General features: G+C 28.9%; 5 protein-coding genes across 8 annotated transcripts; all 5 read right to left on the bottom strand.

Moving 5' to 3' along the window:
* Positions 1-26545: 26545 nt before the first annotated feature.
* Positions 26546-106288, bottom strand: LOC122498949. Of its 4 annotated transcripts, none has more exons than XM_043606958.1 (7): positions 49064-49420; positions 46702-46918; positions 45609-45786; positions 44041-44227; positions 43551-43739; positions 43304-43477; positions 26546-26869 (listed from the first exon to the last, which is right to left on the bottom strand). In XM_043606958.1, exons 1-6 carry the CDS (start codon positions 49074-49076, stop codon positions 43317-43319), a joined length of 945 nt encoding a protein of 314 aa, XP_043462893.1. In that variant the 5' UTR covers positions 49077-49420; the 3' UTR covers positions 26546-26869; positions 43304-43316. The 4 variants fall into 4 exon arrangements, with proteins under 4 accessions (XP_043462893.1, XP_043462895.1, XP_043462892.1 ...); XM_043606960.1 differs by lacking the exon at positions 26546-26869 and adding an exon at positions 105883-106288 and having other exon boundaries at positions 42694-43477; positions 49064-49123; XM_043606957.1 differs by lacking the exon at positions 26546-26869 and having other exon boundaries at positions 42694-43477.
* LOC122498975 (DNA polymerase III PolC-type-like) lies at positions 37264-38583 on the bottom strand. Its single transcript, XM_043606991.1, has one exon. It carries the CDS (start codon positions 38581-38583, stop codon positions 37264-37266), a length of 1320 nt encoding a protein of 439 aa, XP_043462926.1.
* Positions 41407-42690, bottom strand: LOC122498950. The gene is made up of 2 exons (XM_043606962.1): positions 41978-42690; positions 41407-41765 (listed from the first exon to the last, which is right to left on the bottom strand). Exons 1-2 carry the CDS (start codon positions 42366-42368, stop codon positions 41554-41556), a joined length of 603 nt encoding a protein of 200 aa, XP_043462897.1. The 5' UTR covers positions 42369-42690; the 3' UTR covers positions 41407-41553.
* On the bottom strand, positions 52739-54352 carry LOC122498973 (ATP-dependent DNA helicase pif1-like). The gene has a single exon (XM_043606990.1). The coding sequence runs from the start codon at positions 54350-54352 to the stop codon at positions 52739-52741; it is 1614 nt and encodes a 537-aa protein (XP_043462925.1).
* On the bottom strand, positions 57873-60170 carry LOC122498972. Its single transcript, XM_043606989.1, has one exon. It carries the CDS (start codon positions 60168-60170, stop codon positions 57873-57875), a length of 2298 nt encoding a protein of 765 aa, XP_043462924.1.
* Positions 106289-109831: the final 3543 nt, after the last annotated feature.

Below are 109831 nucleotides of genomic sequence, written 5' to 3'. Positions count from 1 at the left end.
TTTTTCCCATGGGCAAGAAAAATGCACGTGAACAGCTAATTTTCTTGCCCTTGGGAGAACACGGCCGTCATTTTCATACGGTCGAAGAAATAAATGACTTTCCTCCCTGTCGTACCTGCTATCAGAAAGCGCCATTTTTGTGCATGTGGGATAAAAAATCTTTATAAATAAGATCAGACTTTTGTCTGTACATTGCATAGAATTTGAAAATTCATGTTTAGTTTTTCTATTCGAGTAGTAAGAATTCCAAAAATGACAATAAAAAAAATTATGTATGTATGTATGTGTGTATGTATGTATGTATGTCTGTCCGAAATATTTTGTCCGGGATAAACACAAAGACTACTTGACCGATTAAAACAAACCTTGCAGTAGGGTGTCCCAAAAAAATAAAAAGTTTTTTTTTATTGGGTCTCATCCCCTAAAATTCTTTCAAATTGTGTAAAAATAAGAACACAATATTTGGAAATAAAAAATTTTAATATTAACCCGTGGTTCAGAGCCTTTGAACCATAAAAACGCTAAAAATGTAGTGTTCTTTCATTTTTAACATAAATATAAATGTCAAAATATAATAAATAGGGTGTCATTGTAAAGATAATTAAATTATCTTTCGATCCATATGTCATAGTTTAAGATTCAATGAAAATTAAGAGTGTTACAGTCGATTAAAGATCAAATTTTATGAAAATTTTGATGATTTTTATTTTTTAGACACTTAAGTAACTTGTACTTTTTTTCACATTAAACAGTAATAAATATTTAGGTTTTAATTTTTTTATTGAGAGTCTAACATTACGAAAATTTTTAGCCCTTGTGGACCTCGATTTGATTGAATAGGACAATTATACACTAGATTTAGTGAACGAAACTATTTTTTTATTTTTTATCATTTCTTCAACATTTGCAGCAAAAATTGAAACAATAAATTTAGATATAACCACTAAAGTTACTAAAATCAGTAATCAAGAAATACTGAAGTCGCTGATTTAGAGTCCAATGTCAGTTTTTCAAATTTCAAAATGACGGAGAACTTCTTAAAAGTCGATCGAATTCGTCTCAAAATCGGGTAACGGATTTTGAGACGAATTTAATCGACTATTAAATTACGGATTTTTGTAATGTTAGACTCTCAATAAAAAAATTAAAATCTAAATATTTTTTACTGTTCAATGTGAAAAAAGTACTAGTTACTTAAGTGTCTAAAAATCATCAAAATTTCCATAAAATTTGATCTTTAATCGACTGTAACACTCTTAATTTTCATTGAATCTTATACTGTGACATATGGATCGAAAGGTAATTTAATTATCTTTACAATGACACCCTAATCATTATATTTTGACATTTATATTTATGTTAAAAATGAAGAAACACTAAATTTTTAGCGTTTTTATGGCTCAAAGGCTCTGAACTACGGGTTAATATTAAAAATTTTTATTTCCAAATATTGTGTTCTTATTTTTACACAAATTAAAAGACTTTTAGGGGATGAGACCCAATAAAAAATTTTTTTTATTTTTTTTGAACACCCTACTTTACAGTCTCTTAGGTATTAGTCTAACTTAAGGGGGGGGGGGGGTATAGTTAATTCGGTGAAAAAAACGCATGTTTTTAAGAATTTTTTTTGGCGATACGCAGAAAGTTAATTTATTTTATCGCTTTGCATATAATACTGCAACATTTGAACAATATTTTTCTAAATTTTAATTTAAAAATATTAAGAACTGAGCAAGATTCTAACATTTTCCTCAGGCGCCTCCAAAAATTTGCGGTGTTCACTTTAACTCGCAACAGAATCATCCAAAACAAAAAAATCAAAGTGCATTTGTTAAAGGAGATGTTTTTTGAGGTAACATCGGAAGCCATTATTTTTTTATTAAAAAATTACCAATTTTACAATAACAAATTAATCGATTTTTTACAGTGAAAATCGACTTTTTGGCTTTCAAGTGCTACGGAAAATCGAAAAGTAAAAAAACAAAAAAATCCCTTCCGATAATACCTCAAAAAACATCTCCTTTAACAAATGCATTTTGATTTTTTTGTTTTGGATGATTCTGTTGCGAGTTAGAGTGTACACCGCAAATCATTTTTTTTTTGACGCGGCTGAGAAAAATCTCATTATCTCGCTCAATTTTTAATATTTTTAAATCAAAATTTAAAAAAATATTGTTCAAATGTTGCAATGTTATATGCAAAGTGATAAAAAAAAATAAACTTTTTGCGTATCGCTAAAAAAAATTCTAAAAAACATGCGTTTTTTTCACCGAATTAACTATACCCCCCCCTTAAATTTATAGTTATATCCGATTGCAAAATATTAAGCTAAACGAAAGTTATAGCCTTTTTCATAAAATTCAAAAAATCAAAAAAATGCAAATTTTTAAATTTTTTGTTAAATTGATGTGACATTTTCTGTAGCTACTTTTTAATATAAATACAACTAATTTTCACTATAAAAATGAAATATAAATAATATATCCGAATTTTTAAGCTAAAATCCAATTTTTAATTTTCGACAAAAATTTTAATTAATTTTTTTTGTTGAATATTGTTTAATTTTTTATGAAATTGGTATTGATATCAGTTACTGTTTCTAAATTTTAAATTACATTCACTATATATTTATTTTATAAACAAGTTTAGAGTCTTGAATTTGATGTCTATTACAAATTTTCTAAAATCAATGAACGTGAGTTTGAAAACAATTTCTATATTAATATTTTCAGGTTTTAAGTTTGAAAATCTCATAGTATGTATTGTCATATTTAACGTAGAAAATAAAATATATATATGCTCAATATAAAGGGTGCAGTAAAAGTAACAATAAAACTGAAATTTAACTTCAGCGGGCACTGGGACATAGAAAGTTCTTAAGGCTATGTCCAAGTTGTGAAATGTAAACAAACCATAAGGTTACTAAACCAGCACTAAAATCGACATTTTGCGACAGCCAATTCTCCCACAAAAAATAACATTTTTACACTTTCTTTACGAAAATGGGAAATTAGATTATCAAAGTTTCCAATAAAATCGTTTTTGACTATGAGCAATAAAAAGCAATTAGTAAAATAACTAATTAAAATGACCTGTAAAAGAGCATTTTTGACGAGTCGCGAAAAATAAACTGTTTGAGTATATCAACCGCACGGATGATGAAGAAGTTCCATGTCAGCGATTGGACCTTCAACATGTGGAAGGGTAAATTTTTCCCTTTCCTCCTTGAAATTACAAGAGAAAGGGTAAAAACTTCTTCATCGTCCGTGCAGTTGATATAACAGTTTAATTTTTCGCGACGTGAACTCTACTGCTCTCTGCGCAAGCGCAGACCGTACCAAGGTCGCAATGACATCACCATGCAAAAAGGCACATTTTGTTTTTTACTGAAACTCAGTGGTTTTCTCATTTTTTTAGTTATTCAAAGTTTAGTAACCAAATTCGATACTTTAGTTCACCATTTCCATAAAGAAAATGTGAATTTATATTCATTTACGCAAATGGGAACGGCGAAAAAATGCTTCACTATTCGGTCTATAATGAAGCATTTTTTCGCTGTTCCTATTTGCGTAAATCAATATAAATTCACATTTTCTTTATGGAAATGGCGAACTAAAGTATCGAATTTGGTTACTACACCTTGCATAGCTGAAAAAAATTAGAAAATAACTAAGTTTCAGTCGAAAACAAAATGTGCATTTTTGCATGGTGCTGTCAATGCATTCTTAGTTTTGGTTTTGAATGATACTCAGTGCTTTTCTCAGCAGCAGCAGAGTTCACGTCGCGAAAAATTGAACTGTTTGACTATATCAACCGCACGGACGATGAAGAAGTTTTTACACTTTCTCTTGTAATTTCAAGAAGGAAAGGGAAAAATTTACCCTTCCACATGTTGAAGGTCCAATCGCTGACATGGAACATCTTCATCATCCGTGCGGTTGATATACTCAAACAGTTTATTTTTCGCGACGCGTCAAAAATGCTCTTTTACAGGACATTTTAATTACACAGGACAAAAAAGTCTGACTCCGTTTACACCTTAAATTCAGCCCATGTATTTCACATAAGACTGTCCTTGTTTAACGGGGCTGACTCCGTTTACACCTTAAATTCAGCCTCAAAAAGAGGTTGAAAGTAAAACTTTTTTTTTAGTGTGTAGTTATTTTACTAATTGCTTTTTATTGCTTATAGTCAAAAACAATTTTATTGGAAACTTTGATACTCTAATTTCCCATTTTCGTACAGAAAGTGTAAAAATATTATTTTTTGTGGGAGAATTGGCTGTCGCAAAATGTCGATTTTAGTGCTGGTTTAGTAACCTTATGGTTTGTTTACATTTCACAACTTGGACATAGCCTTAAGACGCCATTAGAGAAAATTGGGATTTATAAATCAAAATTTTCTTATTTTTAAATTCTAGAAATGTTTTAGAAATTACTTCGAAAATAAATAACAAATTCCTATTTATGAATTAAAATTTTTCTTTTTGAATTTTAGAAATGTTTGGGGTATGATGTTGCTTTCCAAAATTCTATCCGGGCATTACGCAACAACGGGTAAAATGTAAAATTCCATGTGGAAATTTTCAATAGAGATATGGAAAAATTATACCATACGGTTTACATGGGAATCCATATAGTTTCTTTTATGAAAGTGGATCCCATGTAGATTTCCATGTGAGAATTGAAAACGTGTTGTAGTTTCTACTAATACATTTAACAGAGTGTCTATTAGCCGCGAAGGAAACTCGAGAAATAGCCGGGAATTTAATTCGACTAGGAAAATTCGGAAATTTTCTTATCTAATTAAAAAAGTTTTATTATATTAATTCGTTTGTAAAAAATTGCTTTTTGTTTTAATTTCTATTGATGTAATATTTTTATTTGTCAAAATTTAAGACCTACTTTGAGCCTACAATCACAGAAAAAAACTATACTCAAAATGAGTATCATATGATACTCATTTTGAAGTACAACAAAAATGATACCCCTTCGACTTATTCTGAGTTTCTGGGGAAAAGACTCAAAATGAGTAAAAAGCGGTATCATTTTGGATTTATGATAAAATTACAATAACATTAGAATAGCTGGGAATAATTCATAAAAATATGAATTAAAATAATTGTTTATAATGAATAAACACTTTGTACTTGTCAAAACATTAATACTTGAAGTCGATTTATCGCATTTATGAGAAATGAAAAACGAATTTTTAGGTTAGACATTTGTGAATTGACTGACAGGGATGGGCAACCATATGTCATTTTACTCATTGTGAGTCACTTGAAGTTGCCGATTACTCATTTCGAGTCACTTGAAGTTGTCGATTACTCATTTCGAGTCACTTGAAGTTGTCGATTACTCATTTTGAAACCGACTTTCAAATGTGTTGCAACAAAAGTGAGTCGAGTTTTTTTCTGTGATATAGGTCTTATTTTACTAAAATTTTTCGTCTGCTACTGTATATGAACATAACCTACAAATTAGTGAAATACGACGAAGTGTTATGGCGGCCATGGTTTACATTTCAGCCGTAATGGCGCAACCTCTGCTAGTGGTGCAAATACTCATAACTCTAACCCCCCCAAAATGTGTTGATTTTTGCCGCTGCTAAGCATTGGCGTGAGGTCTCCTTATACTACTTCGTGTATTAATTAATTGAAATACTACAAACACATAAAGTACTACAAATTGACAAATACAATCCTTTCTCTATGAGGAAGTAATACTGTTCTATAATCTGAATTAGTTAAAAATAGTATTTGATAGAAAAAGTCATTTACTGATTCAAATAGTAATATTTTCCGGATTAATGAAATAGTTAATGGTAACTAATTATTAGTTTTTCCCAGTCAAATTAAATTCCCGATTGGTAGACACCTGTTCAAATATATTAGTAGAAACTAAAACCCGTCGAAGACGGGTACGACAGCTAGTCTATTATATGAATAATAAATATGTGTTGAATATATTTAAATATAATAATTTTAGTAAGATTCATATTAATTTACAATAATTTTATAAAAATACCAAGAAATCTTGAAATTTTCACACTTGCAATTTATGTAGACATATCAAATATAATTTTCCAAATCGATTCGGTTGTAGATGTCGTTAAGGCTCTGCGGTTATAGGTCTTAGGTTAGTTAGGTGCACTGTAAAAAATGTTGTGGTGAAAATTCCCCAAAATTCTGTTGACGCAACTTTGAAGGCATTTTGTGGAATATGTCCCAAAATTTTCTGGGGAAAATTTTCCCCAAAATTTTGTGAAATATTCACCAAGATTTTGGTGAAAAGTTTACCCAGGAAATTTTGTGGAAATTTCACAAATTTTTATGAATATTCTGTAATTTTGTTGGTGAATTTTCAACAACAGTTTTGAAAAAATCCACAAATATTGGTAACGTTTTCCTAAAATTTTGTGGTGAATTTTCAATCAAATTTAATGAAATTTCCTTAAATATTTGTGAATGTTCCCTACAATATTTTGATGGATTTTTACTAGAGTTTTAGAGAAATTTCACAAATGTTTGTAATTGTTATACTATATTTTTGGTATATTTTCTTCAGGATTATGTGGATTAAATTAAATTTTATTATATATTTACTTAAAAATGAAACCATGTGTTTAAATGAAAACTAATATATATTTTTTATTAGTTGCAATACTTAAGGTAATCTTAAGTTATAATACATTATTATATACAATAATAATAATAATAATAATAATAATAATAACCCAGTAAAAAAAAACTAATTCAAATGAATTGAAACGAATTAACATTTTTGGTAGGCTCCAATTCGTATTTGTCACAAAGCGGGATTCACTCAAGCTCTTTGTATATTCAATTGAATTTAATTCAATATGTACCAATCTGTCCAAACGAATTCGCATTCGAAAGAAATGGCCAAGGAATGCATTGAATTCGTGCTAACGAATTGAAAAAAAATTAAAGGCTCAAAACTTGTCCAGTGAATTGGTACGGACCCAACGGGAAGTTGCCAATGGTAACGATTGGTTAAATAATGGGCCATGCTTGGTGCCCAATGGTTATTTCTTGGCAAAACAATTGGCAACCATCATTGGACCACCATTGGTTTAAACTTGGGATGATCACGCTACTGCCAATAATCGGTAGCAAAGCATCGGGCCAATATTAGTTGCCAAGGAATTGCCAAGAAAAAAAAATCGATTTTCAAAAGCTTGATTTTTTATTGGCAGCCAACAAAAAATCATGGGTTTGAAAATTGATTTTTTTAATTATTAAATAAAATTTATTTTTAAAAAAATATTTTTCAAAAATATGCATATTTTTTAAAAATATTTTTTTTTAATTAATAGAACATATTAATTTAATTTGTCACCTCTGGTAAAACAAAGGTGAAAGACTGATAAATTCCCTCACTTTATATCTCACAGTGGAGGGATGACTGAATGTTTTTGCGAGAGAGGAGCAGGTACTTATATAGAGCCAGTGAAACAGGTCACAAGCGAGAAGAAATCACTAGCATGCACTCTGGCGGCGCTTGTCGGAAGTGGCGCAACGTTGGTTGCCAAGCGCTGTGTCGATAATGTCAGGATATGCATGCGCGCCAGAAAACAGTTCCGACAAGCGCCGCCAGAGTGCATGCTAGTGATTTCTTCTCGCTTGTGACCTGTTTCACTGGCTCTATATAAGTACCTGCTCCTCTCTCGCAAAGACATTCACAGTCATCCCTCCACTGTGAGATATAAAGTGAGGGAATTTATCAGTCTTTCACCTTTGTTTTACAAGAGGTGACAAATTAAATTAATATGTTCTATTAATTAAAAAAAAATATTTTTATAAAATATACATATTTTTGAAAAATATTTTTTTAAAAATAAATTTTAATTAATAATTAAAAAAATCAATTTTCAAACCCTTGGTTTTTTGTTGGCTGCCAATAAAAAATCAAGCTTTTGAAAATCGATTTTGATTCCTTGGCAATTCCTTGACAACTAATATTGGCCCGATGCTTGGCTACCGATTATTGGCAGTAGCGTGATCATCCCAAGCTAAAACCAATTGTGGTCCAATGATGGTTGCCATTAATGTTCCATTAATGGAACGGAGTTCGCCAAGCATGGCCCATTAATGAACCAATCGTTTACTTCCCATTGGGGATAGAAGGTTCGGAAGTTCAATACAGTTTCACGAATTCAGGAAAATTGCATCATGGCTCCAATTCGTATTTGTCACAAAGCGGGATTCACGAAAGCTCTTTGTGAATTCTTTTTAATTCATTTCAATTAGTTTTCGTTTACTGGGAATAATATACAAATAATATAATACAATATTATTTTATTTTCTTATAATATATATGATAAAATATTTTTTAAAGTACAAAAATTTCCATTAAAATCTATTATGTTATTTATCAATCAGTCAGACTTTGCATCGCTGACAATTTTTCTTGTATTTTTCATCCACTTTCTTGTCCTTTCATGAGATTAATATCCAATAACATTCTGAAAAGTTGTTAAAAGATTTATTAAATCAATAATTAGTCTTATTCCATTTCGCTCATTACGATCAAGGGAGCGCAGTTACTATTAACTTATTGTTATTAAATATTATTTACCTAGGCCTAATACGTATTCTTTAAAGATAATCCATAAATTTTTCACAATTTTAAAACTTCACTTACACAAAAAAAATTTTTAGCACGAAAGATGTAGATTTGACTCTAGCAAATGCTTAAGAGCAACTGACGCGGCGAATGCTGACATTCGGAAATTTTGTGGAAAATATTTGAGATCTCTAAATTTTTCTTCTGCACTTTTCAATCCCCCATCTTTCTATCTCAATAAAACTATACGAAAAAAACAGGCACCGAAAAACTCATACAATAGATCCTTTTGTAACAAGAAACCAGTATAGTTGGTCATCCTAAGAAACCACATGTTAAACATATTTTCTAAAAAGCGAATATTCTTCCCTAAAGCATCTTTTATTTTTTCTTCAAAACGAAAATATTTACAAAATATAGTATACATAACTAATTTTTGAAACTCATTCAAATTTACAATGAAATAAGTAAATATTCTTTGTTAATAAAAATGCACAAAAAGTATTTTTTTCCTAACTTTCATATTTTATTAATCCACAAATTTTATTTTTAAAAAACTATTGGATATATTATGTAATTTAATTAAATAATGTTAACATAATTATAAGTTTAAAGGCAATAAATATTCCGTAATAATTTATTTCTCTAAAAACTTAACTCGAGAAGCATGGCTGACTTTTTTAGGATTCGGTGGAAAATATGTAAATAAAATTAAACCAAATAAAAGTAATTTTAATTAAATAAAAAGTTGTTGAAAATTAATTAATATTTTGTTGAATATGTTTTTCCCTAAAAAGTTAGTGAATATTCACCAATTTATAAAAAGTATTCCTTAAAATCTGGGGAATATTCATCAACTTTTTGGGGAAAATTATATTCATTAGAATTTTGTAAAATTTTCACCAAATTTTAAGAGATATTCACCAATTTTTTGGGGAAAAGTACTTTTCCCAAAAAATGTGTAATATTCATCATAAAAAGTTAGTGAATATTCCCCAAATTTTTTACAGTGTGGGGCTGTGTCTCGATTTCTGTAGGTTTAAAATTTTAATTTAATTGGAAAAATTTAGTGCCTAATACTTTCAAGCTTAAGCCTCTAAAAAAGTAGAATCGATAATACAAAATTTGAATTTTTATTATTGTTATAATTATAAAAATTTTAAAAAGTTTTATTTGTTTAATAAAACTTGAGATTTATTTGAATCTAAAACTGATGTGCTTTGATGCAAATAAGTTTTATATTTAGACTAAATAACTAATTACTTGACGCAATTAAAGGGATATTAGTCTCAATTAAAATAATTAATTGAGAAGCCGGGAAGAAAAAATTTTTAAGTAAAATTGAAATAATATTAATTATCTCTCCCTATTATATAAAAACATTTCGCCGCCGCCGCAGAGTCAGGATTTCTAAGGACCCCTTAGAAAGGGGAACATAGTCAAGGATGACCCACTGTTAAGGTAGGACTATCGTCAGAAACAAGGTACATTTGACCTAAATTCAGGCAGATTTAACCTACAGGTCAAAAATTGACAAACTAATCCCTCTGTCCTCAAAATTTAATTCAGTTTTAAGGGCAAATTTAAGGTAAAAAAATGACAAACTAACCACTATGCCCTCAAAATTTAAGTCAACTTTAAGGGTAGTTTTGACTTAAAAGTCAAAAATTGACACACTTAGGGGAGAGTGGGGCAAGACGGGGTACTTAAGGTTTAAAGCGCAAAAAAACGAAAATTATCGAATATATACTTTATTATTATTTTTAATTATCATTTTTGGGAATCAGTCTTTCGTAAAAAAGGCATACAAAGGCCATCTGTTTCTTAACCCCTTGACTGTGGATGACGTGTATACACGTCATGAAAAAAACTGGCCTAAACAGTGGATGACGTGCATACACGTCATGGCACAAACAAGAAAACATCTTAACATATATTCGCAAAAACTTTTACTCGGGGGTTTTTGGGGTCGCTGATCACATTTCTGAAGTCAGATTTTCAAAATAAATAATTTTTCATCCAAAATGGCCGCCAAAAATTTTCAAAAATTTTAAAAGTCGATAAATTCTTTTAAAAATTCTAACTCGGGGGTTTTTGGGATTGCTGATCACATTTCTAAAGTCAGATTTTCAAAATAAATAATTTTTCATCCAAAATGGCCGCCAAAAATTTTGAAAAATTTTAAAAGTCGACAAATTCTTTTGAAAATTCTTACTCGGGGGTTTTTGGGGTCGCTGATAACGATTCTAAAGTCATATTTTTAGAATACATAATTTTAGAATACCTAATCAGATTTTCAAAATAAATAATTTTTTATTTAAAATGGCTGCCAAAAATTTTGAAAATTTTCAAAAGTGGATAAATTCTATTAAAAATTCTTACTCGGAGGTTTTTGGGGTCGCTGATAACGATTCTGAAGTCATATTTTTAGAATACATAATTTCTCATCCAGAATGGCCGCCAAAAATTTTGAAAAATTTTAAAAGTCGATAAATTCTTTTAAAAATTCTTACTCGTGGGTTTTTGGGATTGCTGATCACATTCATGAAGTCAGATTTTCAAAATAAATAATTTTTCATCCAAAATGGCCGCCAACAATTTTGAAAAATTTTAAAAGTCGACAAATTCTTTTGAAAACTCTTACTCGGGGGTTTTTGGGGTCGCTGATCACGATTCTGAAGTCAGATTTTCAAAATAAATAATTTTTCATCCAAAATGGCCGCCAAAAATTTTGAAAAATTTTAAAAGTGGATAAATTCTTTTTATAATTTTTACCATTTAAACTTTGAAAAACTATTAACATATTCGTAATCAGCGACCCCAAAAACCCCCGAGTTACGAATTTTAAGCGAATCAAATGAATTTTTCAAAATCGTGTCCGCCATATTGGATCCGCCATTTTGAATTTTTTAAAACTAACACCGCTATCGTAATCAGCGACCCCAAAAACCCCTTAGTACCTAGTGTCATGAAAATTTATTCACAAGAAGGTCTTACACATTTTGGGACCATTTTGTTATATTTTAGCTACACACTGAAGGGGTTAAAAAAGCTTATAATTAATAATATTGAAAAAATTGCAAATCTCCCCATCTTGCCCCACTGGCGGGTAAGATAGGGGTACCCGTAGGGGTAAGATGGGGTACTCAAGGAAGCAACCTATTTCTGTCGACAAATTTTACAATTAAAGGTTGCATCTTCATCTTCGTCATCGACACCAGCACAACTGCAGTGAACCCATTGGCCGCAGACAGAACAACCCAGTAAAAAAAATTCGATACACGGACCGAGGAGTTCGTATACGAGCTCGGTAGCTCGTATGAGAAATATGAGAAATCTCTCATACGAGCCTTTTCCGTAATGAGAAGTGTATAGATGCTTGTATACGAGGTGACTTTTGAAGCATTTTTATTAATGTAACACTATTTTAAAGTAAATGTAGATAATAGAAATGAATTATCTGATTTAAAACAAAGCTAAATTCATAAGGGAAATGAAGTTTTAAGAAAAAAAGAATAATTTTGTTCAAAAAATTTATTTACACTGAAAAAAGGTTAGAATTTGATAATTCCTTGTTACTCTTACTTACCGACATTAGATATTTCTCGGATGCGGTAAGCACGATTTTGTATTAAATTTAATTATTTTATATAAGAACATTTATATTTTTTTTTATTTATTTATTTGGTTTATACACCCGTCTTAAGCTTATCTAGCTATACAAGTGTGTTTACATTTTCTCTTACATAATATTTCTTATATACATTTTCCTAATACTAAGTTTTGCGCCTACAGAGCGACTTGAAAATTAGGAGTACTCGCATTTGCCTGGACCACCCGTCTAATGGGTTTTCTCGCCAGTGGAGAGGGAAACTGTAGAAAACCTCTCCTGAGTACAACCGGTTTATCGACAGTCGAGTTCTAATATATTATTAATTAGTAATGAAGAAAAACTTATTTATTCTACCGCTAATACAAAATCGTGCTTACTGCATCCGAGAAATATCTAATGTCGGTAAGTAAGAGTAACAAGGAATTATCAAATTCTAACCTTTTTTCAGTGTGAATAAATTTTTTGAACAAAATTATCCTTTTTTTCTTAAAACTTCATTTCCCTTATGAATTTAGCTTTGTTTTAGATGAGAAAATTCATTTCTATTATCTACATTTACTTTAAAATAGTGTTACATTAATAAAAATGCTTTAAAAGTCACCTCGTATACAAGCATCTATACACTTCTCATTACGGAAAAGGCTCGTATGAGAGATTTCTCATATTTCTCATACGAGCTACCGAGCTCGTATACGAACTCCGCGGTCCGTGTATTGAATTTTTTTTACTGGGAAGCAGCCCAGCCTTCATTTGAGTCTAAATAATAACCATTACAATAGAGACAAGATGTATTTTCCACTTTACCATCCCCAATTGATGATTTAACCTGACAAGCTTTTTTCTTTTTGGTCACTCTTTTATTCACTACTTAAATCAAAACTGAATAAAATATTCAGTTTTGATTTAAGTAGTTTTCTTATCTTCTCTTATTTCTCTTTTCTTTTGCTTAATTTGTGTACCCCATCTTGCCCCACTCTCCCCTACCCCATCTTGCCCGCACCTACGAAATTAAATAAAACGATTAATTACTACAATTTACGATTCAACAAAGAAAAAAAACATATGCTTCCCTTCTTCTGTAACCCTTGCCAGTTAGAAAAAAATTTATACAGTTCATTAACTGCTATTATTAAATAATAAACACCTCCTAAAAAAAGTGAAAAAATGACAAGAAAATCGTCGAAAACAGTTTTTTTTAGTAAAACAGATAAAAGATTTGTTCTCATGGCTTTTAGATTTTGTAAACAAGAAACTATCGTCTCGGTGCAGTATTATGTAAAATATAATCGCGATTGGTTACTTCGTTTGTTAAATAGGGCCGGTACCCCGTCTTGCCCCACTCTCCCCTATCGCTCTGCCCTCAAAATGTAGGTCAATTTTAAGGGTAGTTAACTTAAAAGTCAAAAATTGACACACTTATCGCTCTGTCCTCAAAATGTAGGTCAATTTTGAGGGCAGTTTTAATCTACAGGTCAAAAATTGACAAACAATTCCTCTGCTCTCAAAATTTAGGTCAATTTTAAGAGCAGATTTAACCTACAGGTCAAAAATTGACAAACAATTCCCTCTGCTCTCAAAATTTAGGTAAATTTTAAGGGCAGTTTTTATCTACACCGCAAAAATTATCGAGAAAACTCCCTCTGACCTGACCTTCCCTTAAAATTTAGATCAAATTTGACAAATTTTTTAACTTACACCTCAAAAAAGACAATGAATTAGGATCCTTCAAGAGGTCGTTCCCTTATATTAAAATTTGACTAAATACCTATACGTTAAAAGAAGTTTGACCTAAATTTTAATATTAATATTATTATTTATGAATTTTTTGTTCAATAAAAGATGTTATAAACTGACATGTATTTTTAAAAATTCTATTAAAATTAATTTTCTTTCAGAGGGTAAACATCACCTCAAAATTATAGTTCATGTCAAACAGTAAACATAACCACAAACTTAGTTCAAATGTTATAGGTGAGAGAATGAAAATAAAACGTCAAAATTAGGTCAAAATTAGGTGGGAAAGCAAACATAATTTTAAAATTAAAAGGAATCAAAATATAAGTCAAAATTTAATCTAATTTTTGACATATAGGTTAACCCTTAAACCGCACCCTGGGTGTGCGACACCCATATTCCTGCTTTTTACACCAATATATCGTTTATATTTGCAGAGCTGGGTAAAATGGTTCTTTATTTCTATTTAAAATACAAAATGCCAAATAGATTCATAAAACCTATTTAAAATGTAAAATGGAAAATAGTTGTCTGTTTCTTATTTAAAATGCAAAATGCAAAATATGTATTTGAAATAGGTTAATATAAAATGCAAAATGGTTTTTAAAAAATTTTTATTATAAGATCTAGAGTATCCTGACAGTTCGAAAATTTTTTTATTTTAATATGCTTGTTTGCTTTTAAAAGCAATTCCCACATAGCACAACATTTTTCAGTAAGTTTGCAGCAAGTTCGCGGTGCAAAGTTCGGAGGTTTGCATGGAAAGTTTGCAGCAAAGTTTATGGACGTATAAAAATGTCTGCCCGATTTAAAGTTTGCAATGCAAACTTGCTACAAGTTTTCACGGAAAACTTACAAATAATTTTATAGCAAACTTGAGAATAATTTGCCGCAAACTTTCTAAAAAATCTCAACGTTAACGTATCTCAACTGTCATAGAAAACTAATGCGCAGACATTTAAGTTTAACTTTGCCATGCAAATTTTCAGCAAGTTTGCATTGCAAACTTTAAATCGGGCAGACATTTTTATACATCCATAAACTTTGCTGCAAACTTGACATGCAAACTTCCGAACTTTGCACCGCAAACTTGCTGCAAACTTTCTGAAAAATGTTGTGCTATATGGGTTGCTTTTCAAAAATGTCGTCTCCCATGGACCTTTTTTTGAACGTAAAATCATTCCAGCGTGGCTGAAAAGTCGTTTGACAGGAGCCGATGATGGAAGGATTGTATTGTACTTACAAAAAAGATCTTTGATTTTTGATAACGCATTAAGGGTCTGTCCAGTCCCACGGCGGCGTGAAAAAGGAAAATGAAAAGCGTTTAGCCAATAAAAACATTCGATTCAAAGGAAATAAGAAGATTTCCATTGTAGCATAAGTTCCTATTATCTAACGCTTTCCGCTTTCACGCTGCCATGGGGGTGGACCTTTAATTGAAAGGTTTTAATTCAGCAGTGAAAATTTGCATTACTATTGAATAGTACTGAAAATGGAATTTTAAATGGAAAATAGGTTGTAAATCTATTTAAAATAGAAAATGCAAAATGGTTGTTTCATTTCTATTTGAAATATAAAATAGAAAATGCCATTTTTCATTTCAAATAGGTATTTCAAATAGATTCATTTCAAATATTTACCCAGCTCTGTATATTTGCAAAAGTTAAACATGTGTCGCTATTGGACGGTACATTTTGTACTTAAGTTTATGTTCCGTGAGTAATATTTGTCTCCCATGTATCTTTGCGTATTTGAAAACTTTATGAAGTTGAAAGCGAAAAATTTATGAGTGGCTGACACCTAATTTTCGGTTTGAGGTAATTTCAGTAGTTAAAAAAAATTTTTTTTTAATTATTAAAATTAAATAAATTATTATGAAACCTATTTTCCTTCAAAATAGATGTACTGAGCTATATAAGATAATTTTTCCAAAAGAAAATATCCTATTCCAGCTTGGAAAACACACTTAAAAGTCCCTGGGTGTCGCACACCCAGTGTGCGGTTTAAGGATGGATTCGGCAGTGTGCGGTTTAAGGGTTAAAAAAAGGTCCATAACGATTGTTACATAATGTGTATCTATGAGTATTTTGTCAAATTTTAATATAAGGGAACGCGACCTTTTGAAGGATCCTAATTATTGGCTTTTTTGAGGTATTTAACATATATTTATTGTAATTTATTATGATGCATTCATATTAAGAAAACATTAACAGAAAACAGAAAATACAGATAGGGGGTTGTCGCACAAAGCGCGCAGGGAGGCGAAGCCCCCCCAGTATATGTATATATAAATTTTTGTCTTAAATTGAAGCAGTTAAGTAATAAAACAGCCCTCAATGTTCCACGTTCATTCAAGCTGCTTCGTATCATTCTCCACGTGTAGAGGCGGTAGCGCGTCACTCGGTTTTTCGAAAAACACTTATATTTTTTAAACTTGTGAATGAATCAGTTTGCAAATTTCCAGAAAACTTCCTTATATTATGATAAACAAATGTCTTACTGGAAGTTTTTTCAACTTTAAAGTTCCCCACAGATTTTTTTATGTCAAAGGTAAGAAAATCCTATTACCGACCGTTTACTATTAACAATTAATTTTTAATAACAAATTAATGGTTTTTCAAAATTTTTTTATTTTGTAGTCTTCTATATACCCTAATAAGTGTGCATACCAAATATTAAGTAATTTCATTAATATTTGTCAAAGATACGACGATTTATGTTTCAAAATTTAATTAAATTGGAAAACAAAATTTTTACATTCTCATCAAATGAGAAGGTATTAGTTTTGTGCAAATTTTGACTTTTGCTAATTTTATGAAATCTTCACGTTTTGGGGTCCCCTGAACCCAAAAAACATGATTTGATATGGTGTCTGTATGTCTGTCTTTTTGTAGACACAAAATGTTGTTCCCATGATAACTTTTGAAAAACTTATCGGATCGTTTTTAAATTTAACTCTCTTAAAGTTAGTGTAAAAATGAAGGCTAAGTTCGTTAACTAGCCATTTTTGTTGAAAAATACAAAAACTACAGTAGTTTCAAAATTTTGAAAACACAATTTTTTCAAAATTTTAGAATTTTTAACTTTATATTATATTAGATTAGGAAAATACAAACAACTTTTCTCTATAACATTTTTTCATAGAAACTTAATTTTTTTTAAGTTTTTGGGTCAGGCCAGCTGAACTGGGTTAAAAAAATTTTATTGATTTTCTAAAATGTTATATCTAAAATACCCAAGTGCGAAATTCCAAGACTGCAAAAACGGCCCATTATTAATCCAGTAATGTCTGCCGAGAATTGGCAGTAGTTACTGGGCCATTACTAGTGTTCAAAACGTCCCATTGATGGGCCAATGATGGCGCCGATGTTCAGATTTTCAAACTTTTTAAGACTGGGCCAGCTCTTGGCCCAATAATGGCACATTCACGGCAAAGTTGATCAATCCTTAATAGCAAAATTTAATTGCCAGTGATGTGACGAAGATCGGCCCATTAATGGCACTTTAATGGCAAAAATTTTGTGTCTTTGATGGCAAATTATAATTGCCAGAATTGGGGCGTAGCTTGGCCCAATAACGGCACATTATTGGCAAAGTTTATAAATCTTTAATGGAAAAATTCAATTGCCAGTGATGTGACGAAGATCGGCCCATTAATGACACATTAGTGGCACTTTAATGGCAAACATTTTGTATCTTGGATGACAAATTATAATTGCCAGTATTGGGGCGTAGCTTGGCCCAATAACGGCACATTCACGGCAAAGTTGATCAATCTTTAATGGCAATATTCAATTGCCAGTGATGTAACGAAGATCGGTCCATTAATGCCACTTTAATGGCAAAAATTTTGTGTCTTTGATGGCAAATTATAATTGCCAGAATTGGGGCGTAGCTTGGCTCAGGAATGGCACTTTAATGTATATCATTTTGTATCTATGATGGCAAATTATAATTGCCAATATTGGGACGTAGCTCGGCCCAATAATGGCACAGTATCGGCCAGTGTAGTGTAGCTTATAAGAACCCTTTTGCTTCCTCAACTTCACGTCAGAGTAGCAGAGTGGTCAGAGTGTTAGGCTGTGGTGCATCAGGTTCAGGTATCGATCCCCGCGAGCGGTAAGAATTTTTCAAATATTTGTAAGTTTGCGTTTAATTTATGGAAGTAAGCTGTATAAATATTATAAATTAATTAGTTAATTAAATAAAAAATATATTTTTTTTAATTTTGTCAACACTGGGAAGTAATGGCAGCCATTATTGGTCCATTAATGTTTATCGAGAATCGGCCGATAATTGGCTGCTGACGGCCTACCGCGGTTAACCTCCCGACAGTCGGGCCACTATTGTCTGCCAAGAGTAGGCACTGACTATGCCGTCACTGGGCCAGTGTTTGAGCTGTTTTTAATTTCGCACTTGGGTATATTCATAAAAGTTTTAACATTTTAGAAAATCAATGAAATTTTTTTAACACAGTTGGTCTGGTCTGACACTTTTTTACATTTTAATTTTTGGTCCTATCTTGTTGGAAATAGTTTTTTACATTCTCATCACATGAGAAGGTATTAGTTTTGTGCAAATTTTGACTTTTGCTAATTTTATGAAATCTTCACGTTTTGGGGTCCCCTGAACCCAAAAAACATGGTCCGGCGATTACGTCTGTCTGTTGGTCTGTCTGTCCATAGACAAAAACTTTGTTCCCACGATAACTTTTGAAAAACTTAGTTTTTTTTCAAGTTTTTTTGAATTTTTGACTTTTTGTCTCATCTTAGTGGAGGCGATTTATTTTTGCTTCTTAAAACGACGAGTAAATTTTGGAGGATTGATTTTATTTTCTTAGTTCAAAATTTTTTTTGAAATGCTGTGCTATTTTTTATTATTTTTTTCTAATTTAGGTATATTACCTTTGCTTTGCTTACAATTTCTAAGCAAAGAATACACGTTAATAACTAAAGTAATTCTCATACTGTTGAAAATGACCTTTAAAATAAGAAGAGAAGCATTAGAAAACGTTTATTATTTTATAAGTTATTCAAATATTTGTAAAGCATTAAAAATCGCGATTTTTTCAAAATCTTTAATTGAATTTTTTGTTTAAGCTCAAAATAACATATAATAACAATATTTGTTAATATATTTAATAAATTATGTATAAAATAATATATTATAATATTCTATAAAATTTAAATATTTTTTTACAAAAATAAATTTCGTCCTTTCTAAAGGACGGTTGCCGTACTGCTGACAAGACGCCGTGATGTGCCGGAAGGCCCTTCCGAAAGTTTTGGCGCTTGGACGTTCTTTTAAAAAAATCATGCAGAAAATTTATCTAATTGAGGAGCCGGGAAGAAGAACTCGCCGAGCGCTCCACTGCACACGCTATTGCTAGTGAAGCGACCCAAAATGTTCAAAAAATTGAAATTCGAAATTTTGATTTTTAAATTATACTTGCTTGTAGAAAACAGAAATGCGCATATTTTTCATTTGACTTTTCTTATAGGATAAAAACTGTAGATAATAAATGGAAGAAACTAAAATCGTCGTATCTTTGACAAATATTAATGAAATCACTTTATATTTGGTATGCACACTTATTAGGGTATATAGAAGACTACGAATTAAAAAAAATTGAAAAATCATTAATTTGTTAATAACAATTAATTGTAAATAGTGAAAGGTCGGTAATTGGGTTTTCTTACCTTTGACGAAAAAAAGTCTGTGGGGAACTTTGAAGTTGAAAAAACTTTCAGTAAGACATTTGTTTATTATAATATAAGGAAGTTTTCTGCAAATTTGCAAACTAATTCATTCACAAGTTTCGAAAATATAAGCGTTTTTCTAAAAAGCGGGTGACGCCATACCGCGTCTACACGTGGAGAATGATTCAAAGCATCTTGAATGAACGTGAAACGATCAAGGCTGTTTTATTACTTACTGCTTCAATTTAAAACAAAATTTTAAATATACATATACAATTAATATTATTTTTATTTTACTTTAAAATTCAAAATTTTAGAAGTACAATAATTTTTAAAAAAGTGAAATATTTGTTCTACAGTTTCATTGTTGTCTTGTCCTTGAGCCGTGCTTCAAATGTAAACAGACGATTTTAATCGTTTATTTTTTATTTTTCGGGTTCTAGTAAAACAATAATATAATAAATAAAATATATATATATATATATATATATATATATATATATATATATATATATAAAACTATTATAGTTTTTTAAATAAAATGTGTGACGGGGTGGGTGTAATTTTCATAAAATATTAAATAATAAAGTAAATTACAAGTTTTAAAACATTAATTTGACTAATTAAGGTAAACAATTAAATATAATATTCTAACAGTTTTTTTGTCTAAGTATTTTCAAATTATGAAAAAAATATTTTCACATTAGAAATTTTTTAAAACTTTATTTTTCTTAAGTACAACAATTTTATGAATTATAAAAGATTAATGTAAAAAAATATTTGTTTCCTTTTATCTGTTACAGTTTAAATACATACCGTATTTCTTTTTAATTTATTGACAGTTTTTAACCAACAATCTTCATTCCGAGTCCGTTTTCTTTGAATCATTCTCCACGTGTAGACGCGGTATGTCGTCACCCGCTTTTTCGAAAAACGCTTATATTTTCGAAACTTGTGAATGAATTAGTTTGTAAATTTCCAGAAAACTTCCTTATATTATGATAAACAAATGTCTTACTGAAAGTTTTTTCAACTTTGAAGTTCCCCACAGACTTTTTTCGTCAAAGGTAAGAAAACCCAATTACCGACCGTTCACTATTTACAATTAATTGTTATTTAAAAATTAATGATTTTTCAATTTTTTTTAATTCGTAGTCTTCTATATACCCTAATAAGTGTGCATACCAAATATAAAGTGATTTCATTAATATTTGTCAAAGATACGACGATTTTAGTTTCTTCCATTTATTATCTACAGTTTTTATCCTATAAAAAAAGTCAAAGGAAAAAAAGATGCGCATTTCTGTTTTCTACAAGGAAGTATAATTTAAAAATCAAAATTTCGAATTTCAATTTTTTGAACATTTTGGGTCGCTTGACTAGCAATAGCGTGTGCAGTGGAGCGCTCGGCAAGTTCTTCTTCCCGCTCCCGGCTCCTCAATTGTTAATTTTTAAATCTTCAGTAAATTTAAAGTTGTTCTTATACATAAGAATTAAACTATCACATCCACTGTATCCGGATTTACATGTTTTTAATCATACATTTGATATCATATCTACAAATTACGTATATAGGGGGAACGAACATAATGGCTAAGGGGCGTAATAAATAATTGTAATTTATTTAAAAATCGTAAATCGAAATGATTTCGCTCCAAAAACAACTTGATGTACTGCAAGTTTCTACAAAGTTTGATTATTTATTATTCAATCACTATTGTAAGAAATATAGTAGAAAAACTGTATTTCACATATGACAGTTAATTTTCAAAATTTTCATTTGTTCGTTCTAATTTTTTTAAAATATCTTTAACCCTAGAAGGAGTACGTTAATTTACTCACCCTCTAAGGAGTAACTGGGGTGTCCCGACACCTCACGCTTTAAACTTGTTTTATAAGGTTTCTATTTGACGTAAAAAAATTTTTTTATAATGAATTGATTGGTTTTTTAGTAAGGAATACAATAATATTGTTTATACTTTGATAAATTAAAAAAAATTTGAAAAAAAACCGTAAAAACCCAAAACAAACACCAAAAAATTGCAAAATTGACTTTTTTTTTACAAAAAACGTTGTAGTTTCTTAAGAATTTGACTAATTTAAAAACTATTTTAGGTTTTTAAAGTTAAATAGATACACTTTTAGGGGAAAAAATTAGTTTTTGTATTAGTTCCAAAAAACATAATTATTTGAACATCTGAAGTGAAAGAAATTAAAGACAATTGACGAATAGTGAAAATCATAAAAATGGACTTAAACAATTAATATTTACTAAAAATGGTGTTATAAATTTAAAATTTTACAAACTTAATATATCTGAATACATTAACATTAAAATTAATAACTTATGAAATGATTCTGTAAATTAATATTTAATCAAAGTTTTAATTATCAATTCTTAATACCTCTAATATATGTTAAAATATTATTAACAATATAGAATTTATAATTTAAATTTGACTGTCATATACTACATTTTTCTGTATTAGAATTTAATTTCTGACTGTAGAGAGAGCACAGAAATTTTTAATAAATCTTAACTCAAATTTCATAAGTTGTTACAAATACAGAATGTCTATTTTTCATAAAAATAGAATTTTTGTATAAAAATGTTTCTTTTTTATAAAATACAACTTTTTCATGCATAACCTATCAATTTATACTTTATTAGATGTTTTTAACTGATTAAAAACGATTTTTTAAAAAAATTTTAATTTACTTATCTTGACAATTTTTCTAACGTTAGGGAGTAACTGGGGTGTCCAGACACCCCAGACGTATTTTAGCAGGAGAAAGAGCTCTTCCTAGAGCAAAACTTTTGGCGGCACATACAGGTGTCAAAAGATAGAGGTTTAAACTAAATTATCAACGGGTTTTGAGCGTAAAAAAATTATTGGTTAAGCCATGGGAATACTTTGAATTTTGCTTGGGGTGTCCAGACACCCCAGTTACTCCTTCTAGGGTTAAAAAAGAAACTAAAATCGCGTTTTAAGCTTGAAACATTTTTTGAGGGTTAATTTGAGATTTTTGATTCACACTTACTGCGTATTGATAAAAATTACAAAATATTTCCCAAGTGCCCCTAGGGCGTTTTGGCTAATGCAACACGTTATGCATAAAGAGCATCCTACGATACCGACAAAGTGTACGTTCATTGTAGAAAAAAAGTAAGAGTAATATAGGAACGTTCGTTTTTTTAAAAGAAAGCTGAGATACCAGAGTAACTTTTCTAGGAGATAAACACTTAATTAAAACAAAAATGTCCGAGTAAATCAACAAAGAGTGAAAAGTTACAGATTTTTTTCAGTTTTTTTCATTTATTATCTACAGTTTTTATCCTATAAAAAAGTCAAAGGAAAAAAACTTGCGCATTTCTGATTTCTATAAGGAAGTAGATTTTAAAAATAAAAATTTCGAATTTCAATTTTTTGAACATTTTGGGTCGCTTGACTAGCAATAGCGCGTGCAGTCGAGGGCTCGGCGAGTTTTTCTTCCCGGATCCTCATATAGTCATACTAGATTGAATATAATAAGACAATTTTAATTAATTAAATTTATAAAAATCACGAATATTATCATTTGTTAATTAAGGTTGTTTAAAGTAATAAATTATTTAGTTGTTATATTTTTTGCTTCCTCAAGGAAGCTTTATAGATTTTCGAATTTCTTAGAATCAACTATTAGGTATTATAAATTTTCAAGTGTAGTATATGGGTGATTTTCCACAAACTGTGATATTTCAAGTGCTAAATTTCTTCATTTTAAATTTTTGAATAATAAATTGGTAATAACTGTATTACACTTGTATTTCTTAGTAGAATAAGTAGTAAAAGTGATTCTACGTCGTGTAAAATTTTGCACTTATGTAGTAGGAAATGTTTCTTACTGTGGGGATTGGACAATAGAACTCGCATCTACGTCAATTCCCATATAGATCTCTCACAAGGGATCATTCATATATTACGTCACAGGCTACACGGAGAAAAATTTGCTACGATTAACGCACAAGACATGTTGGTTCGTTTTTTGCATACTTCTGTACCTAATTTTGCAAAGGCCGGTGCTAACTTTGCACAGCTTGTGCCACAGTTGCTCAAAATCCATGAAAAATCCGCATGGATTTCTTGCAACTGGCATATTTTTTATTATTAATTAATTTTATTAATTAATATTATTAATTTATAATAATAAATTAATTACATTTTTAATTAATAACAAATTAAAATGAAAAGTTTTAAAATATTGGAAAGAAGAAGAACAAATTTATCTCTAGCAAATAATCAGTCGAGCTGTCTAGTTATTAGACATTATTGCAGTGTCATCGACACGACAAACTTAGAACTATAATTTCTAGGAGTACTTTAAAGTAACATTAAAAAAACTAGACAGAAGTTATGTCTAGCCAATATCAAATTCAACTTGAATCTTTGACGAAGAGCGTTGGTCAGTAACTTTACAGTTATTTACCAGTCCGCCTAGAATCAGCGTCCGTGGCAAAAACTGTCCAGTAACTTGAACAATCGAGTGGCTCCATGACAAATTTCTACTAGGGATATACATATAATATTATCATATTTATAAAGAATAATAACATATTTATTATTAATAACAAATTTAAAATATAAAACATATTTACAATATAAAACATATTTTACAAACAATAGGATCTCTATTTTTTTTGACATCATTTGTCAAAATGCAGACATAATCCAAAACCCTCAAACATTTACTTTCAATAATGTCAATAGGAATAAGTATTAATTTCTTAAGTAATAGGTTTTATGTTTTTATTAAAGTTTACCGTAGTTTCTGTTTGAATGATTTAATTTCTTTTATCTTGGGATATTGTTAATTGCGATACAAGAGCAAATAAACGATTTCTTATTGATATAAAACATCTTATCATGCCAAACGACGAATAATGATCCCAGTAAACATAAAATAGCTGCTTTTTCATCGTTATTTAACGTGTAATCTGCCGGATGACCTATTAGTTCTATTCCATATTTATTAGGTTTCTCAATATGCAAAAGGAATTTAATATCTTTGTAAGCGTAGATTATTTTAATTGTGTTCAGAATTTCAATGACCATATTTTTTGAACCGTGTGCTATTTTAAGCAACTCTCCGTTTACATCTTCCAAAATTGGACCCCACATTCTTACGTAACTAACAGTATGCAACAAATGATGAAGATTAAATGAACATTTATTCCTACCATAAAGCTTTTCCACATATGTTACAAAAATTGGTAATAAAGTTTCTGATAAGTCAAGTTCTGCAATGGAAATTTCTTTTTGTAATAGAATATGGATTGCTCTTACCAGCAGTAAAAAAGTTGATAATATTTGTCGTCCTTGAATTTATTTCTCAAAGTATAGGTCCATAAAATAACAAAAATGCTCGAAGCCTTCCAAAAATGTATATAAATAAGTTTTCTAGGAGTCCTAGATACACTATCTGGCGGTAGAATCATTTCTAGCAATTGATCAATGTCTTCTCGATTACATTTGTCTAAATAATAATCTTCAGCATGATTATTTGAGTTGCACCAACTAGAAATAAGCATAGAAACAGCGCCAAGAAGAACGTTATGCATGTTATCAGGAGGACAACCTTTTGTTCTATCAAAATGAGGAATACATACTCTTAAATTGAGGGGCCTTTAATACCTACAAACCGTTTTAATTCAGGATAATTTCGAAGAATCTCTAATTGTCTTTCTATGCGTTCTTTAGTTCTGATTGGAGGATTTTTACCTACACTGAAAGAATTTTGGGGAGGCTGCTGACTTTTCATGTCCGAAATTAGTACCCCTTGCTCAGGGCTCGCAGCTCACCTCAAAAAAGCGAGCATCTACTCCCGAAAGGTGAGCTGCTGCCCCTGAGGAGTTGCTGCTTACCTTTCGGGAGTAAGTTCTCGCCTTTTTGAGGTTAACTGCTAGCTTGAGGCAGCGAGCTTTAGCGGCACTCATGTAAAGCCTGCAGCCTCCCCAAAATTCTTTCAGTGTAATACAGGAAATGTCCAATTGGTTCTAGATCCTGTTTTAGAACTATCACCTGATTGTTCACATGCAAAACATCCGTTCTCACCATTGTACCGTATTTGGTTCATTAAGTCTGCTTTAGCTGGAGAATCTGTCATTGCAACAGGAGCAATCACTTTTCTGATAATTATCTGATTTAAAATAGGATGAAACCATTTGATTCCCTCTATGGAAGCATTTTGAAGTGCGTTTGCGAATGGATTTAAAAATGAGATCATATGAGGTTTTTTGATTACATCAGTGCAATAATATAATCCATCAACAAACTGAAAATTTCTACGATGACGCGGAGATATGTTCATGATTTGAATGTGTATTGGCCATAACTGACTAGCTCCACCTTCTGCTGTTGGAATACCATCCACACACCACAAAAGAATTAAATCATATTTTCCTGGAATAGCAGAATTTTTGAAATGCTTATATTCTGATCCTAACACTAAATCAAATATATTTTTGGGATTTTTTTCAGAACATTCTGCATTAAAATCATCAATCAATTTATAAAGCTTTCGAAAATTAAAAGCATCCTGTAGAATGGATTCAATAGAATATTCTAAAAATATTCCATTAACTTTTTCACTAGTACAAGAAGGACAGTATTTATAATATAAGCAGTATCAATCCATTTCCCTAAATATGTGAAACAATTATTGCAAATTTGGTGTTTTGTGATAACTTCTGCTTTTGATTCAGGTAAAACTTGATCAATTAAATTTAATAACATGTACTTAGAATTTGGAACAGTATTTGGATTTGGCAAAAGAAAATTTAAAGTATCTAAAAAGTCAGATAAAGCTTTTTTTGACAACTTATTTTCCACATACAATTTCAGTATGCAGTACAAAGCGTCACCTCCAGTCACACTGAAATTTTCATAAATTGGGTGATTTAACCAGGAATTAAAATCATCTTCAGAGTGAGCGATATTATGTTCATCAACGTTCAATGAAATTGACGACAGCATTGATAAGTCTTCGGGCAAAGAATTCGATGTTGATGCAATTGAGAATAACTCTGAATATATTTCAGCCAATTGAGGTGGAGTCGCTTCAAATGTAGAATTGGGTGAAGTCATTGTTACGTCATTCAAACAAATACTGCTGTCCACATAAATCCTTTCTTCACTTACATTAATCAGAAATGATGAATTCTGACTGGTATTTTCATTTTCGAAATCAGCGTTCTAAAAATATTTATATCAAAACTATATTCATTTATATAAAGCCTTTCTTATTTGAATAAAAACATCAGTAGAATTGGAAAATCTAGGCTTTTAAGTAGTTTAATATATTTATTAAAAAAAATATTTTTAAGAAAATTATTCTGTTAAAATAGCTTGTTACTATATATATAAAACAGGGACCGTTACGAAAGGTTAGTTTCGTTTTAGTTTGAGTTGACACAAAACAAAATTAACAAACTGAGTTTAGTTTTGTGTCAACTCAAAACTAAATTTAGTTTTGTTTCGACTCGAAACTGAACTAAAAAAACTAAATTTTAAAGTAAAAAAATTGAATTTATTTCATTGCAGTTCGAAAATAAGCGGAAGCCATCCATGGCCCATCTGAGTTTTCAAACCTTGCGCCGCACTTTTTCCTGACGATTACAAATTTAATAATTCTTTATCCAAACATTACTCGACGTCATTATTCACCGCCCTGGTTGTCTGGTTGTTATAGGAAACATAACCGAGAGCGTAAATAATACTATTATTAATATTTAAGAGGTAAAATAATAATTATTTTTATTAATTTAATTATTGTAATGAAAAAATTTTTATAATTTCTAACCTCTGTTAAAAATATTATCCCATTCTTACGATAATTTGTTCACTTAAAAGGTATTATCTCCGAAAGGGTTTTAATAATAAGAATAATTTTTACCGTTTGCAAATATAAAATGAGGATGCCACATTCTAACCATTTCGTATTGTGCTCTAGGTATAAAAACAACGTCATCTACAAGGAAATTTTGTCAAATTAAGAGCATTATACCCTTTTAAGGTCATGTTATTCAGTGTGAAGTTTTTCCATAGTAAAGTATATGGGGCACGTGACCACTGAATAACATGACCTTAAGAGTAAGTAGATAATTGTCGTCATCCTGACCGCTTTTTATTGTGCTCTACACGGAAAAACCTTTGAGAAGTCTGCCTTTCCACTGTCACAAAATTTCGCTTCTCATTGCATGGAAAGTCTGATCGCCCGCCACTGGGTGCGTAGCATTACCGTTTTCGATAGACAAACTTCCCAAAAAGTTTAGAAAATTACAACTGGGTACGTTGGTCACCCAGTTTGGGAGTACAGATGAACAAGTTTAGTGGTGGCGCTGACGCATAAGTTTCGGGTGAGCAGACTGCTTAAAGGTTTTTCCGTGTAGGTTAGAAAACAACGTCATCTTTGAGGAACTTTGTATAAAATAACAGAATCTTATAACTCCAAATAAAAGTAAAAGGTGGTCATCCTGACCACTTACTATGGTGATTTTGGTTAGAAAACGTCATCTTTGGGGAAGCTTAGAGAATATTGGAAATTTACATCCGTTTCACCGCAAAATTTTGGTTATCGTTATATAAACCACAAATCATATTAATACCAGAAAACTAATTAAAGAAACATCAAGCATTTTAAAATATCTGAATGAAAATGAATTTCTCGACAAATCTACCATCCCAATCAATTGACCCTGACTGACACTGTATTAGCGAAAGCATATGGACTTCCAAAAATACACAAAGAAAATGTTCCACTTCGTCCAATTATATCTCTAATAAACAGTCCAACACATTTTCTTGCAAAAATATTGTATAATTCATTAAAAAATTGTATTACTCTACCTCGTTCACATATTAATAATAGTTTAGAACTTAAAAATAAACTGAGCAATCTTGTTATGGACGATAACTATACTTTTATTTCTCTCGACGTAAGTTCTATGTTTACAAACGTTTCTTATGAACTGGTCATTCAGAGTTTAGATCGACGTATTCATTCTATAAGACAGAAATGTAAGATTCCTTTCTCAGATATTATCGACTGTACTAAATTTGTATTTAACACCTATTTTTCTCTTAGTGAAAAATTTTATCGACAAATTTATGGTACACCGATGGGTTCACCAATTTCAGCCTTCGTCTCAGACATTGTCATGGATGATCTGGAAACTGAATGTTTAACAAAATTAAAGGAGGAGCACAATTGTGTTCCCCTTTTTTATTTTAGATATGTTGATGACACAATATTAGCTGTAAAAAAAGAACATGTCAACTTAGTCATCAATACTTTTAATGCCTACAATCAAATATTACAATTTACAATTGAGAAAGAAAAGGATAACTCAATTAATTTTCTTGACTTAAAACTTACTAGAAAAAACAACAAAATTGTCACAAATTGGTATCAAAAGCCGACTTCATCGGATAGACTCATTAATTATTTTTCAGATCATCCAATGCAACAAAAACAGAATATTGTATACAATCTGGTTGATAGAGCGATTTCATTGTCCAACAAAGAGTTTTATTTTGATAACTTAAAGAAGATAAGATCCATCTTAAAAAACAATAACTATCCTTTGGATTTTATTGATAAACATATAAAAATTCGTACAAATTATATAAAATTTTCTCATGTTAATAATAATAATAACAATAATCCAAATAAAATTAGAATTTACAGTCAAATCCCAAAGGTTTGTTTGCTGTTCAATGAAAAATGTTTCTTTAAGTTGCCAAATATTCTCAAAGAGTTTCATTATACTGCGATTCCACTTATTAATAAAAACTCCAATTCTATAATTAGACTTGGTAAAGATGCATCTAAAAAATGGGACAGAACAAATGTTGTATACAAGTTTGACTGTAAAGATTGTCCTGCAACATATATACACGGAAAAGTTTTGGGGCGAGCAACTCTATTTGCTCTAGTAACGCTGCGCAACTTCACTTTGGTGCAGCAATAGTCGCAAAAAGATAGCGTAGCAGGCCAGCATTGGACGAGCTGCTCTACCAGTCGTGTATCTACCACTGACTTTCAGCGCAGCTCGTCCAACACTGGGTGAGCAGCGTTCCCAGTAGAGAGAGAAGCTCACCCATTTACAAGGCGATATGCCTTCTCTCTTTTAGGAAACCTTCTCTACGCGCGGAGAACGCAGCTCGCCCGAAAACTTTTCCGTGTAGGTGAAACAAAACGGTTATTTATAACTCGCATAAATGAACATAAAAAAGTAAATGATAACTCTGTAGTTTACCGCCACTATTAATAGAAAGGAAGATATTTTCACTCTAAACAGAACTTTTTTTCCTCTTCTCAGACGTTTAGACTCTTGTCTATAATGACACAACAATAACATAACTTGTCCCCTCTATGATAAAACTGTGTTTACATTCAGTTCATTGACTTTTTCTTTATCTTGATTCTTTTGACTTTCTTGAAATAGCAAATTTTAATTTATTTCAGTTGACACTGAACTAGTGTGCTGAAATGTCTTCCTTTCATATAAAGAAATTTTTCATTTATAATTTTGATATATATATGGAAATTGTTATAAAAAAATTTTTTTCTCAATGAAATCTTTTTTATATTGACGAGTTAGAACGCGATTTTTATGTTTTAACGAATCTGGTAGGATATTCTTAAACATATTTTCAGCATAGTGTATAATATTGTTTTTAGACCTTTATAAATATTGAAGTGTTTTTCTGTTTAAATAAATTTAGCCTGATGAGGTTGGCAAACCTTAGCCACCGAAACGTCGCAATTTTGACAATACATTGAATTTTTCAATTCTTCACCTTCCCATGATCATTTATTTTACTACTAACAATTAAACTATGGAAGGATTTAACGCTTATCACTCATATTAATACCTATTTAAAAATGAAAAATAACCTTATCTTTTTTCATTCCATCGAATAAGTATGACAATTCAGTTTTTCCGTGTATATGTACAAAAAATTAAACAAAGTAAAATTTCAAATAAATAAAAAATCCTTTTATCAAGTAAGTTAGATTTATTCAACGTTTTGTAATTGTCAAACAAAAACTTTTAAATATTTAAAATGTTGTGTAGTTAACTACACAACATTTGCAAAAATTAATAATCATCATTTTCTATTTATAAAAATTTTTTGTATTATCTGCAGTTGAAGCGGTAAAATTTTCTTATTTTACAAAAATTTTCTCGAAGATGACGTTGTTTTCTAACCTAGAACACCATAGAAAGTGGTCAGAATGACGGTGATAATTAATCCTTAATATGAAACGAGTAGATATGCAAATTAGGTAAAGAGAGACAGTCTCATGTTACTTATCCTCGAAAGAGAAAGAAAGCAATAGCGTTAGATTTTCTGTGTTATAAACAGAGACCGATTTATGTTATTTCTATTTAGAAAGTGGAAGAAAGAAATAGCGTTAGATTTTCTGCGTTATAAACAGGGACCGATTTATGTTATTTATTTAGAAAAAAGAAGACAGAAAGATATTTAAAAGATATATATATATATATATATATATATATATATATATATATATATATAAAATTTAAAGAGAAACGAAAGGCCTGCTCGAGTACCTGGCCTATTATTGTAGGGTTTCTTTCAACCAGTAGGCAGTCTATTGAGTGACCAGTGAGCAGAGAGAGAGAGAGAGAGTGTTGCATTGGTAGTCTATTTTATACTTGAGTATACATATATACACTGTAAAAAATTTAGGGAGTTAACGGACTCGGGAGTTTAGAGTGAAATTTTTCGAGTTAAAAATCAACTCCAAAAGAAAGTTAATTTCTAACTCCCTTCATTCAACACCCGCGCGAGTTATTTTTTCATTGGGGAGTTAGCATTTGGATGTGAAGTTTTAACTCTCTTTATTTAACTCTCCTGGCATTAACTCCCCAATGGGTGCGACTTTTATAGAATCCCCTGGGAAGTTAAAATTTAACTCTCTTTTTTTACAGTGTAGTTACAGTTTATTAACAGATTTTTGCAGTATATAATACAGAAAAATAAAAGTGCAATGTGAAGAACACTTTTTCTCTCTTTTCAAAATTAAATAAAATAAGACAAAAAAAATTTTTGTGATTAAAAATAAGGATAAGGAGGTAAGTTTTTAAAAATTGTGTAAAATACTACTTTTTAATAATGATATAAAATGATTTTTCTTTTTTGTAATTAAGAAATGCAAGTAATAAATTAACAACTTTCCCGTCTAAGTCACTAACATTATCTATTTTTTCAACAATTAAACTTGTAAAGAAATTTAAATAACTTTCTAGAATCATTTTAAAAATGCTTGATCTCGTCCTTGAGTTTGCCTTGGTTTATTTAAAAATTAATATAATTTCAGAAATACTTTACATGGTTTAATATTTTTTTAATAAATTTTAAACAAGTACCCAGTTTTTTATTATAAAAAAGTTTATGTTGTTTTAAACAAAAAAAGAATATTTTTTATTTCAGTTCAAAATTAGAGTCTTGAAGGTAATAAACAGGTGCCATAATAATAAGGTGCCAGTTTCAGAATCATGTTTTTGACTTATTTTGAAAGTAATTTTGATTAGTGATTTTTAACTTTAAATTCTTAAAAATTGGTAAAAATTTAAAGCTTAGAGTGACCATCTGTACTGTTAATTTCAAAGTATTTTTATAATAGTATTTAATGTTAAAATACTTAAATAAAACTAAAAATTACTTAAGGGGGGAAACCACATTAGACGTCTGAAAAAATCGTTTTTTTCTTTTTTGCATAAATTGTTCGTTAATGTATCCAAAAATAGGCTGACAAAGTTTTTAAAGCAAAATTCGAAGTCCTCGCTGTACTAGCGATGAACGGAGCGCGCTCTATGTTCTTGTAGATTAGTAGAATAAGCGTAGCACTTTTGAGACTAAGGAGAGCAGAAAGTCACGAAAAGAGGAATTATTAGACTTAGATGCTACTTATGAAGCACATGAAAGGATATATGAGGCATTTTACGTGAAATGTCCTAAGTTAAAATTTCAACTTCTTGAAAAAAATTGAAACTCAAAGAATTTGTTGTTCTATCAAGTAGAAATGTGGCCCAAAAAATATTTTTGATTTTTTCGAAAAATTGGAGGGGGTAGAGGGGGGTCAATTTGACCAATTTTGCCAACACCGGCTACTTTGTGAATTTTTTCTGAACATACTTGTAATGGGAAAAATTTTTTAGAATATGTTTCTGACAGGTTTTTTCGTCCTCTTTCCAATGGTGTATTTTATTTTTTAATATTTTAGAAATTTACCCTAATTTTTGATAATTAATAATTAATTTTCAATTTCCCAAAAATCAGTCCGTTTTTTTGAAAATAAATTATTGCAAACGAAAGCTGAGGTTTTTTCCTATCGGCATGTAAATTTTCAGAATGCCCTTTTTTTGTTTTTAAGTTATTAAATTTCAAAGAATAAATTGCGGCGCGCTGCGTCGCGGTCACCATTGGAAAGAGGACGAAAAAACCTTTCAGAAACATATTCTAAAAAATTTTTCCCATTACAAGTATGTTCAAAAAAAATTCACAAAGTAGCCGGTGTTGGCAAAATTGGTCAAATGGACCCCCTCTCTACCCCCTCCAATTTTTCGAAAAAATCAAAAATATTTTTTGGGTCACATATAAACGTTTATAAAAAATATGAGTTACAGTTAAATATAAATGAACAACATAGTGGAAATGTTTTATTTCATTCAAAAAAATTCTTACTTTAAAAAAAATTCGCAAAAAACGGCAAAAAAACAGCGTTCTAATGTGGTTTCCCCCCTTAACTGACTAATATTCAATTTTTTTTATTTTATAAAAATTTTGTATTTTCTTATAAATTTAAATTTAAAAATAAATTAATATAAATAATACAATTTTTTAATTTTGAAACTTTATTATAAAAATGTTTTTTGTGTAAAAAAATTAGGTAGAATAGTGTTGTATTATTATGATTACTATGAGTAAAAATGAAAAATTAAAAAAAAATTTTATATTGTAAATGTTTTGAAAAAGACAATTTTTGTTTTAGCTTGATACTTTTTAACCAGAAATGGCCAAGCATTTATGTTAGGATAATACATAAAATTCTGTCATGTTTGGCTTTTTTATTTACATATTTACTTGTAGATTTTAATGTTAAATACTATTAGCATTAATTAATACAATTAACATTAATTGTATTAAAATAAACTGGATGCTTATTTCAGCTTTATCCAAAGAACATTAAAACATGTAAAGTATTTCCAAAATTATATTTATTTTATTAAACAAGACAAAGTCAAGAAATTTTTTAATGATTTTGGAAAGTTAATTAAATTTTACTTTTAAGTTTAATTTTTGAATACTTATATTGAGTTTTAGTGTCTTAGACGGGAAAAATGTTAATTAATACATTTTGCAAAATAAAAAAATTATTTATAGCACTAAAATGTAGCATTTACATAATTTTTGCAGATAGTGTACAATTAATTAAAATTGATTTAATAAATGGTAATATATCATTAATTAGAGAATAATTTAATCCCAACAAAAACATCTTTGATGTTTTAATAATGGGTTTTGACCCAATAAGGAAAAAAACATTTTTTCCCAATAAGGGAAACTTTTTCAAAAAAAAATTTTATTAATAACTAGCAGAGCTACGCGCGCTAAAGCGCGCGCGATATTTCTGCTTTTATTTTATGATACTCAAGACCTTATTTCATTGTGTGTATAATATGTTATAGTTAAAGTCCGAAATTCAGGTAATGTGCACATTAACTTTCAGAAAATAAAAAGAAAAAAAAATTTTAGTGTCCATGCATTTTATGTTTTAAAATGATTTTTAAGCACCTGAAAATGGGTGGTCTCTGAATTTAGACCAGTAGTGTAATAATTTATATGAACATATCATCGGAAAGAGGACCTGAAAAGCTTCAAATTTGATCCATAGATAGTTTAAATTGTCAAAAAGTAAAATTTTTAAAAATGATGTAAAATCAACGTTTTGAAATTTAGGCTTACAGGTTGACCCACCTTGAAAAATTGATAATAATATGGAACAACTCCAATAAATTTATTAAATTTCACTTACATTTAATTTTCTGAATATAATAATTTAAATTTAAATTTTTTAAACAATTTATTAATAAATAAAATATTTTTTAAATAAAAAATATTTTTTAAAAATAATTTTTTTTTCAATTGGAAGTCAAATTAATAGCAAGATATGTGAAAAAAATGAAATTTTAAAAATCGTGTAAATTATACTCCAAATTATCATTGCGGATTTGCATTTCGGACCTGCAAACCGTAAAGTGAGTCAACCTGCAATTTTGAACTTTATTTTTAAATGGATGAAAAAAATATTAATTAATGATATTTCAACAATTCCTTTTGGAATATCAAAATTTATTAAAAAAGATTCTCAGAAAAAAATTGTAACTTAAATTATCTATAAAAATATTTCATTTGTAAGCCATGAAAAATCACATTTTTAATTTTTCCACAAGTCAATTTTAGAATTTGTTTAACAATAATATTTTTATACCTTCTATATACGATAAATAAAATATTCCTTTAAGATATAAAAAAAGGAATAAAAATTTGAAATGTGTATAAAGTAAAAAAATTAATTTATTTGAAACAAAATTATATTTCGATAAATTTAAATATATATTTTAACGAAGTACAATTAATGAAGATAATTGAACTAACATAATTTTAATGAAATATAATTTGTGAATACAAAACAGAACTAACGAAGAATTTAATTTGAATAAACGTAACGAAAATGAATAATTTTCATTCGAACCAGTCTTATTAACATAAATCAAATATTATTTAGAATTTAAGGTGGTTAGTTCAAAATCAATGATAATAGAAAATTACTTGAAAACTTCAGCAAAATTAATTAACATATTAATGGACATTATTTTTGAATCTGAGATTTTTTTATCGTACGGTTCTCGAAATATTGTCGTCCAAAGTTGAGTATTTTTCTCAATGTTTGCATTGAGCTAATGGACGCCGCGAACGAAAAACTGACTATTTGATATATATATAACTTTATAACTTTTGATGCACAATAAGGATTCATCTCAAAATTAAAACAAAACTAATTTAATATTCAAAGATCAGAATATTTAAAACACTGTACAATTTATCGTTTAGTTACAGAGTATTTTTATTCCAAAAATTATAGTTAAATAAAATTTTTTTGTCATTTCGTTTGACATAGAGAATGTGGCAACGTCGCAACTGCCGCGGAGGAAATAGAGTAGCCCGAAAATTCAAACCAGTTCAAGTATTTAGAAAATTTGCTTTATTCATCTTTGTCCAAAAAAATTAATGAATAAATTTTCGTAATATTTATTTACTTATTTACTTTTTTGAAACAATTCATCAACTTTTCTTTTAATTGGAAGTAAACTACGTATAAATTAAATACTAAATTGATATTACCCAGAAAAATTAAATTTTAATTTCAAATTAAATTATTATTATTATTATTACTGTTATTATTAAATAAATATTATTTTTAATTATTTAAGGGCATCCGGGAAAAATCGCCCTCCAAAAGTGTTTTCCCGCGTGTCGTCTCACTCCTAAATATAATTAGAGATATTTAGTTCCGATTTATCATGATAATTAGGGGAATTCGTGATGAAAAAGAATATTTTCGAAAATTGCAAGTAATTTTTGAAATAAATATTGAAAACGAAATTACAAAAGTTGTATTTTTGGTAATTTTGGCGAAAGTGAGAAACAATATGACGGCGAGCACACAGACAAGTGGATCTATGTGTCAGTGGTCAAGGAGGTGGCGCCAATTCTCGGAAGTGGTCGCGAGTTGAACTAAGGAAATGTATTAATCTCAAATTACTCCACTTTCAATCGTTAATAAAATAATTTCCTCGCAAAATTATTACAAAAACGGAGATGGCCGCTTCTCGGAGAGTCTTCCTCTATATTTACCAAAAAATCCCGACTCAAAATATTATTTTCTTTTTAAATGAGACGTCTATCACGAAACCATTATTTTTTCCCAGATGCCCTTATAACTAATTTTGAAATTTTGTATTTAAATATGAAATAAGTATTAATAATATATATAAATGCAGAAAGAAATATTTATTTAAACAGTATAAATTTTAAAAACTGAGTGCACTATAGTTTACAATAAAAAATATATTATTTTTGGGATAGTCACTTTTTTATTTAACGTTTCGATAAAAAAGTACAAAACTTTATATTACAACATAAATTTTAAAAATTGTTTTTAACATATTGTTAACATATAATTTTAAATGTAAATTAATGTTTATTATTTTATACTTTATTTTAAAGTTCTACATAAAACTATTGATAAGAGATATTAATAATACTTTTTGACTTTTTGTTTGTAAAGTATAAACACTGCACAGCAAGTTTTTAAACATAAAATATCTCTTAATAATAATATTTAATTGCTTTGGTACTATGCCTCTTAAGATAGTAAATTAACTCTCGAAATAACAAAATAGAAGAAACTTTAATTTTGAAACAGATATTTTCATTTCAATCAAATAAAATTTTTTAAATATAAAACATCGCTTAAAAATATCTTTTTTTTAATCTTTTTGGCTATATGCACTCTTGATACAATCTATTAACTTTATCAATGTAGTTTTCTTGTTCCCTACAAGTGGTTTCTTATTATTCTGTCGATCAGTAAGTAACAAAGTAATTCCTTCTTCTCCGCTGTCTTTGTATTTTTTTAATAAATTTTCGAATGTTAGTCCTGAGGAAGCGAGTTTTTTTATAAGATAATCTGTAACTTTTCCTTTTAGTGGATGGAATGATTTCGTTCTCAAGGCTACTTGCTTATCTAAAATCGACTTATTTATTGAAGAAACATAATCTGTCGAATGTAGGAATAAGTCGTTTTCCTTTGCAAGAGACACGACTAATTGTTCTAAGACAATTACATCATACAATGCCTCATGAAAATTCTCAGGCGAAACTTCACTCGTCAAAAAATCTTGCGCTAATTTGGACAAGGTAAACATTCCTTTCCCTTTGCGATCAGGAATTTTTTTCCGAAATAAACTTAAGGTATCACAAAAACCATAAATAATTTTTTGAAATTCCTGAGCCAATGAATATTTATGGATTTCTCGAATTAAAAAGGAAACATCAAAACAAGCATTGTGAGCTGCCAGTACACACCCTTTTGAATTTCTTGACAGAAATTCGTAAAAAGAAAGCAGCGCATCGATCATAGTAATTGTAACGCATTTGTTTCCTTTTAAATATAAAACATTATCAATATTTTGAAACCCATTAATCTTTGATGCCTCTTCATCAACTGGTTGAGTAGGTTGAATAAATATAGAGAATGTTTTTTCACCTACTTTTGCAGCAATTTGTAGAATATCGGACGTCTTCTTCCGTCCAGATGTTTCCAAATCGAAGAATATAATTGAACAATTTTCAATTGCTAAAGCAGAATTTTCGCTAAGCGGACTGAGACAAATGAGTTGAGAATTATTTTCGAATGCAATGTTTCCCTCATAAGTAATGCCTTCTTGACTTTCCAATTTTTTTCTTAGATTTTCTCTATTTTCAGTGAGTTGCAATCTTCGTTTTTTAAATTCGTAAGTTTTAGATTTCAGACATTTTTTTGCTCTAGTAACATCTACTTCTTTGCAGTATTTCTCGAGGTGTTCGGCTTCAGGAAGTCCAAGTCTGGTTCTAACATCAGTTAAATAAGAGTTCCCTTCATTCTTCACTGCAATAGCTGATGCAACGCGAAAATCGGCGGAATTTGTCGTACTGTAACTTTTATTCTTTGGAAGCTGATGGGATATAATGCTATTCAAAGATTCGTTTGCTTGACTAGATGCAGGAACACTAGAGTGGTCGTTAATTTGCGAAATTTTGAATTTCATTCATTCCACCCCCTAATTCGCTTCCAAATGTGATAAAAATGAGCTACGCGAAAGAAGAGCTCATTTAATTATTATTAACCCGTGCCTGTAGAGGGTTAAAGTTTAAATGGGGTTTAACATAGGTTTAGTGCATTTATTCAGACTTTATATTCTAACTTTTGTTTTTATTGATTTTTTTGTTTACAACTCTGCATATTTACAGTTTAGGATGTGCTAAAACCGAATATGTAGCCAAAAATAAGTTTTGACAGGTGACAGCTGTCAAAAATGCTGTCAAACTTTTGACAAGGAGTATTTAAGTATTTTATTTAATTATTTTACATTCATTTAAATAAGTTTAAGTATTTTCTAGACAATTGAGATCAAACTAAGTGGCAACATGTCTTTTTGACAGTTGACAGCTGTCAAAAAATGTCAAACTTACAAAATTTTAGTTTTTTTTAGAAATTTTACCTTTCTTTTTTCAAATAAAATTATTCTTTAGACTACTGAGATCAAACCGAATAACGGAATATCATTTCAACAGATGACAGCTGTCAAATATGCTGCCAAACTTTTGAAAATGAGATTTTTTGAAGTATTATGCAATATTTTACTCAATTTTAATTTTTTTTAAACACTAAGATTTATTTAAATGGCAACATGTTATTTTGACAGATGACAGCTGTCAAAAATGCTAACAAAGTTTTAAAAACGAGATTTTTAAAAGATCCTTAGGTCAAATAGACAGTAATTATATTTTGCTATTTATTTACTTGGGAATATGTTGACAGTGGAAAATAAATGAAACGTAAGTTTAATATGATTTATAGTTTATTAGAAAACTTTACTAAAATAATAGAATTACATGGTATTGGGCTGCGCTATTTATGGTTAGTATTAATAGACCTAGCTATCAACAGTTGAGCCTTTTTTTTCTTTTAAAAATCTCGTTTTTAAAACTTTGTTAGCATTTTTGACAGCTGTCATCTGTCAAAATAACATGTTGCCATTTAAATAAATCTTAGTGTTTAAAAAAAATTAAAATTGAGTAAAATATTGCATAATACTTAAAAAAAATCTCATTTTCAAAAGTTTGGCAGCATATTTGACAGCTGTCATCTGTTGAAATAATATTCCGCTATTCGGTTTGATCTCAGTAGTCTAAAGAATAATTTTATTTGAAAAAAGAAAGGTAAAATTTCTAAAAAAAACTAAAATTTTGTAAGTTTGACATTTTTTGACAGCTGTCAACTGTCAAAAAGACATGTTGCCACTTAGTTTGATCTCAATTGTCTAGAAAATACTTAAACTTATTTAAATGAATGTAAAATAATTAAATAAAATACTCAAATACTCCTTGTCAAAAGTTTGACAGCATTTTTGACAGCTGTCACCTGTCAAAACTTATTTTTGACTACATATTCGGTTTTAGCACATCCTAAACTGTAAGTATGCAGAGTTGTAAACAAAAAAATCAATAAAAACAAAAGTTAGAATATAAAGTCTGAATAAATGCACTAAACCTATGTTAAACCCCATTTAAACTTTAACCCTCTACAGGCACGGGTTAATAATAATTAAATGAGCTCTTCTTTCGCGTAGCTCATTTTTATCACATTTGGAAGCGAATTAGGGGGTGGAATGAAAGAAATTCAAAATTTCGCAAATTAACGACCAGTCTAAGGAACACAGTATTTTGAAGCATTATCAGCATAAACATTAAATATGGTTTGCAGTTCAGCATGTAAACTTTCGTCTGTGATAATGAATTTTTGTGTCGTCAGTCCGGGATTTGTTTTATTTTTACTTCTGCACCATGTGTCGCAGTTTCCATGAAGATTGAACAAATGATTCGGTATACATCGAACAGCAGATGCCAATTTTACTGCATTTTGCTTACACTGAGATAAAGCGTAAGCAAAGCATTTTTTGATGTGAGAAATTAATCCTTTCTTATTCAATTGTTTAAATTTCTGTTTGATTTTATAAATTTTCTTCGATAAGTTTTTCTTCACATCATTCATGTCAGCCAGTTTATAAATATTTTTAGTCACATTGTTTTTTAAATTTGCATTCCTTACAGCTGCCATCGTTGTACTGTCTTCATCTCCGATTACAACCTTGACATTTAAATTTTGTTGTTTTAGAATATTGCTTCGATTTATTAGTTCTTCTCCAACGTCCGCTTCCATGGCTTTCGCACTGCCATGGTAATTTTTTCTGCAGTCGTGATCGTTTACGGAATGGCCCAGATCACACATACGACATTTTCTATTTCGAGTTCGATAATCCAAGATTTTGCCCGTAAAAATCCAATAATCGCACCATATCCGTTCAGACTGTCGTAGCTTCTTCCATTTCCTCTCTTGCTCCAACCCATGTCGAAAGAGACAATAATATTAATTATATTTCCCAAACACTTGTTAAATCTTCTTGTATCGTTATTATTGTTATAGACATTTTCTACAACCTCTTGAAGGACAAACATTTCATCGACAAATTCGTTTCGGATATCTTCTGGCCTATAATTATTTAAAAATAAATTGAAATATTACTATCGAATATTAATTGTCAGGGAAATAAAATTAAGATATTTAATATTGAAATATTTCTTTATTTCTTAATAAAAATTTTATAGATCATACAATACATAGACCAATGAATCATAATGTATGTACAACTGTAGAATGGTTGTGCAGAATGTGTATAACATATTTGTCGAGCAGAATTTTAAATTATAAAATGATTATAAAATTAATTTAAAAAATTTTTAAATACAAAATAAAATTATAAAACCTTTCACTCTAAAATAGAAATAAAAAATATAATTTTTTCAAAAAGAAAATTGTCAGAAAACTTTACGAATTATTATAAATAAATCATTTTTTAAATTAATTAAGTAAATACTGAAATTTATCGAGTCGTACTGCAATTACTTTTTTAAAATGAGCCTTTAGAAAACCTTTAAAATAAACCAAAAGTGAAATCTTACAATGCGTCACGTAGTTCTTCCATTTTTTCTACAACTAATTTTCTTTCTTCGCTGGCAGATTTCTTATAAGAATCTCGCGCTACTCCCTCGATTGCTGGACCGACTTCTTGCTCGTATTGCTTATACATTTTTGTTGATATTCTCGGAACATTCAAACAAGCCAAAATTTTGTTCAATTGCGTGTGTCCTATACCAGCATGAAAAGCACCTGAAATGATTTGTATTTTTATATATTTAAATATGTATGGCATGTATAGAAAATAATCAGTCAAACTATTCCATTTATTGAAGCATAAATTAGATATTTACATTTTAAATTAGTTAAATTACATGAATGGTAGATATTATATTATTTATCATTTGTGTATTTTTAATATTAATAAATTGTTATTTATTATTAATTTTAATAATTGTACTTACCTAATACAGCATTCGTATTTACATCATTATGAATTTTAGCTTTCACAAAGCATTTTGATTGATCCGTAACATTGTGTTGATCGCCAGTTGCAACTTCTGATAGTACGGAACAAAAGTCACACATAACGCGTAAAGTAGAGTGCAATCCAGATCTCTTTTCTTCTACAACATTTTCTAATAACAAAATTTTTTCGCAACTACGACATTTCAAATTTTTTCCCAGTAATTTCAAATCAACCAGACGAGTTCCTTCGCAAGGGTGTTTCTTTTCTTTCGAGGTTATGTTTCGCCATTCGTTTTGTTTTTCTTTCAGAAATTTGATTCTTTTCAATTTTTGCTGTAGAACTTTCTCTTTTATAAATTTTCCTTTAAATCGCAATTGATTTTCCATTTTGTCTTACTAATATTTACACGTAGTTGACGTAGTTGCATTAAAATATCGATTATAATCACAAATCATTACGAAAATAAAATCAAGTTTACAAATTAGCATCAGCTGTACGTATATGCAGTGACTGCAGTGTTGCCACGTCTCTAACTACAACACACTACGTTCTTCAAAACATTACTATTTTTTATTTAATTTTCTATTATTTACAAATTTGTACATCGTAACTTAAAGAATAATATTTAAAAATGTGATTTTTTATTTTATATCATGATATTTATTTCTTCTTTGGACTTTAAGAAAAAAAAATTTTACTTTTGACTACCCTCCTGGAACTAAACACCTTAATATTATAACATAACAAAATTAATTTGAACCAATTTTACCAAACAAGATAAATCGATTTAACAAAAATTTAAGTGGTCTTGTAACTTTTTTAAGTCTTAAATTTGGAAGTTTTTTAAAAATAATTTTCTGATCAGTTTTAAAATATAATTGAACATGTCATTGTGTATGTTAAGAAGTCTTAAAAAAGAAAATCAAATTTTTAAAAATGTGAGTATCTTTCTTCTTCAGACGGTGCTTTGCCAACTGGTAAAAATTACTTGCTGTCATTGTGGCACATAGCAGAATTATCTAAAATGAAATAATCAAATGAATTTTTAATGATTCTGCGATGAGCTACAGTGACAACCATAATTGAAAGTAATTTTTACTATTAGACAAAGCACCCTCTGTAGAAGGAAGGTACCTATATTTTTTAAATCTGAAATTCTTTTTCTAAGACACCTTAACATACACAATGACATGTAAAATCTTTTGATCAATTATACTTTAAAACTCATGAGCAAATTTTTTTTAAATCTTCTGATTTTAGAGCTAAAGAAGTTACAAGACCCTTTAATTCACATACAGCAATAAAAAAACTTTATTCTCACTTAATGAGAAGAATCATTGCTGTCTACTTTTCTTTGTGTTAGAATGTGTATTGTCTTCATTTTTTCTTTTGTGAATGTTTTGGGATCCTGCCGTTAACTTCCTCAAATCCATAGAATCTTCTGTCAATTGTTTTATATTATTTTTAGAATTAACCTGCATCATATACTTTCCTTCTGAAAATATGTACATTATCATTATATTGTTATATTTTTTGTATAGATTGGTTATTTAAAAAATTTAACGTACTCAAATTCTTTAAGTATCCTTTTACGGACACAGGAGATCCTTTTTTGTATGCTAACAAATTGTCACAATCCAAGACTTTTACGTCCAATTTGTAAGTACCATCCGTAATGGAACCATACCAATAACTTTGGTAATTGTCTTTCGTTGAGGTAACTTTTTGAAATGCAGTTTTAATGTAACCTTTAGTCGCTAGAAAGTAACAAAATAAAATATATATCTTGAATATTAAAGAAATTATTTGTTTTTTAATATAAATTAATGAAATTAAAATTAAATTTAAAGCACGTGGTAAAAAATTAAATCAATAATTAAGGTCATGTTAAGTTTCCATCCCATAGTTTTGTTGATTTTTCAAAAATTTAAATTTAAATTACAGGGAAAATTTTTTATTCTTACAAAAAAATGCAAGAAGTATTTATTTAATTGGATGAAATAAAATAATAAATTGAAAAAAATGAATTTAGGTAAATTAATTAATAAAAAATATTACTTATGCAGCCAGAAGCATTCGATAGTTCTTCGAATTTTAGTACCATGGGATCTGTTGTAATATTATCATTCATTGGTTGACAATGAATGATTGTGTTATTTTGAATTACAAGTTCGTAAGGAAGATTTCCCAAATTCCAACTTGAGTTCTCTACATATTTAGAATATGCTCCATCGATGTGGATTTTCTGTAAATATAAATTTCAAATTATTTTTTGAAAAACATTCACGTATGTGGTGATGGTATGTTCATATAGATTATTATTTTTTTAATGAGTTATGAGCAAAAAAGCTTAGGTGTGGCAAGATGCAAGCCTTTCCCCTACAAAACCATCAAAAATGTTCTATTTCTAACAAGAATGAATATTTTAATATTACTTAATTTTTTAAAAAGTTTTACCTTAATTATCTTGATAAAGACCATAATTCTGCACAGATATTCAATTTTTAAGAATTTAAATAAAATTCTTTGAAATTGCAAAATTTAATTATTTTCATAAATAACATTATTCATCACAAAAATTAAATTATTTCCAAAAGTAATAAAATTCTTGAAAAGAAATTAATTTTTGAAAATTTTAACGAATTTCTAGTTAAGAATTCAATTATCTTTACAAATAGCAAAATTTTTTGACAAAAATACAATTATTTTCAAAATTTTAAATAAAATTCTTTGCAAAATAATAATAAACTTTAGTAGGATTTTAATTACATTTCTTAAAAGAAATTACATATTTTCAAAAAATAAATAAATTTTTAAATGTTTTAAATTATTATCTTTTAAAATCTGAACTATTCTTACTTTTAACTGACACTTCTGTATAATTAATTTTTTTAAAAAGTTTAATTGAAATTTTTTTAAGATAATTTCAAGTTTTTATTTTGTAACATATTTTACTGAAGATTTTTCAAGGAATTGAAATTTCGTATAAAATTGAATTGTGAACAGATAGATTTGGAAATTCTCAAAGAACTTATTCAAAAATTATAAAAAATAATTCATTTCAAGAAAAATTGTAATTAAAAATTCTAAAAAATAGTAATTGAATTGTAATGATGAAAATAATTTTTAAGAAGTTAAAGTAAAAATATCCTTTTATTTTTATTATAAAATTTTATCATACTAGTTATTACAGTGAGTCGATTTCATTATTGATGTTTTCGAATAATTTTACAATTAAAGAAATTATTATTAACTAAATGTAATAGAGAATTTTTTTGAGTATTTAATAATTTTTAGAGTGAATCAGAATAATTCATTAGAGTCAGGGAAAAGTCAAAATTTTGCCTGTAAATCAGGAAAAAACAAAGTTAAATTTTTGTGGCAACCCTGATAAAACAAATGTTTTATTTTAATTTAAGGATTTATTTTTTTTAATCTTCATTACTAAAATTTTTGTTCATTCTATAAGAAAAATCTGTTTTTTGAATTCTATATAAAAGAAGAAAAATGTATTTTTTATTTTATTTATTACTGAAAATTGTTATAGTTGTAATTTTTAAAATATATATACGATTTATTCAAGAATATTAAATAAATAATATATTAATACAGTAAAATAAACTTACGTATCCTAATTGGATAAGTGAATTCCATTTCTCTATTTCTTTATTCCAAAATGTAACTTGAATTCTCTTCCCATCATTGTTATGGACATAAATTCGCCACCTGCGCTTAGCTTCTTTGCTTTTTTCCCCGCCAAAGGTACGTATTTCTTCGATTTCGTCGATGTAAGCAACGATTTCTCTAAAAAAATTTTTTAATATTTTAAAATTATAATACGTTATATACGCCATTTTTGGAAAATATACAAATATATGAATAATATGTATATCTTTTTAAAATACAATGCTAATTAATTATTAACAAAAACAAAATTTATTTATTATTGATTTGCCTCAAAATCTTAGAACGCGAAAGAGCTAAAAGGCTTTAATTTTTTTTAAATTACAGGTATCCCCGGAGGACATAAAATGAGAGTATTTTCAGGCCTATTCATAAAGTTTAACTATATTTTTTTTGCATTTTTCATTTTGTAAAAAAAAGTTTTTCTTAATAACTTAAAAAAATGTTGGGACACCTATAAATGTTTTTCTTTAGTTTTGTAGAGTTTTTTTAAAAACATCTTTTGAGCCTACATTGAACATTTATCGACCATATTAGCCATAGATATTAAAGATTTAAGAATCTAAATTTTTCAAAAATATTACTTTTTTGAAAATTTTGTTTGAATAATGTGAAAGTAACTTTAAAAGTATCATTACCAACTTCTAGAGCATTACAAAATGCTTCGATTGACCTATTTTTGAACCTGATTCGGTCAGAAATTATGAAATTATTGGTATTTGAAAAATCAAAAATTGTGATGATCCTGAAGTTCTGAACGTTCAAATGAACGAAATTTATTTATTTCTTCTTCAAATTAAATTTATACTAAACAAATTTTGCTTCACTATAAAAACACATTTTTTGGAATAAGATTTAAATATTTTTAACCCTTTTATAAAAAGTAATACTTATATTTCAATTATTATTTCTATGAGGATGCAAAGTTTTCATGAAATGAACACCAAAATTATATAAATGTACAACTTGGCAAGCGATTTTTTTAATCATTATTGATTAAATATTTAAGAAAATAAGATAAAAAATTTGACTTACACTAGTTTATCATCATGTTCGATGCTTTCTAACAATGTTGATGATGTAAATGGTAACTCAGATATATCTAATGTATCATCTAGAATCACATTAGGGTTTAAATAATCAGATTCAAGTCCTGGATCAGTAACTGCAGTCGATGAATTCGAATCAGCAGATCCATGTCCTAAATCTCCATCATTAGGTTCAGGATTCTTATTGAGTTTCATTAGAAGTTCTAAAATAGAGAATATAATCATTTATTTCATGTATCCTATTTGTATGTCTAAAGAAGGAAAGAAAGAAAATTATAAAGACAATAATAAATAGAATACAGAAAAAATGTGTTAATAGTTTTAAAAAAATTTGGAAATTTATACATAAAAAATAATATTGTAATTATTTATTTGAAAATTAAATTAAATTTTTTCTCCAACAAAGTTTTTTTTATTTTTTCTTCAAAATATTGAGAACATTAAATTTAAATTTTTTTTTGTTTTATTATTTTAAAATAATATGAAATCGAAATTTTAATTAAGTATATGACGGGTTCCACGTCAAGTGACCCAGGTCAAAAATTTACATGGAATATTTGAAAAATTTGTAGTTTCTTTAAAACAAAACGAAAATACGTTTTCTATTTTGGGTTTTGCTGCTGTTTTTCAACACTTTCTAATAGTGTGAACAAATGTAGAGAAAAAAAATTGTTTGACCTTGAAAAATTAAATTAAAAAATAAAATTTCATTTTTTTATCAAATGGGCAGTTTGTATTTTTAAAAAAAAAATGTTATCATAAAGGTGAGGTTTTTTCCTAAAAAAAATGTATAGGTCAAAACGTGGGACAAGAACTTTTAACTGGTCAAATTAAGCATTTACTTCTGCCGTGCACCGTCCCACAGTGGAATTTTTTTTACAATTTACTATTAAAAAATGTCTATAGCTTACAATTTTTAACCGATTTGAGTGTTCTTTGTCTGTAGTTAAAGGGAAATAAATTCTTAAGACATCCTTCGAGGCAGATTTTGGAGATTTTAATTATTTATAATTTTTTTTAAATCAAAGTTAACAAATTAATACACTTTTTTAAAAAAAGGAGGTTTATTTTCTTATTTCGTTGATGCACATGATCTAAATCAATTTAAATTCATCCAATATGACCACCAGATAATTAATAAAGCATAAAATAATTTATTTCAATTGTTATAAACAATATATAGCCCAACAACGAGCAGGGGCGGTGGATTGCAGAAGTAAATGTTTATTTTGACCAGTTAAAAGTTCTTGTCCCACGTTCTGACCTATACATTTTTTTAGGAAAAAACCTCACCTTTATGATAAAAATTTTTTTTAAAAAATAAAAACTGTCCATTTGATGAAAAAATGAAATTTTATTTTTTAATTTAATTTTTCAAGGTCAAACATTTTTTTTCTCTACATTTGTTTACACCATTAGAGAGTGTTGAAAAACAGCAGAAAAACCCAAAATAGAAAACGTATTTTCGTTTTGTTTTAAAGAAACTACAAATTTTTCAAATATTCCATGTTAGACCAAAAATTTAAACTTTGACCCCCTCCAGTTTTAATATTTGTTTAAATAAATTAATAATATTTGGTATTTTTAATTGTATCTAATAGGACTACTGTTTCTGCAAAATTTTAACCCGATCCCAAACATTTAAAATTTTGACCTGGGTCACTTAACGTGGAACCCGTCATATGTAATATGAAGAGATATATTCATATTATATTCATATTATATATTCATATTATATTCGTTGATAGAAATCAATATTATTACATACAAAGAATATAATAGACATGATAAATTATAGTTATGAGATCTGTGTTTACATGTTTTGTATATCATTTATGCCTTCAAAAATACTTATTCAATGCGAGTATTTTGAAATAAAATCAAACGTAATTACACACACACATTTATATAAATATATTCCAAAGTAATAAGATATTTAGAAATTGAAAAATATAATTTATTTAACTAATCGTTTCGTTCGTACCAACCATGCTTTTCAAGAGATTATATGTATAAAAATCTATTAAAAATATTAAATTAATACAAAAAATAATAATTATGAAGAAATTTTCTTTTAAACAAATTAAATCTGTAGTAGAATTGTATTTTTCAATTACTAAACAATTTTTATTTTAGAATATATGGCTTAAAATTTTGAACTACAATTTTAAATGAATTTTAAAAATTTAATTTAAAAAAATGAATATATATATATATATATAATACTGAATACAAAAGTTTTTTTTTAAATATTTGTATTAAAAAAAATTTTTGAAAGCATAAATAATAAAAATCATGGAATGAATGCATAAAAAATCATAAGTAAGAATAAACAGATTGTAACTTACCTAATTCGTTCATATTCAGTTCCTTAATTTCGACTAGTCACCGTTAAATTCCAAACACTACTGCGAAAAATATGAGAAATGATATTTTTACCAAAAGAAACCTACACCTATCATCGTTTTTCCGTTAGATCCAATCATGATTTGATAAAGTATATATTTTCAAAGGAAAATATTTTAAATTACTAGGGTAGAGGGCCCCAAGGTGGGCACTTTAGGAAAATTCTTATGCATTATTTAGCAGCACTGAATGCTTCAGGTTATTTTCATTGTTTATGAAAACCAAGTTTTTAGTAATGTTTAGACGTGTATAACTAAACGCGTTTGTTTCTAACAGAGACATAGTTAAATTTCGGTAAAACAAATTTTGAAAACATTGTTTTTAAAGTGGTATTGTGATTACAATTAATAGTTTAAAAATTATAAACTTTGTGGTAATTTTGTTTACATATAATACAATAATATTATAAATATTATAAATGAATATCTATAAAATTGTGTGTTATACAATTTTAAGATAACTTTTTAAAAATGTCGTCTTGGCCCTAAGGTAGTAACCATGCGTTTTTATTAAAAAAACACTTTGAACTTTTTACGATGTAATATTTATCAAAATATATTATAGAGAGAAAAATGTAAATTTTATCGATTTGGAAAATTTCACGATGAATAATAAAATAATTTAGTTTTTAATGTATGAAATAGCATAATTAATTGAGAAATGTTGTAATTTAATAATTTAATAAATTATAAAACCAGTTAACAATAATTTAAAAAACAAGTTTACTTCAGGCCGGTTAGCTTTCTCATTATGATAAACATACTTCTTCTAGAGAAAATAAAAAATCTTCATGATAGTTTACAATATTATAATTCTTTAAAAAAAATTTTAATGATATTTAAAGTTTGTAAATACTAGTTGCTTTATTTTTTTGCAGAATAATTATTTCAAAGTATTTAAATAAGTTTTAAAAAACCAAGTTAATTTTATAAATACATGTAGGACAGAATTATTTTTAAAAAATAAAAAAAAAGATTATTTTCAAAAATTTAAAGCAATGATTTAATCTATATGAAATATGAAATATGAACTTTTTATAGATAAATCCGAGTAAATAGAAAGATTTTTTCTTATTTTTATTGGAAAAAAGTCTCCATTTTTTGTTCAGGGATAAAAATTAAATGTTATATTTTTTAAGAATGAAATATTCTAATAATTTTTCGTAATAGAGCATTTGAATAAAATTATTTTTACAGCCCTATGGGTTTTTTTCTATTTTGTAGATTTGAAAGAAAAATAATATCCCAACTCTTCCAACCTATAAAAAAGAAACATTTTATTCCTTCCTCCTTTGAGAAAATTGTTTTGTTCTATTCTTTATATTAAGGGCGTAGCTCTTAAATAAATAAAATAAATAAATTTCTTTTTAATAATTGAATTCGTTTTAAAAAATTTATTAAAATTGTAGATATTGAAAATATTTGAATTTCAGGGAGAAATTTCATTATTTATGAAAATAATTTAATTATTCTTTTTTAAGATTTTCCAAAAACTTTTGAAAATAATTGATTTGTTTTGAAAAATTGTAAATATAATTTTTGAAAATAATTACATTTTTTCAAAGAATTTTTTTTAAATTTTATTAAAAATAATAATAAAGTTGAAATTATCGGCCACTCCGAGTCAGGTTGATAGTCAGGTTTATTAAAAATACTTGAAATTCAGTAATAAATTTTTATTATTTGAAAAAATAGTTAAATTTTGTTAAATTTTGCTCAGTCTACTTCAGTGAAAATTTGCTGCGTTTTAGCACTGAAATTGAACTGGGAAAAATTACCTGCAAAGGGGTCGCTATAGCGTGGTGTTTATGACCTAACTGTCATTAAGATGAAGGACGAATATTTCTTTGTTAGTGTAAGAATAATTTTTATTTATATTTTAACATTATATTTGTTTTTCATGAACTTAGATTCTTTACAAGTAATTGTTAAAGGATCGGGTACAGTAACCGACACACACTCAGTGAACGACACCCCAAATTAAAAAATGCAATAAATATAAAACAAAACATTATTAATGTATATTTAAAAAATGTTAATATTATAAAATACAATATTATACAATACAGTAAAAAAGTTTAAGGCTTTTAGGCTAAGTGTTAAACGGCTGGGGAAAAATGTTAAATTTTATTTCTAGCCTACTAAAACTACTTTCTGATAGGTGTTAAGTAGTAGATAAGTTAAAGTATGACTAAAGCAGGTAATTTATAATTTGTAAACATTAATTTATAAACATCTGTGTCCTAGAAGAATTATAATGTGAATAAATTAAAATTTTAAAATAAAAAAAAATCTTGGGTTTATTTCACGTGAGCGGTCTTATTTTTACCGAGTACTTGCCTAATGTCAAATAAATAATTTTTAAACATAAAAACCTGAAAAACACAAATTATAATTTAAAAAACATGGGAAAAATGCACTTAACATTTAGCCCCATCCATTATTTAACATTTAGACCCAGGGTGCGTTTTTGACTTTAACAACAAATATACAAAATCTGACTAGAAATATTTTGCAAATATCTTTAGGTACTTTTTAGGGAATCCAAATAAATTGTGATAAGAATAAATTCAAAAAACATACTTAAAAGTTGAAATTTTCTTTTACATAAAAATTTACAAATGAGCGGTCAAAACGCAAATGTGTTATGGACACCACAAAAATGAACAAAATATCACACAACTACAGACATTTATTTAGAGTGATAAGATCCTTCTATAGTTAAAATTGCAATGCTCTAACTATTTCTGTCCGAAAGATAATGAATTTTAACTGTTTTTGAGAGTTTAACATTTAGCCCCAGTCTCATTTAGCTCCTACATTAATAATGTTTTGTTTTATATTTATTGCATTTTTTAATTTGAGGTGTCGTTCACTGAGTAGGTGTCGGATGATTCATGTGAATCAAAATTCCAAAAAATATCCATTTTTACGTAACAATTAGAGTATGCTAAATAGTTCATAACTTTTTTAAATAAAAATTTGTCATAATGAATTTTAGATATTTGTAATCATAAAACATCACAGATTTACATTTTTTAAAAATTGTATTATTTAAATTGTGAACTTTGTAAGACATAAAATTATAATCCCATACAACAATAGGTAACGGGTCTATTGGTAAAGCGGGGGTTGCAACGTAATTTTAAAATTTAATGGGAATTTCATTTAAAAGTTTGGTAATCTTTTTTATTTTCACTTCTAGACTGTTAATAATGGTTTGTTGACATAACCTCCATTTGAAACTATTGTTTAAGGACTTTAAAAATGTCTACCGGAACATTAAAAAAACAGACTGAAATAGTACTGAGGCTAGTAAAATTTCAGTAGTTTTTTAGTCTATTCTTTCGGCAGGGATAAGCGAATTTAAAGTAGTAAAATCGAAAAATTTAAAAAACAAAGAAAAAAAGTATCTTTTTGTGTCACAAAATAAAAAAATGTATCCAAATAGTAACAAATAAGAGAAAAAGTAGTACATGGTTGGTTTTCGTAGAGGAGTGTGAAGCTTGCATATTAGTTAACTCTAAATTGTAATTAATTAATTATAATTTCTTGCTTTACCCAATTCGCATATCTATTCAAGTTTTAATGTGATATTATTATAACATAAACATATTATCACAGTATTTCATGAAAAACAATATTTTTAATGTATAATTTTTGCGGATATTCTAAGTTCTTGACTACAGCATTGTCTAGGACTTGAAATTTTAAATTTTCTTTAGATTTGACTCTAGAACAACCAACATAAACTTGACCATGACCAAATGCAGAAATAGGTAGAAATATTCCTACTTTATCAAAAGATTGTCCTTGAGATTTATTGATAGTCATTGCATAAGCAAGTCTAATTGGAAATTGTCTTCTAACCATTTTAAAAGGAAATGTATGTTCTGAAGGAGATAAATCAATACGAGGAATAAAAACTATTTCACCTTTAGATTTGCCAGTAATTATTTCTGCAGCAATAACGTGTTTCAATAAAGATTTTACAACTAATCGAGTCCCATTACATAATCCTTGAACCAAATTCATATTTCTTAAAAGCATAATTATACATCCTTTCTTCAAGGATAATTTATGAGGAGGCATACCATCTGGTGTTAAACTATTTAAAAACTCTACTGGAACAATATTATTTTCATCTTTTGCATCATCATCAGATACATGTGAATCAATACTATAATAAATTACTTTTTCTCCTTCTAACTTTGACAAAATACGATCATTTAAGTTTAATACTTCTGAATTAGTCAATGATAGAATACAAGAAGAATAAACACTCACATCATTTGGATTTATCGATGGCCCATATATTTCATCAATTAAATTCCCATTCGATATCAAATCCTGAGGAATTTCTAGTGCATCATTTTCTTTTTCAAACGTACTTTGAGGTTTGCCATCACCAACATTCAATAACCAATTTGAAAACTTTACCTGATTATCATGTAATCTAACGTTAACGTTTAAAGACCTAGTTTCAAAGTATTGCCACAATTTACTATTTTTTACACATACCTCAACAATATGAGTGCGACTACCATGCGGAACAATTGGCAAAGTTTGCCTAAAATCTCCTGAAAGCAAAATAACTTTACCTCCAAACGGTTTATTACATTTTGTAATATCTCTTAACATGGATTCCATTGCTTGTAAAGCATATTTTGGGGCCATTGAAATTTCATCCCAAATAATAATTTTTGCACTCCTTAAAAGTTCAGCATGTTTCGACATTCCACTTATATTACATGTTGAATCTTCATTGATTGGTATAGGGAATTTAAACATAGAATGTGACGTTCGTCCTCCTTTTAGAAGATTAGCCGCTATACCAGTCCAAGTAACTGATAAAACTACTATTTCCTCACTTTCGACTGTAGTAATAATTGTATTGTGTAAATAGCTTTTACCACTTCCTCCAGGTCCATCAAGAAAAAAATATATACTGTCATATTCATCATTATGTACGGCCATCATAACATTATTAAAAACTTGCGGTTGTTCATCATTCAAACTTTCAATAAGATTATTAGCTTCTTTTTTTAGCAATTGTAATGTTAACGCATTATTTTCCTTATCAACAGAATTATAATCTTCAAGAATTTTTAGATCGATGTTTGGTAAACCAAATTGATGTAATGTAAATCCATGAAAATTAAATACTTCATTAATTAAAAGTAATGATTTTTGAAGCGATATTTCCACAGGTAAATTATTATCAAAAATCATGTGTTCTTTAAACTTATTCCATAAATCAACAGCATTTACAGGTATAGGCCAGTCGGTGAGTGCAAAAACTGCCCAAAAATCCGAACAGCAAAGTCTAAACGGTTTCTGGTAGTTTGGGGGCTCCTTATAAGAGCCCCACAGTTTGCTCTCGATTTCCGGGTGCGAAAAAGAGTGTAAACAATCGCCAAAGTTTGGAAAACATGGTTTTTCGATGCTCGTTGCTTCCGGTTAAGTTTTAGGGGAAAAAGTTGTTATTGAAAGTTATAGAGCTTGGAAATATCTTTCAAATGATGGGTCATACGTTAAAAAAGGTTAATTAGTTTAGTTGCAAATGAATTTAAACCATTAAAAATAGCACTTCTTTAATTGTTTAATAACATTGTTAATAATTATCGAATTTGTTCATAACTTACCAGGAATGTTCTCCTTGCGAAGCTGAATAAATCCCAAAAAAAATTAACTAGATCGGAGAAATAGTTTATGCATAATTCCATTTGTTAACTAAAAACATGTAATTTTTCAACGGAATTTCCCCACTTTTGGTCCATCGAATTTCGATTTTTTTTTTGGAAAGTACACTTAAGAAGTCAAACTTTCATCCTATTTAAATGGCCAATTGATTTTTTTTATCTAAGTGCATAATAAAAAGGGTTAAAAAAGGGTATGTTTTTTTGTCATAAACAAATGGAATAACTCAGTCAATTTTCACTTTATCAATTTAGTGTAAACGGCATTTAATTTTATTTGTTTTCACAAAACTTTTTCAAAAAAAAAATCCAACCTAGTTTCAAGGGGGGGAGAGTTAGTTTTTATTTTTCAAAAAATTCCTGACTAGATAATAATTAATATTTTTAATTGAAAATTGTGCCACTTATAGTTCAATACATGTATTTTACGAAAAAAAATTGAACATAAGTTTTTGTGCATTTATTTTTCATTTACATCAAGTAAAAGTAAATACATCCTTTTTTCAACCTCTAAACGTCGGAGTGGGGGTACTCGGAGGAGCGTGATTCTCGCCGCCACAACTCAATTCAGCCGTTCAAATTTGCAAAAATTGTCATAACTTCGTTAATTATTTACCGATTTTAATCATTCTTTTTTTAATTTGATGTATTTTTTTACGCTGAATCCAAAAATGATTTTATATTTTTTCAAAATACAATATTTTTAAAAATAAAAGAGAAAATTTTTTTAACAAAAAATGTTTAATTATTATTTATAACATTTGACAAAAAATTCTTTTCGTACATATAATTCCATTGCATTCAGAATAATATTATGACATAAAAAAATTCAAATTATTTTTATATAAGTGTGTAGCATCGTTGTATTGATAGTTGGACAGGTGTGCATATGTGAACCTAATGCTACACACTTATATAAAAATAATTTGAATTTTTTCATGTCATAATATTATTCTGAATGCAATGGAATTATATGTACGAAAAGAATTTTTTGTCAAATGTTATAAATAATAATTAAACATTTTTTGTTAAAATAAACAAAATTTTGTTGCCCAACCAATGAAAGCCAATTCTTATAGGATTTTGTCCGTAGAATCCGAATTTGACCTTGAAAATATTGGATGGGCTCTAGTTTTCAAGCAATTTACGTTCCAATACGCAAATTACGCATTTTTGGCATATTTTAAATGAATGTAAAACCAAATATCGAAACAGTAAATCTGTCCGCATAGGACCAAATTAAAGCTTAAATACTGCTCTTTAATATCCAAAAACAAAAAATTTAATTTATAAACGCTTTAACCTTTAATGTCCAATGGAACATACGCTGTTTCATAAACGTATTAAAAATAACATTACTTTTCACCAGGTAAGACAAATTAAGTAAAAATTAGTCTCTCTGGGGGTATTTGTAGACGCTGCTTAGAAATCTGTATTCAGATTTTAATATTCAAAATGGCGCATTCAATATGGAGAATTTTTTTTTATTTGTCATTTTTATCATAAAGGTGTAAACTATTTTTAAAAATTAGTCCGTAATTTTTAATTTTTATATTTCATAGCAGATTTATAAGCAGCGACCACAAAAACCTCCAGAGATACTAATTTTTACTTAAATTGCCTTACCTGATCAAAAGTAATGTTATTTTCAATACGTTTATGGAACAGCGTATGTCCCATTGGACATTAAAGGTTAAATTGTTTTTAATTTAATTTTTTTGTTTTTGGATATTAAAGAGCGGTATTTAAGCTTTAATTTGGTCCTATGCGGACAAATTTACTGTTTCGGTATTTGGTTTTACATTCATTCAAAAAATGCCAAAAATGCGTATTTTGCGTATTGAAACGTAAGTTGCTTGAAAACTAGAGCCAATCCAATATTTTCAAGGTCAAATTTGGATTCTACGGACAAAATCCTATAAGAATCGGCAATAACATTTTAGGCAACATGCAATTAATGAAATTTTGTCGGCCTGTGTTCTCTTTTATTTTTAAAAATATTGTATTTTGAAAAAATATAAAATCATTTTTGGATTCAGCGTAAAAAAATACATCAAATTAAAAAAAGAATGATTAAAATCGGTAAATAATTAACGAAGTTATGACAATTTTTGCAAATTTGAACGGCTGAATTGAGTTGTGGCGGCGAGAATCACGCTCCTCCGAGTACCCCCACTCCGACGTTTAGAGGTTGAAAAAAGGATGTATTTACTTTTACTTGATGTAAATGAAAAATAAATGCACAAAACCTTATGTTCAATTTTTTTTCGTAAAATACATGTATTGAACTATAAGTGGCACAATTTTCAATTAAAAATATTAATTATTATCTAGTCAGGAATTTTTTGAAAAATAAAAACTAACTCTCCCCCCCTTGAAACTAGGTTGGATTTTTTTTTTGAAAAAGTTTTGTGAAAACAAATAAAATTAAATGCCGTTTACACTAAATTGATAAAGTGAAAATTGACTGAGTTATTTCATTTGTTTATGACAAAAAAACATACCCTTTTTTAACCCTTTTTATTATGCACTTAGATAAAAAAAATCAATTGGCCATTTAAATAGGATGAAAGTTTGACTTCTTAAGTGTACTTTCCAAAAAAAAAATCAAAATTCGATGGACCAAAAGTGGGGAAATTCCGTTGAAAAATTACATGTTTTTAGTTAACAAATGGAATTATGCATAAACTATTTCTCCGATCTAGTTAATTTTTTTTGGGATTTATTCAGCTTCGCAAGGAGAACATTCCTGGTAAGTTATGAACAAATTCGATAATTATTAACAATGTTATTAAACAATTAAAGAAGTGCTATTTTTAATGGTTTAAATTCATTTGCAACTAAACTAATTAACCTTTTTTAACGTATGACCCATCATTTGGAAGATATTTCCAAGCTCTATAACTTTCAATAACAACTTTTTCCCCTAAAACTTAACCGGAAGCAACGAGCATCGAAAAACCATGTTTTCCAAACTTTGGCGATTGTTTACACTCTTTTTCGCACCCGGAAATCGAGAGCAAACTGTGGGGCTCTTATAAGGAGCCCCCAAACTACCAGAAACCGTTTAGACTTTGCTGTTCGGATTTTTGGGCAGTTTTTGCACTCACCGACTGGCCTAGTAAACCAAACACACATATATATGCAAATAAACGACACAGTTCTTTAGGAAATTTCATACTCACAGCTTCAGTCAAACAATTATCCCACTCGTTATCGTCTACCATCAAATTTCTTGCACGTGCTGCTTCTGTATAAGTATTATATGTAATACCTTCATATGTTCTCACATCTTCAAACGATTTAGCACCACGTACATAAAGCAGTAAAATTCTCAAAAAATATCTTTCAATGTCTTTTGGACTTACAAAATACATTCGACAAATTACAGGTTTTGTAATTCGTTCTCGTTTTTTCCAAGTTTTAGATGACTCAACAAAAACATACTTATGTGGTATTTCAGAGTACAAATATTTGCGTGCCTCAGGATCTTGTCTATTTAACTGAAACCATGCTGTCAACATTGTATTTTTAAATTTCTCAATTGCAGTTTGTTCCATTCCTTCTTGAAAACATATTGATTGTTGATTAGACAAATGTACAGCTAGTCTATATGTTACATGTGATTGCTCGTGCATATTAAATTCATAAAGTCTATGCATTGCTTCTGGTGGACACACATACCGTGTATTTAAATAATTTTGAATTTCATCATAATGCATTACTTGATTATCATCTTTATAACCAACTATTGCATAGTCATGTCCCTTATAACAATATTTAAATAAATATTTAATACCACCTGTACTACCACATGCTACTAAGTTAATATGACATGCAAATTTTTTACTTAAATACGGATTATATGATACAATCATCGAATTGTCAGCAGTGCATTTAATTGACCCGTCTCTATTATAAAAAATAATTTTTTTGCCATCATTTCTCCGTCTATACTCCGGATAATGTTTTGATTCACAATTTGTTTTTGGAGAAAATGGTTTAGGATAATTTTTCGTGCATAATTTTGTTTCAGGATTCATACAAGGAGAATATACATTTTGCTTTCCACAAGGTCCATGAACTTGAAACTGCTTCACAATTTTATAAAGTTCTAGATTCTTTATTTCATCAGGAATTTCTGCACATATTATTTTATCTACAGTTTCTGCATCACGAATAGCAAACTTTTTATCTAAAAAAATTATTGAATGTACATGAGGCAATCCACGCTTTTGAAATTCTATTACATATACATAAGCAATGACTGGACCAAAAATTTGTTTATCTTTTAATTCACACATTAATTCTTTTACTTTCTTTTGAAAAACTCGGGCAACAATATCTGGTCGGTCAGATGCAGTTTCCGAATCCAACAAATTTTCCATAATCTCAGGCCATTTTGGATTACATGTCATTGTAATAAATAAATCTGGTTTTCCAAATTCTTGAACTAATCGCATAGCGTCCATAAAACATTGTTGATAAGCACGTGGTCCTCCAGTAAATGTAGAAGGTAAAATAATCATTTTTCCTGGTCGAATATTTTCTTGTGTTGCTTTATTATTCATATAATCCATTAATCCACAGTACATTTCAGCTCGAAGTTTTTTCTGTTCAAAACGAATATATTTTAAACGCTCACCTTCTACTTTTGACCAACTATCAACAATAAATTGTTGAGTTAATTTACCCATTTGTAAACATGGATTAAATGTTCCTCTATAAGACAAGCGATACATATAAAATTGTAAAGGAGTAATATTACGAACACCATCAGTATGTTTCATATTTACAGTCCATCCTGGATCACCTGACGGAAACATTAAAGGATATGTCATAGGATCAGCATGTGTGCTAAGACTACTAATTGGAATACTTTTAGAACCCCTTGGATGAATACATATATCACGTTCAATTGGAGGTTCGCCATCTTCGCTAACAAATATGACTGCTACTTCATTGCAAGACGGAACGTTATATTTGCTTTGAGAAAATTTTCTATCACGTTTAAACCACATTTGAATGCTTCTCGGACACTCATTCATTAATTTTGCCCTTGCTTCTTCTTCCAATTCCAATTCTTTCATCATTTTAAATGACTTTGCATAAATATTAACATCTCTTAGTAAAATATCTATTTCAGTCATTAGTAATTGCAAGCATTTTTTATTACATTCATTATTCAATCGTTCCATCACCGCTTCGTCAGTATCAAGAATATACAATTGACCATATTTTCGGTTATCTCCATCATCGGGATGAAGAGAATATGTATCATGATACACTTGCCCATGTATACGAAAAACATAAGGACCATATCCTTTTGGAACTTCTAATTTAGCTCCCATGCTAGCAAATGCACACGAACTATTATAAGAACGAATATTTTCCTTATAATTCTTACTTTTAAAGTTATTCTCAAATAATAGATTTTTCAAATACAAAGGATAAGGATTTAAATCATACAATTTTACTTTTCCTTTATGACAACAACTACTAAATTTTTTATTCTGTGGCCTTTCACACAAAAAATGTAACGCGTCACAAAACATACATTTGACATTCATTAAACCTAAATAATTTCGTGAAACTCTATTTTCATCAAACTCTTCAGGCAACATAATTCCAACTCCTAAAGTTTCCATCATTTTTCCATTTTTTTTCTCAATTTTACTTGTTAAATCCTTTTTTTGGCGCTGTTCTTTTTCTAATTTTGTTTCCAATAACAATTTCCTTTTTTTACTTTCTAAATCATTTTTTTGTCGATTTTTTTTGTCATCTTCTGTTTCTAAATATAATTTTTTTCTTTTACATTCTAAATTATTTTTTTGCCGATTTTTTTATCATCGTCCGTTTCTAAAGATAATTCTTTTCTTTGATAATTTAAATTGTTTTGTTTCATTATTTGTTTTTCATCTACATTTTTCGCTTTTCTTTCATTACGTTTTCTCAATCTATCATTCTCTAGTCTCATTTTTTTCTGTTCATCTGTTTCTTCAAGCATTGCCTTCCTTTTCCTCTTCTTTTTTGTTATATCCTGAAATCTCTTTTTCTCATTTTTTTCATTTTCATTAAATTTCTCCTCCGAATATTCTGTAGATATACCTATATTCACATTATTGTTGAAAACGAATTTAGATTCTATTCCCAACAATTTTTCAAATTCAGAAATATGATTGTCATTTAACTTTTTTCCTTCAGTATGTAAAATTTTATAATCTTTATCAATTAAATTTTGTCGATCTTTTGTTTCATTTCCTATTTCTAAAGCTACTTTATTTTTTTTACCTTTTAAATTGTTTTGCGTCATTACTTTCTCTTTATCTATATTTCTAGTTTTTTGGTAATTACGTTTTCTCAGTCTATCATTTTCTAGTCTGATTATTTTCTGTTCATCTGTTTCTTTAAGCCTTTCCTCCCTTTTCCTCTCCTTATCTTTTATTGCTCGATGTCTCTTTTTCTCATCGTTTTCATTTTTATTAAGCTTCTCCTCTGAATATTCTGTAGATATACCTCTATTCACATTATTATTACTAATACTGATACTAGTTTCACAAATGGAAGACAAGTTTGGTATTTCTATGAGTTTTGTAGCTCCATCCGTTAAAAGACATTTCCAATCATACTCAACAAAAAAAGGTCTAATAACATTTGTCAATTCCACGGAAGGAAATGAAATTAAACGATTATTTTCAAACATAAAAATTAGATGTCTCATTTCACTATGAATATAATTAACAGTATTTGGCAATTCATTGTAATATAAGGATGTTGCAAACGCTATTGCATATATGCCACAGTCAATTCCATTCGGCTGTAGATTAACAGTTGAAAAAACTACCGGTGGTTTGAAAGGATATAATCTAAGTAAATATTTTTTTTGATCTTCATTTAAGTATCCCTTATTAAGACTGTTATAAATATATAGCCTTAATCCATCATAATAAGTACAAATCCAATGACCAGATTTGCAAGCACCACTAAAAAGTATTTGAATGTGCTTCTGATTTTTATCAATCGGAATAATGAATTCAGGCGTAATTAAATATAAAGTACTTTGCATGTTAAATGCTAAATTTGATTCTCTTCTTAACAACTTTTCAAATTCAGTAATATGATTGTCATTTAACATTTCTCCTTCAGTATGTAAAACTGTATGATCTTTATCACGTAAATAAACCTTTTCTTCTTTGTTAGACATGATTTTTTAATAAAATGAACAAATAATAGAATATTTTTCAAAAACTTATTTTTCGAAAACAGACTTAAACTTAAAACTTATAACTCATAACTAAATAAATAAAAATAATGAATAAATATAAATAAATTTTTATAATTATTTTATTTTTTAGATAAATATTTTTTTAGATTTAAATTTATTTTATTTATTCTATTTATTATATATTTAATAATAAATAGTCATCAAATTTCTCAAAAATATCATAAACCACATAATTCGCATAAATAATATATCACATAAATCGCATTTTTATCCCATATAAATCACATAATAATACGCATAATAAGTCACATAATTTCGCATAAGTCATATAATAAATTATATTATAAATTATATTATATATTATATTATATATTATTATATATAATATTATATAATAATTATATTATATATTATATTATAAATTATATTGTAAATAAATATTAAGACGATTATTATAGTTAACCCTTACTTTTTATACCTCGTTCTGTATCTTCCTTTCTTTTACTCCTTAATCTATCTGTGAGTGAAAAAAGAAAAATAATTAGCCAATAAGGAAATAAGACGCCCATTTCGTATTTTGGCTTGAAAGTAAAATTCCCCACTTTTCCTTCCCCTATCAAATTCTGTTTCTCTCTTTCTACCTGCCACGGAAAATGGAGAAAACATGATACCCCCTTCAAAACCCAAAAAGTGGGCATTACTTTCTTAACTATTCGTCTCTCTTTTGCTCCTACTCTAAACTAAAAGGAGAGACAATACATCCCTCCCTCTCTTTCTCTCTCACTGTGAACAGACAGGCGAAACTTCCCTCTCTTTCTCTCTATCAACCTTTCTCTCTCACTGCGGACAGAATATACAGGCTGTGGACGGACTGAATGAAAGAAAGAATTCAAAGATTATTATAGTTAATTGTCCCAAAAATTGAAAAAAAATTTAATAAATTTCTCAAAAATTGGAAAAGTCTCAAGGAAGAAATTTTATTGCTCAAATAAGTTGCATTCGATACCAGGAAGATGTAAAAAAATTTGCGTGCCCTTAAACCCTTCGCTTCCCTTCGTTTATAAAGTAAATTGTCCCAAAAAGTTGAAAAAAAATTTAATAAATTTCTTAAAAATTGGAAAAGTCTCGAGGGAGAAATTTTATTGCTCAGATAAGTTGCATTCGATACCAGGAAGATGTAAAAAAATTTGCGTGCCCTTAAACCCTTCGCTTCCCTTCGTTAATAAAGTAAATTGACCCAAAAATTGAAAAAAATTTTAATAAATTTCTCAAAAATTGGAAAAGTCTCGGGGAAGAAATTTTATTGCACAAATAAGTTGCATTCGATACCAGGAAGATGTAAAAAAACTTGCGTGCCCTTCAACCCTTCGCTTCCCTTCGTTTATAAAGTAAAATATCCCAAAAATTGAAAAATTTTTTAATAAATTTCTTAAAAAATGTAAAAGTCTCGGGGGGAGAAATTTTATTGCATAAATAAGTTGCATTCGATACCAGAAAGATGTAAAAAAACTTGCGTGCCCTTAAATCTTTTGCTTTAATTCGTTTATAAAGTAAATGGACCCAAAAATTAAAAAAAAAAAATTTTATTGCACAAATAAGTTGCATTTGATACCAGGAAGATGTAAAAAACTTGCGTGCCCTTAAACCCTTTGCTTCCCTTCGTTTATAAAGTAAATTGTCCCAAAAATTGAAAAAATTTTTAATAAATTTCTTAAAAATTGGAAAAGTCTCAGGGGAGAAATTTTATTGCACAAATAAGTTGCATTCGATACAAGAAAAATGTAAAAAAACTTGCGTGCCCTTAAACCCTTCGCATCCCTTCGTTAATATAGTAAATTGTCCGCAAAAATTAAAAAAAATTTAAATAAATTTCTTAAAAATTGGAAAAGTCTCAGGGGAGAAATTTTATTGCTCAAATAAGTTGCATTCGATACCAAGAAGATGTAAAAAAATTTGCGTTTTCTTAAACCCTTCGCTTCCCTTCGTTTATAAAGTAAATTGTCCCAAAATTGGAAAAAATTTTAATAAATTTCTTATAAATTTGAAAAGTCTCGGGGAAGAAATTTTATTGCACAAATAAGTTGCATTCGATACAAGAAAGATGTAAAAAAACTTGCGTGCCCTTAAACCCTTCGCTTCCCTTCGTTACTATCGTAAATTGTCCGCAAAAATTAAAAAAAATTTAAATAAATTTCTTAAAAATTGGAAAAGTCTCGGGGGAGAAATTTTATTGCTCAAATAAGTTGCATTCGATACCAGGAAGATGTAAAAAAATTTGCGTGCCCTTAAACCCTTCGCTTCCCTTCGTTTATAAAGTAAATTGTCCCAAAAATTGAAAAAAATTTTAATAAATTTATTAAAAATTGGAAAAGTCTCGAGGAAGAAATTTTATTGCACAAATAAGTTGCATTCGATACCAGGAAGATGTAAAAAAATTTGCGTGCCCTTAAACCCTTCGCTTCCCTTCGTTTATAAAGTAAATTGACCCAAAAATTGAAAAAAATTTTAATAAATTTCTCAAAAATTGGAAAAGTCTCGGGGAAGAAATTTTATTCCACAAATAAGTTGCATTCGATACCAGGAAGATGTAAAAAAACTTGCGTGCCCTTCAACCCTTTGCTTCCCTTCGTTTATAAAGTAAATTGTCCCAAAAATTGAAAAAAATTTTAATAATTTTCTTAAAAATTGGAAAAGTCTCGGGGGAGAAATTTTATTTCGCAAATAAGTTGCATTTGATACCAGGAAGATGTAAAAAACTTGCGTGCCCTTAAACCCTTTGCTTCTCTTCGTTTATAAAGTAAATTGTCCCAAAAATTGAAAAAAATTTAAATAAATTTCTTAAAAATTAGAAAAGTCTCGGGGGAGAAATTTTATTGCTCAAATAAGTTGCATTCGATACCAGGAAGATGTAAAAAAATTTGCGTTTCCTTAAACCCTTCGCTTCCCTTTGTTTATAAAGTAAATTGTCCCAAAAATTAAAAAAAATTTTAATAAATTTCTTAAAAATTGGAAAAGTCTCGGGGGAGAAATTTTATTGCTCAAATAAGTTGCATTCTATACCAGGAAGATGTAAAAAAACTTGCGTGCCCTTCAACCCTTCGCTTCCTTTCGTTTATAAAGTAAAATATCCCAAAAATTGAAAAAAATTTTAATAAATTTCTTAAAAATTGGAAAAGTCTCGGGGGAGAAATTTTATTTCACAAATAAGTTGCATTCAATACCAGAAAGATGTAAAAAACTTGCGTGCCCTTAAACCCTTTGCTTCCCTTCGTTTATAAAGTAAATTGTCCCAAAAATTGAAAAAAATTTAAATAAATTTCTTAAAAATTGGAAAAGTCTCGGGGGAGAAATTTTATTGCTCAAATAAGTTGCATTCGATACCAGGAAGATGTAAAAAAATTTGCGTGCCCTTAAACCCTTCGCTTCCCTTCGTTTATAAAGTAAATTGTCCCAAAAATTAAAAAAAATTTTAATAAATTTCTTAAAAATTGGAAAAGTCTCGGGGGAGGAATTTTATTGCACAAATAAGTTGCATTCGATACCAGGAAGATGTAAAAAAACTTGCGTGCCCTTAAACCCTTCGCTTCCCTTCGTGTATAAAGTAAATTGTCCCAAAAATTAAAAAAAATTTCTTAAAAAATTTCTTAAAAATTGGAAAAGTCTCGGGGGAAAAATTTCATTGCACAAATAAGTTGCATTCGATACTATTAAGATGTAAAAAAATGTGCGTGCCCTTAAACCCTTCGTTTCCCTTCGTCTATATAGTAAATTGTAACAATAATTAAAAAAAATCTAAATAAATTTCTTAAAAATTGGAAAAGTCTCAAGGAAAAAATTTTATTGCACAAATAAGTTGCACTCGATACCAGAAAGATGTAAAAAAAATTTGCGTGCCCTTAAACCCTTCGCTTCCCTTCGTTTATAAAGTAAAATGTCCCAAAAATTCAAAAAAAATTTCTTAAAAAATTTCTTAAAAATTGGAAAAAGCTCGGGGGAGAAATTTTATTGAACAAATAAGTTGCATTCAATACCAGAAAAATGTAAAAAAACTTGCGTGCCCTTAAACCCTTCGCTTCCTTTCGTTTAGAAAGTAAATTGTCCCAAAAATTAAAAAAAATTTAAATAAATTTCTTAAAAGTTGGAAAAGTCTCAGGGAGAATTTTTATTGCACAAATAAGTTGCATTAGAAACCAGAAAGATGTAAAAAAATTTGCGTGCCCTTAAACCCTTCGCTTCCCTTCGTTTATAAAGTAAATTGTCCCAAAAATTAAAAAAATTTAAATAAATTACTTAAAAATTGGAAAAGTCTCGGGGGAGGAATTTTATTGCACAAATAAGTTGCATTCGATACCAGGAAGATGTAAAAAAACTTGCGTGCCCTTAAACCCTTCGCTTCCCTTCGTTTATAAAGTAAAATGTCCCAAAAATTCAAAAAAAATTTCTTAAAAAATTTCTTAAAAATTGGAAAAAGCTCGGGGGAGAAATTTTATTGAACAAATAAGTTGCATTCAATACCAGAAAAATGTAAAAAAAACTTGCGTGCCCTTAAACCCTTCGCTTCCTTTCGTTTATAAAGTAAATTGTCCCAAAAATTAAAAAAAATTTAAATAAATTTCTTAAAAGTTGGAAAAGTCTCGGGGAGAATTTTTATTGCACAAATAAGTTGCATTAGAAACCAGAAAGATGTAAAAAAATTTGCGTGCCCTTAAACCCTTCGCTTCCCTTCGTTTATAAAGTAAATTGTCCCAAAAATTAAAAAAATTTAATAAATTACTTAAAAATTGGAAAAGTCTCGGGGGAGAAATTTTATTGCACAAATAAGTTGCATTCGATACCAGGAAGATGTAAAAAAACTTGCGTGCCCTTAAACCCTTCGCTTCCCTTCGTGTATAAAGTAAATTGTCCCAAAAATTAAAAAAAATTTCTTAAAAAATTTCTTAAAAATTGGAAAAGTCTCGGGGGAAAAATTTCATTGCACAAATAAGTTGCATTCGATACTATTAAAATGTAAAAAAATGTGCGTGCCCTTAAACCGTTCGTTTCCCTTCGTCTATATAGAAAATTGTAACAATAATTAAAAAAAATCTAAATAAATTTCTTAAAAATTGGAAAAGTCTCAAGGGAAAAATTTTATTGCACAAATAAGTTGCACTCGATACCAGGAAGATGTAAAAAAATTTGCGTGCCCTTAAACCCTTCGCTTCCCTTCGTGTATAAAGTAAATTGTCCCAAAAATTAAAAAAAATTTCTTAAAAAATTTCTTAAAAATTGGAAAAGTCTCGGGGGAAAAATTTCATTGCACAAATAAGTTGCATTCGATACTATTAAGATGTAAAAAAATGTGCGTGCCCTTAAACCCTTCGTTTCCCTTCGTCTATATAGTAAATTGTAACAATAATTAAAAAAAATCTAAATAAATTTCTTAAAAATTGGAAAAGTCTCAAGGGAAAAATTTTATTGCACAAATAAGTTGCACTCGATACCAGAAAGATGTAAAAAAATTTGCGTGCCCTTAAACCCTTCGCTTCCCTTCGTTTATAAAGTAAAATGTCCCAAAAATTCAAAAAAAATTTCTTAAAAAATTTCTTAAAAATTGGAAAAAGCTCGGGGGAGAAATTTTATTGAACAAATAAGTTGCATTCAATACCAGAAAAATGTAAAAAAACTTGCGTGCCCTTAAACCCTTCGCTTCCTTTCGTTTATAAAGTAAATTGTCCCAAAAATTAAAAAAAATTTAAATAAATTTCTTAAAAGTTGGAAAAGTCTCAGGGAGAATTTTTATTGCACAAATAAGTTGCATTAGAAACCAGAAAGATGTAAAAAAATTTGCGTGCCCTTAAACCCTTCGCTTCCCTTCGTTTATAAAGTAAATTGTCCCAAAAATTAAAAAAATTTAAATAAATTACTTAAAAATTGGAAAAGTCTCGGGGGAGGAATTTTATTGCACAAATAAGTTGCATTCGATACCAGGAAGATGTAAAAAAACTTGCGTGACCTTAAACCCTTCGCTTCCCTTCGTTTATAAAGTAAAATGTCCCAAAAATTCAAAAAAAATTTCTTAAAAATTGGAAAAAGCTCGGGGGAGAAATTTTATTGAACAAATAAGTTGCATTCAATACCAGAAAAATGTAAAAAAACTTGCGTGCCCTTAAACCCTTCGCTTCCTTTCGTTTATAAAGTAAATTGTCCCAAAAATTAAAAAAAATTTAAATAAATTTCTTAAAAGTTGGAAAAGTCTCGGGGAGAATTTTTATTGCACAAATAAGTTGCATTAGAAACCAGAAAGATGTAAAAAAATTTGCGTGCCCTTAAACCCTTCGCTTCCCTTCGTTTATAAAGTAAATTGTCCCAAAAATTAAAAAAATTTAATAAATTACTTAAAAATTGGAAAAGTCTCGGGGGAGAAATTTTATTGCACAAATAAGTTGCATTCGATACCAGGAAGATGTAAAAAAACTTGCGTGCCCTTAAACCCTTCGCTTCCCTTCGTGTATAAAGTAAATTGTCCCAAAAATTAAAAAAAATTTCTTAAAAAATTTCTTAAAAATTGGAAAAGTCTCGGGGGAAAAATTTCATTGCACAAATAAGTTGCATTCGATACTATTAAGATGTAAAAAAATGTGCGTGCCCTTAAACCGTTCGTTTCCCTTCGTCTATATAGAAAATTGTAACAATAATTAAAAAAAATCTAAATAAATTTCTTAAAAATTGGAAAAGTCTCAAGGGAAAAATTTTATTGCACAATTAAGTTGCATTAGAAACCAAAAAGATGTAAAAATATTTGCGTGCCCTTAAACCCTTCGCTTCCCTTCGTTTATAAAGTAAATTGTCCCAAAAATTAAAAAAATTTAAATAAATTACTTAAAAATTGGAAAAGTCTTGGGGGAGAAATTTTATTGCACAAATAAGTTGCATTCGATACCAGAAAGATGTAAAAAAATTTGCGTGCCCTTAAACCCTTCGCTTCCCTTCGTTTATAAAGTAAATTGTTCCAAAAATTAAAAAAAATTTCTTAAAAAATTTCTTAAAAATTGGAAAAAGCTGGGGGGAGAAATTTTATTGAACAAATAAGTTGCATACGATACCAGTAAGCTGTAAGAAAATTTGCGTGCCTTTAAATTGTCCGCTTCCCTTCGTTTATGGAGTAAAATGGTCCCAAAAATTAAAAAATATTTCTTAAAAAATTTCTTAAAAGTTGGAAAAGTCTCAGGGAGAAATTTTATTGCAAAAATAAGTTGCATTCGATACCAGGAAGATGTAAAAAAAATTTTGTGCCCTTAAACCCTTCGCTTCCCTTCGTATTCTAAAGTAAATTGTCATTAAAATTAAAAAAAATTTAAATAAATTTCTTAAAAGTTGGAAAAGTCTCGGGGAGAAATTTTATTGCACAAATAAGTTGCATTAGATACCAGGAAGTTGTAAAAAAATTTGCGTGCCCTTAAACCCTTCGCTTCCCTTCGATTATAAAGTAAATTGTCCCAAAAATTAAAAACAATTTCTTAATAAATTTCTTAAAAGTTGGAAAAGTCTCGGGGAGAAATTTTATTGCACAAATAAGTTGCATCAGATACCAGGAAAATGTAAAAAAATTTGCGTGCCCTTAAACCCTTCGCTTCCCTTCGTTTATAAAGTAAATTGTCCCAAAAATTAAAAAAATTTAAATAAATTACTTAAAAATTGGAAAAGTCTCGGGGGAGAAATTTTATTGCACAAATAAGTTGCATTCGATACCAGGAAGATGTAAAGAAACTTGCGTGCCCTTAAACCCTTCGCTTCCATTCGTTTATAAAGTAAAATGTCCCAAAAATTAAAAAAAATTTCTTAAAAAATTTCTTAAAAATTGGAAAAGTCTCAAGGGAAAAATTTTATTGCACAAATAAGTTGCACTCGATACCAGGAAAATGTAAAAAAATTTGCGTGCCCTTAAACCCTTTGCTTCCCTTCGTTTATAAAGTAAATTGTCCCAAAAATTGAAAAAAATTTAAATAAATTTCTTAAAAATTGGAAAAGTCTCGGGGGAGAAATTTTATTGCTCAAATAAGTTGCATTCGATACCAGGAAGATGTAAAAAAATTTGCGTGCCCTTAAACCCTTCGCTTCCCTTCGTTAATATCGTAAATTGTCCGCAAAAATTAAAAAAAATTTAAATAAATTTCTTAAAAATTGGAAAAGTCTCGGGGGAGGAATTTTATTGCACAAATAAGTTGCATTCGATACCAGGAAGATGTAAAAAAACTTGCGTGCCCTTAAACCCTTCGCTTCCTATCGTTTATAAAGTAAATTGTCCCAAAAATTGAAAAAAAATTTAATAAATTTCTTAAAAATTGGAAAAGTCTCGAGGGAGAAATTTTATTGCTCAGATAAGTTGCATTCGATACCAGGAAGATGTAAAAAAATTTGCGTGCCCTTAAACCCTTCGCTTCCCTTCGTTTATAAAGTAAATTGTCACAAAAATTGAAAAAAATTTTAATAAATTTCTCAAAAATTGGAAAAGTCTCGGGAAGAAATTTTATTGCACAAATAAGTTGCATTCGATACCAGGAAGTTGTAAAAAAACTTGCGTGCCCTTCAACCCTTCGCTTCCCTTCGTTTATAAAGTAAAATATCCCAAAAATTGAAAAAATTTTTAATAAATTTCTTAAAAAATGTAAAAGTCTCGGGGGGAGAAATTTTATTGCATAAATAAGTTGCATTCGATACCAGAAAAATGTAAAAAAACTTGCGTGCCCTTAAATCCTTTGCTTTAATTCGTTTATAAAGTAAATTGTCCCAAAAATTGAAAAAAATTTTAATAAATTTCTTAAAAATTGGAAAAGTCTCAGGGGAGAAACTTTATTGCACAAATAAGTTGCATTCGATACAAGAAAAATGTAAAAAAACTTGCGTGCCCTTAAACCCTTCGCTTCCCTTCGTTAATATAGTAAATTGTCCGCAAAAATTAAAAAAAATTTAAATAAATTTCTTAAAAATTGGAAAATTCTCTGGGGAAAAATTTTATTGCTCAAATAAGTTGCATTCGATACCAGGAAGATGTAAAAAAATTTGCGTGCCCTTAAACCCTTCGCTTCCCTTCGTTTATAAAGTAAATTGTCCCAAAAATTGAAAAAAATTTTAATAAATTTCTTAAAAATTGGAAAAGTCTCGGGGGAGGAATTTTATTGCACAAATAAGTTGCATTCGATACCAGGAAGATGTAAAAAAACTTGCGTGCCCTTAAACCCTTCGCTTCCTATCGTTTATAAAGTAAATTGTCCCAAAAATTGAAAAAAAATTTAATAAATTTCTTAAAAATTGGAAAAGTCTCGAGGGAGAAATTTTATTGCTTAGATAAGTTGCATTCGATACCAGGAAGATGTAAAAAAATTTGCGTGCCCTTAAACCCTTCGCTTCCCTTCGTTTATAAAGTAAATTGTCCCAAAAATTGAAAAAAATTTTAATAAATTTCTCAAAAATTGGAAAAGTCTCGGGAAGAAATTTTATTGCACAAATAAGTTGCATTCGATACCAGGAAGATGTAAAAAAACTTGCGTGCCCTTCAACCCTTCGCTTCCCTTCGTTTATAAAGTAAAATATCCCAAAAATTGAAAAAATTTTTAATAAATTTCTTAAAAAATGTAAAAGTCTCGGGGGGAGAAATTTTATTGCATAAATAAGTTGCATTCGATACCAGAAAGATGTAAAAAAACTTGCGTGCCCTTAAATCCTTTGCTTTAATTCGTTTATAAAGTAAATTGTCCCAAAAATTGAAAAAAATTTTAATAAATTTCTTAAAAATTGGAAAAGTCTCAGGGGAGAAATTTTATTGCACAAATAAGTTGCATTCGATACAAGAAAAATGTAAAAAAACTTGCGTGCCCTTAAACCCTTCGCTTCCCTTCGTTAATATAGTAAATTGTCCGCAAAAATTAAAAAAAATTTAAATAAATTTCTTAAAAATTGGAAAATTCTCTGGGGAAAAATTTTATTGCTCAAATAAGTTGCATTCGATACCAGGAAGATGTAAAAAAATTTGCGTTTGCTTAAACCATTCGCTTCCCTTCGTTTATAAAGTAAATTGTCCCAAAAATTGAAAAAAATTTTAATAAATTTCTTAAAAATTAGAAAAGTCTCGAGGGAGAAATTTTATTGCACAAATAAGTTGCATTCGATACCAGGAAGATGTAAAAAAACTTGCGTGCCTTTAAACTCTTTGCTTCCCTTCGTTTATAAAGTAAATTGTCCCAAAAATTGAAAAAATTTTTAATAAATTTCTTAAAAATTGGAAAAGTCTCAGGGGAGAAATTTTATTGCTCAAATAAGTTGCATTCGATACCAAGAAGATGTAAAAAAATTTGCGTTTTCTTAAACCCTTCGCTTCCCTTCGTTTATAAAGTAAATTGTCCCAAAAATTGAAAAAAATTTTAATAAATTTCTCAAAAATTGGAAAAGTCTCGGGGAGGAAATTTTATTGCACAAATAAGTTGCATTCGATACCAGGAAGATGTAAAAAAACTTGCGTGCCCTTAAACCCTTCGCTTCCCTTCGTTAATATAGTAAATTGTCCGCAAAAATTAAAAAAAATTTAAATAAATTTCTTAAAAATTGGAAAAGTCTGGGGGGAGGAATTTTATTGCACAAATAAGTTGCATTCGATACCAGGAAGATGTAAAAAAACTTGCGTGCCCTTCAACCCTTCGCTTCCCTTCGTTTATAAAGTAAAATATCCCAAAAATTGAAAAAATTTTTAATAAATTTCTTAAAAATTGTAAAAGTCTCGGGGGGAGAAATTTTATTGCATAAATAAGTTGCATTCGATACCAGGAAGATGTAAAAAAACTTGCGTGCCCTTAAATCCTTTGCTTCAATTCGTTTATAAAGTAAATTGACCCAAAAATTAAAAAAAAAATTTTATTTCATAAAGAAGTTGCATTCGATACCAGAAAGATGTAAAAAAACTTGCGTGCCCTTAAATCCTTTGCTTTAATTCGTTTATAAAGTAAATGGACCCAAAAATTAAAAAAAAAATTTTATTGCACAAATAAGTTGCATTTGATACCAGGAAGATGTAAAAAACTTGCGTGCCCTTAAACCCTTTGCTTCCCTTCGTTTATAAAGTAAATTGTCCCAAAAATTGAAAAAATTTTTAATAAATTTCTTAAAAATTGGAAAAGTCTCAGGGGAGAAATTTTATTGCACAAATAAGTTGCATTCGATACAAGAAAAATGTAAAAAAACTTGCGTGCCCTTAAACCCTTCGCTTCCTTTCGTTAATATAGTAAATTGTCCGCAAAAATTAAAAAAAATTTAAATAAATTTCTTAAAAATTGGAAAATTCTCTGGGGAAAAATTTTATTGCTCAAATAAGTTGCATTCGATACCAGGAAGATGTAAAAAAATTTGCGTTTGCTTAAACCATTCGCTTCCCTTCGTTTATAAAGTAAATTGTCCCAAAAATTGAAAAAAATTTTAATAAATTTCTCAAAAATTGGAAAAGTCTCGGGAAGAAATTTTATTGCACAAATAAGTTGCATTTGATACCAGGAAGATGTAAAAAAACTTGCGTGCCCTTCAACCCTTCGCTTCCCTTCGTTTATAAAGTAAAATATCCCAAAAATTGAAAAAATTTTTAATAAATTTCTTAAAAAATGTAAAAGTCTCGGGGGGAGAAATTTTATTGCATAAATAAGTTGCATTCGATACCAGAAAGATGTAAAAAAACTTGCGTGCCCTTAAATCCTTTGCTTTAATTCGTTTATAAAGTAAATTGTCCCAAAAATTGAAAAAAATTTTAATAAATTTCTTAAAAATTGGAAAAGTCTCAGGGGAGAAATTTTATTGCACAAATAAGTTGCATTCGATACAAGAAAAATGTAAAAAAACTTGCGTGCCCTTAAACCCTTCGCTTCCCTTCGTTAATATAGTAAATTGTCCGCAAAAATTAAAAAAAATTTAAATAAATTTCTTAAAAATTGGAAAATTCTCTGGGGAAAAATTTTATTGCTCAAATAAGTTGCATTCGATACCAGGAAGATGTAAAAAAATTTGCGTTTGCTTAAACCATTCGCTTCCCTTCGTTTATAAAGTAAATTGTCCCAAAAATTGAAAAAATTTTTAATAAATTTCTTAAAAAATGTAAAAGTCTCAGGGGGAGAAATTTTATTGCATAAATAAGTTGCATTCGATACCAGAAAGATGTAAAAAAACTTGCGTGCCCTTAAATCCTTTGCTTTAATTCGTTTATAAAGTAAATTGACCCAAAAATTAAAAAAAAAATTTTATTTCATAAATAAGTTGCATTCGATACCAGAAAGATGTAAAAAAACTTGCGTGCCCTTAAATCCTTTGCTTTAATTCGTTTATAAAGTAAATGGACCCAAAAATTAAAAAAAAAATTTTATTGCACAAATAAGTTGCATTTGATACCAGGAAGATGTAAAAAACTTGCGTGCCCTTAAACCCTTTGCTTCCCTTCGTTTATAAAGTAAATTGTCCCAAAAATTGAAAAAATTTTTAATAAATTTCTTAAAAATTGGAAAAGTCTTAGGGGAGAAATTTTATTGCACAAATAAGTTGCATTCGATACAAGAAAAATGTAAAAAAACTTGCGTGCCCTTAAACCCTTCGCTTCCCTTCGTTAATATAGTAAATTGTCCGCAAAAATTAAAAAAAATTTAAATAAATTTCTTAAAAATTGGAAAATTCTCTGGGGAAAAATTTTATTGCTCAAATAAGTTGCATTCGATACCAGGAAGATGTAAAAAAATTTGCGTTTGCTTAAACCATTCGCTTCCCTTCGTTTATAAAGTAAATTGTCCCAAAAATTGAAAAAAATTTTAATAAATTTCTTAAAAATTAGAAAAGTCTCGAGGGAGAAATTTTATTGCACAAATAAGTTGCATTCGATACCAGAAAGATGTAAAAAAACTTGCGTGCCTTTAAACTCTTTGCTTCCCTTCGTTTATAAAGTAAATTGTCCCAAAAATTGAAAAAAATTTTAATAAATTTCTCAAAAATTGGAAAAGTCTCGGGAAGAAATTTTATTGCACAAATAAGTTGCATTCGATACCAGGAAGATGTAAAAAAATTTGCGTTTGCTTAAACCATTCGCTTCCCTTCGTTTATAAAGTAAATTGTCCCAAAAATTGAAAAAAATTTTAATAAATTTCTTAAAAATTAGAAAAGTCTCGAGGGAGAAATTTTATTGCACAAATAAGTTGCATTCGATACCAGGAAGATGTAAAAAAACTTGCGTGCCCTTAAACTCTTTGCTTCCCTTCGTTTATAAAGTAAATTGTCCCAAAAATTGAAAAAAATTTTAATAAATTTCTTAAAAATTGGAAAAGTCTCAGGGGAGAAATTTTATTGCTCAAATAAGTTGCATTCGATACCAAGAAGATGTAAAAAAATTTGCGTTTTCTTAAACCCTTCGCTTCCCTTCGTTTATAAAGTAAATTGTCCCAAAAATTGAAAAAAATTTTAATAAATTTCTCAAAAATTGGAAAAGTCTCGGGGAGGAAATTTTATTGCACAAATAAGTTGCATTCGATACCAGGAAGATGTAAAAAAACTTGCGTGCCCTTAAACCCTTCGCTTCCCTTCGTTAATATAGTAAATTGTCCGCAAAAATTAAAAAAAATTTAAATAAATTTCTTAAAAATTGGAAAAGTCTGGGGGGAGAAATTTTATTGCTCAAATAAGTTGCATTCGATACCAGGAAGTTGTAAAAAAATTTGCGTTTCCTTAAACATTTCGCTTCCCTTTGTTTATAAAGTAAATTGTCCCAAAAATTGAAAAAAAATTTAATAAATTTCTTAAAAATTGGAAATGTCTCGGGGGAGGAATTTTATTGCACAAATAAGTTGCATTCGATACCAGGAAGATGTAAAAAAACTTGCGTGCCCTTCAACCCTTCGCTTCCCTTCGTTTATAAAGTAAAATATCCCAAAAATTGAAAAAATTTTTAATAAATTTCTTAAAAATTGTAAAAGTCTCGGGGGGAGAAATTTTATTGCATAAATAAGTTGCATTCGATACCAGGAAGATGTAAAAAAACTTGCGTGCCCTTAAATCCTTTGCTTCAATTCGTTTATAAAGTAAATTGACCCAAAAATTAAAAAAAAAATTTTATTGCACAAATAAGTTGCATTTGATACCAGGAAGATGTAAAAAACTTGCGTGCCCTTGAACCCTTTGCTTCCCTTCGTTTATAAAGTAAATTGTCCCAAAAATTGAAAAAATTTTTAATAAATTTCTTAAAAATTGGAAAAGTCTCAGGGGAGAAATTTTATTGCACAAATAAGTTGCATTCGATACAAGAAAAATGTAAAAAAACTTGCGTGCCCTTAAACCCTTCGCTTCCCTTCGTTAATATAGTAAATTGTCCGCAAAAATTAAAAAAAATTTAAATAAATTTCTTAAAAATTGGAAAATTCTCTGGGGAAAAATTTTATTGCTCAAATAAGTTGCATTCGATACCAGGAAGATGTAAAAAAATTTGCGTTTGCTTAAACCATTCGCTTCCCTTCGTTTATAAAGTAAATTGTCCCAAAAATTGAAAAAATTTTTAATAAATTTCTTAAAAAATGTAAAAGTCTCAGGGGGAGAAATTTTATTGCATAAATAAGTTGCATTCGATACCAGAAAGATGTAAAAAAACTTGCGTGCCCTTAAATCCTTTGCTTTAATTCGTTTATAAAGTAAATTGACCCAAAAATTAAAAAAAAAATTTTATTTCATAAATAAGTTGCATTCGATACCAGAAAGATGTAAAAAAACTTGCGTGCCCTTAAATCCTTTGCTTTAATTCGTTTATAAAGTAAATGGACCCAAAAATTAAAAAAAAAATTTTATTGCACAAATAAGTTGCATTTGATACCAGGAAGATGTAAAAAACTTGCGTGCCCTTAAACCCTTCGCTTCCCTTCGTTTATAAAGTAAATTGTCCCAAAAATTGAAAAAAATTTTAATAAATTTCTCAAAAATTGGAAAAGTCTCGGGGAGGAAATTTTATTGCACAAATAAGTTGCATTCGATACCAGGAAGATGTAAAAAAACTTGCGTGCCCTTAAACCCTTCGCTTCCCTTCGTTAATATAGTAAATTGTCCGCAAAAATTAAAAAAAATTTAAATAAATTTCTTAAAAATTGGAAAAGTCTGGGGGGAGAAATTTTATTGCTCAAATAAGTTGCATTCGATACCAGGAAGTTGTAAAAAAATTTGCGTTTCCTTAAACATTTCGCTTCCCTTTGTTTATAAAGTAAATTGTCCCAAAAATTGAAAAAAAAATTTAATAAATTTCTTAAAAATTGGAAATGTCTCGGGGGAGGAATTTTATTGCACAAATAAGTTGCATTCGATACCAGGAAGATGTAAAAAAACTTGCGTGCCCTTCAACCCTTCGCTTCCCTTCGTTTATAAAGTAAAATATCCCAAAAATTGAAAAAATTTTTAATAAATTTCTTAAAAATTGTAAAAGTCTCGGGGGGAGAAATTTTATTGCATAAATAAGTTGCATTCGATACCAGGAAGATGTAAAAAAACTTGCGTGCCCTTAAATCCTTTGCTTCAATTCGTTTATAAAGTAAATTGACCCAAAAATTAAAAAAAAAATTTTATTGCACAAATAAGTTGCATTTGATACCAGGAAGATGTAAAAAACTTGCGTGCCCTTGAACCCTTTGCTTCCCTTCGTTTATAAAGTAAATTGTCCCAAAAATTGAAAAAATTTTTAATAAATTTCTTAAAAATTGGAAAAGTCTCAGGGGAGAAATTTTATTGCACAAATAAGTTGCATTCGATACAAGAAAAATGTAAAAAAACTTGCGTGCCCTTAAACCCTTCGCTTCCCTTCGTTAATATAGTAAATTGTCCGCAAAAATTAAAAAAAATTTAAATAAATTTCTTAAAAATTGGAAAATTCTCTGGGGAAAAATTTTATTGCTCAAATAAGTTGCATTCGATACCAGGAAGATGTAAAAAAATTTGCGTTTGCTTAAACCATTCGCTTCCCTTCGTTTATAAAGTAAATTGTCCCAAAAATTGAAAAAATTTTTAATAAATTTCTTAAAAAATGTAAAAGTCTCAGGGGGAGAAATTTTATTGCATAAATAAGTTGCATTCGATACCAGAAAGATGTAAAAAAACTTGCGTGCCCTTAAATCCTTTGCTTTAATTCGTTTATAAAGTAAATTGACCCAAAAATTAAAAAAAAAATTTTATTTCATAAATAAGTTGCATTCGATACCAGAAAGATGTAAAAAAACTTGCGTGCCCTTAAATCCTTTGCTTTAATTCGTTTATAAAGTAAATGGACCCAAAAATTAAAAAAAAATTTTATTGCACAAATAAGTTGCATTTGATACCAGGAAGATGTAAAAAACTTGCGTGCCCTTAAACCCTTTGCTTCCCTTCGTTTATAAAGTAAATTGTCCCAAAAATTGAAAAAATTTTTAATAAATTTCTTAAAAATTGGAAAAGTCTTAGGGGAGAAATTTTATTGCACAAATAAGTTGCATTCGATACAAGAAAAATGTAAAAAAACTTGCGTGCCCTTAAACCCTTCGCTTCCCTTCGTTAATATAGTAAATTGTCCGCAAAAATTAAAAAAAATTTAAATAAATTTCTTAAAAATTGGAAAATTCTCTGGGGAAAAATTTTATTGCTCAAATAAGTTGCATTCGATACCAGGAAGATGTAAAAAAATTTGCGTTTGCTTAAACCATTCGCTTCCCTTCGTTTATAAAGTAAATTGTCCCAAAAATTGAAAAAAATTTTAATAAATTTCTTAAAAATTAGAAAAGTCTCGAGGGAGAAATTTTATTGCACAAATAAGTTGCATTCGATACCAGAAAGATGTAAAAAAACTTGCGTGCCTTTAAACTCTTTGCTTCCCTTCGTTTATAAAGTAAATTGTCCCAAAAATTGAAAAAAATTTTAATAAATTTCTCAAAAATTGGAAAAGTCTCGGGAAGAAATTTTATTGCACAAATAAGTTGCATTCGATACCAGGAAGATGTAAAAAAATTTGCGTTTGCTTAAACCATTCGCTTCCCTTCGTTTATAAAGTAAATTGTCCCAAAAATTGAAAAAAATTTTAATAAATTTCTTAAAAATTAGAAAAGTCTCGAGGGAGAAATTTTATTGCACAAATAAGTTGCATTCGATACCAGGAAGATGTAAAAAAACTTGCGTGCCCTTAAACTCTTTGCTTCCCTTCGTTTATAAAGTAAATTGTCCCAAAAATTGAAAAAAATTTTAATAAATTTCTTAAAAATTGGAAAAGTCTCAGGGGAGAAATTTTATTGCTCAAATAAGTTGCATTCGATACCAAGAAGATGTAAAAAAATTTGCGTTTTCTTAAACCCTTCGCTTCCCTTCGTTTATAAAGTAAATTGTCCCAAAAATTGAAAAAAATTTTAATAAATTTCTCAAAAATTGGAAAAGTCTCGGGGAGGAAATTTTATTGCACAAATAAGTTGCATTCGATACCAGGAAGATGTAAAAAAACTTGCGTGCCCTTAAACCCTTCGCTTCCCTTCGTTAATATAGTAAATTGTCCGCAAAAATTAAAAAAAATTTAAATAAATTTCTTAAAAATTGGAAAAGTCTGGGGGGAGAAATTTTATTGCTCAAATAAGTTGCATTCGATACCAGGAAGTTGTAAAAAAATTTGCGTTTCCTTAAACATTTCGCTTCCCTTTGTTTATAAAGTAAATTGTCCCAAAAATTGAAAAAAAATTTAATAAATTTCTTAAAAATTGGAAATGTCTCGGGGGAGGAATTTTATTGCACAAATAAGTTGCATTCGATACCAGGAAGATGTAAAAAAACTTGCGTGCCCTTCAACCCTTCGCTTCCCTTCGATTATAAAGTAAAATATCCCAAAAATTGAAAAAATTTTTAATAAATTTCTTAAAAATTGTAAAAGTCTCGGGGGGAGAAATTTTATTGCATAAATAAGTTGCATTCGATACCAGGAAGATGTAAAAAAACTTGCGTGCCCTTAAATCCTTTGCTTCAATTCGTTTATAAAGTAAATTGACCCAAAAATTAAAAAAAAAATTTTATTTCATAAATAAGTTGCATTCGATACCAGAAAGATGTAAAAAAACTTGCGTGCCCTTAAATCCTTTGCTTTAATTCGTTTATAAAGTAAATGGACCCAAAAATTAAAAAAAAAATTTTATTGCACAAATAAGTTGCATTTGATACCAGGAAGATGTAAAAAACTTGCGTGCCCTTGAACCCTTTGCTTCCCTTCGTTTATAAAGTAAATTGTCCCAAAAATTGAAAAAATTTTTAATAAATTTCTTAAAAATTGGAAAAGTCTCAGGGGAGAAATTTTATTGCACAAATAAGTTGCATTCGATACAAGAAAAATGTAAAAAAACTTGCGTGCCCTTAAACCCTTCGCTTCCCTTCGTTAATATAGTAAATTGTCCGCAAAAATTAAAAAAAATTTAAATAAATTTCTTAAAAATTGGAAAATTCTCTGGGGAAAAATTTTATTGCTCAAATAAGTTGCATTCGATACCAGGAAGATGTAAAAAAATTTGCGTTTGCTTAAACCATTCGCTTCCCTTCGTTTATAAAGTAAATTGTCCCAAAAATTGAAAAAATTTTTAATAAATTTCTTAAAAAATGTAAAAGTCTCAGGGGGAGAAATTTTATTGCATAAATAAGTTGCAATCGATACCAGAAAGATGTAAAAAAACTTGCGTGCCCTTAAATCCTTTGCTTTAATTCGTTTATAAAGTAAATGGACCCAAAAATTAAAAAAAAAATTTTATTGCACAAATAAGTTGCATTTGATACCAGGAAGATGTAAAAAACTTGCGTGCCCTTAAACCCTTTGCTTCCCTTCGTTTATAAAGTAAATTGTCCCAAAAATTGAAAAAATTTTTAATAAATTTCTTAAAAATTGGAAAAGTCTCAGGGGAGAAATTTTATTGCACAAATAAGTTGCATTCGATACAAGAAAAATGTAAAAAAACTTGCGTGCCCTTAAACCCTTCGCTTCCCTTCGTTAATATAGTAAATTGTCCGCAAAAATTAAAAAAAATTTAAATAAATTTCTTAAAAATTGGAAAATTCTCTGGGGAAAAATTTTATTGCTCAAATAAGTTGCATTCGATACCAGGAAGATGTAAAAAAATTTGCGTTTGCTTAAACCATTCGCTTCCCTTCGTTTATAAAGTAAATTGTCCCAAAAATTGAAAAAATTTTTAATAAATTTCTTAAAAAATGTAAAAGTCTCAGGGGGAGAAATTTTATTGCATAAATAAGTTGCATTCGATACCAGAAAGATGTAAAAAAACTTGCGTGCCCTTAAATCCTTTGCTTTAATTCGTTTATAAAGTAAATGGACCCAAAAATTAAAAAAAAAATTTTATTGCACAAATAAGTTGCATTTGATACCAGGAAGATGTAAAAAACTTGCGTGCCCTTAAACCCTTTGCTTCCCTTCGTTTATAAAGTAAATTGTCCCAAAAATTGAAAAAATTTTTAATAAATTTCTTAAAAATTGGAAAAGTCTCAGGGGAGAAATTTCATTGCACAAATAAGTTGCATTCGATACAAGAAAAATGTAAAAAAACTTGCGTGCCCTTAAACCCTTCGCTTCCCTTCGTTAATATAGTAAATTGTCCGCAAAAATTAAAAAAAATTTAAATAAATTTCTTTAAAATTGGAAAATTCTCTGGGGAAAAATTTTATTGCTTAAATAAGTTGCATTCGATACCAGGAAGATGTAAAAAAATTTGCGTTTGCTTAAACCATTCGCTTCCCTTCGTTTATAAAGTAAATTGTCCCAAAAATTGAAAAAAATTTTAATAAATTTCTTAAAAATTAGAAAAGTCTCGAGGGAGAAATTTTATTGCACAAATAAGTTGCATTCAATACCAGGAAAATGTAAAAAAACTTGCGTGCCTTTAAACTCTTTGCTTCCTTTCGTTTATAAAGTAAATTGTCCCAAAAATTGAAAAAAATTTTAATAAATTTCTTAAAAATTGGAAAAGTCTCAGGGGAGAAATTTTATTGCTCAAATAAGTTGCATTCGATACCAAGAAGATGTAAAAAAATTTGCGTTTTCTTAAACCCTTCGCTTCCCTTCGTTTATAAAGTAAATTGTCCCAAAAATTGAAAAAAATTTTAATAAATTTCTCAAAAATTGGAAAAGTCTCGGGGAGGAAATTTTATTGCACAAATAAGTTGCATTCGATACCAGAAAGATGTAAAAAAACTTGCGTGCCCTTAAACCCTTCGCTTCCCTTCATTAATATAGTAAATTGTCCGCAAAAATTAAAAAAAATTTAAATAAATTTCTTAAAAATTGGAAAAGTCTGGGGGGAGAAATTTTATTGCTCAAATAAGTTGCATTCGATACCAGGAAGATGTAAAAAAATTTGCGTTTCCTTAAACACTTCGCTTCCCTTTGTTTATAAAGTAAATTGTCCCAAAAATTGAAAAAAAATTTAATAAATTTCTTAAAAATTGGAAATGTCTCGGGGGAGGAATTTTATTGCACAAATAAGTTGCATTCGATACCAGGAAGATGTAAAAAAACTTGCGTGCCCTTCAACCCTTCGCTTCCCTTCGTGTATAAAGTAAATTGTCCCAAAAATTAAAAAAAATTTCTTAAAAAATTTCTTAAAAATTGGAAAAGTCTCGGGGGAAAAATTTCATTGCACAAATAAGTTGCATTCGATACTATTAAGATGTAAAAAAATGTGCGTGACCTTAAACCCTTCGTTTCCCTTCATCTATATAGTAAATTGTAACAATAATTAAAAAAAATCTAAATAAATTTCTTAAAAATTGGAAAAGTCTCAAGGGAAAAATTTTATTGCACAAATAAGTTGCACTCGATACCAGGAAGGTGTAAAAAAATTTGCGTGCCCTTAAACCCTTCGCTTCCCTTCGTTTATAAAGTAAATTGTCCCAAAAATTAAAAAAATTTAAATAAATTACTTAAAAATTGGAAAAGTCTTGGGGGAGAAATTTTATTGCACAAATAAGTTGCATTCGATACCAGAAAGATGTAAAAAAATTTGCGTGCTCTTAAACCCTTCGCTTCCCTTCGTTTATAAAGTAAATTGTTCCAAAAATTAAAAAAAATTTCTTAAAAAATTTCTTAAAAATTGGAAAAAGCTGGGGGGAGAAATTTTATTGAACAAATAAGTTGCATACGATACCAGTAAGCTGTAAGAAAATTTGCGTGCCTTTAAACCGTCCGCTTCCCTTCGTTTATGGAGTAAAATGGTCCCAAAAATTAAAAAATATTTCTTAAAAAATTTCTTAAAAGTTGGAAAAGTCTCGGGGAGAAATTTTATTGCACAAATAAGTTGCATTAGATACCAGGAAGATGTAAAAAAATTTGCGTGCCTTTTAACCCTTCGCTTCCCTTCGTCTATAAAGTAAATTGTCCCAATAATTAAAAAAAATTTCTTAAAAAATTTCTTAAGAATTGGAAAAGTCTATGGGGAGAAATTTTATTGCACAAATAAGTTGCATTCGATACCAGGAAGATGTAAAAAAATTTTTGTGCCCTTAAACCCTTCGCTTCCCTTCGTATTCTAAAGTAAATTGTCATTAAAATTAAAAAAAATTTAAATAAATTTCTTAAAAGTTTGAAAAGTCTCGGGGAGAAATTTTATTGCACAAATAAGTTGCATTAGATACCAGGAAGATGTAAAAAAATTTGCGTGCCCTTAAACCCTTCGCTTCCCTTCGATTATAAAGTAAATTGTCCCAAAAATTAAAAACAATTTCTTAATAAATTTCTTAAAAGTTGGAAAAGTCTCGGGGAGAAATTTTATTGCACAAATAAGTTGCATTAGATACCAGGAAGATGTAAAAAAATTTGCGTGCCCTTAAACCCTTCGCTTCCCTTCGTTTATAAAGTAAATTGTCCCAAAAGTTAAAAAAAATTTCTTAAAAAATTTCTTAAAAATTGGAAAAAGCTCGGGGGAGAAATTTTATTAAACAAATAAGTTGCATTCAATACCAGAAAGATGTAAAAAAAGTTGCGTGCCCTTAAACCCTTCGCTTCCCTTCGTTTATAAAGTAAATTGTCCCAAAAATTAAAAAAATTTAAATAAATTACTTAAAAATTGGAAAAGTCTCGGGGGAGAAATTTTATTGCACAAATAAGTTGCATTCGATACCAGGAAGATGTAAAAAAACTTGCGTGCCCTTAAACCCTTCGCTTCCCTTCGTTTATAAAGTAAATTGTCCCAAAAATTAAAAAAAATTAAAATAAATTTCTTAAAAGTTGGAAAAGTCTCGGGGAGAATTTTTATTGCACAAATAAGTTGCATTAGAAACCAGAAAGATGTAAAAAAATTTGCGTGCCCTTAAACCCTTCGCTTCCCTTCGTTTATAAAGTAAATTGTCCCAAAAATTAAAAAAATTTAAATAAATTACTTAAAAATTGGAAAAGTCTCGGGGGAGAAATTTTATTGCACAAATAAGTTGCATTCGATACCAGGAAGATGTAAAAAAACTTGCGTGCCCTTAAACCCTTCGCTTCCATTCGTTTATAAAGTAAATTGTCCCAAAAATTAAAAAAAATTTCTTAAAAAATTTCTTAAAAATTGGAAAAGTCTCGGGGGAAAAATTTCATTGCACAAATAAGTTGCATTTAATACCAGGAAGATGTAAAAAAATTTGCATGCCCTTAAACCCTTCGCTTCCCTTCGTATATAAAGTAAATTGTCCCAAAAGTTAAAAAAAATTTCTTAAAAAATTTCTTAAAAATTGGAAAAAGCTCGGGGGAGAAATTTTATTGAACAAATAAGTTGCATACGATACCAGTAAGCTGTAAAAAAATTTGCGTGCCTTTAAACCGTCCGCTTCCCTTCGTTTATGGAGTAAAATGGTCCCAAAAATTAAAAAATATTACTTAAAAAATTTCTTAAAAATTAGAAAAGTCTCGGGGGAGAAATTTTATTGCACAAATCAGTTGCATTCGATACCAGGAAGATGTAAAAAAATTTTTGTGCCCTTAAACCCTTCGCTTCCCTTCGTTTTCTAAAGTAAATTGTCCCAAAAATTAAAAAAAAATTTTTTTTTAAATTTCTTAAAAATTGGAAAAAGCTTGGGTGAGAAATTTTATTGAACAAATAAGTTGCATTCGATACCAGTAAGCTGTAAAAAAATTTGCGAAATTTTTCATTCTTAGTTTTAAGTGTTCTGTGTATAATTCTGAATATTGTTACATATAGTATAAGTTTAAATAATTATTAACAATGATAAGAATAATTTAGTCATTAATTTAAATAATTAAGATAGTCTGTTTAAATTATTAAAGAAAATAAGAAAAATATTTTTTAAAAACTTATTGCAAAAAAAGATATTCTATTAATTATTCATATTTTTATTTATACTCATAAACATTTATTTGTTCTATGCAACTATTAAATTTCTGCTTTGGTATTATTTATGATAAATCGTTTTTGTTATAGAATTGTTATATGTTTTTTCTGAAACAATGTTCTAGTTTTGTTCTAGAATTGTTACAGACTTTGGTTCCTATTTTGTGCCTCCAGGGGGACGACATTTTGACCTGCCTGTTCCTCACTAGTTACAGAACTTGTTCTTTTTGTTCTGGAATAGTTATAGAATTATTCTGTAACTTTGCACACTGGGAAGGGATGTTTCTTAAATAGGAAATTTCCCCCATCGATTGCGTAGCCGAGAGGCTTAATGTAAAAGCGTGCGATTTATAATTATGCGTATATTTAGTTGTATGGTTAGGTAGGTGTCCAATCCCGTACACGGAATAAAAGGAAACACTTGTTTCGCGTCGCGTCGGCCATTTATTTTGACAGGTTCCGCGCCTGCGTTCCTTTATTGTGAAAATTTCGAAGTGAAGGACTGAGTCCAGTTTCTCTACTATGCCACAGTGGGCCAGGATCGTCAAATTTTGGCCAAAAATGCAATTTTTCAACTTTCAAATATGCACAAAATAATTTATCCACAGTATTTAATAGTAAATAAGGAATTTATTGCATAAAGGCTTTGTTAAATAATAAAAAATTGGGTCTTTTGGAACTATTTAAAATTTAACATTTGAGATAAAATAATAAAATGTTTTTGATTGAAATACTTAATATATCTAGAAATAAATTAATTATTTTTGTATAAGTACTTATTTTTTCTCATCAATAGATATATTAAAGTAAAAAAATCAATAGTTACTTTAAAAAAATTAAAATTTATTTAAATGTAGCTCCATTGAAGTTAACAAATAGTGGATTTTTCAATAGAGTGCCGACTTTCAGTTAGTCGAGCTCTTCCGAGCCGCATAATATTTTGAAAAACAAGTTATAGAACGATTATTTAGCATGTATACTTTGACGCCAATATGTGCCATTTTGCGCCTTTTCATATTTTTTCAACATAACAAGAATATTGCAATAAACATATAAATATATGCAATAAATATATAAAGACAATTTTCAAAATTAATCAATTATGATGAACAGTGGTATTTAATGGTTTTTTGTGTCGCTGATTACGAATCTGATGTCAGATTTCAAAAATTCAAAATGGCGGATCCAATATGGCGGACATAAAAATTTCAAAATCAATAAATTTGAATTAAACATAGGTATCTATGGGTTTTTTGCATACACTGCAAAAAGAAGTATCTTATTTAAGATGTTTTGGTAGTCATTTCTAAGATGTTTTGGTAGTCATTTTTAAGTTATTTGAAATATTTTAATTTAAGATGTTTAAAGTATCTTCGTACACATTTTCTTCATATTTTTTGGGAAAAAAGTTTTGAGGTTAACTATGGGCTTATATGTAAGATATTTTATGCATCTTAGTTTTTAGTAACTTAAATTTTTTTCGCATCTTTTAATTCACAAATATCTTATCGCTAAACATCTTATTGAGACAGAAACATCTTAATTTAAGATACTTTAAAAAACTTACAGAAGTATCTTACTTTTTTAAGACAGAAGAAATATCTAAGACGTATAAAACATCTTAAAAATCAGCAAGATACTTTAGAAAACATCTTATTTTAAGATGTAAGATACCATTTTTCCATCTTACATCTTATTTTAAGATATCAAATAAGACACCTATTTTTGCAGTGTAGAGTTATTAGAATAGAGTGCGCGAGTTATACCTTTTACCGTAAGAGGCATTCTTAGGCGCATAGAAAGAGACAAAAGCATGAAAGTAGAGTTAGGTTAGGTTTTTGTCTAAAAAGATCGCATGAAAAATCGTTTTAAATATAATAAAATTGAATGTAAAATAAATATTTTACAATAAATAGGGTAAAGTGGGATTAAAAAGTCATGTTGAGAAAAAGCTATTTGGCTGTTATTTGAAGTTTAGACGCAACTTTTGATTCTAGCTTGGATGTCGTATCGATAATATTATAGTAATTGGAATTTTTAATTTTGAGCTGCTTATTTCGATGAGTATAAATTGAAAGCAGGTAAACTTAACCACCCTTGTCCGTCTTTCCCAGAAAGTAGTCAGCTTAGTGGTTTGCACTTTAATGTGCAAAAAAGTTCCTCGAGATGGCGCAGTACTCACTACTCGTCAGCAATATTCGTTACCTCATTCATTGTTGTATTTGTTGTGTTGAAATCGGTTAGAAATCTCAACTAAATTTTATAAAAAAATGTGAAAGTAAAAAAAGTATTAACATTAAAAACTATTTTAATGTTGTAAAAAGAGCATATTGTTTAAAAAGTGAAAATGTTTTTAATAAGTAGCCGGCAAAGCTTGCCTTAGTTTAAAAATTTTAAAAAAAGTTTAAAACTTTTAAATTTTTATTTAATATTATATTTTTTATTCATTGTATACGTTCATGTTTGTTTTTGTCTTGAGTAAAATTTCATCTCAAATAATAAATAAAAAAATGGATTAAAGTTAACCCTCCGTCACACACCTAGGGAGGGATTCCCTCTACGGTTTCAGTATTTTTTAAATAACTTTTGTTTTCCTCATTGCAAAATAAAATCAGTTTCTATACCTTTCGACAATTTACTCCTCAACACATTTCTAAAAAAACATTTAGTTTAAACATAATTAATATTTAATTATGAAGCTTCAAAGCCAGAAGAAACTCGAAAAAGTGAGGTTATGTTAAATAAAAAAATCAAGTTTTAAAAACATTTTTTGTTCCACTGTTGGTTGATGACAAAATTATATTATAAATATAATTAAAATAAATTGTTTAATGATTTTTTTGCTTATTTGTTAATGTTACATTATTTTTACATGTCGAGTGGAATTTCTTTGAAGATGTGCATTCGTGTAATTAATTTTTATTTATGAGACCGAAAATTAATTTGATTAATTTTATAATTTAGAATAATTTACTACATATTTGTAAGTTTGTGTTAAAACTAAATTTTTGTTGATTCCTTTGTTTATGTTGTAATGTTGCTTATTTTACAATGTGTTGAGCGATTCCCTCTGAACGTGTGTAAGGTCGGAATATTTTCTCATGTGTGTGACGGAGGGTTAATGCTATTTATATTATCTAAATTTGTTTTCTTTATTTTAAATATACTATTTATCTATGACTTTCCTTTAACTTTTATTATAAATCAGTTTATCTGATAATTTAAACGATTTAAACGAAAGTCATCAGTTTATTGTACAACACATTTATGTATTTTCATACTAATTATTCAATTGTTCTATCATCTTTTATGAGTTAAAAATACAATATTATTTCTTATCGTGTATTTTTAACATCACTAACAACAAGATTTCATTATAAAAACAAATAATTTATTCGTTTCTATGATATTTTTCTATTGCTTTAGTGAATTTTGAGCGAGTGTTGAGAACAGCGCCATCACGTGTTACTTTTTGGCACATGAAAACGCAAACCACTAAGCTGACATATTTTTCCTTCAAAATACATAGGAGTCGGACTGGGGTGACTTAACATAAAATACCATTTTTCCTGCTAAAAATGTTTTTAAATTATTTATTTGTCACGTAAATAAAAGAAAAATATAATTGCCAGCAAGCAAGCAACAATTGTTTCGATGCATCAGCTGTTTCACTATCGCGCATGCGTTATTAGAGAAAGAAAGAAAAGGGGTCTACTTTTCGTATGGCTGTCTAACATTTTGGTCGCTTGCGCACTCTATGCTAATAACTCTATGGTTTTTTGGGTCGCTGATTACGAATCTGATGTCAGATTTCAAGAAATCAAAATGGCGGTCATAAAAAATTTTAAATTAATCAATTTCAATTAGACATAGGTATGTAGAGGTTTTTCGGGTTATTGATTACGAATCTGTTGTCAGATTTTAAAAATGTAAATATGATTACTTTGTTTCTGAAATCAGATTTAGATATGAAATGGAGTGTTTATCTGTTCCATGGAAACAAAAGCAGATTCTCCAATAGGACTACATGCGCACCTGATATACCCGCGCGATAAACTATATACCTATAAGTAAACATCAGGTCTAAAAAAACTAAAAAAATTTTAAAAATCTAAAAAAATACAAAATTGGATCTTTACCTGTAACCACCTCGTAGTAGATCCTGGAAACTACAGTACTTTTTATTTTTGTAGGCTAATAACAGGAAAAAAAAATTTTATTTTTTGAATTGTATAGACACTAGTTTTGTAATCACCAAACTTAAAAACTCCTAAGCAAAAAATTGTAGGCGAATCTCACCCAATCTAAAATCCACTTGAATTCTTACATCAGATTCGTAATCAGCGACCTAAAAAACCCCTAGATACAATGATTCATAAAAAATCGATTAATTTTAAAAATTGTATGTCCGCCATTTTGGATCCGCCATTTTGAATTTTTGAAATCTGACATCAGATTTGTAATCAGCGACTCAGAAAACTCAGATAGATACCTATGTTTAATTCAAATTTATTAATTTTAATATTTTTATGTCCGCTATATTGGATCCACCATTTTGAATTTTTGAAATCTGACTTCAGATTCATAATCAATGACCCAAAAAACCTTTAGATATTTATGCTTCATTAAAATTGATTCATATAAAAAAATTTATGTCCGCCATATTGGATCCGCCATATTGAATTTTTGAAATCTGACTTCAGATTTGTAATCTGCGACCCCAAAAACTGTAGGTAGTGTACTTGTTATTCGTAAATATCTTGTTCTCTTTTAAATAATGATTTTTGGCCAAAAATCGACGATCCTGGCCCACTGTGCTATGCACACTGCAGCGCGCCTTATAATCTTCGCCTGTGTTTCAATGCTCTTTACAGTGACATTTGGAACAAAAGCCCTCTATACACTATACGCAATACCCTAAGATGCTTGATGGAAATAAATTAATGTACTTTTACTGGACTGAGTCCTGTTTTTTCAATATTGACTCCCAGTTTTTCAAACTCCATTTTTCTCCGTGTACAGCTAGCTACATTTCATCCGATACACGGCTTCGTTTAACACTGTATAATTACTAAAATAATTTAGATATCTAAAATCGGGTTTACCCCCCTAGTAGAAATTAGTCCTAGTTTTTATAACGGAACTGTCCAGTCGCGCTTGAAATTGTCTAGTTACTTTACAAGCCAACTCGCTAATAACTGGAATGGAGTGTCACGCTTTTTCATCAAGTTATTATCTAGCCCAACTTTATAAATTCTGGTCAACGGTTCTGTAGAAAAACTAGACAAATTATTTCTTTTAAAATACTAAAAATTTGTTTAATATGAAGATTTACTGTAGTTAACATATTTATTTCATGCAATTAATATAAAATTTCTATTTAGCACCAAAGAAATTCAATAAAAAATATTTTTGGAAAATTTCTGTATCCCTTATAATATATGTATACATAATAAATGCACGGAGAAACTTTTTCTTATAATATTAAATATATTTGGTTATGTTTATTCTAAAAGTACGTTAGAATGTGAGGATTTTTCGTGCGTTGTGCTAATAATTTCAACATTAATACGAAAATATGATAAGTTCGTTATATATTAAGCAACCTTCGGTGTACAAAAATTACTATCTGCATTAGAAATAGTCTTATTTTTCTTTAGAAAAGAATAAAATGCTAGTTTTTGTTTCACCCCACTGACACGAGCAGTTAAAAAGTAAGCTAAACGTGACTGACGACTACCAGGGGCGTTAGAAGAAAATGAGTGTAGGTACATGAATGTGATTGGTTGTATTAAATGTCTATGATTATGAACAACCTAAATAACCAATCACATTCATGTACCTAGACTCATTTTCTACTAGCGCCCCTGGTGGTCCCAGTCACCTCTCACCACACTTTTTGTATTGAAATTACATTACCCTGTCAGAGGGGTGTTTGTGAAATAATACGGTAATTCTAACCTTTTTTCCACATATAGATAGAATATATAACAGACATTCTAACGTAACATACCAATTTTGGAAGGACTGCGGGCGGACTTAACCGATTTCGCCCGAGCATCACCGAGTCCATCACCTGACGTCGCGAACTAACCCTAATGTTTTCGAAGTTGAAATTCACACGTGTATGAAAGAAAAAAACCTTTTATGTACTTCTAACGAATCGTGCGATCTTTCGGTTTCCGTGACCAATCGTCGTGTCTTTACTTGCGTGTGCGTGTGTGCGTTAATAATATAGGTTAGGTTCTTACGTCGTGTTAAATATATTTACCTACAGTTACAGTGACATACACTAATGCCATCTACCATCAGATCCAAGTATCACTATCGTCTCTATGAGTATCTATAGACAATTAATTTGTTGTGTTTCTTTTTAATTCATGGCTTTCCCAACTTTGCAAAAATTATTATTTTCTTTCTAAAACAACATACTAATTTTCGTTAGTTTCCTTATGAAGAACTGTAAAATATATACTGAATGAGTGTTTTTGATAGTCTCAATAGCAATTTCTATAACCTATGTCGTTTTTCCCTTGAATCTAACCTAACATACTAAAATGTCTCACCAGTTTTAAGAATTAGTGGTATTAAAAGTTTCTCCGTGTGGAATAGAATAAAAAATTATATAATATTTTATAATTTTTAATTAATTAGTTGAATTATTATATAAAAATAATGTAAATAGTAAATTATTACATGTAATTTTCTACATTACTTTTTGATTTTTAATTCAATTAAAAAAAATTCTATATTCGAATATCCTAAATATTTACTGTTTTCGAACAACTTTCATTTTTTTAATGCACTATTATTAACAATAACACTTAAACAAATATTTTTTATTAGTATAAACAATTATAATCTATATAAACCTTAAAACGATAACGCAATTTCACCGAAAAAATCTGGGGGGGGTAACGGGGAGCGAACCCGGGTCCCGCTGGACTAAAGTCGCACCGCTTAACGCACTCAGGCGTTCAACGCAATGGATACTGGGAATTAATAACCACTGCACATATGTTTCGGGCAGTCATCGATTGCGTCCCGTGAGGGGAAGTAGCCTTCCCCCCACCATGCGGCCAGTAAGCGTCCGGTGGTTGGGGACCGAGCGCTGGAGTGACCCTCACAGCGGGGGCACTCGGACCCTCAAACCATCATTAAGGAAAACTATTAATGACTTTTCCTATAAAAATATAAATTTGTTAAATAGTAACATTTTTAATTTTTCATTGACAAATTTAAAATCCTTGCTTTCTCACGATTTCATACATATGTTGTTTACCAAAAAAAAAGTTAAAATTAAAAAAATTTATCATTTTTTTCCGATACATAGAATAAAGTTAACTCTACCAAAAACCTTACCTATTATCAAATAATTATTTACTGTATCACTTAGGTTTTATCTAAATCAATTTAATGCTATTTGACCCAATAATTGCATCATTTGAAGCAAATACCATTTATCTTCATTTTTAAATTTTAACTTTTTTTTGGTAAACAACATATGTATGAAATCGTGAGAAAGTAAGGAATTTAAATATGCCAATGAAAAATTAAAACTGTTACTATTTAACAAATTTATATTTTTATAGAAAAAGTCATTAACAGTTTTCCTTAATGAGGGTTTGAGGGTCCGAGCGCCCCCGCTGCGAGGGTTGCTCGGGACTCAGTTTCGACTTGATGTGCCGCATGGTGGGGGAAGGCTACTTCCCCTCACGGGACGCAATCGACAATCGCCCTATGTTTCAGTTCAGTGCCGTAACTAGAGATTTTAAGCATTGCAACGTTAACAATTAATAACTAAATTGATTACTGTAATTAAATTTTAAATTATTTTTATTAATTTATTATAAATTATTATAAATATTTATTAATTAATTTTATTATTTAATATGATTAATTGATTTTTAATTAATAATAATAAATTCATTAAATTTTTAATTAATAGAAAATTATAATTAAACTAAAAGGGAATTTAAAAAAATTATTTTTTAATTAATTTTATTAAATTTATTAAATTTTTAATTAATAACAAATTAAAATGAAAAGTTTTAAAATATTGGAAAGAATAAGAACAAATTTATCTCTAGCAAATAATCAGTCGAGCTGTCTAGTCATTAGACATTATTGCAGTGCCATCGACACGACAAACTTAAAACTATAATTTCTAGGAGTACTTTAAAGTAACATTAAAAAAACTAGACAGAAGTTATGTCTAGCCAATATCAAATTCAACTTGAATCTTTGACGAAGAGCGTTGGTCAGTAACTTTACAGTTATTTACCAGTCCGCCTAGAATCAGCGTCCGTGACAAAAACTGTCCAGTAACTTGAACAATCGAGTGGCTCCATGACAAATTTCTACTAGGGCCACGTATTCTAGATACTATAAGGAGACAATTTATAAAAAAAATTCGATTTTTTTAACTCAAAGAACGGTAACCTCCCCTTAAAGTATCAATAAATTAATTGAAAATGCATGATTCGACGTGTGAAACCCTGTAGATTAAGAAAAAAGAATAAAAAAGTTTCGACATTTTTTTTCAAAATTAGTAAATTGCGATTATCTCCGAATCTAGAACCGAGAAAGTGGTCCCTTTTCATGCGGGCGTCCACATATATTCTATTTCACTCATTATTTAGAGTAATTGACATATATAATTAAGTATAACATTAATTTTCCACTTTGTAGCTTTTTAAAAATATTAGGATAATAATTTTCTTCTGTTACTAATTTTGTCGGTCGAATGAGTATAATTTGATAATTATTATTTAATAAAAGAGTTTTTAATTAATAATTAATATTTTTAATTATTTTCTTCTTTGTAAAAGTTTCTATTATTTTCTAATCTACTTTTTTAGTAGAATTTTAATTCTACTAACATGGTAGGAAGAATTAGGGTGTCCGAGAATTGCTACTATTCTCATTAGTGGATGACTTTTTATGAATTCAAATTTTGAAGTAACTTACTGATAAACAGACATAATGCATAAAACAATAGTCAGATTTGAAAATATGGAAAAAATTGTAGCCTAATAAGCGTGAAGTCTGAGTTGTAAAATGTGAATATAAGTATATATCGTATCCCGTCACACCTCGTCAGACAATTTAGTCATGGCTCTTAATTAAGATTTTAATTACGTGCCATGCAATTTGCGCTCTTCGGACCCGCGAATGATTCCACTTGTACGGATACATTAATTCACAGGCACGACCATGTGATATGCGTGTTCGAGGAGATACACTTGCAATAGCAGAAGTACCTCTGTATACACAATCATTTGTAAACCAATACAGGTCGTACCTTCCGCAAACTCTTGAATTTTAAATCAAAGCTATAGTGTTTTGCTTCCTTAACTTGGTACACACATATTTAGTACCATTCGCTTCCAAAAACAAAAGAAAGGCAAAAATAGTAAAGATTATCTTTGATCAAAATTAATTTAAAAAAATTACTCTTTTATTATTAATTATTGCTTCCTTATATAAAGATTGTTCTACTGCAAATTTTTAACCTCGTATTATTTATTATTATTATCATTCTTTTCTTGGTATTATTTATTGCTATAGTAAAAAAATTTAAAGTATAAACATTTTCAAAGAAATATTGGATTGTGTAATTTTATGCACAATATACTATAGGGTGGTTCTTATTTTGGGAATGTTTATAAATCTGCGGTTTCTATGTGGAAAGTTAATCAAGGTTCTAAAAAGAAATTTTCCTAAAAGTTTGAACAAAATCGAACAATATTAACACGTGCCTCTATGTAACTGAAATTTTAAATGGTAAATACGTGTAATTTTTAATGAAAATCACTTTATATTTTTCAAGCTTAGAAAAATTGACTAAAAATTCTCAAATATTTTTTCTACTCACAAGCTTGATAAATGTCTCTATCACAAGAGTAGTAATAGACAAGAGTTAAGTTTTAAGAATTATTGACCCTATTTTCAAAATGAACAGAATTTGTTCATATTCTGTAAATTAAAACATAATATTTGTAGGAACATACCTGTAAATTTTTATGAAGTTTCAGAACCTGGTTTAGAAATTATAAACATTAATATTAACATAGCTTTCAATGATAATCAGGAATAATTTCACGCTTTTTTATACACGGAGAAAAATGGATAGTTAAAAGTAGATAGTTAGAAAATATATAATCAAATTTATTATCTGTATAGTCAGAAATATTATCTTCCTGAAATATTATATATTCCCGTTTAGTATATCTAGATAATCAAATTTATTATCCTGGATAGTCAACTTGCCGAGCGCTTGCGCAGAAGTTTGATTACCGATCACGCGCAAGAAAAACGGCACTGCCTCAGCTGTCAAAATGATTCGCTTGCTATGGTAATTCCAATCCTGCAACCGCGTTTCTACATGGATTGACAAAATCTTTTCAATTCAGACAATTAAAAACATTTGTGGCAAATGTACGTTGTCATATTTTGTAAAAAGTGCCTGTGAACAGAGAAAAATTTGTTAGAAAGTGAATGTTTACCAATTACACGTCATTTAAACCGGTCAGTGCCGTATTTGTTGGGTGATAACTGTTGGTCGCACATTATCGAGAAATTTGAGAGACCATCGAACACCGTATTATTTGAAATTTAAATATTGTCAAGCTTTTTTATACTGAATTTCAGATATAATATTGCTTAAAAAATATTGTTAAAAAATATATAAAACTTACAATTAGCAACATAACCTTTAAACCTGTCAAAAGAATTTAAACATTTCAAGGGTATCGTTAAATTAATGTATTTTGTTCTTTAAAATTTTCAGATTTTCTATAAAAAATTGTTTATCTAGGCAAAATGTTCACTAATTTCTAAAAAAAATTAACTTTTATCATAAAATATTTCTTATTGATCAATTTAGATGTGTATGTAGGTATAAACACAGCAACTTGTGTTTATTATCTAAGATAGTCAAATGTGAACATCTTGGATAATGGCAATTAGTATGTAAGTTTGATTATCCCAAGATACTAAATTTGAGTATCTAGATGGTTGTCCTATAGTTGAGTATCCAAGATCATCACCCATGATTATCTAGATAATAAATTTGACTATACATTTTTCTCCGTGTACACTTTTATCAATTTTGACGAGAAAAATGAGCAGATTTATACAAAATTTTAGTATGTTATTTTTTGATCCCAAGTACCCAGTGGGAAGTAAATGATTGGTTCAATAATGGGCCATGCTTGGCGAACTCCGTTCCATTATTGGAACATTAATGGCAACCATCATTGGACCACCATTGGTTTTAGCTTGGGATGATCACGCTACTGCCAATGATCGGTAGCCAAGCATTGGGCCAATATTAGTTGCCAAGGAATTGCCAAGGAAACAAAATCGATTTTCAAAAACTTGATTTTTTATTGTCAGCCAACAAAAAACCAAGGTTTTGAAAATTGATTTTTTTAAATTATTAATTAAAATTTATTTTTTAAAAATAAATTTTTCAAAAATTTATTTTAAAAAATATATATTTTTTTAAATTAATAGAACATATTAATTTAATTTTTCACCTCTGGTAAAACAAAGATGAAAGACTGATAAAAATTCCCTCACCGTATCTCACAGTGGAGGGATAACTGTGAATGTCTTTGCGAGAGAGGAGCAGGTACTTATAGAGCCAATGTAACAGGTCACAAGCAAGAAGAAATCACTAGCATGCACTCTGGCGGCGCTTGTCGGAACTGCTTTCTGGCGCGCATGCATATCCTGACATTATCGACACAGCGATTGGCAACCAACGTTGCGCCACTTTCGACAAGCGCCGCCAGAGTGCATGCTAGTGATTTCTTCTCGCTTGTGACCTGTTACACTGGCTCTATAAGTACCTGCTCCTCTCTCGCAAATACATTAACAGTTATCCCTCCACTGTGAGATACGGTGAGGGAATTTTTATCAGTCTTTCATCTTTGTTTTACCAGTGGTGAAAAATTAAATTAATATATTCTATTAATTTAAAAAAATATATATTTTTTTTAAATAAATTTCTAAAAAATTTATTTTTAAAAAATAAATTTTAATTAATAATTAAATTTAAAAAAATAAATTTTCAAAACCTTGGTTTTTTGTTGGCTGCCAATAAAAAATTAAGCTTTTGAAAATCGATTTTGTTTCCTTGGCAATTCCTTGGCAACTAATATTGGCCCGATGCTTGGCTACCGATCATTGGCAGTAGCGTGATCATCCCAAGTTTAAACCATTGGTTGTCCAATGATGGTTGCCAATTGTTTTGCCAAGATTTGCCAAGAAAAAACCATTGGGCACCAAGCATGGCCCATTATTGAACCAATCGTTACCATTGGCAACTTCCCGTTGGGTAGAAATGTCCGAAGCTATGACGGAGTTAAACACCGACATGGTGCTGACTCAGTACCTCGCTCAGTACTAACCGTCGGTACTGACTATCGGAACCCGATCAGTACTGGGGAGTACACTGACTCCAAAACCGAATCAGTACTACGTCGGAGTTAAAAAAGTATTTAAATCAGTACTGGCATAACACTAAATCAGTACTGCGAAGGAGTTAAAAAACAAACAAAATTTGTTATAATGTCATTGTTAAGGCTTTGTAGAGAAAACAATAAAATTGACAATTAATAATTAACAATATTTATTTAGAACTTTCTTTTACACATATTTGAATGTCAATTGACTCGACAGGAGAGTTTTTAAAATGTATTATAAAAAAGCGCGATATAACTCATGGATTGATGTGTTTGAAACCATGGTCAATGCTATTCTGATTCATAGTACAAGCATTTATTCGACAAACCCATTCCTATGAGATTCGGCAACATCGGTCTTTTGATTTTTTTGCTTTTTGAAATATTTGGCAACAGAGCATTGGAAAAGTTTATTACTTAGGTAAAAACGGTTGTTACAGTAATATAATATCGTAGCGAGCAAATATCATTAATAGAAAATTTAAATTTTCTTTTTACTACAAATTTTACAAAAATTAGGTTCTCATACTCTTTTCAAAAACATAATTTTATGAATTATTAAAAATAAAACTAAGTTTATGGTTACTCTGTAACAGGTATTACACCGGCCACTATTAATAACAACATCGTTTGATTTATTAACTATTAAAATATTATCCAAGATTTTTAAAAACATTATATTTTAGTTTTCTCACATTTTTTTATTACAATATTTTGTGAAATTTTTTCTAATTAGGGGAGACTGGGGCGAAAAGTTAAATTGTGAAAACAGTTAAAATTCATTATCTTTCGAACGGAAATAGTTAGAGCATTGCAATTTTAATTATAGAAGGGTGCGGTGTTATTACCCTAAATAGATGTCCGGAGTTATGTGACATTCTGCTAATTTTTGTGATGTCCATATTTAAATTTTTTTTCACTCTACTTTTGAAAATTTTTTTGTAAAAGAAAATATCAACTTTTAAGTATATTTTTTGCATTTATTCTTACCGCGAATTTTTTTTCACTTCATTATTTGGGTCCCCTGAAGAGATACCTAAAGGTATTTGCTAAATAACTTTAGTCAGATTTTTTTATATCTGTTGTTAAAGCAAAAAGCGCACCCTGGGGCGAAAAGTTAAATGTATTTTTACATGTTATTAAATTTTTTTTTGCTTTTTTGGGTTTATTTGTTTAAAAATAATTTATTTGACATTAGGCAAGTACTCTGTCAAAAAACAAAACCGCTCACGTGAAATAAACCAAAAATTTTTTTTTTAAATCTCAATTTATTAACTTTATAACTATTCTAAAGCTTTTGTTAAGTAAACAAAGATCTTTTATTAACTAAATTACTTGTTTACGTATACTTTAACTTATCTACTACTTAACACCTATCAGAAAATAGTTTTAGTAGGCTAAAAATAGAATTTAACTTTTTGCCCCCCCCCAAAACAAAATGTTCAAAAAAGGACAAAACCTGTATTGTATGCGAAAATAGCAGAAACTTTTTTATTGAAAGTTGTAGGGCACAAGTTGCCCTACAATATGGATGTATAAATATTTGCATCTAAGCGGATTGTATTGTCTAAAAAAAATCATTTATGCAAAATTTAACTTTTTGCCCCACTCTCCCCTACAATATGATTAAGCATAATCAAAACAGAATAAAAGTAAAAACGAAAAGAGAACACCATAATATTGTTGTGTTTCTTAATATGCACAGAATTAAAAAGTAACTATCCTTTGCATAGAGTCTTTCTTGTGTGATTTTATAGGATTTAGAGATAGTATAGAGTTTTGTTTCAGACGTTTTTTTAAACCTTCTTCACCTATGCAAAATAAGAATTAAGTAAAAAACATATTTTGACAATTGTAATATATAACCAAACAATGTCAGCATAAACGAATAACCACACATAATATTCTGGTTTAAAATTGTTACTGCACACATCTGTATAATACTCATTAATTTTTTTCCACCTTTCATGGTAATGGCTCATTGCTTTTATCTGTCAGTATTTTTTGAGACTCAATGCAAATTTTTATATCACCCCAATTAGCACGCTGTATCACCTGAGTGTCAAGGCGATATCTATCGGGGATATTCCTGTGATACTGGAGAAGTGTTAAAATGTCCGCTTCTTGAATATCCCTGTGACATTCCTGCGATATTGAGAGGATATTGCTGTGACATCGAGGAGATACTGCTGCGATATTGAGGCGGGATATTGATATGATATTGAGGTGATATTTCACCGAATTTTCACTATAATTTGAACTTATAGCAAAAATTCTGTAAAATATTACCGCAATATCGCAGCAGTGTCTCCTCGATGCCACGACAATATCCCCTCGATATCACAGGAATGTCACGGGGATATTCAAAAAAGCGAACATTATGATAATTCCTCAGTATCACAGGAATATCCCCGATAGATATCGCAATGACACTCAGGTGATATAGTAATGCTACTTGGTACCACAACTGAGCATTGAGGAACACAACAATTATGGTGTTCTTTTTTCGTCTTTTCTTTTTGCTAGAATACTATTTTTTTAAAAATAAGTTATTTGGCAACCATGTAGAATAAACTTTAATTTTAAATCAGCCCAAGCATATAAAAACGTCGCAACGCAGCGACGCTATGCTTGAGGATATTTGACACCCCGATAACGTTAAATGTCTCATCATGAGAATGCCTTTAACTAAGAAATGCTTATGAAAATAGTTAGAAGGACAAAAGAAATTATTATTTCTTTTCTCCTTCTACTAAATAACAAATATAATAAATAGTTATTAACAATTGTACTGGCGCAATCAATGCTGTCTGCATCAAACCTTGCGGCAATATTACCTAAACAAATATTAAATATAAAAACATGTATTCTGAAAAGCATAAAGAAGGCGCAATGTTGCTGCCAAAATACGTAAATGAATCCAATCTATTAAATTCAAAATTTTATGTTAATAATTGAAAGTGTGAGCATAATTCTAAAATATTAAAACATCGACTAAGAATTACATTGAGAGATTGTACGTGTGTGTGGAGGGACGACGGCAATACACACAGTTGAGTTACTGCCGTATATAGGCACCAACACACTCGCTGACTTCCCCGGCTACAGCACCAATACTTTCACGGCCTCCATGCTGCAGCACCAATACAAGCACGCTATGCTTGCCTTTAACCGCTACCTTGTTGTGCATGGAACCTTCCTTTCCCCTCAGGGCCCATCAGCTGTAGAATACAGCATCAAAACAAACGCACGTGCGTTACAGCTGACTCAAAGCTACAAGGCTTGCATGCCTTATGCTATTTAAACCTATGCATCAAGATGCACATATAATGACTTAACAATAGTTAAACATTTTGTTGTAAACATTGTTGTTACAACAAAATACCGGAGGACATAAGGTTACATGTGTATACATGTGTGATCATGCAGATGAAATATATATATTAGTAACCTATAACATGTAGGTCAATAATATAATTACAATAAATAAATTATATGCACTGTTATAACTAAGATAAATAATAATTTTATCAACTAAACAATATAATTATTATTTAAATTCTAAGTTATTTCAAAAATAATGTCTCAAAAAGTATCATGTTGATAGACCGTTTCCGTTCTCACGGACCTACCGTGAGATCCAAAACGTCAGCAAAAATGCATAGACCAATGGGCTCATGACATACTCCTACTCTTTACTCTTACTTCTAAAATCTTTCCCCATTTTTGCACTAAAGGTAAGGGTTGGAGGCTTGTCGCGAATAATTAATCATTGCACTACGACTTCTCGCTTCTTCTCGAAGACACCTCTCCTGGGTCTAACCTGGAAAGTGTTTTGGGACAGAGAAAATTCGTGATTCGCCCATCCGCGACCCGGAACCCGAATTTTTCGTTGAAATTTAGGACAGACGTTAAATTTTTTAAATTCTCTGAGCCGGTGGAGTCCAGTGCGGGATGATTTTGGAATTGTTAATCTAATTAGTAGTTCTAGAATCTTCTTATTTGTATAACCGGCCGGTTGCATAGATATTGCCCGCGTCCGTCTCAAATATCGGTGGCCCACAAGTGTGATCAATACTCGTTAACAAACTATCGGTTGCATAGATATTGCCCGGACTAGTTTGGTAAAGAGTGGATCCGCAGTGAGTTTTTACACTATTGTGTGAGACGGCCGGTTGCATATAGATATTGCCCGCGTCCACTTGCCTACAGGTGCAATCTCACAACCTAAAGAAAATTGCGCCAATTTGACGTCGTGATTTTCTGTAAGAATAAAAACAAAGATAATTTTCGCCCGACGGAGGTTTTGTGATTCGAAAGAGGAGCAGCTCTGCAGGTAGTTTGTAAGTAAAAAAGTATCGTTTCAATATACACATTCTAACACACACACATTTTCTAATTGTAAAACACTATAACCATTCTTGTATTAAAAAAGGTATTTTACTATTAATAAATAAATCACGTATTCATGAAAATCAATTTCTTTACTTACCTAACTCAAACTAAAATTCAAAAGTTTTTTAATAATAGTGCATTTAACGCATCAGTAGGCAACTTTTAAAAGCAGGATAACGTCTCCACAAAATTAAACAGAATAATCAAACATTCTGGCAGCTTGGTGCCTCCCCAAATCAAGATAAAGGGCCATCTCAAAAGCCTAATTAATAAATTTATTTCTGGTTTGTAAGACTTTTAGTCTGTTTGGATGATGTTCACTCATATCGTAATTAGAAAAAATTTCACAAAATATTGTAATAAAAAAATGTGAGAAAACTAAAATAGTTCAGAATAATGAAGAAAAATATAAAAAATCGACAGAATACACGTGGAGTTCTATATACAAGGCTGCAGTGATTCCCGGCACCCGTATAGTACACTCAATAACATATATGCTGTCCTTCCGGTTTGGACAACTTTTTAAAAAGTGGTGTGCCTTCTATAAGAATTTTTTAAGTCTATGGCTTAAGTCTGTGGTTTAAGTCCATAGACTTAAAACATTCTTATAGAAGGCACACCACTTTTCAAAAAGTTGTCCAAACCGGAATATATGTTATTGAGTGTACTTGTAGGATTTAGCATTTAGAGACTCACGTATGCTTAGTGACTATAGTTCACGTAGTTCCCGCAAACGGCAACAGATGGCGCCTCTCGCGTCCTGCTTTGTTTTCTAACAGTTTATATGGAGTAACCGGTGTAACGGTGAAATTTCTTTTGAAAAATTTTGATTTATAATCTTTGTGTGAACATTACCTAAAGAAATGCCCTACAAGGGTCTTTCCTGTATTGCACCAAATTGCTGTTCAGGGTATTCCTCAGTGGAAAAACATGAGAAATTCCACATGTTTTCAGTCCCGGAAGGGAAAGAAACTGTCGAAAAATGGCAAAAAGCCTTTCCTCGAGAAAATTTTGTTGTTAAAAGTGGACAAGTTGTATGTGAAAAACATTTCTTTCCCGAGGATATCCTTTGGAAACGCGAGATAAAGGATTTACATGGAAACGTCATGGCAACGGTAAGTTTATATATATGTTTAAACTCTCTTTTCTACAAAATTTTTCGGATCTAGAATTTATGTCTTGTTTTTCCCTGTATCTACTATTTATTTACGTTATATATAAGTGAATTATTTTTGTTTCTAATTTTATTATTTTCTGTTAGTTATTATATTCACTGTTTAAATAACGCTCAGAGTACACATTAGGTCAATGTAACACCAGGGTGTTTACTATCTTCGTTCAATAAAATTCCCGGTTTTCTCCCGGCCTTTGTCTTAATTTTCCCCGTCTTTTTTTCTCATCAAATTTAAATTTATTTGATTTCTAACATAAATAAATCTACAAATGGCTCCCAAAGTTTTTAATAAAGTTTTTATGAATAATTAAAATCTTTTGACAAGTTTTTAAAATTTTTTTGAAAATGTTTTTTTTAAACATTTTAATTAAAAAGTTGAAAAATAATTAAACTAAACAAAGAATTTTTTCAATTTTTACATTCTCATCAAAAATGAGAAAGTCTTGGATTTGTGCGATTTTGAGCAATCTCCAATTTTGGTATATCTTTACGTTTCATGACCCCCTGATTCCAAAAAAATGGTTTTTAGAGAAGTGTCTGTCTGTCTGTAGAAAATTATGATTCGACTTGCAATTTATGGTGCTTTTTTAGTTTATTAAAATGAAGCCTAAGTTTGTTGGACAGCTCATTTCGTCAAAAAACTACAAAAATACAAAACTTTTAAATTTTCAAAATTTTGTATTTTTTACAATTTTCAAAAAAATATTTTTTTCTAAATTTTTTCTTAAATTTTGAGCGAAAACAAACAACTTTTTTTTAGACACTTTTTTGTATAACAAAAAACAAAAAAGTTATGAACTTTTTTGAAATTTTCAAATATTCAAAATTTTGTATTTTTGAAAATTTTCAAAAAAATATTTTTTTTTATTGTTTTCGTTAAATTTTGAACAAAATCAAGCAACTTTTCCTTAAGACACTTTTTTGTACAACAAAAAACAAAAAAGTTATGAATTTTTTTTTCCAAAAAAGTGCAAAAAATTGAGATTTATAGTGAGTGAAGCATTAGCCAAAACATTAAAAAAACATTAAAAACATGTCAAAACTTTAATTTTCTTTTTCAGATGACAAATTTAGGTAAATATACAAGATTAGGAATGAAAAAGAACTCAAAATATGCCAAAATTTTGCTTTTTTTAAATTTTTTCGTAAAATTTACTTTTTACATTCTCATCAAAAATGAGAAAGTCTTGGATTTGTGCGATTTTGAGCAATCTCTAATTTTGGTAAATCTTTACGTTTCATGACCCCCTGATTTCAAAAAAATGGTTTTTAGAGAAGTGTCTGTCTGTCTGTCTGTAGAAAATTTTGTCTCGACGATAACTCGAATAAATTTTAATGAATCGACTTGCAATTTGGGGTGCTTTTTTAGTCCATTAAAATGAAGCCTGAGTTCGTTGGACAGCTCCTTTCGTTAAAAAACTACAAAAATACAAAAATTTTAAATTTTCAAAATTTTGTATTTTTTACAATTTTCAAAAAAATATTTTTTTCTAAATTTTTTCTTAAATTTTGAGCGAAAACAAACAACTTTTTTTTAGACACTTTTTTGTATAACAAAAAACAAAAAAGTTATGAATTTTTTTGAAATTTTCAAAATTTTGTATTTTTGAAAATCTTCAAAAAATATTTTTTTTATTTTTTTCGTTAAATTTTAAACAAAATCAAGCAACTTTTCCTTAAGGCACTTTTTTGTACAACAAAAAACAAAAAAAAATTAACTATGAATCAAAACATCCTTTTTCTCAAAAAATTGCCATAGTATCCAATCTTGTCGATAGGGCAATAAAACTTTCAAATAAAAAATTCCATAAGAAAAACATTGAATTTGTCGAAAAAATATTAATTAATAATAATTATCCCATCGAATTTATTAATAAGCACATTAAGAAACGCATGTGTTCTATTGAGTCAAATTCACAATGTAACAAAAGTAATTCGGTTTACAAAATGTTACCGAAATTTTTCTTGCCTTATGTTCCCAATCTTTATGAAAAAACTTCATCTTTCCTAAATAAGTACAGTATTCTAACTATCCCAACCAATAATAAGAACATGAATCATAACTTGGTAATTAAAGGAAAAGATATAAGTAAAAAATCTGAAATCACAAACTCGGTATATAAAATAGGATGCAAAAACTGTTCTGCATCTTATGTTGGACAGACGAAAAGAATGGTGGGTGTTCGTATTAATGAGCACAAAATTTCAAAATCAAATGTTGTTGCTGAACATATCAATTCACTTGGTCATGATTTTGATTGGGATGGATTTTTAGTACTAGATAAAGAAGGTTCATTTAAAAAACGCTTAATTTCTGAAATGATCCACATTAACTTACAAAAAAATTCAATTAATAAAAAAGATGACACATTAAAACTTAGTAGTTATTATACTCATTTTCTTAATGAAAAGAAGGATTTATAATCAGCTGTCTTTTCAGTTTACCTTGACATTTCTCTTTCTTAGTTTTGTTTATCGATGGGGCATTGACCCTGAAAAATTGTACATCGTTCACTCGTACTTGTCTGTATATTTGTTTAGTGTCATATTGTAATCGTAGCGACAAAGATGTACCTATCTTAATTTATAATTTTAATTTTTCTAATTTTCTTTTTTTCGGTAAATATTTTATTTTTAATTTTTTATTGTTAATCAAAAAATTGTAAAAAATTGTAAAAAATCTTTTTTTAATATTTTGTTTTTATAATAAATTATAGTTCTGAAGAGGACAGCTGTGCTGCCGAAACGTAATAAGAATTGAATTTCTTTTATTTTTATTTTCCTTGACTCGGAGTGATCGTTAATTTTCACTATTTATTAAAATACGACTGAGTGATAGAATCATCTCTACTCTTAAAAAAACAAAAAAGTTATGAATTTTTTTTCCAAAAAAGTGCAAAAAATTGAGATTTATAGTGAGTGAAGCATTAGCCAAAACATTAAAAAAACATTAAAAACATGTCAAAACTTTAATTTTCTTTTTCAGATGACAAATTTAGGTAAATATACAAGATTAGGAACAAAAAAGAACTCAAAATATGCCAAAATTTTGCTTTTTTTTAATTTTTTCGTAAAATTTGCTTTTTACATTCTCATCAAAAATGAGAAAGTCTTGGATTTGTGCGATTTTAAGCAATCTCTAATTTTGATAAATCTTTACGTTTCATGACCCCCTGATTCCAAAAAAATGGTTTTTAGAGAAGTGTCTGTCTGTCTGTCTTTAGAAAATTTTGTCTCGACGATAACTCGAATAAATTTTAATAAATCGACTTGCAATTTGGGGTGCTTTTTTAGTCCATTAAGATGAAGCCTGAGTTTGTTGGACAGCTCATTTCGTCAAAAAACTACAAAAATACAAAACTTTTAAATTTTCAAAATTTTGTATTTTTTACAATTTTCAAAAAAATATTTTGTTCCAATTTTTTCCTTAAATTTTGAGCAAAAACAAACAACTTTTCCTTTAGATACTTTTTTGTATAACAAAAAACAAAAAAGTTATGAATTTTTTTGAAATTTTCAAATTTTCAAAATTTTGTATTTTTGAAAATTTTCAAAAAATATTTTTTTTTTATTTTTTTCGTTAAATTTTGAACAAAATCAAGCAACTTTTCCTTAAGATACTTTTTTGTACAACAAAAAACAAAAAAGTTATGAATTTTTTTTTCCAAAAATGTGCAAAAAATTGAGATTTATAGTGAGTTAAGCATTAGCCAAAACATTAAAAAAACATTAAAAACATGTCAAAACATTAATTTTTTTTCAGATGACAATTTTAGGTAAATATACAAGATTAAGAACAAAAAAGAACTCAAAATAAGCCAAAATTTAGCTTTTTTTAAATTTTTTCGTAAAATTTGCTTTTTACATTCTCATCAAAAATGAGAAAATCTTGGATTTGTGCGATTTTGAGCAATCTCTAATTTTGGTAAATCTTTACGTTTCATGACCCCCTGATTGCAAAAAAATGGTTTTTAGAGAAGTGTCTGTCTGTCTGTAGAAAATTTTGTCTCGACGATAACTCGAATAAATTTTAATGAATCGATTTGCAATTTGAAGTGCTTTTTTAGTCCATTAAAATCAAGCCTGAGTTCGTTGGACAGCTCATTTCGTCAAAAAACTACAAAAATACAAAACTTTTAAATTTTCAAAATTTTGTATTTTTTACAATTTTCAAAAAATATTTTTTTCCAATTTTTTCCTTAAATTTTGAGCAAAAACAAACAACTTTTCCTTTAGACACTTTTTTGTATAACAAAAAACAAAAAAGTTATGAATTTTTTTTAAATTTTTAAATTTTCAAAATTTTGTATTTTTAAAAATTTTTTAAAAAATATTTTTTTTTATTTTTTTCTTTAAATTTTGAACAAAATCAAGCAACTTTTCCTTAAGACACTTTGTTGTACAACAAAGAACAAAAAAGTTATGAATTTCTTTTTCCAAAAAAGTGCAAAAAATTGAGATTTATAGTGAGTGAAGCATTAGCCAAAACATTAAAAAAACATTAAAAACATGTCAAAACTTTAATTTTTTTTCAGATGACAAATTTAGGTAAATATACAAGATTAGGAACAAAAAAGAACTCAAAATATGCCAATATTTTGCTTTTTTTAAATTTTTTCGTACAATTTGCTTTTTACATTCTCATCAAAAATGAGAAAGTCTTGGATTTGTGCGATTTTAAGCAATCTCTAATTTTGGTAAATCTTTACGTTTCATGACCCCCTGATCCAAAAAAATGGTTTTTAGAGAAGTGTCTGTCTGTCTGTCTGTACACGGAAAAAAATAATTCGGAAATAGTTCCTGAATTCGTTCCGAAATTGAGGATATGAGCAAAAGTCGGTAATTATTATAGAGCTCTTATGTGGAAGAAATGTCGAACTTTCAAAATAGATATTCAGGAATTATATGGTAAGAACTCGGTATTTATGTGATAGTTTTTACGAAATGTAGCGGCTGAGTATTTCAGATAGTCTGGACGGTAGAACTTCCGATGAGTTCGGGAAAAATTCAGAGGGTCGCTTCATATATGTGACGCTCCACGAGAAAAGGGACCTTATGACAAGAGTAAATAAGGTCCATTTTCTCGTGGAGCGTCACATATGAAGAAGCTCTTATAAGGGCTACAGAATAGTTCCGGAACAATTCCGTAGCAAAGAAAATAAAAAACAGAAGTTGTGTATACGCGTATATACTTGATCGACATTCGTCAAGCAAGGCGAACTGTGATTGGTTGAGGAGGATACACACACACATATACATACATACATAATACACTTATAGCTACCTACATATATTCTAACGCACACATAATTTATACACAAAAAAACGCAAATACACGACGCATTGAATCGCACGCTGGTTGTAGGGACTTGGGAAGTCTCTTATATACTAGACTTTACTTTTATTCAGCGCTTGTGAGAAACGGGGTCGGCACATCTTTTCTTTCGATGAAGTTCGGGAATTATTATGAAATTTAAACTGGAGTTCTCCTTGATTAGACGCTTGTAAATACTATTTTAGAAGAAATATAATTTCTACGACAAAATTTCGATAATATTATAGACCAGTCCTGTATTTCTCCAGGAATTTATTTACAATGCTGATTTTGAAAGTCTCACAAAACCAGTTTCGTAATTAGTTCGGAACGATTCAGATATACTTACATTGAATTTCTAAAAATTTCTGGAACTTTGCACAAATCCTCAATTATGGAACAAATTCAGGAATTCTTACAAAATTTATTTTTTCCGTGTAGAAAATTTTGTCTCGACGATAACTCGAATAAATTTTAATGAATCGACTTGCAATTTGGGGTGCTTTTTTAGTCCATTAAAATGAAGCCTGAGTTCGTTGGACAGCTTATTTCGTCAAAAAACATCGGATTATAGCAATCAGCGACCCCGAAAATTCCAGATTAACAATTTTCAGACCAATGTAATGAATTTTTAAAAATGAGTTGCTATATTGGATCTGCCATTTAAAATTTTTAAAAATTAATAACTGTTTTGTAATCAGCGACCACAGAAACCCTCTAGTAACAAATTTTAAACGAATCCAATGAATTTTTCAAAACCATGACCGACATATTGGATCCGCCATTTAAAATTTTAAAAAACTAACACCGGAATCGTAATCAGCGACCCCAAAAACCCCCGAGTAACAAATTTTAAGCGTATGCAATGAATTTTTCATAATCGTGACCGCCATATTGGATCCGCCATTTTGAATTTTTAAAAACTAACACCGGAATCGTAATCAGCGACCACGAAAACCCCCGAGTAACGAATTTTAAGCGAATCCAATGAATTTTTCAAAACCATGACCGCCGTATTGGATCCGCCATTTTGAATTTTTAAAAACTAACACCGGCATCGTAATCAGCGACCCCAAAAAA

The sequence above is a fragment of the Leptopilina heterotoma genome, unplaced genomic scaffold (assembly GCF_015476425.1).
Source record: "Leptopilina heterotoma isolate Lh14 unplaced genomic scaffold, ASM1547642v1 Lhet_162, whole genome shotgun sequence".
NCBI lineage: Eukaryota > Metazoa > Arthropoda > Insecta > Hymenoptera > Figitidae > Leptopilina > Leptopilina heterotoma.
The sequence above is the reverse complement of the archived record's forward strand: the minus strand, read 5'-3'. Positions and strand labels throughout refer to the sequence as shown.

Excerpts from the sequence above, each read along its gene's own strand:
- LOC122498973 (XM_043606990.1), bottom strand. The coding sequence starts at position 54,352 with ATGATTTTTGATAATAATTTACCTGTGGAAATATCGCTTCAAAAATCA.
- LOC122498950 (XM_043606962.1), bottom strand. The coding sequence starts at position 42,368 with ATGGAAAATCAATTGCGATTTAAAGGAAAATTTATAAAAGAGAAAGTT. Across the intron at positions 41,766-41,977 it reads AAATACGAATGCTGTATTAG|GTGCTTTTCATGCTGGTATA; the intron begins GTAAGTACAATT and ends AAATCATTTCAG.
- LOC122498975 (XM_043606991.1), bottom strand. The coding sequence starts at position 38,583 with ATGAAATTCAAAATTTCGCAAATTAACGACCACTCTAGTGTTCCTGCA.
- LOC122498949 (XM_043606960.1), bottom strand. Across the intron at positions 44,228-45,608 it reads CACTTATCCAATTAGGATAC|AAAATCCACATCGATGGAGC; the intron begins GTAAGTTTATTT and ends TTATATTTACAG. Across the intron at positions 43,740-44,040 it reads GAATGCTTCTGGCTGCATAA|CGACTAAAGGTTACATTAAA; the intron begins GTAATATTTTTT and ends GTTACTTTCTAG.
- LOC122498972 (XM_043606989.1), bottom strand. The coding sequence starts at position 60,170 with ATGGGAGCTAAATTAGAAGTTCCAAAAGGATATGGTCCTTATGTTTTT.